Source organism: Apodemus sylvaticus, chromosome 2 (assembly GCF_947179515.1).
Source record: "Apodemus sylvaticus chromosome 2, mApoSyl1.1, whole genome shotgun sequence".
Lineage (NCBI taxonomy): Eukaryota > Metazoa > Chordata > Mammalia > Rodentia > Muridae > Apodemus > Apodemus sylvaticus.
In genome coordinates, this window is record NC_067473.1 from 100822437 (window position 1) to 100949689 (window position 127253).

Genomic DNA, 127253 nt, shown 5'->3' on the forward strand with positions numbered 1-127253 from the left:
AATACATAGCAAAAGACCAAACTTCAAAAGCTTGCTTAGTCTATCAATGGGAAAATGGCAGTGAAGGGGAACAGTGCCTCCCAGGACTGTATATCTAGGCGTCCATGATATATAAAGGTAGCTACAATCTTTCCCTTTTCAATTTTTCATGATGCTTATTTCAGGTGTCTGTAAAGGAGAACAGAAATGCAGGTGAAGGTAGAGAGGTCCTTCTCAAGAGTCACTGAAGATGTGGCATCTTTAGTCTGGAAATGGAAGATCCAACAAGAGGCAGTCTTGATCTGCTCACTTGAGTGGTAGGGAAGTCTCCTAAGTCTGAGTGCTGGTGGAGACGTGGATGGAGAAGACAGAGATCAACCTGCAGGATAAATGGGCACATTCCGAAGGGCTGAAGGAAAGGGGGGGAAGCTCCCTGAAGAGAGCCAGGATGCTCATGGCATCTCTCTAGCAGACCTCTAACCTTTTCTGCAGAGCAAGCCCTGGAAGGGCTGTCATGCTTTTTTTTTTTAAATTAAATATATTCTTTATTTACATTTCAAATGTTGTCCCCTTTCCTGGTCCCCCTCCCGAAACTCCCCTAATCCATCCCCCCTCCCCCTGCTCACCAATCCACCCACTCCCGATTCCCTGTCCTGGCATACCCGTATACTGGGGCATCAAGCCTTCTCAGGACCAAGGGCCTTGCCTCCCTTTGATGTCCAACAAGGCCATCCTCTGCTCATATGCATCTGGAGCCATGGGTCCCTCCATGTGTACTCTTTGGTTGGTAGTTTAGTCCCTGGGAGCTCTGGGGTACTGGGTGGCTCATATTGTTGTTCCTCCTATGGGGCTACAAACCCCTTCAGCTCCTTGGGACCTTTCTCTAGCTCCCCCACTGGGGACCCTGTGCTCAATAAAAAGGCTGACTGAGAGTGTCCCCTTCTGTATTTGTCATCACTGGCAGAGCCTCCCAGGTGACAGCTATATCAGGCTCCTATCAGAAAGCACTTCTTGGCATCCACAATAGTATCTGTCTTTGGTAACTGCATATGGGATGGATCCCTAGGTGGGGCAGTCTCTGGATGGTTTTTCCCTCAGACTCTGCTCCACACTTTGTATCTCCTCCTGTGGGTATTTGTTCCCCTTTCTAAGAAGGACCAGAGTATCCATACTTTGTTCTTCCTTCTGATGAAGTTCAGAAGAGGCTTACTGATTTGTTTCTTCTTTGTTTTCATTTTCCCCTCTAAGGTGGATTTAAGTCTCTTTCTATGACTATGTGACACACCTCATTTGCTCATTAGGCCCAGAGGAAAGGGTGACGTGCTAGAAACAGGGGGGAGGAGGTCTGTGCCACTTCCACATGAAGGCAGAGTCAATATCAAAAAGCACTTTATGCCCTAGAACCTCTGCTGGAAGCTAAGCAGGGCCCACAGTACTTTTAGAGCACCCGCTCAGTGAGATCGGTGGCCAGGAAGCCATGGTATGGGCTCGGACCCAGTCCTGGGAGTAAGGAATCTGCACTCCCTGAGCTTCTGCTCGGTCTGGACCAACAAGAGTTGACAGCAGATCAGATGGGTGATGTGTAGTACAGGGGTTTCCAAGGCAACACAGAGACTGTCTCCTGCTCCCTTCTATCCATTCATCTATTCTTCAGTAAATATTTGTGCCAACCTAAATAGTAATCAGAGAGAGGCTCTTAAAACAAACCACACACACTTGGGAACAGCAGAGTGATGCAGTGGACTCCTCTGGCACGGGAAATGTGCATGTATGCAAAAGGGGCAAGGCAAGATCTTATTTTACGTTTAAGTTTGTATTTATTATTAGAGTGTATGTGTGATCATAGTGCTGCATACCTGTGTAGAGGTAAGAAAGCAAATTTAGGAGTTGGTCCTGTCAGTAGGAACCTTGCTCTTGGGGCAGTCTCGCTTGTTGCGTCTCTTGCTACGTGGCATTCTCGGTATTCTCCAGGTTAGCTGACTCAGAAGCTCCATCCTGTCCTGCTTGCCATCTCACCTGAGGCGTTGTGGGATCGCAAATGTGTCTGCTGCATGCGGTTTTACTCTTCACTTGAGTCCTGAGAATTGAACTCAGCCATATTGGGGTATCATGCCACCTGGTAGGAACTTGACTTTGACCAAGGTGAAGTTCCTCTCCCAGCCTTTGAGCGGGGAATTCCTGTGCTAGCCATGATCCTCCCACCTAGGGTGGAGCACTCAGAGTGAAAGTGAAGTTCATTGTTCCTCCAGGTCTACGAATTCCTGAATTAAAGAGGTGACCCACCCAGCTGCCAAGGCAATGGAGCCAACACCCAGTGAACAGCCAGTCCAGTTCCCCAGAACACACCCTGGAATTTTGGGGAAGGGTCTTGTCTGAAACCTTAAAATACAGGATCCCCCATCAAACCACGACACTTTGAGCAACTGGTGTTGTCTTATTCTCTGTTCTTTTTCCTCGCCTCCATCTATCCCCTGCTTCCTTTCCAGGTACACGGTTCGATGTAGCTGTGGGCGGCTACACCTGGGCATGCACCATTGACCTGCCTTGTCATTCAGGAAAGCAGAAAGTTTTAAGGGGAAAAGGGAGAAATCTCTGCAAGATATTTGGATATGGAGTTTTATCTTTGGATATAACGTTTATTGTTCTTGAAAATCCAGGAGAAACTGGTATCCATTCTTTAGTGGAAGTGCTATTACTGGGCCAGTGTTCTGAACAGCAAATATGTTTGCATTGTGCCATTCTTAAAAAATATTTTAAGACCCCCCCAAAAACGAGGGTGTCCCAGGACCCCATGCCCCGGAAGGCGACACCCAAATCACTCGAGAGAAATGGTCTCAATGCAATAACATGAGGGTTTCTTTACTCCAGAATTCTGGGTTCCACAGCTGTACACCACACAGGGCTAGAGGACTGTGGACCACAAGTGCTGAATTGCGACAGCTTTTATAAGTTTACAACAAAGCCCTCGAATCACAAACCAATCATTTCTTAGCATGGAGAGCCTGCCAAATGTGAGCCAATCAATTTAAATTATTGGAGCCCACGCTCAGTGGACCAATTAGTTTCCTATTTTCTTGAATATCTATAGCTGTGTGAACTCCTCCTGCATAGGGATAATGGCGTAAGCAATTTACAGAAGCAAGATAAGCTTAGCCCATTTCCAGTTACCTTGTGGGGCCAGGATCACCTATTCAAGGCCTTTCTGCTATGTCTAAACAAAGGGTGGGCTCTGGAATGTGACCTTTTACCTAGTTTCTAACAAAGCAAGATAGCATTTTAAACTTCTGACTTCTTGGGGGTCATTAGAGTTAGGCTGTATTATTTTCTATCCTTTCACTCCCCACTTCTCTTGTTAATAGTTCTAATCTTAGAACTATAGAGCTAAATCTCTGACTCTATGTATTCTGGATTGTCCTGCCCTAATCTCTGATATTGTTGGCATAGCATAAGAATCTGCACAGCACTTATTCATTCCCTAATAAAAACTATTAACCGGTTAATCACACAGGTTCCAATTGTAAGCAAAAGGAGTAAAATTATAAAGGGTCTCATCAAAGCAGAAAGCAGGGTGGTCAAGAGTACAAGATAAGGGCCTTTCCATCAAGTCTCAAGGTATTCTGCGCAGTGGTGTCTAACGTAGACCAGACCTCCAACTTGGAAACGACTTGCTAGTCTCTTTCTCCTGAGTAGGCCTTCCATGCTCGCTGCCTCACCCACTCCAGGGTCTTGAGCCTAGAGAAAAAAGGCCTGAAGAGCACAAAGGGCAGGAGAGCTATCTAATCATTAATACCAGTCTCTGTGGTCAATTTGGTGAGGGTTTCTTTCATCAGGGTTCCAGCAACAGTTCCTGAAGCCTTCTTATACAGATCCAGTGCCTATCTGGAAGCAGTGAGGAATTTCTGGCATGCCTGGAGCATTTAAGGCAAATCTCATATTGTGGGACACCTCCTGGGAGGGCCCAGTGGACACCAAAGGAGTTGGGGTATCAAAGAAGATCTCTAGGAGGGTCAGGTTAAAATGGTAGGAGCTCTTCAGAAACAAGGGGAGAGGCACTACCCAGCCTGAGCCAGTCTCCAAGGTCAATTTAGTTAAGGTCTCTCATAGCATTTTGTTTATTCTCTCTACCTGCCTTGAGCCCTGGGGACAGTACATCCAATAATGTTTCCAGTTAGTCCCCAATATCTCTGTCAATTTCTGACTTACCTTAGAAACAAAAACAGAACCATTATCTGATCCAACTACCTTGGGCACTCTGAAACTCGGGAAAATTTCTTCTAACCTTGGCAACTGTTTCCCGCTTCAACTCATCTAGATAAAAGTATCTATAAATGCTATAAGATATTTTATAACCATATTCTCCTGCCTTAGCTTTTATAAAATCTTGTAATGTACTCTAGGCTGTTCTCTTCTAGGTCTTTTGCCCTGTTTACTCTTTACCACATAAGCATTTACTTGCTGGCATATCTTATACTGTTCTATTATCTCTCTAGTCTAAAACCTGAGTCATAAATATATACATTTAGTTCCTTAACTGCCAGGAAAAAGGTTTGTTTTTTTTTTTAATCCTCTAAATGAGTCCATCTGTGCATTTGGACTAGTGAGTCTTTGGCTTACTTTCTGGGGAGTATAGTTCTCCTACTTGTGTGCACCCTCTCTTGGTAATAGTTGGTAGGGTGGTTAGCAATCTCAGTCCTTTTTTAAAGTGAGGCTGTTCCTTAATTTTGTCCCATTTCCCAATGGGTGTCTCTTACAGACCCATAATCAGTATAGGCTCCTGCATATCCATTCCTGGAGCCACTTGCTCTGCTTGGTTGTTGCCCATTGAATCTTTTCCCTTTGGACGTCCTGGGCAGTGAATACTCACAGTGGCTGACTTCATTAGGACATCTAAGAGGTCCAAGATTTCCTGTTGGTTTCCTCTGATGTGAGCAGTCCTCTTGGCATATATCCCTGTAGACGTGGGCTGTGGCAAAGGCATACCTGTTATCCATGTGGCTGTTGGTTTTCTTGGTGGTTCCAAGTTTCAAGGTCTTGGTGAGGGCAACAAGTTCCACTTTTTGCATCGACATGCCAGGGGGTAAAGATTCTTCTACCCAGATGACATTTGTGCCATCCACCTTAGCAGCACCCGCTCCCATCATGGAGAAAACTGCTCCAGTCTGTAGCAACTTTCAGCATGGGCAGTCTCTCTTTTGGGGCTATTTAGCTGCAGCCCGTTGGGCAGGAAGCATCTGCCCTCCTCCCCATTTTGGAGAGTATGTCTTACTCCAACAGAGAGTAGGAACAGTCTGGGGTGACCCTAAATGAATGGGCTACCCATCCCATCCCTAGGTCCACTGTTCTTCGGGTAGTCCATGAATACAGTTTGGTGCCAGGGGCTTCTTGGATCCAAGTTCTTTTCTTGGAAACAGCGCCATTGGCTTAGAAGACCAAGTGTTGAGCCCCTGTGTCCACCAAGAACTGAGTGGGTTTCTCTTTCACTCCCACAGTTATCCTGGGTTGGGGGAGGTGGTCAGAAAACCCATCTCCCCTAGTCACTGTCTTCACCCAGGGCTAACACCTGGGTTTACCATTTGGGGGCACTTTTCCCAAGATCTGGGAATTCCTGCTCCCAGCTTCTATTTCGTAGGGCACACTCTGGCTCAGTGGCCTCTTTCCTTATAGTATGCACACTGGTCCTTTTCTGTCTCCCTTTTCTGCTTTTTCTATTATATCCAGGATTCTCTGTAGCTTCCTTGCTTCTCTGTCATTTTCTTTCTTTTTCTCCATTTCTTCTCCTCCTCTGTCTCCCTGTATCAGCAAACTACTAAATCTCTCTACAGACTTTCTCAATAATCTACACTACTAAATCCTTCTACAGACCTTCTCAGCGACCTGCACCAAATCCCTCTAGCCTCTGAAGCTTTTTCCTGATATCTCTACTAGCCCTGTCTATAAAAGCCATTGTCATAGTAGCTTTATATTGCAAGCCCCTGGATTCATAGCATGTATATTGGCAGAATGCCTCTATGAGCTGCTCTAGAAAAGCTGCAGGTGACTCATCTGGTCCCTGCTTAACCTTACATACCTTGGTCAAATTCGTGGGCTGCCATGCCCTCGAGACCTGCCAATGGAGTCTGGTGTGTTGGTCTTTTAGGTGCCTCTTACCTTTGGTCTGAAGGGGTAATCCCTTTGGTTTCCTGTATTATAAATAGTTTCAAAGAGATTGATTAGTCCCTCGGGAAATATACTCTTAGTGAGAGAGCTACCATGGTATCAGGATAGGTGGTCTCAGGTCCTCTCCTACTCCACTTTGTGGTCCTCTCTAAATATCAATTGAGCATAATTATTACTATTTTGTAAATTATAAACTATAAGATAGACATAACACCTAGTTTATCATCCCTGTCAATTAAACAGAACCCTTTTCATCTGTATTATCTTAAAAGACTGTCAGAATTAACACTTAATGTTGCATTCCATAGCTACCCGCCACTACTATGAACTGGGTTGCTGGAACTTTAATGTCAGTCAGACCTTTTAAGAGTTTGGGCAAGCCCTTCCCCCCCAGACCCCAGGCTGAGTTCCGGAGAAGTCATCTGGCGGTTCTTGACTCTACTTCTTGGACAGCTGGGTGGGTCACCTGCTTAATTCAGGAATTCTTAGACCTGGAAGAACAATGAGCTTAACCTTCACTCTGAGCTTCTCCACCCTAGGTGGGGCAGGATCCTGACTTGCACAGGAATCTGTGCTCAACAAAGGCTGGGAGAAGTTCACCTTGACCAATGTCAAGTACACTCTTAGCACTCCACCCTAGGATAAAAATTCCTACTGTAACCTACTTTCCTATTATGCCCTAACATCAGATTCCTGCCTAAAGCCAGGGATTGTCCTGGCTTTAAATTTTATGTCAACTGAAAATCATTTATTTAAATCTATATCAGCTTTTTCAGGATTAAACAGCTGTCTTGGGCTGTCTGTAAGACTAACAGTCTTCAATACCATCAGAAATCTAAGAGTGACCAATATTAACTGAAAATATATAGAAAGCTTAACATAACTTTTAAGACTTAAACATCATATTTCATGGATTTTTGACATTTTTGAAAACCAACTATCTATGTAAAGTAATGTGGACTGTTGTCTGTGAAACTATCTTCAGCTATTTCTGATTAAAACCTAGAAAACACCCTAACAATAAACTCAGAGCCTTATATTTCTATTTAGCCCTAAAGTCATAAACATCTTAAATCAATAATAATAACAACAAAGAACTGGGTGTAAATACTGTACTTTCAAATTTAGTATTTATACCAATGAAAACCTTGATTTTGTATCAAAATAAAACCTGTATCAAATAAAAACTTATGCCTTAAACTTAACAATTATAAAGATTTTTATCAAATGAAATTAATTTTATTTTCTCTCCATTTTAAATCTGACCATTTCTATATTCTCTAGAAAGACCGTGTCTTCAATCTGAACATGGATGTTGAGATAGGAAGGGGAGTGGCATTTTCTGTAATGTAAGTCTCAAAACAAGATTTTAGTATCACAAAGACAGATTTTTCATTGAATATTTTAGAATCTAGTCTTCTGGAGGTCTCCCTTATTTTGACCTCTCTCCCAAAGGAACAATATAACCACAAAGTTTAACATCATATCGATCATAATAATTTAAACAATTTAAAATAAAAGAAATAAACCATCTGTACCAACTTAAACCCAAAATTCTCGCAGCTGCCACATTGAGCGTCTTGTTAAGACTTGTTTTCCTTTTCAGGGGGCATCAGAGCCCAAGCATTTTGTCTCTCCTTTTGTTCTAAGTTGGCATGCTTGAGTCATGTGACCTGATTTTGGCCCTACAGAGTTGCTTTTCAGTCAAAGTCAAAATAATATCGTCCGTCTAAGTCCAAGAACACAAAACACGATATACAAAACAACGCCACAGAGACAGCCTGACCCTGCCACCCTCAGGCCTCTAGATTCAAGAACACAGAGCAAGGAAAATCACACAATTTGCCCCTAGAGGGGCCCAGTTTCAGACACCAGGCGTCCCTGCACACATAGCAGGGATCAGATAACACAGATTTCAGCAAAGCATGGCTTCCACCATTACTGACTTGCTGTTTACAGATGGAGGAGAGCCTTATTCAGCTTTCTCCTGGGTCTAAAGCTTCCTTCAGACCCTCACGGTCTCGACTCTAGCAGCTGCCAGTCGAACGCACCTCACCAGAAGCTTGCAAGCAAAACGAAAATTTTCAGAAAGGCTTATAGACTCAGACTTTGACACACAGTAAGACAGACAGAAAACAAACCGCGGCACCCGTCTAGTGGTCAAACTGTAGACAAAGACACACAAAACTGACAAGTATTCGCCTCCACTGAGATGGACAGAAACAGATCAGAAAACCAGACGGCCGGGAAGGCTTATAAGTTTCTCCAATTCAGTCGAACTACCATGTCCTCTCCGACATACAGTCGGGAATCTTCCAGGGTCTCTGGATTTCCCCCAAAATACCCGGGAACATCTCCCCGGGTTGCAGCCTGTGGTACAGAGCACATCTGCTCACCACAATCCTCTGGTTCTCACAAACCAAGAGGACAGCTGTCCACCGAAAACACGCATCTCCTCAGATACAGAAAACAGAGCAGTACAGACACTCAGGACACAGACACCAGCCAGCACACACACATTCCAGAGGGGATCCCCTTTACCTCTGAGTTGGTTCTCGTGTGTGAAAGAAAGTCACACTTCCCAGCCAATGCACCAAAAAATGTAAGACCCCCCAAAACCGAGGGTGCCCCAGCACCCCATGCCCCGGAAGGTGACACCCAAATCACTCACGAGAAACGGTCTCAATGCAATAACATGAGGGTTTCTTTACTCCAGAATTCTGGGTTCCACAGCCGTATACCACACAGGGCTAGAGGACTATGGACCACGAGTGCCGAATTGCGACAGCTTTTATAAGTTTACAACAAAGCCCGTGAATCACAAACCAATCATTTCTTAGCATGGAGAGCCCGAGAAATGTGAGCCAATCAATTTAAATTATCTGAGCCCACGCTCAGTGGACCAATTGGTTTCCTATTTTCTTGAATGTCTATAGCTGTGTGAACTCCTCTTGTATAGGGGTAATGGCGTAAGCAATTTACAGAAGCAAGATAAGCTTAGCCCATTTCCAGTTACCTTGTGGGGCCAGGATCACCTATTCAAGGCCTTTCTGCTAGGTCTAAACAAAGGGCGGGCTCTGGAATGTGACCTTTTACCTAGTTTCTAACAAAGCGAGATAGCATTTTAAACTTCTGACTTCTTGGGGTCATTAGAGTTAGGCTATATTATTTTCTATCCTTTCAATATCAAAGATGGACTGACTAGACAGCTCAGAAGGTAAAGCACTTGCTACACAAGGCTCACAGCCTGAGTTCAATTCCTAGAACCCACATAAACAGGGAAGGAAAGAACCAAGTCTAAGGTCATTCTTTGACATCTACATGCATGCTTGTAGCCCGCTACTTGACACTTGGGGTCTCCTACTATGTCTTATCACAATAGTAATAATACTTTTTAAAAAAAGGAATGTCAAAAGCAAATTTAGTTTCATAACTCAGTGCACACATGGAAGGTGGGCACAGCATTCAATGTGCACAGAGTGAGAACATTCTCTTCAAGCCTTTAGAAATTTTGAGAGAAAGAGTCATCTCAAAAAGTTGGACACTTCTCCCAGGAGGAGTAGAAGGCAGGAAATCATCAAACTCAGGGCCGAAATCAATCAAGTAGAAACAAAGAGAACCATACAAAAAATCAACAAAACCAGGAGCTGGTTCTTTGAGAAAATCAACAAGATAGATAAACCCTTAGCCAGACTGACCAAAGGGCACAGAGAAAGTATCCAAATTAACAAACTTAGAAATGAAAAGGGAGATATAACAATGGAAACTGAGGAAATCCAAAAAATCATCAGATCCTACTACAAGAGCCTGTACTCAACACAACTAGAGAATCTGGAGGAAATGGACAATTTCCTTGACAGATACCAAATACCAAAATTAAATCAGGACCAACTAGACCATCTAAACAGTCCCATAATGCCTAAAGAAATAGAAGGAGTCATAGAAAGTCTTCCAACCAAAAAAAGCACAGGACCAGATGGCTTCAGTGCAGAATTCTACCAGACCTTCAAAGAAGAAGGTTATTGGTTATTGGTTAGGTATTGGTTAGGTTAACACCAATACTCTTCAAACTATTCCACAAAATAGAAAAACAGAAGGAACACTACCCAATTCCTTCTACGAAGCCACAATTACACTGATACCAAAGCCACACAAAGATCCAACAAAGAAAGAGAACTTCAGACCAATTTCCCTTATGAACATCGATGCAAAAATACTCAATAAAATTCTTGCCAACCGAATCCAAGAACACATCAAAACAATCATCCACCATGATCAAGTAGGCTTTATCCCGGGAATGCAGGGTTGGTTCAATATACGGAAATCCATCAATACAATCCACTACATAAACAAACTCAAAGAACAAAACCACATGGTCATTTCATTGGATGCTGAAAAAGCATTTGACAAAATTCAGCATCCTTTCATGCTTAAAGTCTTGGAGAGAACAGGAATTCAAGGCCCATACCTAAACATAGTAAAAGAAATATACAGCAAACCGGTAGCCAGCATCAAACTAAATGGAGAGAAACTTGAAGCAATCCCACTGAAATCAGGGACCAGACAAGGTTACCCCCTTTCTCCTTATCTTTTCAATATTGTACTTGAGGTACTAGCTCGGGCAATTCGACAACATAAGGAGGTCAAAGGGATACAAATTGGAAAGGAAGAAGTCAAACTATCATTATTTGCAGACGACATGATCGTCTACCTAAGTGACCCAAAAAACTCCACTAGAGAGCTTCTACAGCTGATAAACAACTTCAGCAAAGTGGCAGGTTATAAAATCAACTCAAGCAAATCAGTGGCCTTCCTATACTCAAAGGATAAGCAGGCTGAGAAAGAAATTAGGGAAATGACCCCCTTCACAATAGCCACAAACAGTATAAAGTATCTTGGGGTGACTCTTACCAAACATGTGAAAGATCTGTATGACAAGAACTTCAAGACTCTGAAGAAGGAAATGGAAGAAGATCTCAAAAAATGGGAAAACCTCCCATGCTCATGGATCGGTAGAATCAATATAGTTAAAATGGCCATTTTGCCAAAAGCAATATACAGATTCAATGCAATACCCATCAAAATCCCAACTCAATTCTTCACAGAGTTAGAAAGAGCAATTATCAAATTCATCTGGAACAACAAAAAACCCAGGATAGCTAAAACTATTCTCAGCAACAAAAGAAAATCTGGGGGAATCAGTTTCCCTGACCTCAAGCAATACTACAGAGCAATAGTGTTAAAAACTGCATGGTATTGGTACAGTGACAGGCAGGAGGATCAATGGAACAGGATTGAAGATCCAGAAATGAACCCACACACCTATGGCCACTTGATCCTCGACAAAGAGGCTGAAAACATCCAATGGAAAAAAAATAGCCTTTTCAACAAATGGTGCTGGTTCAACTGGAGGTCAGCATGCAGAAGAATGCGAATTGATCCATCCTTGTCTCCTTGTACTAAGCTCAAATCCAAATGGATCAAGGACCCTCACATAAAGCCAGACACTCTGAAGCTAATAGAAAAGAAACTGGGGAAGACCCTTGAGGATATCGGTATAGGGAGAAAGTTTCTGAACAGAACACCAATAGCGTATGCTCTAAGAGCAAGAATTGACAAATGGGACCTCATAAAATTACAAAGTTTCTGTAAGGCAAAGGACACCATCAAGAGGACAAATCCGCAACCAACAAATTGGGAAAAGATCTTCACCAATCCTACATCAGATAGAGGGCTAATATACAATATATATCAAGAACTCAAGAAGTTAGACTCCAGAAAACCGAACAACCCTATTAAAAAATGGGGTACAGAATTAAACAAAGAATTCTCACCTGAAGAACTTCGGATGGCGGAGAAGCATCTTAAAAAATGCTCAACTTCATTAGTCATTAGGGAAATGCAAATCAAAACAACCCTAAGATTTCATCTTACACCAGTCAGAATGGCTAAGATTAAAAATTCAGGAGACAGCAGGTGTTGGAGAGGGTGTGGAGAAAGAGGAACACTCCTCCACTGCTGGTGGGGTTGCAAATTGGTACAACCACTCTGGAAATCAGTCTGGCGGTTCCTCCGAAAACTGGGCACCTCACTTCCAGAAGATCCTGCTATACCACTCCTGGGCATATACCCAGAAGACTCCCCACCATGTAATAAGGATACATGCTCTACTATGTTCATAGCAGCCCTATTTATAATTGCCAGATGCCGGAAAGAACCCAGGTATCCCTCAACAGAAGAGTGGATGCAAAAAATGTGGTATATCTACACAATGGAGTACTATTCAGCCATTAGAAACAATGAATTCATGAAATTCTTAGGCAAATGGATAGAGCTAGAGAACATCATACTAAGTGAGGTAACCCAGACTCAAAAGGTGAATCATGGTATGCACTCACTAATAAGTGGATATTAACCTAGAAAACTGGAATACCCAAAACATAATCCACACATCAAATGAGGTACAAGAAGAAAGGAGGAGTGGCCCCTGGTTCTGGAAAGACTCAGTGAAACAGTATTCGGCAAAACCAGGACGGGGAAGTGGGAAGGGGTGGGTGGGAGGACAGGGGAAGAGAAGGGGGCTTACGGGACTTTCGGGGAGTGGGGGGCTAGAAAAGGGGAAATCATTTGAAATGTAAATAAATTATATCGAATAAAAAAATAAAAAAAAAAGTTGGACACAAGCCCTGCCCCTTCATAACCACACTGGGTCTAACGAGAAAGACTTCAAAGTCTCCAGGCTTAATATTTGCAACTCAACAACGTGCTTACTTATTTCACTTTTCTTTGGGAGATGTGAACAAATAACTCTGCCCCAGATAGGGCACCAACAATAGACCAAAGTAAAACTTGCATTGAAGTCCAGGTTGGTAAGCAAATGAGTGTATTGGGATTACTTACAGGGCATAGGTAAGGGACCACACTTGGGTGACTTCCAAACAATTGCATCACCACAAAGTCTCACCCCATCCCTGATAACTGACTTCGTGGAAGTTGCATCACAAAGTCTCACTTTTAGCTACCTTCTATTTCCTGTATGTATACTCTAGTGTCTCCAAGATCACATGCAACTTGTAAAATGTAAAGGATGTAGTGGTTGGAGTCCTGGGTGAGGTCCCATACTCTCATATAGAGTGTTGTGGCCACATTCACTTTACCATAGACCTAATGCTGTCTGTTTAGTTCTTGCTTCATTGGCAAGACTAGCAGGCTTCAGTAGTCTCTACTCTGATGGTTGTGGAATAGATATGTTATACCTAGTGCAGATACCCAAACTATCCAGTGATATAGCTAAAGTCATTTGTCAGGAGGGAACCTCAGTTGAGAAAATGCCTCCGTAAGACTGGATTTTAGGCAGGCCTTTACGGCAGGGATTCTTAATTAGTGATTGATGGGGATGGGGCCATCCCTGGGCTGGTGGTCCTAGGTTCTATAAGAAAACGGGCTGAGCAAACCATGGGGAGCATGTTAGTAAGCAGTACTCTTCCATGGCTCCTGCATCAGCGCCTGCCTCCAGATTCTGGCCCTGTTTGAGTTCCTGTCCTGACTTCCTTCGGTGATGGACTACAGTGTGGAAATGTAAGTCAGATAAACCTTCTCCTCCCCAAGTTGCTTTTGATAATGTTGTTTCATCACAGCAATTGTAACCCTAAGACACAAGGGAAAACCCCAAATCCCTTCATTCAAATACAAACAGTTGCCCTCTGTTCAGGATGAAGTTGTGAAATGAAGGCTTGTTCAGGAGTAGAGGCCTCTGAGCATTCCTCTCGGAAGGTCTGTCTTCTCTGCTGCCTCATGAGGTTGTGAACTCAGGCAACACACTTTCCCTCAAAGTAGAGTTCTCTCTGATAAGATGGGGTAATTGTCAGCATCTCGTTTGCCAAACAGGTGCTTAGAAATGCACGTAGACGTGAGTGAGTCTAGGTAATATTGGACAATAAAGGTAATCACCACATCCTGGCCGTTCCTGTGGGTATAAGTGAAAATTGGTGAGCTGTGCCATGTAGGATAAAGGTCACCGTTGAATTCTGGCAGTTCCCACCAGGGCCATACATCTCTGTAAATAAAGGCCTGCTTCCCTCTTTGAATCAGCATTGCTGTTCTTGCTCAAGACATCGCTGTTTCCCTTTGCCCTGGTTTTGAAAACTAACTCCGTTCCATGCTATTATCAGCAAGGCCTGAGAGGGCTGAAAGCCCTGGCCCTCTTAAGTTATCAGGGAATAGTTCAGTCAAATAAAATGTAGTTGAAATTTAACTGAATTGTCAAAAGCGTCAGTGAAATGAAGAATTTGGGCCAGAGCTGTCCACATGATTAAAAATGATCTCCATACGCACGCCTATCAGCAGGTGGGGTGATCTGTCTCACCACCCTCTGTGGGCAATGTACATTTTTTACGTTTTGTGCAGGCCATGGAATTCTGTGTTGTCTCTGCTATTTCTTGAGAACATCTCACACCAAAGGCATGGGGTTTTAGAGTGTCTATGAAATGTCCTTTGCTTATTTGCTGACAGGGTCTCAATCCTTACCTTGAACCCACTACATAGCAGACAATGACACCTTGTATTTCTGATCCTCTCACCTCCACCTCCACGGCATAGACATGCACCGTCATATATGATTTCATGCTGGGTTGGAGTGGCAACCTAGGTCTTCACGCATGATAGGCAAGGGCTCTACCAACTGAGCTGTATCCCAACCCTTCCATAAATGTTTATAAAGATGCCACTGAATAGATGCCAGGCTTTTCCTCATAGATCTCATTACTGTTTCATCTTTGCTTTTTGTAAGGCTTTTGTTGTTGTTATCCTAATCAATGCGGCACCATTTGATTGCATCCACACCTCAGGCAACAGCCACCTCCAAGCCTATAGAAGCAAGGACACTCCATCCGGCACTCCATCCCAGTCATTAAAAGACCCGAGCCCTTTCCTCTTCTTGGTCGTTCAATACTTTCATGACCCATCCCATCGATGAAATCGTCTCTTTTGCGATTTTTAGTTAAAATGTGTTTTCAATACTAGACTAAATTATTACATTCCTAATCTATGTTAAGACCCTATGAAAGAATCTTCTGGTAGAAGGAAGGAAATTCAAGCTTTCTCTAAGATGCTCTTTGTACTTGGGATTAAGGAAGTAGCTAAGACAGTGTTTTCCAGCATGTATGTTAAAGGCCCTGGGCTCAAGTCCCACACCACAAAAATGGAAACATGAGATATAGCTCAGTGGTAGATTTTCTTGCCTAGAAACATATGAGGCCCCAAGTTCAATCCCTACTACCCCAAACAAAAAAATTACACTTGACTTTATTCTAAATAATAATATTTATAACACAGTGAGTTGTACCTGGTGGTGGTGGTGGCACATGCCTTTATCCCAACACTCAGGAGGCAGAGGCAGGCAGATCTCTGAGTTTGAGGCCAGTCTGGTCTACAGAGCAAGTAACAGGACAGCCAGGACTACACAGAGAAACTCTTCTCAAAAGAAAGAAAGAAAAAGAAAGACAGTGAGTTGATACATATTTTCTAACATAAATTAGACCAAATTCATAATTATCATTACTAAAAATGCCTATCTATCTACTGGTGCTGTGCTGTACTGGGAAGCAGTCTCCTTCCCCATCTGCTGAGGCCCTGTCTCCAGATCCCTCCCCAGCTACCCGGTGCAGCGCCTCCAGCCTCCTAGATGTCTATCTTACACACACCTTCTACAGCAGAAGCCATTTTCATGCTTCTGAACACATTGTCATCTTTTCATGAAGATATCCTGACTCCTTCACAACCAGAAATTTCTTCTTACTCTTAATTCAAACTGTCAAATTTTGTATCAAAGTACCACATTTTGAGGTTATTTTTCCCCAACTATATTTGATCTAAAAGGGGGCTTTAATTTTTTTCATGGTCCTTACTACACAGTGAGTTCCTTTGTAGATTTGAAATAGAATCCTAGTACAATTTTCACACAGTAGGTCAGAATATTCTTGTTGAGTATATAATCGGGTATATAGTTTATTCATCAGAAAAAAAAATAGGAAATGATGCTTACTGTATAGTATTATTTTGAGAATTCAGTTAGAGAAAATACTGAGCGTTCAGTGAACTCTTCATCTCTTCATCCTTTTATCTCTATTAATATAATAAAGTTAGAAGAACAGAGCAGAAATTGGACTGTAAATAGGAATGTTATTGTACACAGAGACCCGGGAAGTCTTTCTGCAGAGAGTGCCTGTTGGATGCCTGTGTGTGGCTACCAAGCCTTAGAAAGGCTGCATATCTACCTGCCAGGAGGTCAGCTGCTGGAATTCAGAGGGGAGGGGAGGTGTGGCAAGCTGGAAACTAATTGCTTTGAAGGGTTATGCAAACTTGGAAGCCAATTAGGCTAGCACTCAACCCTCAGAGGGCAAGGGACAGAGAGACACCAGAGGACAAATAGTATTTGCTTTTGCAGTCAAAAGAGGTGCCTTGCCTGTCTGGGCTAGTGATATATTAGATTATATAATATATCTTTACATTGTATATTTAAAATTTAAATTTAAAATTAATATATTTAAATTTAAATTTATATATCTTTAATTAGAACAGTCAGCACATTCTCTGAACCCCTTCCTGCATCACCCCAGGCTTTCCCATTCCACGGTGTCAAGAAGTCATAGAAGACCATAAAACAACGATAAGATCAGAAGGTCTCATTTTAGAAGTTACTGTGTAGAGAAAAGGTTGTCTGTTGAATGCACTTATCCTGTGTGTGTGTGTGTGTGTGTGCGCGCGCGCGCGCGCGCGCACGCGCGCGCGTGTGTGAGTTTCATAGAGAAATTTACAGGCCAGAAAGATGGTTCAGTGGGCAAAGGTGCTTGCTCACTAAACTAAAGGTAACCTGAGCCCAGTATCCAGAACCCACATAAAGGTGGAAGGAGAGGACAGGCTCCACAAAGTTGTCTTCTGACCTCCACACGATCACAGTGGCTTGGGTACCACTCCCATTTTCATACTGTGTACACACACACACACACACACACACACACACAAATAATATTTTAATTAAGAAAGAGAGCAAGAGGGCAATTAAGGGCACTGGCAACTCTTCCATAGGACCACAGTTCAATTCCCAGCCCCCTCCTGGTAGCTCATAACTGCCTGAAACTTCAGTTCAAGGGATTCGTTGCTCTCTTTTGGCCTCCATGGGCATCAGGCATGCATATTGTACAAAGACATTCATACAGACAAAGTATCTATACACATGAAGTAAAATGATAATAAAAGTGCCGTGGCTTGACCGAGGAAGGTAGCAATGGGTGCTATTGGTGGTTTTCAGGGGCAAAACTTGGTTTTGCAAGGGCAAAAGTTGCTTACTTTTGGTAATATTTACCGTTCTTAAATTTTTGCTATTCTGTGGCCCAAACCTGCTAGTTTCTGTCTATTAACATGGGCACCTTGCTGATCAGGAGAGAGGCTGGGGGTTCATTAGCTCTTTTTGAGCCAGAGAAAAAGGAAAAGAAGGTCACACTAGCAGAAAAGACACTTACTCTAGATGAAAAAGAAAATAGGCTTGAATCTCTTTATTTTCTGTTTACAGTATACATATATCTCTATAAAATTACCTCATACAACTACCAGGTAAACTGTTATAACAGGATAACTTATTACATGGTTTTCTAATTACTTTTACATTCCAAATAAGTTCATAGTAATTTTAAGGCATTAATTCATGTCATAAATTGATAAGACTAAAGGAATAAGAGCAGAATTGTTTACATGTCTTTCCATTAAGACTTGTATCTGACTAAATATTCATTATCTGTTATTTGTCTCCATAAGTTCATTATAAGTTTAAAGCAATAATTTGTATGCTACAAGTTAGCATGGTTTTGTCGAGAGACAAATCATTTGCTTTGTGCCTTACTAGTTTTGAAGTTTTGTATGAATAAACTAGTTGACATTTTATTTTTTGTCCTTGCACCTAAAATAAATTGTCCAGCCCCAGTTTATGACGTTTAGTTATCAGAGAGTGGTCTCAGCTAACCTAGAAGGAATGTTTTCCATGATCATAAATTTGTTCCAAGCCTGCTTTCTTATCCTAGTGCAATTAGCTCATGACACATGAAGGTTTACAGAACTTTATTTGCAGTTTTTCATTCTATAGAGGGCTCAAAATTATTTGTATTAATTTGGGGATTCTTTAAAACCATTACTAGAAATTATAAAATCATCAATTTATCTACATATCATTACTACATAAGAGTATGTCTTCATGTTGGTCTTTGGAAAATCTGCCCAATAGGGTGGGCTAATGCCCAGGAATCATTAAACTCTGTAATAGCAACAGGAAAGGCATATCAGCAGTGAAAGCAATCCTAGGATGAAATCTCTGAGGACCCTGCAATTCAGAGTTTACCCATCACAGCCAGGCAAAACGGTGGTCCATCTTCAGACAATTAACGATATGCCATAGTCTTATCTAAATGGCTTCTGCCATAAAACAATTTTTTTTAAAGAAACACCTTTACTTTGGGGTAGTTGGGTTGGCTTAACAGTTGGAGAGAAGCCCACTTACCACACAAGCTTTACAACACGAGTTCAAGCCCCAGAACCTGCAGCAGGAATACAGCATCAACTCCCCTAAGTTATCCTCTGACTTCAACATACTCATCATGGTGTGTGTGAACCTACAGTCATCATATGTGTGCTTGCATACACACACACCACAAATAACAAATAATACATGAAATTAAATTTTTCAAAAGAAATTCACTTTAAAATAATTCTCTGTATATATATACTTTTACCATTTGTTAAATATAGAAGCAAATCTACATGTGAATACGATGAATGTGCTTGTTTATTTTCATATTAATAAATATTGACCAGATATTTGACAGTGTGGGGTATGGATAATGTAGCATGTTTCAGAGTTGATCAGAATTCTGATTTTAGAGTGGTCAATGCTGAAAATATGATTTCACATAAATTCATTATACAAAATGGCAGAAGTGCATATAAGAGCATTTGAGAACTTGGAAATTCTGTCCAGCCCAAAATTTACTGAATGATTTAAAAATAAATGAATAAATAAATAAAACTCACATCAGCAATGGAGACGGGAATTTAAAAAAAAAATCAAACATCCTAACACAATATAATCAAAAGATATACTGCTTTGATACCTAGATGCTAAAGCATTGGACAGGCATTAGGAAAATGTTGTCTTTGCTTTCTGTAATTAAACTACAATGTTTCTATAAGAACAGAAAGCTTTGTGTACACAGTCAAAATACTGTGTTCATAATGGACTTAGCCAGTATCTACTGTTATAAAAAGACACCCACCATGACCAAGACAACTCTTATAAAAGAAAGCATTTAATGGAGGCTGCCTTACAGTTTCACAGCTTCAATCCATTGTCATCATGGTGGGGAGTGCGGCAGCACACAGGCAGACATGGTGCTGGAGGAGTAGGTGACTACATCTGGATCCACAAGCATCAGGGAGAGGGTGACCCTGGGCCTAGCGTGGGCGTTTGAATCCTTAAAGCCCATCCCCAGTGACATGCCTCCTCCAACAAGGCCACATCTCCTAATTCTTCTCAGGTAGTGCCACTTCCTGGTAACTAGGCATTCAAATGTGCGAGCTTAGAGGCCAGCCTTCAAACCACCACAGTAACAGTAACAGTCTGGACCCTGAGCCAAGGTTCAGGTGTGGAGCATGCTCAGTGCAAACGTGTCTGTTGTGTGTTCAAAGCCAAGGCTGGGGTCCTAGCCCAGTGCTAGAGTGCTTGCCTAGAATGCGGGGAGCCCTGGGGTCAGCCCTTAATATGGCATTATGAAATATTCGGGACTCAACACACACTTGATTTTTGAATTAATTTTTGGTCGTTGTAGGTTCAAAACCTTTTATTTTTCATGAATTCCACCACTGAATGCACTTTTTCTATAGTTCCTTTCACAGTGTATATCACTACCCATGCTTTAAAAAAAAGTATTTGTTCATTTATTCATTACTGATTTACTTGTGTTTGTGTGAGAGCGGGTGCAACCTTGCCGTGCATGGAGAACTCGGATCCCAGCTCTCAGAATGGGCTCTCTCCTTTCACCCTATTAGGGGGCCATCCTGCTGCTGTGCTGTGAACTCCCAGAAGCTGGCAGAGAGACCGCCACACAAACCTTCTGCCTTGACCTTCCGTCTCCCTAGGAATTCTGGGATCACAGGTGTGTGCACTGCAGCACTGTTTGTTTTTAACAAGGGTTCCGAGGATTGAACTCCGGTTGTCAGGGTCACCCAGCTATCACCTTTACTCGCTGAATCTCCACATCCATTGCAATTGTTGTTTGGCATCTGTTTTTCCTTTTGCCCCTTCCCTCTACCCCGCCTCTGGTATCTCGATCAGAAGATATGTTTCTAAAATACAAAACAATAACAAAACCCTCACCGTGATCTAGGCAAATTCCATGCGGTTGCCATAGGGAAACTCAGATGTGAACCTAAGACTGTACGCTAGGCAAACAACTGTCACCGGGCAGGAGCCGCAGCTGCAGGCAAGTTTTTTTTAAAGAACGTATTAGTTTGCCCCAAGTCTGGCTGGAGAGTGAGTTGAACCTTAACAGTTTTCAGATGAATTCATCCCCCACTCCAGGTTCTAGGAACTCTGAGGAACTTAGAAGCTACACTGAAAAGCAATGAGATCAGGCTAGGTCGTTTGGGCCGTTGCCAGAGCTGGACACAGACTCAGGTGACCAGCAGCTTGGGTCCACATGGCCTGAAAGCCAAAGCCTAGGGCGCAAGCCTGGAAGACTCAACTGAACCATCAGCAAACCTAGGATTGGAGACGCTACCCACTAAGCCATAGTGATGGGAAAGAAGACTCCCCCAACCCCCGCCAAGCCAAGAGGTGACCTTGTAACTGGGTCCTTCACAGGGACCCTGGCAAAGAAACTGGCAGGTGCAAAGCCCAAGTGTCCTGACTCTGTAATTAGAACTTCTCTCTGAACTCAACAGTTCTCACCAAAGAATATTATGACCATAACAGGAAAGGAAATTAGAACCCTGATGAGGCTCAAGGGTGGTTAGTAGTAAGTCTACTACTTAACCCAAGCTCTTTCCTTCTGTAGCCCAGGTCTGGAGGAAGAGGAGGCTGCATCTTTGAGTTGACCAAAATCCAAAGCTGTGCCTGGGGTATTGGAAGGTTTTATTGTTGTTGTTTTGTTTTGTTTGTTGACGCTGTTTGAACTTGTCATTGTAGTCGACCTTTGTCTCTTTACCTGTTTCCTCAGTGACTAGGTGGAATATGTCATCATGTTCACCTAATTTTTATGTAAAACTGTGCACAACTGTGACTTTATTTTGCTTATTATTATTATTATTATTATTATTCACCTTTACTGTGTATATGTCTCTTTGTAAGTTTATAATGCATGTTTTCAGGTGGCTGTATATGCAGAAGAGGCCATCAGATCCCCTGGAGTTGGAGTTGCAGGTGACTGTGAGCCACAAGGGTGCTGGAAACGGAACTCCAATCCCCTGGAAATGCTCTTAACCATTGAGCCATTTCTCTGGCCCAGAATTTTTTTTTATTGAGATAAGGTTTTTGCACTGTAGTCCAGGTAACTCACTATGTAGCCCAGGTATGCTTCATACTCAAGGAAATCCTCCTGCCTCTGCCTCCCAGGTGTTAGGATTACAGGTGTGAGCCGCACAGTGTTACTTTTAGAAATAGTTACTTACTCTGTGGCTTGAAGACTCACGCATCCCCCTCAAAATCTTGACTTAAGAAAACTATGGGGGTTGTCTACAAATGGGCATTTCAGAGGTGTGAGGCCTGGGGTGGGGGCACAGCCTTGTCTTACATCTCCTAGCCTGTTTTACTTGTTTCCTTCCTGTTAGGCTGGCTGTCAGTCTAAAGGTCTGCTGCAGCATCTTCATCGCTGTACCAGGCCATGTTCCCAGAGTTGGCCCCACTTTGTAAGGCATTCCCTAAATGGGGTAGACGGGAAGTGAGAGGCCAAGCAGAGGTTCCAATAGAACTTGTGTTATGGAGTTCATGTGTCCTTCTCTTCCTCAGATTCCAGAAAAGCTACCCAAGACACAGGCCTTCCCAGAGACCTCTGGGATTGTTGACATCTGTGATCAAGGGAAGAAGACATGTGTGTGAGATTGTTATATGTCAGGTATTGCTTTCACATGAATGTGACATCTCACAGGCAGCTGTGTGCATGGGGGGAGCATGCCATATATATACACATACACACGCACACACACACACACACACATACATACATACACATGCATACATACATACATATAATCTGTTAAGAAGTTGTATTGGAATTTTGCTGGGGATCGTGTGTGTGTGTGTGTGTGTGTGTGTGTGTGTGTGTGTGTGTGTGTGTGTGAATGACTGGATGAATTACTTAGAGAAAGCATGTTTGAAATTCCAGCTGGGCAACAACAGTCAAGATGGAGAAAGCAACAATTCCCTTGTCCAGAAGACCAGAAAAGGCCTGGAGGGGAAGTAGAGGGGCTTATGAGGCTGTAGGCAGTGCTCCAGTGACTGCCAAATCTGCCACCCTCTTGCTCAATACACTAGACTCAAACAAACAAGTGAGCAAACTGGAATAAGAGGAACCAGCGAGGGCTTAGAGCAACAGGCCACTGAGATACCTCCAGTGAGCAAAGCAGGAATCCCAAGAAGGCCAGTGTTGATTCTGGGGCTAGATCTTACTTCAATGTAAATGATACCCTTGTTTTAGACCCTTACTTCCTCTTTCAAAGGCTTCTGAAGATGGAGTGGTTGGGCTGGGTCTCACAGGAACAGGCAACCTATGGCCAGGCAAGAGTGGAGCCCTGTGAAATAGCTAGGACCATACCTGAACCCCCTTCATTATATCTGTCATAGAGAGCCACTTCCACTGGACAATGGGGTCAGTGAAACCCGGGACTTGGTGTTTTGTTGTGCCATGATGGCTGCACAAACCTAAGAAAGCTGGATGTGTGTGCTCACTGCGGAATGTAGGAGCAGCATCCCAGCATGAAGTTGGAAATTTCAGCGGTGGCTCCTTAGCAGCTAAGGACTGGAGCCAGCAGCCTTGGCCGTCCACAAGACTGTCTGTTCCCTGAGTTTAAGAACTGAGGACAGTTTGAGTTGGTGGTAGCAACCCCAGAGAAGTTCTGTTTCCTCAAAGGGTCACCAGTCTTAAGGATCAGTAACTGCCACCAATTCAGATTCTGAAGACTTCCACATTCTGGTGCAGAAACACTCCTACCGTAACTACAAGGCTGTCCTCAGCAGATGTAGCAGACAGGCTGTATCTAGGACAGGCACACATTCTGCCACTAACCTGCCTGATAGGAGCTTCTGCCCCTCATTCATCCCTTTTCATCTACCACCTGTCCAAAGAGCTAGTCCAGCATTATGGAAACTAACTAGTATGCACACAGTCCCTATCATAGCAGATAAAAGATGGAAATGAAGGAGGGGGAGAGGGCAGAAAAGGAGGGGGGAAGCCTAGAAGCTTTGCAGTCTACCACCAATGAAATAACCACCAAGGTAATAGTGATAGAGTCCCAGCCAGCCCAGCGAGCAAGTTCTTACTTTGGGAGGATCTGTGGGCATGTGTGTGTATATATATATATATATATATATATATATACATTTACTGGCCTTCTTGGGATTCCTGCTTTGCTCACTGGAGGTATCTCAGTGGCCTGTTGCTCTAAGCCCTTGCTGGTTCCTCTTATTCCAGTTTGCCCACTTGTTTGTTTGAGTCTAGTGTATTGAGCAAGAGGGCGGCAGATTTGGCAGTCACTGGAGCACTGCCTACAGCCTCATAAGCCCCTCTACTTCCCCTCCAGGCCTTTTCTGGTCTTCTGGACAAGGGAATTGTTGCTTTCTCCATCTTGACTGTTGTTGCCCAGCTGGAATTTCAAACATGCTTTCTCTAAGTAATAGAGTCTACTCCTCAAAGCTCTTGTAGGAAATTGCAAATACAGTGAGGCCAGAAAACTCCACCTAGTTCGTAAAACCATTGAGGGTCTGTTTAGCCTACTCCGGGCTCAGGGAAGGGCACATCTAAGATCCCCCAACAAGATTCCTATGCAACTTAACAGACTAGACTTTTAAATTCATTATATATGTAAATACAAAAATTCAGTGTCCTACTTAGAGATTAGTATCTAGATTGTCCCCTTCTTAGAGTAAGTCATGTTAAAAGATGCACATTCTAGGCTCAGAACAAGAAGGTATCTTGTGTGTTCTCATCAGCCTTTGAGCCACTTTGCCCACTCTATCCTAGTATGCAAGCGGTTGGGTAACTACAAATGGACATAAATTCTCAACAGACAAGGATGCTCAGGGACAGCCCTAACTTGATGTTGAAGAGACCAAGGTAGCACCATCTTGTCCTGATACCATTTCGTGTTTTCTTAGATAACTCTCAGCCCTCTTCCTCATAACAGTCACCTTGGCAACACTATGAGATTTTTGATGACCCTGACTCTGGTCCAGATGTATTAAGTTTATACAAACAACACAAACTAAACTAAGTAAAGAAGGTATAAGTCAAACATAATTGATAGGATAATAATTACTGAAATAATTACTATGCACAGTCAAAAATGGATGTTTTGTGGTTCCTCCGGCCCTCACCTCACTTTTACATAAATTACAATTTCTGTGGGGTTTGCCTTTTAAAATACTGTCTCCCTGAGCTTCCGTCCCAAGAGACACTGAGACATTAGCTCATTCTTAGTCGCCAACCAAAATTAAGGAACTCATATTCTCTTAGTTGACTTTGTCTGTGTGCTTGTCTGTATTGTTCTCTGTGGATTAGTTCATTGTGTGAACCAGGAAGCTTCATGTTCTCACCAGTATTAGAAGAGGGCTGATCATGAAAGGCAGAATGGTCAACTGTGCTAGGGCCTGGATCTGCATCTGCTACAGTCAACTGATGTCTCTGCTCTGGTCAACTGTGCTGGGGCCCGGATCTGCATCTGCTACAGTCAACTGATGTCTCTGATCTCATCATGCCAAAGGTAATGACCTCGCCCACAACAGGTGTATATAAATACCACCATCAGTTCAATTCCTCCCTCTCATTCCCACCCTGTATGGCCTAGAGGCAGACACTGCAACCTGCACATTTCTGGGTGGAGTAAGGAGCTGCAGCAGGGCAGATGGGTGGGATATGCAAAGCATTTTGTCATTTTGGTGATTATAATGCACGTGGGAGGGATCTGGCCAGATGCAAAATCTGTCTCCATGCGCTTAGCACAGGCTGGGGTGACAGAGCAGGGTTAACTGAGAAAAGAGCAAGAACACTGGTGGTGAGAAGAGAGAGGTGGGCTCTCAGACTGGAGAACAATTTCCATTCCTTTCACACCTATCCCCACTGGCCTCTCAGCCAAGCTACAGCCACATAAGGTCACACCCGCCCACGCACAGGCACACGTTCATGCTTGCCCTCCCCTTGTCCCCTGTGATTCACTGATTATAGGACGGACTTGCTGATCTGCCTACTCCATATCTCCCACTACTTCTACTACACTGCAAGAGCCGTGGCCTCATTATCTTTTGATGGCTGTTCTTTGCTGAACCATCACTGATTGAGCTCATTTCATGTGCTATCCATCAAGAACCCAGTGCTATCCATCAAGAGCACAGTGAGGAAGAATGTCGAGGAGCCAGCTCAGCTGAATGGAGGAGGTGGAATGGGGGAAGGGATGTTGTAAAGTGGCCCCCTAGCTGGGAGGAGTTAACAGGGAGGCAGACAGCTGGTGGCAGGAAAAGAGCAGCAGAGACACAAATTCAAACATAGAGGAATGGATTCCCCTGCCACCTTCAGCTGACCTGTGCCTGTGACCTCTAGAGAAAGGGGCTGTGACTAGGCTGGGTTTGGGAAGCCTAACAGCCTCACTAGCCGTTTAGGCAAAGGCAGTCATTTTGCAAGACAAAAATGAGAGCTCATGATAGCAAAGTACAAGCTCTATTGAGAGCAGTCATCAGGACAGTAGACACAGCCCCTCTGCACTATCCAGGACCTGTGGCTACTAGAGCAATAGGGACCATTAGAGGTTTAAAGCAGAGGCATGGAGGCAAGTCTTTCCCCAGGCTCTGATTTATAACAGTCTAGGCAGCCTCAGGGCAGAGCAGACTAGAGGATGGAGGGCCAACCGCTGTAAGTGAAGAGGCTGATGCTAAAGTCTAAATAGAAGAGAAATAGGCTGTGAAGTGGCACGTGCCGAGACCTGCCTCGGACGCTGGAACCTCGGGAGGGAAAGGATGAAGATGCTCTGGGTAACACAACTCCCCATGACAAACAAGCACATCAGAGATCTTTGGAAGCATCCCTGTGCCTTTCCCTAAGGCCAGTTCTAGTCAGGCCGAATGCCCATGCATCATCTCAGTTCCCTGTCCTAGCTTTGAGGCACGGATGGGATGAAGTCGGCAGGCAATGCCATCTTTCTTGTCTTGACTTCTCTCTACCAGGCAAAAAGATCTAAATGTTCAGACTGCTGCTTTAAAGAGCTTACCCCTGCTGACAGTAGATGCCTTCAAAGGGAGGCTTGCCTGGACTGAGGCTTGCCTGAATCATTGACAAAGAATTCTCAAAATACAAAACAGCTTTAGGGACTGATAAAATGTATGTAAAATTATGCTTGTATGATAATAAAAAATTGAGAAATAAATATAGTTATGTGGAAAAGGTTTTGAGTTCAAAGTTATTTCTCCCCCATGTAATCCATATATATATAAATGTGTTTATGTACGTACATATGTATATATAGCTACATGTATATAAATATATACACACATACAAGTGTGCACATATACAAACACATGCATATGTATACATAGGTATATATGCATATGTGCACTGCTAGGGATGTGATTCACATATGTCTGTTGTGCATATATACATCTGTCAACATACATTTCATGCATGCACATGTATTTTATGAGCAGTGATAAGTCACCATAAATGCAACATTTACAGAGAGCTTTGCCCTTGATTGGACTCACTAATGTTTGCTGAATTAGAACAAACCTCTGCCTTGCCCATTCTGATTTTTATCGTTGACCATTGCTCTCAGGAGTTAATGTTTGAACCTGGCCATAAAGAAATCGACAATCACTGACCTATGGCCTATATTTGAGGAGGAAGAAGCCCCTTATAAAATAGCCAACAGTGGGTGGCCTGGCAGGCAGAGCTGTTGTGGTCAGCTGTGGAAAGGAAGCCTCATTGCCACCATGAACTTCTCCGGCAAGTACCAACTGCAAAGCCAAGAGAACTTTGAACCATTCATGAAGGCAATGGGTAAGTGCTGGACATGAGAGGCATGAGGGGCTAGCCCAGCCATCAGCAGATAGTCACGGTCTGATGTGGAGGTGGAAGGGGGGCTCCAGGCTATATCAATTTAGGAGTTTCCTGGTCTCTTGTTACTTGTACTGTTCCCCACTGGACAAGGCTACCCCAGAGAAGTGGAAATAATCCTGAACTGGATATGAACTGGTTTGAAGTGTATGTTTGCTGGTACTTTATTCTAAGACCTTGTTCCTTCACTTATCCCTTCACTCATTTTTTCTAGCAAACACTGATTCAACCATTCATGAACCATTCATACCCCCAAGCACCATGCTTGTACATATACCAGGGAGACAGAGTGTGATAGGCTACAATTCTAACCAATGTATGGAGACAAAGTTACAATCTTGACCAATTATCTGGAGATAAATGTGGTGAAGTGTCCCCTGATATGTATCACTCTATACCAGGCATTGCCATGCAATGCCCACAGTAAATACCCACTATAAAACTGAGTTGACCACTGTTATTTTCCCATTTTGTAGTTGAGGTGGCCGAGAAAAGGGAGGTATCTGTGACAAGGCTCACGGTTTAGAGTGAGTTGGCGTTAGAAGCAGGTGCTGGGTCCCAGAGACCCTGTGTTTCCCAGGGTGCAGGGGGTTGGGGGAGACTTTGTGGTGGTGAAGGCTGAGGGGGAGAAGAGCATATACCAGGAAAGAAGACCCTGTGGGCAGAGAGGGAGTGAGGCAGAGGAGGGTGCCAACATGGAAAAGAGGAGGCACAGCAAGAGCAGGAAAGGACACTCGGGTCATCCCGGGACTCAGAGCTTCTTTTGCAGACAAGTCACAGATCATGAATTTGAGGATGGTCGTGCAAGGGACCTCACTGTTGCTGTGAACTCCATGGTTCCTGCGAACCTCCATTCATGCAAAAGCACAGATTTGTTCTGAAATCTGAAAAGCTCTATTCTAGGGCAGAGGATTTTTGTACATTACCACCCCCACCCCCTCCAAAGACCCTTGACTTCAGAAGCCATAGCATGGTCCTACTCTATGCATGGCATAATTATTTGTAGCTCTCTATCGCTTCAGGAGTAATTTGATTTGGAAGACAAACATTCTGCAGGATGAACTGTTCCCACTCTTAGAGCAAGGCCACTAAGGAGGAGGGACCTGGACGGGAGGATGAGTAAGAAGCCGGGAGCCACAGAGGAAATCCCTACTACAGATGAATCAGTGGGCTGAGAATGTAGGACGGTTGGTAGGGTGTTTGCCTAGCATGCAAGGAGTCCTGGGTTCAATCCCTTGCATCGTACAAGCCAAGTATGATGGCACGTGACTGCTAGCTCAGCACCAACGTGGAAGCAGGAGGATTCTCAACCATAGAGTGAGTTAAGGCTAGCCTAGGCTGAAAGAGACTCTGTCTCAAAAAACAATAGTACTAATTGGCAAAATACTAGCAGACTACTGGCTTTCAGTATCAGAAGCCAAAGGCCTGACTGCTCACAGGTCTACTATACGCCTCTGTTCTTCCAGTTTTTAACTTTTTGTGGTCTCTACCAGGGCTGCCTGAGGACCTCATCCAGAAAGGGAAGGACATCAAGGGCGTGTCAGAAATCGTGCACGAAGGGAAGAAAGTCAAACTCACCCTCACCTATGGGCCCAAAGTGGTCCACAATGAGTTTACCTTGGGGGAGGAGTGCGAACTGGAGACCATGACTGGGGAAAAGGTCAAGGTATGTAGTCCCACCCCTGGCTACATTCTGTTTCCCAATACTTCTCCTAACAGGGACCATGTCCCTGAACCTTCTAGAGACAGGAGACGCAGAGAGCTCTGAGAGTAAACGTCTCACTGTCTCAGGGATGGTGGGCACCTGGGCTCTCACTATGGAGAATGTGGGGAAAGAGGCACAGAGCAGGATCCTCAGTCTCGGGGTCTCCCAGGCACAGTGCTCCTGGCTCTCAGGGTCCTTCAGGGAGAGCCTGGAACTGGGGCAAATTGGTCTCAGTGAAAACCTTTACCTGAGCCAGGGCAGCTTCCTGGGAGATGGCTCCAGGCAGCAGTGTCAGCTGCCTGTGGGCTGTGTGAGCAGGGGACAGGTGACAGCAGAGATACAGTGGCTGTGGGTCCTGTCATCTGCCCCTCCCTGAGAGGCCTGCCCAGCCCAGGGGAGCCAGTGCACTATGCATCTGTTCTCTGCCCCTGCCTTTGCAGGCAGCTTTGTGCCTCTGGCTCTGCAGGAGTCTCTATCTCTTCTGGATGCTTATTTCTGCCTCTTTTACATGTCAAAGAGAAGAGTGGGCAGGGATGCTCCTGATTGGCTCATGACGAGGGTTGGGTGTCATGGGTTTTACTACAGCCCTTTTCCCAAAGCCTGTTGTAGAGATGGATATTTAATCTTGGCTTTTGCTCTTTGTTAGGCTTCTTCCCTCCATCTCTCTCTCTCTCTCTTTCTCTCTCTCTCTCTCTCTCTCTCTCTCTCTCTCTCTCTTTTCCTTTCCTTTCATTTTTTTTTCTCCCTTAGCATCTTGCCATGTAGCCCACACTGGCCTCAAATTCAGCATCTTCATGCTCCTGCCTCATGAGTGCTGGGAAGCCTGAAGCACTGTGCCCAGATGGTTTTTATTTACTGCTGTCCCTGATGTATACAGCTTGGAATTAGCGCCACAATAAAAAAGACTAAAGTAAACTGAATCCCCAACGCCCCCAGCTGCTGCTGATTGGAGTTTTGCTACCTCTTCCCTCCATAAGCTTGAGAAATGGGATTTTATATTTTATTTTAGGATTCACCCCCACCCCACCCCACCCAGGGAGAACCATTTAGGTAGGCTTGACATTTTCTTTCATTCATAAATAGTCCCTGTTTTCATTTAGCAATAGAGAGCTGGAGATTGATTCCATGTCAGTGGATACCATGCAGGGAACCAACTTCATTAGCTTCATTGCTAGAGCTTTGCTCATGGGCCATGATCTGTCTTCCTTGCAGGCAGTTGTTAAGATGGAAGGTGACAATAAAATGGTGACAAGTTTCAAAGGCATGAAGTCCGTGACTGAACTCAATGGAGACACAATCATCAATGTAAGTGGGCACTCTGGTCTTGCCATCCAGTGCTTGAGGTGAATGGGGATGTAAAGGATGAGGGACAATTGAATGCCATCTCTCATTCTCCACCCTTTCCTCTCAAGACCTTGACTCTTTCTTGACCTTGCCTCTTGTCAATGTCTTCTACCACCTAAGAGGATTCATTATGTACTACAGAGTTGATAGACATCAGATCTATTGAACAACATTTTTCTAAATGGGGAACGTAAAGCTATGACCAGAAGAGCTGGTCAAATGGCAGCGTCAGGGTTTCCTGAACTGGGTCTGTCGCTTGAGCCAATCTCCCAGCTGTTCACTACTCAAGCCCTAGGGGAGTCTGTTCACACTGTAGACAGTGAGGGTTTGCACTCAGGACACCTACAGTCATCTTGTTCTTGCCAAACCATGGCAGAATTATCAGGGTGATTTCCTGACAAATAGTAGAGCAGTATCTTGAGGAAGGGGCAGCACCCTTTTCTAATTCATCTGGTGTCTCATGCCTCCTCGTGCTCCATTTTCAGAGTCAGCTACTCCCCTGTCTCTGCCTCTCTCTTCCTTGCCCACTCCATGACTCTAACCATTTTCCCAACAGCACCAAACAGGATGGGTGAGAAGGTGCTTGGTGTACTGAGGCACAGGACAGCATGTGCAGAGCATAGCTGGCCTTGCCCTGTTCCTGCTGGGATAGGGCCTCACATATCACACTCAGGCTATAGGACAGACAGAAGTCCCTTCAACCCAGAGATGTCCCCAGACTTCACTGTGTCTGCAGATGTCCTGTCCAGGAAACCTCAGGGCCTCCTGCAGCAGCACGTCCCAGCAATGAAAACTTCCACAAGAGAGGCTTTGTTTGTCTATTGATGTTCCTATTTGATGACATCAGAGTGATTTACAGCCTCAGCACTAACCAGTGAGTCACAGAGTCAGTCTATGCCACAGCCCAGGTGCCTAATAAATGCCTCTTCCCACTTGGAATTGCTGTGGAGTCATGCTTCTACCAAGTTTATGACCGCTAATGAATGACACACTGGGTATGCGCTCCTGTGCAATCATCCTCCATGCCCAGTTGTTGGTCATATTTTGTCCCCACTACAATAATTCATCGTATTCCTCTCAGGGTTAGATCTTCCAGCTTTCCTTTGTATCCAAAATGCATCCTGGGGGGGGGGGTGTCACAGAAGGCAAACACCTATCTTAATGACTACATCTGGTCAAGTGAAAACGCTCTCCACCATGGAGAGAGAGAGGCAGCAATCATGAAACAACATTCACACCCCACACTCTTGCCCCTCCCCTCACCTCTACAAAGTTCTCAGGTGCTCATTCACAAGTGTAAGAGGAAGGTAGATAGCGCTGTCTATGTTCCAGTCTAGTGACCCAGTGTACATTTCCTTGTGCTCAGCCACAGGTAGTTAATAGGCAGGAATAGATGTCAATGAAAATTTGAGACATTAGGTTAGGCTGCTCTGGATGTTTTTTCTATAGTTATCATTGATTCAGGAAACCATTCAATGGCTGACAGCATAGCCCTCCACATGAACAAGATACATGAGAAGACCCAGCATGCTTTTTTAGAAAAGATTGCCTATCGTTCCTCTGCTCCTAAAGAAATTTTCAAGTTGTTTAATGCGATAGCACATTGAGGGCCATCTGGGGAGAGTATGTTTGTTTGTTTGTTTGGTTGGTTGGTTTACAATTCATCATCAACAAAATAACTCCTAATACCTTTTCTGACTTTCAGACCATGACACTGGGCGACATTGTCTACAAGAGAGTCAGCAAGAGAATTTAGACAAGGCTGTGTTTCATATTCCTTTACAGTGTAAAATTAATACAATAAAGTAACCTTTGTTTTGAAATAATTTCTCGTTTTTGGCTTCTCATTGTGGTGATGTTTTTATTTTATTTTACTTGAGAGAGAGAGAGAGAGAGAGAGAGAGAGAGAGAGAGAGAGAGAGAGTGAGTTGGGAGTTGAACCAGAGGTCTTACACATGTGAGGCATAAGCTCTGTCGTTGAGTATATCCCAAACCCTGTTGTTTTCCATGATCACAAGGGTGCTCTCCCACAGTACTGCTTTATATGGAAATTACATTTGCAATATCTTTTTCATGTGTAATCTTAATCAATGATGAAGTCAAATGTATTCATCTTTTCCTTTGGTATTTTTGCACTTTCTATAAGAAATCCAGTGCCAGAGATGGCTCAATAGTTAGGAGTGCACAGTGCTGCTGCAGAACACTCCAGTTCAGTTCTCGGCAACTGCACAAGTAGCTCCCAACTGCCTGTAACTCCAGCTGTAAGAGATCTGATGGCTTCTTCCAGTGTCTGAGGATACCCCACACAGGCACACACAGGCACACACAGGCACACACATTTTAGAAGCTAGCCACTGCCATGTGTTGAAGATGATTTTGAACACCTTAAACTCTTGCCTTTACCCACCCCCCCCCCCCCAAGTTCTGGAATTACAGTCATATTCATCCCTGGATGTTATACAGACTTGGAGCATTTCATAATTATTTACTTAGCTCTTCAGTCCAGTATTTATTTCTGTGACTGGCATATTGATGTGTGCTGTTGGCTTTTATTTTCCTCTATAGCTATTAACTCTTTATCAAGGCTTCTGTAGGCTAGGACACTTCTGATGCTGAAAGACTATGAGGGTAGTGGCAGAACTGGGCAGCAACTTGCTCTCTGAGAACTGGATTAGCAGGTCACCTGGAAGGAAAGCTGGGAATGAAATAGAACGGGCTTACGAGAGAGAATAAGAAGCCAAGACAAGTATTTTGATCAAGGCTCGAAGTTTAATGGGAGACTCCAAATATAAAGGCAGAGGGAAAACCCCCCAAATTCCAGGGTGTGTTCAGAGGTCTGACTGTCCACTGGGTGTTGGCTCCACTGCTCAGGCAGATGGGCAGGTCACCTTTTTAATTCAGGGATTTGTAGAACTGGAAAAATGAGGAACTTCACCTTGGTCTGAGCGTTCCGCCCTAGGTGGCGGTATTATGGCTAACACAGGAATTCCCGTTCAAAGGCTGGGAGAGGAACTTCACCTTGGCCAATGTCAAGTTCCTGCCAGGTGGCATGACACCCCAATAAGGCTCTCTAATGAAAGAATAGAAAATACAGCCTAACTCCAGCCTTCTAAGCCCCAAACACTTCACATTCCAGAGCCCGCTCTTTGTGCTCTTTGTTAGAAACTAGGTAAAAAGTCACAGTCCAGAGCCAGCCCTTTAAGAGCTAGGCAGAAAGGCCTTGAATAGGGATCCTGGCCCCCAATCTAGAGGTATCTGGAAATGAGCTAAGCTTATCTTGCTTCTGTAAACTGTTTACGCCATTACCCCTATCCAGGAGTTCACGCAGCTATAGACATCCAAGAAAATAGGAAACTAATTGGTCCACTGAGCATGGGCTCCAATAATTTAAACTGATTGGCCTAAAATTTATGGAGTGGTACAAATCGATTGGCTCACACTTTGCGGGCTCCCCATGCTAAGAAATGATTGGTTTGTGATTCGCGGGCTTTGTCGTAAACTTATAAAAGCTGTCGCAATTCGGCACTTGGGGTCCACAGTCCTCTGTGGACAGCACAATCCCTAGGCAGGGCCTAGGCAGGTGGGTCTGTGCTGTATAAGAAAGCGGCTGAGCATAAGCCAGAGAGAGCAAGCAATGCTCACCCAGAACCTGTTTCAGTTCCTGCTTCCAGATTCCAGCCTTGAGTTCCTGTCCTGACTTTCTTCAGTGATTGAGAGTTACCTAGAAGCTGTAAGCTGAAATAAACCATTTTCTTCCATTTGTTATGGTGTTTGGCACAGCAACAGAATAGAGCTAAAACAGTGTGGTATTTGGAACATTGACAGAAACTGTCATCACCATAGAAACTAAGCTGAGTTTCATGCAGGGGACCGAGGCTTGCTTTATCAACAAGCTGACAACTGAGTTCTTTGACTCTGAAGCTAGGAAAAAAAATAATTTCAAGGTTTTTCAGCAAAAATTCAGATAGAATTCCCCCAAAGTGAGCCAGGCAGTGGTAGTTCTTGCCTTTAATCCCAGCACTATGAAGGCTGAGGCAGGCAGATCTATGAGTCCAAGGCTAGCCTGTCTACAGAGTAAGTTCTAGGACAGCTAGGGCTCCACAAAGAAACCCTGTCTCAAAAACCAAAAACCAAACAGAACTTTTCTCAAAATGATTCCTACCAGATCTTGCAGTGAGACTAGCTCTGGGCTGAGGAGAAGTTGTCTATTGCCCTGGGAGACACTGAACTTGGATTTTGTACAGGTGCCCAGAGAACGTAGTGTCTGAACAAACAGCTGTTGATGGGCACTGTGATTTCCCTGAGCCCTTCCTATCTTCACTCCCCACCTCTGACACACTCGCACACACATACCAGCATGTGAGCACACACACCAGCATGTGAGCACATACACCAGCATGTGAGCACATACACCAGCATGTGAGCACACATACCAGCATGTGAGCACATATCAGCATGCAAGCACACACACCAGCATGTGAGCACATACACCAGCATGTGAGCACATATACCAGCATGTGAGTACACACACCAGCATGTGAGCACATACACCAGCATGTGAGCACACACACCAGCATGTGAGCACATATACCAGCATGTGAGCACATATACCAGCATGTGAGTACACACACCAGCATGTGAGCACACACACCAGCATGTGAGCACACACACCAGCATGTGAGCACATATACCAGCATGTGAGCACACACACCAGCATGTGAGCACACACACCAGCATGTGAGCACACACACCAGCATGTGAGTACACACACCAGCATGTGAGCACACACACCAGCATGTGAGCACACACACCAGCATGTGAGCACATATACCAGCATGTGAGCACACACACCAGCATGTGAGCACACACACCAGCATGTGAGCACATATACCAGCATGTGAGCACACACACCAGCATGTGAGCACATATACCAGCATGTGAGCACACACACCAGCATGTGAGCACATATACCAGCATGTGAGCACACACACCAGCATGTGAGCACACATCAGCATGCAAGCACATACACCAGCATGCAAGCACACACACCAGCATGTGAGCACACACACCAGCATGTGAGCGCACACACCAGCATGAGAGTGCACACACTAGCATGTGAACACACACATCAGCATGCGAGCACACACACCAGCATGCGAGCACACACACCAGCATGTGAGCACACATCAGCATGCGAGCACACACACCAGCATGTGAGCGCACACACCAGCATGTGAGCGCACACACTAGCATGTGAGCACACACATCAGCATGCGAGCACACACACCAGCATGTGAGCACACATCAGCATGCGAGCACACACACCAGCATGTGAGCGCACACACCAGCATGTGAGCGCACACACTAGCATGTGAGCACACACATCAGCATGTGAGCACACACACCAGCATGTGAGCACACACCAGCATGCGAGCACACACACCAGCATGTGAGCACACATCAGCATGCAAGCACACACACCAGCATGCAAGCACACACACCAGCATGTGAGCACACACACCAGCATGTGAGCACACACACCAGCATGAGAGCACACACACCAGCATGAGAGCGCACACACCAGCATGAGAGCGCACACACTAGCATGTGAGCACACACATCAGCATGCGAGCACACACACCAGCATGCGAGCACACACACCAGCATGTGAGCACACATCAGCATGCGAGCACACACACCAGCATGCGAGCACACATCAGCATGCGAGCACACACACCAGCATGTGAGCACACACCAGCATGTGAGCACACACACTAGCATGTGAGCACACACACCAGCATGCGAGCACACACACCAGCATGTGAGCACACATCAGCATGAGAATGCACACACCAGCATGTGAGCACACACACCAGCATGTAGCACACACACACGCTAATACCACAGCCTTTTACTTAGACTATGGGCATTTCACCAACAGGGTGTGCTCATCCTGAGAGAACACTTTCCTGGCTAATGCATTCTTAAGAATGTCCACAAAATAGCCTTTTCTGTTTTAATTCTTGTTTTTGATTTTCTCCCTGTTCTTTTTCATAATTGACTGAATTGGGGTAAAGAGAGTGATTTTAAAGGGTAAAGGAAGGCTGGAGAGATGGCTCAACAGTTAAAAGCACTGACTAGTCTTCTAGAGGTCCTGAGTTCAATTCCCAGCAACCATCTGGTAGCTCATTAACTGTCTGTAATGAGATCCGATGCCCTGTTCTGGTGTGTCTGAAGACAGGGACAGTGTTCTCAAATTTCCATTGTGATAAGTCATTGGTCTGGTTCAAGGCCTCTGGCTTCCATCAGTGCTGGATCCTCACCAGCACTCCTCTTGTATATCCTGTTGTTGCCCTGAATTATGGAGATCCTGCAAGGAAAATTTGCAAGTAAAAATGTATAGACAAAAGGTTATAGTGTGGGACACACTACAGCTTCTACAATGAGATGTTTTTATGTTTTGTTTTATTTTCTTATTATTTTATTCCTGTCCTTTATTTTCTTTTGGATGAGGTTGTACGGGTGGAGGGCAGATAGGAAGGGACTGGGAAATGAGTGGGACTGGAATACGTGATGTGAAATTCACAGCTCTGTCCTCCCTGACCCTTTCTTGGGTAAGATTTATTTATGGTATGCATGTGAGTATACTGTCCACCACATACACATCACAGTGGCTCCCCCGTGGGCAGACAGACCTCTGGGTGTCCTCCCCACCCACACTGCATGGCGCGTGGCTGCAGGGGGCCTTCTGGTGCTTCGTCTTTTACTCGTTTGTTTGTTTATCTATTTTACATTTTAATTACTGACTTGAGGAAGGGGATTGCAGGTGTCATGTGCACGTGTGGAGGCCAGGACAACTTGCAGGTGTGTTTTCTCTTCTCCGACCCCGTGGGATCTGGGGGTTGAGCCTAGATTGTCGGACTTAATAACAAGCACACTCACCCACTGAACCATCTCACTGATCCTGGGCTAAGCATCCACAATTTTCTAGTGTCCCACATCAGAAAAGACTCACAGGAGGTCCGGGAGCATCCAAGGGTGTTTATTTTGCAAGCAGGTAACACCGTACCTGCTGGGCACACGTGAGAGGAGACAGAGATGGAACCGACTATCTGCTGTCAATCTTTTGACTGTGGAAAGGAGCTTGAACTTGTCCCAGGAGACAGCAGGTACTTAATGGGTTTACACTCTGCAAATAAAGTGCTTTGTAGGAAAATCCTTCTGGCCATGGTGAAGGTCTTGCCATAGTTTTCTTCCCTGGCTCTTTAGAGAGGCAGTCCCTAAGAGAGTCACCAGGTAACGACGATGTCTGATTAGTGTTCTGGTTCTTCAAAATGGGATAGATGCAGACGGAATCGTGGTGAGGGTGGTGCATAGAATCCTTAGCCATTTTTATTGTAGCTCTCAGGGCTAAAGGTTTGCCAGTACAGTCTCCAGTTAAGCCACAACTCCTTTACCATTCTAAGGATGCACTCTGTTACTCCCTTTTGTAAGTTTACACATGTGTTCTAAGACTGAGCATGGTCTTCGCATTCCTGTCGTGGCCAGCTGCGGGCTACCAGTAAGTTATCAGTGAGCCTGGTGCTGTGGAGACAGAGCTGTGCATAGTTGGCCCCCAAAACTGATAAAGCCAATTTCAGCACACCACAACCCTTTCTAATCCACCGCTTGCCTTTCTAACTGGGAATATGGAAACCCCAGGAGAAATGTGGTCTCAACCAGTGTAACACTAACAAGTTCTTTTTAAATGCTGCTGGGGTCTGGCGCTATCCTAAGGTCTGTATAGCCCTTTAAAAAATCCAACTGCCAACCTAGGCAGAGGGAGAAATGAGGAAACTGAGGCAGGAATGAAATAACCAGTGTGGTACCCGAAGAGCTATGAAGAAGGCAAACGTCAGTAGTTTTTATCAGCATCCATGATCTTTAAAGCAACACTATGGTGTTTCTCTGAAGTTACAGCTTAACTCAGCAGTCACTGGCTACCTTGCCTAGTTAAACATAAATGAACTGAAATGAAATAAAATTACATTTTCATGTCCTCAATCCTCTTCCAGTTGTCACATGCTGTTAATGACTACTAATTTGGACCTCACAGATGTAAACCCTCCCCATCATCCCAGGAAATTCCAATGCATCAAGCTTCTCTGGCAAGACTATCAGAAAGAAGGAAGAAGTCGTGTCCCATAAACAAAGATGGTTTAATGGGCGTTGCTGAGTGCGATAACATAAGATACTCGAAGTATACAGTTGTGTGTCTCTTAACTTTGAGATAAGCATTTCATTCATTTATTCATTCAATTTATTCACTCAAAAGAACAAATCACTAAATGAACACCTACTATGTTCCAATATCTGTTCTAGAGACAGAAAGATAAGTGAAGGAATGTGGCCCCGCACTCGGGAGCCCACAACATGATGGAGGGAGCAGTATCTTGGTTGGTGTTCTGAGAATGACTTCGCATTGGGGTCTCATTTGGAGTATACTGACTTTGCTGTACCTGCAGAGCACCCAGGAAGATGTGAGGGGCTGAAGCTCATGTTGTAAGATCAGATAACAGACCTGAGAACTAGAAACATCAATGTAGTCACTACATAGTGTCACCTAAACTCATGCTAGGAAAGTGCAGAGTAAGAACAGAATTAACCAAGGACAAAGTCAACTCAGGAACATTCCAGCTTATCAGGGCCAGGTGAAAGTCAGAGAAACCACATCAGAGGCTCATCACAAAGAAACAGGGTCACGCAAACCAAGTCGGGCTGTGTTACTAACAAGGAAGCTGAATAATGTGGGAACTAGAAAGGAGTTGTTTAAGGAGGGGCAAAAGTAGAAGCTGGTGTGCAGTGGGTTAGGGAATAAATGGGAAGAGAGGAGAGACAGATTAAAAAGTGTGAAGAGAACCCCCAGCTGTGAAGCTGGTGATCCAGGGCTCCTCCGCATGTTTATTGACTTCATTAAAGAAGGCCAGTGGTGCCAGGCAGTAGTAGTACATGGCTGTACTCTCTCAAGGCAGAGGCAGTCAGATCTCTGTGAGTTCAAGACCAGCCCAGTCTACACAGTGAGTTCCAGGATTCCCAGGGCTAAGTAGAGAGACCCTGTCTCAAAAAACAACAAACAAACAAACAAAGCTAAGAGGGGAGGGAGAAAGAAAGAAAAAGATAAGAAGCCTAGAGGAGAAGAACGGCAAGGCCTTGATGGAAAGGTGATGAAGGAGGGAGGTCTGGAGAGCACTGGAGAGCAAGGGCTCCAGAGCAGGAACACAGGATAGCTAGCAAGAGAGGGGACCCCAGCCAACAGAGGATAGCTAGCAAGAGAGGGGACCCCAGCCAACAGAGGATAGCTAGCAAGAGAGGGGACCCCAGTCAACAGAGGATAGCTAGCAAGAGAGGGGACCCCAGTCTATGGTTCTGAGAGAGGTAGAGGAACACAGACATAGTAATCAATTCTGAAGAAAACAGTTTTAGGAAGATGAAAAGAAGCAATAATGGACAAGGTAGACAAACAACTATGACGAAAAAGGGACTCATGGGAAAGGAGCGATGATTCAGAGGTACCCGCACAGTTCCCAAGGAGATTTTTGGTGCCATCTCTAAGCCTGAAATAACTGTCATTCTTCATAGATGCTTCTAAAGAAGAACAAATCCTCAAAGAACCAAGGGTCAGTGCTAATAGTCTACAAACAGGTGGTCGCATCACAGGCCTCCGCTGCTGAGCAGGGCTCAAGGGCAGGCAGGAAACCACTCTGGGATGAAAGGCTTGGAATAGAGGAACTAACGTTTTAGGAGGACGTAAATTGCAGTTTAGTAGGAATCATGTGACTTCAAGATGTAGGAGTTCTGGGGTCAATGGTAGCACAGGTTTTGTAGAAGTTTTGGTGACATCCTCAACCAAAGGAATTTACTTCACGATCCCCTACCATGTTAGTGAGAAAGTTGGGGTTCCAGAAACTAAAAGACCATCGGGCCTTCATTTCCCAGCCAGAAGTCAGCCTCTAAGAAAATGAAAGCAAAGTGGCCACTCTTCTGATGAGATCCTAGGCCAGGTGAACTGCCTTCTCTTAAGGGCAGAAGCCCCCAGAACACAGACAGGATAAAGAACTCAAGCAGAGAAGCTAACAGTCACTCAATGTGATGAGTAGACCCTCACTGGGCCTTGGCTGAGACAGACTGCTCGGTCTTGAACCCCTACAAGCTACTGCTGATGGGTCCATCATTGCCAGCCATGTGCACAGCTTTACCCTGGAAAGCCTTCCTCACCCCTACAAGTCAATGGCCAGGAAAAGCTCAGCTCTTCTTCAACATCACAAAGAGCTACAGGCTCGGTGGGTAGGACCAGGAAGGGGAAAATCCCTTCTCTGTGTGTTCTAGAGTTATTCTAAAGTTAGGCTTCAGGCTCAGATTAGGACCTCAGGATCCCAAGATCCCTGCATCTAGGCACCATTGAGTAGATCGCAAAGGGCCAAACACAGTCCCAGCCTGAGGATATTGGACATCACCCACCCCAGTCTGCAAAAACCTAAATAGTCACAACTGTAGATGAGACCAGCAGCCCCAGAGATGCCTGCACAGAACAACGAGCAGCCACCTGAGATTTTAGCTCAGGTGTTATCCCCACCCTACACACACACACACACACACACACACACACTCACTCACCTCCTCTGAACCTCTCTCCACAGAGTTCACCATGGCATTTACTATTATTCTGTGCCTTGTTTGTTTACATTTTTCTTTCTAGCCCAATTATATTTGGGACTTCCTTATTAAATAGACGGTGGAATCTAGCACCTGACACATAAAGAGTTGGTCTGAGATGAGAACTAAGCTGAGTTGACTTGAACCAAAGCGACAGTGGGGGACACAGCGTAGTCATTCCCTCAGCTCCTCAGCCATAATGCCCCGCCCTCCAACAAGGTCCTCATTGCTTCTTATGGAACAGAGCTGGCGCGGGTTCTTTGCTGGGCTCAGCCATGACCTGCATGGGCTGGTTGTTCAGGGCAGCCTCTCGCATCTTGTGGTACATGAATTCATTTTGGCGGAACATGCGCAGCTCCATCTCTGTCTGCATCCGCATGGCCTGTGGGACACAGATACAACACTGATAATAACAAGTCCCCAAGACACAGTTCTGACATATTTTTGAATAAATGACCCCTGGTCAGTAAAATTCAACTCTACGCTTTCACAAACATGGTGGGGGAGCACTGTTGTGAACTGATGGTGTAGCGGTATGCCTAGCATCATAGAGAGAGGGGGTTGGATCTATGAGACAGTAGCCAAAGGGTTGTTTTCAGCAGAAAATGCTTTTTCTCGTTATCAGCTGAGAACCTGGATCTGAACCCTAGATCCTGAACTCTATGGTTGTAGGACGCCAACAAAAAGACTTGACCACTTCAGTCCCCTGTTTGACCATCCGAGAGAGGGTGAGACTTCTCTGTACCTTACAGCAGGTTGGGAAGATCATAGTGTACAAGGCACAACAAAGTCCTTCTTCTCCCACCTATCCACTCAGAGAGTATTCAGATAGAGCTAGATGTTCAGAGGCCCAGGACACAGTGGTAAGACTGACAGAGAGTCTGCCATTGACAAACTTAATATACTAGATCTAAAATTAGTCATCTATGACCTTACCATCAAACCACTAGATAACTATAGACAGAGAACTCCCCTCTTTTGGGCTTCTGTTTCTGCATATTAATCAAGGGGGTGGGCTAAAACATCCTAAGTTTCTTTCTGGTCTAGTGGCAGTCTATAGACTTCCACAAAGCAAAGTCCAGATGAACCAAGCATCCCATCTTAAGAGATCTTCTAACAAGATAGTGACTGCCCACCTCCAGGATGCTATTTACCTCTAAGTCTTTGGTGATAGGGTGGGAGGGACCATGGGTCACCAGGAGAATAGCATAGGCTTTGCAGATCATCCCGTGCCCCTCTTCAATGTGACCAGCATGCCAGTTGGTCAGCCCTGCCCGCATCACAGCCATGCCCAGCTGGGCATTGTTATGGTGGTAGAGTTTCCTGCAAAGGCACAGAAAGTGATCATGACCCATTATCCCAACCGTCCTTACATCTGTATAGCACAGAATAACTCCTAATGTACTCTGGTAGTTATCATTGTCACCTTGACCTAATCTAGCATCACTTGGGATAAGAGTCTCAGTTGTAGCTATGGGTATGTTTGTGGACAACCATCTTGAGGGCCCATGGATAGCACCATTCCCTGAGCTGAGGATCCTGTATTTTGTACAAGTGGAGAGGACAAACTGAGAACAAGCTTGTGTGCAGTTATTCATTCATTCCTCTCTGCTCTTGAGGGTGGGTGCTCTGTGACCTCAGCCTCCCAGCAATGATGGACTGTGACCTGGAATTGGGAGCTAAAATAAACTCTTTTCTCTTCTAAGCTGCTTCTCTTGGGGTATTCTGTCACAGCAGACAGAATCGACATCAAAGCCAGAACTCTTACAGATCGAGTCCATGTAGTCTTCCTACGAGTGCTGTACGGCACTAGCAGCTTGTGTGAGGTATTGTAATACATCGAGCTGACTAAGGCTCTACTCAGTGAGGTCAGGAGAGTTGGGATCTGACCTGGACCACCAGGTCAATGCTTCACGGACAGAGGGCCACAGGCATGCTCTGAGCCTGAGCATAGGAGCCAGGTGCCGTCTAGGGCTCCTCCCGGTCCCTGGGGAACATGAAAAGAAGCTCAAGGTGGGAAATGTAACTTTAATGTCCTTCCTGGGCTGCACTGTCTTTTCTTCTCCTAGCAGGGCTCCTTCCTAGCATTCTGACAGTGTACCTGCATTTTTAATGAGCAGCATCCTCTAAAGAAAAGCTTTCTCATGACAAGTTAATCATTTGACCAGAAACACAAATTCCTATGATAATAGTAACATAGAAGGCAAGAGAGAGCATTGGTGGAAGGGAATAAGAAAACAACATATTATAATTTATAAGCAACAATGGCCTCTTTTGTCATAGCAGAGCTGTGACAACTTATGTCCATATGTATATATGTTCACAATATTTTTATGTGTATATATGCATGTATCCTTATATAAAGATATGTACAATGTAAATAAATATATTGCTATGGTTTGGATAAGTGCCCACACCCAAGACCTATGCATTAAAGACTTGTCATAGGTTATTAAAGAGAGAATAAAAAAACTTTCCAAGCACTTAAAATCAAGCTTCACTTAGGACAATCAAAGGCAGAAGGCATGGCTCAAGTGACAAGTAAGGAAAATATACACAAACAAACCAGAGACGGCCACTAGCTTCATCTGAGGACCAGTCCTGACATCACTGTTTGATCATTATTACTTGGAACATCATGATTAAAGGTTCATTTGTAAGGAAGCATGACCATGGCCATGGCCTGTGGCTGATGCATTTGTGGGTATAAGAGGAACAGTCAAATGTGTGCCATCTCTTTGGCATCCCTGGAAAAGAGTGTTTCCGGGAGACTGCCTGAGACTCAGGACCATCACCTACATGTAGCCATCCACCATCCTCCTGGCATAATGTGAGGCCTCCTCATAGGCCTGGAGGTAGGAGAGGACCTCTGACACAATGCTCAGCAGCCGAAGCACGTAGAGGTTGGTGTCAGCAAACACTGGCTCCTGCTTCTCCAGGCACTCCCGACACAGCTTCACAACCTGGAGGGAGACACAGCTTCATCCATCACTACTGCACCAGAGTATGTCTTAATCGACAGATGGAACATCAAGACAGCACTACACTCACTCTAGAAACCTGGTGAAAAATAAAAACAAGGTTTGTGGTCTGAGCTGACAAAATGGTCTGCATGGCTAAGATGTAGGCATGGGAAAGGACAGAGCTGGGACATAAAGATAGCACAATGAAGAGAGGAATTTGCAGTCAGTAGACAGCAGAGCTATGGAAATTACATATGCATGCATGTGTATATATCTCTATATATACTAAATGTGTACGCATATATATATACACGTGTGTGTGTGAGTGTGTGTGTGTGTGTGTACACAGTAAATGTACTGGTATGGTTTGGTTAAGTGCCCACCCCTAAGGCCTATGTATTCTAGGCTTCGTCATCAGCCTGTGATGTTATTCGGGGGTAGAAGTGAAGAGGAGAGAAGCCAGAGGAATGGAGTGGACGTCCCCTTGGGGAGAGGGGAGCCACTGACTCACGGTGCCTCTGTTCTTTTCCAGAATGGATGGATCCCAGCTTAGAGGGCAAGACACAAGAATAAACTTCCAACACGTTGCTGAGGTTAACTTCTCAGGTATGATGGTATGTGCTGTGATTCCCATACTCAGGAAGATAGAGAGTTGAAGGCCAGCCTATATTACAGACAAAGACCTTGTTTCCAAAAGCTAACCCCGCAATAGCTCTGCAGACCACTTGGCTACACACTGAAAGCCTGTGGAGGCTATGAAACCTTGATGCCTAGATGCCTCTAGCAGAGGCTTTAGAGAAATTGCCCTGGTTGGAGGAGGGGCATGAGGCGCTTACACAGGTGATTATAGTATAGGACCAAATAAGAAGCCATGGGGCTTTAGGAGCCAAAGTTGAATACCCAGTGTGCAGCAACAGGGTGTAAGAGGCATGTATTCAGTGATGGAAAAGCAGGCAGGCCACTCTCAGTGTCCACTCTTCCATTTCTGATGCCTGTCCCAGGCATCCCCAAACCCCTAACCCATGGATCCAGCCGCTTTTGCTCTCCTGGGACAGATCTCATTGGGTTCAGCAGTCATGGAGAATTTGTACTCAGTGGGTGCTAAGAAGGAAAGGTATGAAGAGAAATGGCCTTCCAGAAGTGCAACCTGTTCAGAGTCTCCCTTTTCTCTTCACATACCTGCCTCCCTCTCCATCCTCTTCCCCATCACTCTCTTCTATTAAAAGTGCTCTCACCTCATGATACAAACCCTCAGAGCGAGCCTTGTCTATTTTTTCCAGTGTATCCTTTGAGAATTGTAGCATCTCCTTCACCACTTCCTGGGAGGGCTGGGAAAGAGAGGGACATGCAGTTTGAGATCGCCTCATGGGGCAGCCCATTGTATCCCTGAGTACAGAAGGCTGGGAACGTAGTTCCATGGTAGGGCACTTGCCTTGCATGCATAAGGCTCAAGGTTCAATCCCACTACTACCAAAAAAAAAAAAAAAAAAAAAAAACCCAAAAAAAAAAAGTAAACTCTCTTCGAGTACCTGCCATCTTTGACATTTACTGTAACACAGGATCGGAGACCTCAGAATTCCCAAGGTCTCATTTCCCTAAGTGTGATAAAGACCCCTGTGTCTGTGCCAACTGCTTCTTCGTGCTTCTTTTGCTTCTTTTTCTCATTTTCTTAATTTAGAGTGTTTTGGTTTTTGAGGATTTTACACACAAGAACTATATTCACCTCATTTCTATCCCCTTTTCCTACTTCAGTCTCTCCCATGTTGCCCCACTCTCTCTCAGTGCTCCTCACACACATGCTCAAGCACACACACACACACATTAAGGATGACCACTTGACTTGAATAACTTACCAGGAAGCTCATCCCTGGAAAAAATTGATTCTCCCTCTCTCTACAGCCATTAACTACCTGTAGCTTTTCATTAAGGGGTGGGGCCTTCTAGGAGCTCTTCCCCCTCCCACCCCCCCCTCCCCGGTCTACAATGGTGTGTTGACTATTGTTCTTATTCAGGTCTTCCTTAGGCAACCATTTTGTTGAGGTTTCATGGGTGTGGCTTCCCTGTTGTGTCTAGAAGATTCTATCTCACAGGCATCCTGGTCCTCTGACTCTAGAATTTTTCTACTCCCCTTTCTGTAATTTTCCCTGAGCCTTGGGTGAAGGGACTGCATTGTTGGTATATCAGTTGGACTTTATGGTCACTTATCCTATGCATTTTGACCAGTTGTGGATCTCTGTCATAGACTGTGCAAAAAGAAACTTCTTGGATGAGGAATGAGAATCGCACTTATCTATGAATAATAGCATCAATGATTAGAATTCAGTTAGAAATTATATTGGTTTAGAAAAGTAGCAAGTTCTCTCCTGGGCTGTGGGTACCCCACAATGGGTAGCTGGCTAGGTTTACAGTGCCAGGCATGAATTCTTGCCGCGCTTGGGCCTTAAGTCCAGTTATGCATCTGTTGTTTACTGCCAGCATAAGGCTGACACTATTGCATCATTAAGGATCTCTTGCTGACCAGTCATCCCTGTGGCCTTCAGGCTTTCGTGCGGGCAGAGTTTCCAGCTCTTCTTCCTTGGAAGGCTGCATAGCACCTTCAATACTAGGAGAGCCGAGCCTCAGAGAAGACGCTTATCCTTCCCCCAAGTCCTACCTCTGGTGTGTGAGGCTCTTCCCTTCAAGGGCTGCAAGGCCACCAGGGCAATGGCGGTCACCTATATCGTTCTGGGAGTCTCCAGACATCCCTGACCAACAACTGAAAGGGAGGCTTCCTGTACCTAGCGTGGAGGTTTTGTTAGACAGTCTACAGGGGTTTTTCCTGCTCTTTTGAGGGGGAGCATTATTACCCAAAATTGCATAACTTCACTTAAACCACACACACACACACACACACGTACATTTTAAATTTTAATTTTTAAATAGGCCTATGCAATATGCGCTAGGCCTTTTTTTTCTCCATTTATGTGTCTATGTGTGTGTGTGTATGTGAGTGAGTGTGTGTGTGTGTGTGAGTGAGTGAGTGTACATGTGTGTGTGAGTGAGTGTGTGTGTGTGTGTGTGTGTCAAGATCATAAGAGGGCATTGGATTCCATGGAGTTGGAGTCATAGGCAGTTGTGAGCTTCCTGTCCAACATGGATGCTAGGAATGAAACTCAAGTCTTGTAGAAACCAGGCTGAGCTAAATAGTGAGTTTAAGACCAGCAGGACTGTAACTCAAATTAACTCATTAGAAAACTATAAAGGTGCACTTAATCTTTCCTGTCCAAATATTTAAGTTGAGTTACCTTTATATTGAGTTCATACATTTACTTTAATAAGGAACCCAACTTAAAAGGCCAGCAAGATGGCTCAGTGGGTAAAAGCACTTACCACTAATCCTGGCAACCTGAATTTAATCCCTGAGAACCATGGTAGGAGAACCAACTCTCACAAATTGTCCTCTGATCTCCACATGCACATACATACATACATACATACATACATATATATACACACACATAAATAAATGTGATGTTGGTTTTTGTTTTGTTTGGGGGGTTGTTTCGTTTTTGAGACAGGGTCTTTCTATTGTGTAGCCCTGGCTGTTCTGATCACTATGTAGACCAAGCTGGCCTCAAACTCATAGAGATCAACCCACTTCTATTTCTCTGAAATTAAATGCCCTACCACACCCAGCCAATAAATGTAATTTAAATGTTTTTTAAAATAGAAAGCCTAACTTGGTGTCTGAAAAAATACCAGAAAGATTCTGTTTTGAACCTAGTTAGGTTCAAGCAGAAACCATCAGTCTTTTCTCAGACACAGGTCAACCTGAGAGACATCGGCATGTTATTACCACTAGCAACTTCTCTACAGTGACGGAGTAGGACCTAAGGCCAACATCACCTTCTGAACTGTGGAAACCCACCCAAAAGATATAAAGACTTAAGCTACTATGTGTTGAAGAATCTTGAAAGGGGGAAAAGGGATCTTGTCTACGTAGAAAAAAAAACCCTAAAAGACAAATACTAAAAATATATAATTCCTTTGATTCTGAGGGGGGAAAAAAGAGGTCATTCCTGTAAAAAACAAAACAAAACAAAACAAAAAACACAACCCTGACCCAAACTATTTTGTCTCCTGTATGGGAGGATGAACTAAATATCTCTACCCCATGCTTCATTGATCAAGTGATCAGAGCTTCCTTCTATTTCCTTCTGCAAGAAGACTGACCATGCTTGCATGCCAAAGCGTGTGTTCACGTCTCTTAAGTTTCGTAACACCGTAAGAGGGCATGGTGGTATGGGTTGAATGCCACCCTCTCAAAATCATATGTTGAGGTCCTAAGCCCAAAGAGCTCAGAATGCAGCCCAACTTGTAAGCAGTATCCTTGCAGATATAATTACCTAAGATGAGTCATGGTGAATAAAGTAGGGTTGATCTGTGGCCCCACATGACTGGCGACCTCATTAAAACAAAACAAAACAAAACGAAAACAGAGGACCAGCAAGCAAAGGGGAAGATGATACAAAGAGACTTTTGGAGAAGACAGCCTTCTACAAGCTCAGGAGAGACATCAGAATAGATCCTTCCCAAATAGCCTGTTGATGGATGGATGGTGGGCCTGTGGCTTTCAGAACTGCAAGATTGGTGACACTAAGGGTTAAACTACCCAGTTTGGGGCATTTGCTATAGCAACTCTAGCAGTCTAAGACATGGCACAGCTCTTTGGGCCCTTAACTTGTTTTCCTTGAGGGATAGATCTCACTGCAGAGCTGCATACAGACACCTGCTTCATGCATATGAATGGTTTAGGGCACTGTTTTCTACTTAAATATTTCCCTGTGTATTGATTTGAGAGTATTTTTTCCTCTCACTACTTTATTGTTCTTAATAGCACCACTACAGTCTATCTATGTATCTTATAGCAAACATGTATGTATCTTTTCTAGGTAGATTCTTAGAAGTAAAACTTGATGAAAATGCTTATATGATATAGTAAGAATGCAAATAAGTTACTGGCCAGGAAATTGTGTAGAACAGCCCAGGAATGAGAGAGAGGGAGAGAGAGGGAGAGAAGAGAGAGAGGGAGAGAGAGGGGGAGGAGAGAGAGAGAGAGAGAGAGAGAGAGAGAGAGAGAGAGAGAGAGAGAGAGAGAGAGAGAGAGAGACTGGGGTGTGGAGGGTGTTTTCTCAACACTAGTGAGCACATACACCAGTAGGTAATGGAGCCATGAGACGGATCGTATGACCAGAACCCTGGAATGCACCCAGCACCTCTGCTCTGACTGGGAACACATTTCCTCCTACACATAGGATTTGGGAGGTGGGGAGTTAGAAGTTCATGTATGTGTATGGGGGGTTTAGAAGTTCATGTATGTGTATGGGGGGGTTAGAAGTTCATGTATGTGTATGGGGGGTTTAGAAGTTCATGTATGGGTACTGGGGGGTTAGAAGTTCATGTATGTATATGGGGGGTTTAGAAGTTCATGTATGTGTATGGGGGGGTTTAGAAGTTCATGTATGTGTATGGGGGTTTAGAAGTTCATGTATGTGTATGGGGGGTTTAGAAGTTCATGTATGGGTACTAGGGGGGTTAGAAATTCATGTATGTGTATGGGGGGTTAGAAGTTCATGTATGTGTATGGGGGGTTTAGAAGTTCATGTATGTGTATGGGGGGTTAGAAGTTCATGTATGTGTATGGGGGGTTTAGAAGTTCATGTATGTGTATGGGGGGTTTAGAAGTTCATGTATGTGTATGGGGGTTTAGAAGTTCATGTATGTGTATGGGGGGTTTAGAAGTTCATGTATGGGTACTGGGGGGGTTAGAAGTTCATGTATGTGTATGGGGGGTTAGAAGTTCATGTATGTGTATGGGGGGTTTAGAAGTTCATGTATGTGTATGGGGGGTTAGAAGTTCATGTATGTATATGGGGGGTTTAGAAGTTCAGGTATGTGTATGGGGAGTTTAGAAGTTCATGTATGTGTATGGGGGGTTAGAAGTTCATGTATGTGTATGGGGGGTTTAGAAGTTCATGTATGTGTATGGGGGGTTAGAAGTTCATGTATGTGTATGGGGGTTTAGAAGTTCATGTATGTGTATGGGGGGTTTAGAAGTACATGTATGTGTATGGGGGGTTTAGAAGTTCATGTATGGGTACTGGGGGGCTTAGAAGTTCATTTTTCTGTACTCACAGACACTAGTGGAGTAGCAGTTATAGAAAATCATCTAGTTAGCGTCCTGCATATGTCTACTGAGACCTCCTTTCTGAGGAAGAGAGGAAGCTTTGAAGACTTCCTCTTCCATTTTTACTACTATGATGTGATAGCCAATATTTTGTACCCTGAGATTTTCCCTCCTGACAGATGACAGATTATTTCCTCTAATCACAGATACAGAAAATGGCCTGAGGCTTTTAACAGAGTTCTCCCAACAGTGAGACGAATGCCCCCAGGCCTGTGCTGACCCACCCTCCAGCCCTGTGTGCTACAAGGGAGGAAACAGAGGAGCAGGAATTGGCATTTTGTCTCATTTCTGCTTCTTGCTTATACTGTCATGTAAGTGTCTGAATATTTCACTCGCATTTCTGTGGGTGCCTTTAACTGGCTACTCTGTCTCCTGACAGCTCAGCTCTTCTCCCAGGTCAGCTGAGCTCCTGACATCCCCTTGGCAAACCTGTTCCGTAGTACCCATCTCTACACAACAAGGAAAACCATAGCAATCCCTTTGCCTGTTGGATTTTCATCTGAAGTTCTCCACATTGCTGAACCTGCACAGGCTGAGGGTAGGGAGCTGAATCCTGCTGGGTGCCTTGTGCCAGGTCTTTTATGCATGTCATCTTGTCCGATGTTCATAATAACCATGTCGTCACACCATTGATCCTTTCACAGGGAAGACTGGCTTCTTCAGACGTCTCAGATCAGCTGGGACCTGCCTGCCTCTCTCTTTTCTCTACCCCATGCCATTCCTCAAGGCTATAAATCCTCCCCCCATTGCCCATCGCCTGGGAGGCAGCCTGAGGCAGGGTTGTGTGTACCTTGGGGTCTTCCTTCACTGCCAGGAAGAGGTCATCCTTCAGCCCCTTCTGGCAGTGCTCACAGGAGCAGTCAAAGTAGTACTGCCTCTTCAGCTGCTGCCTGCGCTCTTCGCTGAGGTGCAGGAAGTCTATGTAGGACACCGTCAGCTCCTCGCCTTCTGAGATCTTGCCCAGGGCCCGGAGCTCAATCCTGAAGCAAGACGAGAGAGAGTCAACAGAACCCTGGCCTGATCAGAACCTCCAGGGCTTCCAGCAACCCAGCTTCAATGACAACAGCCTCCACTAAGGCTCTGAGAAAATGCCCATTCCCTCCGGAAAGGTCACAACCTAAAGCAGAGCTATCATTCTAATTGTTGTCATGTCTGCTCCATTCAGTTAACTTTTCTGGAATTGGTTCAGATAGAAATCCCATAAAGGACCAGGCTAGGTCTTAAAGCCCTATACAGCTTCTATGCCCACAGTTTTATACACTCAGCTACTGATCAGCTGTCACAGGATAGAATAATAACAAAGAGAAAACATGAAAAAAATCCAAAAATCATTTCCTTAGTCTGAAGACCACATCCTCTGTAACATACATATGAAGCTGCCACCATCTTGGCCCATTCTGCGCTAAACTGTTTAAGCTCCCTTGTACTTTACTCTTAGGCTCAGAGGCTCAGGCCTACACTACATAGAGAACATAGGCTCACAGGAGACTACCAAAGAAAGCTGAATATAAAAACGCTGGGGCTGTTAGTCTGATTCATTTTCATGTCTGTTGGAAGATGGTGCTAACTGTTCGTTAGCAATAGTATTTTTATTTCCTCTCAATCTAGGCATGACCCTGTGGTTACTCAGAAAATCACCCACCGTACTGTATAATAATACAGAAGGTACTGAAGTGAAAAAGCCCCTGACAGCCAGCCAGCTCCGCCAGCACAGTGCCTCTCAGACATGCACCTCTTAGCCATGCCTCTCACCACAGTCAGACTTCCGGGTGTGTGTGTGTGTGTGGGGGGGGGAGGGAGTCCTATAAGCTCAGTCCTCAGTTATGTTCCTGAAACTCCCGGAGCCTGGAGTTTCTCGGCCCAGGTGGCAGAAGCAGCAGACTGGGGCAGAAATTCTTGGTCATCTCTCCTAGAGAGATTGTCAAGCACCATGTGAAAAGCAAGATCCCAGTACCCACAAAGGTCCCAAGGCACCTCCTTCCCGGTCTTCTTTGAAGATAAAGAAGCAAATGTTAGGCTGGAGAGATGGCTCAGTGGTTAAGAGCATTGACTGCTCTTCCAAAGGTCCTGAGTTCAATTCCCAGCAACCACATGATGGCTCACAACCATCAGTAATGAGTTCTGTTGCCCTCTTCTGGTGTGTCTGAAGACAGCAAGCAGTGGTGTGCTCATATACATAAAATAAATAAATAAATCTAAGAAGGAGGAGGGGGAGGAGAAGGAGAAGGAGAAGAAGAAGAAGAAAATGCTGAGTGGCAGAGACACGCAGGCCCGCTATCTGGGCTGACTACTTAAGGTTCCAAAGCCTTGCACGTAAGTGGAGGACACGTGGTGATAATGTTGGGGGCTGAGTTGGGAGTGTGGCTCAGCTAAGACTCTTCCTAAGCATGAGTGAACCCCGGCTGAGCTCCCAGCACTGAAGTCAGGGAAGCGGAGAGAATGAATGTGTATAAAGCCAACTGAAGGATGCCTTGGAAAGCCTGTCTGCTGCCCTCCTCTCGGTCCTTTGTTCCTCTTGAAAGGGGCAGGAGGAAGAACCGGGGCACTTTTCTTATTCTGTCTTATAAGGTACAATTAAACTCCATATTGTAGAAAGGAATCTGCATGCACATGTTACTGGCAACTCAACAGTGGGTGTTCTGAGGTAACTATTACCAATGTGCACGCGTGAACACACACACACATACACACACACAGATGCATGAATGCACGCACATACAGATGCATGCACGCATGGACACAAGCACACATGCGCACAAACATACAAAGCCCAGATGCCCACTGAGCAGCACGAGGTCGATAACCCTGGCACACTAACTAGACCCAGTATTTTATGAAGTGTCTTTGCCCAAACGTCCACAAAGTGAGGTAAGAGTGCTAGGAATTATAGCACAGACACTGTGAGTCTCGGAGGCATGGCTGACTGAGCTCTAGGATGACTGACCTGTGTCCCTCACTCCCACATTCTAATCTGCTGGTAGAGGTGACACGGAAGGCAGCTGTTTCTGAAGATGTAGACCATTGGTTCTCTGGATAGAGCACAGTTTAAAACACTGATCCCTGGTGGTGCCAGGCAGCTGGAGCTCTGGCATTCCAGGGATGCTTTCCAGTTTTCTCTAAAGGGTGTAGCTGAAGTGACAAAGACAAATGGGGGAGGGGCATGTGATCCTGCTCACTGCCCTCTGAGAAGCCTTTCCAGCCTGTAGAGGACCCCATCTCACGGAGAAGGCTGCCTACCTGAGAGAAATAAGTCATTTCCCTCAAAAGGGAAGATTAGAGCTAAGATTAGAATTTAGGTATCCTTTGTACCCTGCAGCCCCTGGTTTTCAACTGCCTCCCAGGTCTGTGATAGATACACAGGGAAGGGCCTTATTTATACGGTTCCACTAATGTTCTAAAATGTCCTATGTGAGCCACTCCCGGGCCGGTGAGGACAGTGGATGGCTAGTGCCCTGGTGGAACAGGAAGGCAGATTGGAAACATTCCTCTTCTGAGCTACATCTCCAGCCCCCATATTCTATGTTTTGGGCATATTTGGGGACTATACATTCCCCTGAAGACAGAGCTGGCCATCATAGTGACATCATGATGCAGTGTGCTTCAATGGCAGATTGGTTGGTATTTTCAGAAACTCTCCTTCCCACGCAAGTCCTCGGGTGTATTGGATTGTTTAAATAGTGGGGGAAAGATCAAAACCAAAGTGAGTGTGATGGTGCATGTTGTAACACTCTTGAGGATTATGAGTTTGAGGTCAGCCTGGGCTACATAGGAAGTCCAGGGCTAGCCTGGGCTATTCAGTCAGTCCCTAAATTGAGAGAAGAGAGAGAGAGAGAGAGAGAGAGAGAGAGAGAGAGAGAGAGAGAGAGAGAGAGAGAGAGAGATAGGAGAGTTGGTGGCAGAGAAGAAGAGGAGGAGGAGAAAAATGAAGGAAGATAAAGAGAAGAGGGGAGAAAAGGTAGAAGGATAGATGACAGGAAGGAAGGAAAAGGAAAGATTGCAAAAATGAATTAACTTTATGTCACTTGAATATAAAAATATGCCTATAATGTCAGCTAAAGCAGTAAGTTCAAGGCCTACCTGGACAACAGAGCTCAAGGCAGGCCTAAACAAGTTAGTGATCGTCTCAAAATAAAAAATAGAAAGGGGCTGGGGTAAGGCTCAGGGGTAACCTGCTTGTCTGACAACTCGGGCCTTAGGTTCAATCCCTAGGATTGGAAAGAAGAAAGAGGAGTAGAGGTGTGTGTGTATGTGTGTGTGTGTGTGTGTGTGTGTGTGTGTGTGTGTGTGTGTGAGAGAGAGAGAGAGAGAGAGAGAGAGACAGAGAGACAGAGAGACAGAGAGACAGAGAGAGAGACAGAGAGAGAGAGAGAGAGAGAGAGAGAGACATAGCAGACTATGTCCCAATAAATTAATGATATGTTGAAACACTATAAGCATCTAATGTGCTGAGCATCATGGTTTAGCTTTGCCTGCCTTAAATGTGCTCAGAACACTTTCAATAGACCTCAGTTAGGCAAATGAACCAGCATGAAGTCTGTTTTATAGTGAAGGGACAAATGTCTCCCACAGTTGGTTTATCACTGTCCTAAAGGTGAGAAAAGTCATGTTATATCCTTACATATTTGTTATTACCATAAAACATAAACACTATTAAGTCAAACCACCATAAGTTAGGAACTGTCTATGCTCAGAATCGGGGATTAAGGGATGAGTTGCAGAGCCAAGAATTGGGGGCTTAGTTCTGCCGCTTCCTTGGTCAAATCTGATTCACTCCGAGACCCAGAGCCCTTTCATCCAGTACTCTACAGCTCTGCAGTGGAGCTAACCAAAGCAAGAAAGCAACTCATCCAAGTGTTTCTTGGAGGCTTGAGGAACAAAGCCAGACCCACAGAGACTTAGAACTAGGGAGGTCCGACAGTTGCTTTTTTTCAGTGTTGTTTATTTTGTTATTTTTGTTTTGTTTGATTTGAAACAGGTCTTATGTAGCCCAGGCTGTCCCAAACTCATGTGTACCCAAGGATGATTGGAAATCCTGATTCTCCTGCCCTACAGCCCTACTGCCCAAGTTATGTGTGTTTGACCTTCACACTACAGGTTTGGAACCCCAGCCCAGGACATGGGGAGAGTGATCCAGTCACACTGACACAGATATACAACCATTCCTGCCCTCACTGCAAAGCTCAGATTTTTGGAATACATTTTGCTTTAAATCCACTTGAAGCCCAGTTTTTAAGCCCAGACCAAGCAAAAGATCCATGTGGTCATCATTAAGAAAAGCCCAGGGGATGTGGAATTTTGGATGACCTAAATTTGTGTTTCCTGGCCATGGTCTTATCCCCTTTAAAAGGAGAGCTGTGGTTTTCAAACTGACAATTACTGTGCCACAACATGAAGACAATCCACTTTCCACCAGAGGAATCCCCTGTACCATGTTATAGGCATGGCCCTGTTGATTCCAGACCATCTGGTGTTACTGCTGATGGGCTAGCCTGCCTCCATCTCATGCTTAAAAGTTATCTCATGGGCTGGAGAGATGGCTCAGAGGTTAAGAGCACTGACTGCTCTTCCAAAGGTCCTGAGTTCAAATCCCAGCAACCACATGGTGGCTCACAACCATCCATAACAAGATCTGACTCCCTCTTCTGGAGTGTATGAAGACAGTTACAGCATACTTACATATAATAAATAAATAAATCTTTTTTAAAAAAAGTTATCTCATAGTAAAGTCAAACTAAGTTCATTGCTTTTTATGACTACACCTCTGTTTCTCAAGGACTAGGCTATGCCCCTCCTGACACCTTAACTACAAATAGTTCTGTACTGCCTGTTCCAGAAATGGCAACCATGCCTTTGTTTCTAAAAGTTATTTATAACCATTTTGCAACCTTACTTTTGTTTCAAAAGGTTACATGACTATCTATGACCACCTTGATTATGACCGCCTGTTGTTATAACTACCTTGTTATGCCCACCTTGCAACCATGTCTTTGCTTTGGGAGGGACCAACTTGTTATGTTTATGTCCTGCTCCTGTAACCCTGCCTGGTTTGCCTGCCAAATCCCCTCATTGGTAAGTCCCTACCCCTCCCCCACATCCAGTGCTGACCTCCCAAGCCCTACCTTAGCAGGAGGCTGCTAAGGTACACAGATTTTTTTAAAAGCTTGCTTTAATTACTTGCTTGCTTTAATTAATTTGGCCACAATGATTTGGGTCAGTGTCTTTCTCCTCCCATTAATAGTTTGAGTGCTACTAATATTAAAGATAGATAATTCCTAAACCCATTCATAGTCTGCCCCTGGGTCATATGTAGTAATATGTAGTCATATGTAGTAATACTGAGGAATATCTTCATAAAACCTGATTCCCCCTTGTAACAGGGCTGGCAGATATAAGATATTCTAGATACAATGATATATCTCAATCTAACTATCAGACTCTTAGAAAAATGGACTCTAAGGATATGGAAGTTTCTCTGTGGGGGGCAGGGGGTGAGAGGAGCAGAGAGGAAACTTGTCTCCTGAAAAGAGATTTCATAGTTCTACAACTCATCCTGTAAGTTCTACAACAACTTACAGGATGAGACTGAAACCCAGATAATGCTCCACCCAGATGATGCCTTGCTTGAGAGCAAAACTGTGCCTTGACCATGGCTGTTATGATGTGCATATACCATGACTGCTGTGACGTGCATATACCATGACTGCTGTGATGTGCATATACCATGACTGTTGTGATGTGCATATACCATGACTGTTGTGATGTGCATATACCATGACTTCTGTGAAGTGCATATACCATAACTTCTGTGATGTGCATATACCATGACTGCTGTGATGTGCATATATCATGACTGTTGTGATGTGCATATATCATGACTGTTGTGATGTGCATATACTATGACTGCTGTGATGTGCATATATCATGACTGCTGTGATGTGTATATATCCCAGCCCCTCTATTTAAACTTTGACCTTCGGGACCTTAAAGATGGACATGAGGGATTTGCTCATCCATTTTTTCTCTCTCCAGCTTCCCAATGTGACCTGAATTGATAAATCTTTTTCTATTTTCCACTTTTAATCTGTCTCTTTTAATTGACTTCTTGTGGAAGGGTGGCAAACCTGACTTGGCACAAGCTGTGACCTCCTAGTTACCTGCTAGAAAACAGCCTGGGACACAATAAAGACAAACAACACAGACATACACACACACACACACACACACACACTATCCCCTCAGTTATTTAAAGAGAGAGAGAGAGAGACCTTGAGTGTACATGACTCCATCTTTTGTGTTACTGTCTTCCACACAGCTTAAGGAAATGGAGAGACTTTTTTTTCCTAAACTGGGGCACCTACTTTCTATGATAACTGGTTTTGTATATTTTGTTGCTGTGTCAAAAACAGATTTGTAACAAATTGTGTATATTTTACTTCTTTTTTAAAATTTGCTTTTGTTATGTGCTGCTAAAATTATTTTTTGGCATAACCAACTAAAGTGCATGTGCAGATTAAATTGAAATGTGATTGTACACTAAGGCCTGATAACTATTTTATAAATGTAAGTATTCTAAACATCTTACATCCTTTTAAAATGCCATCTGTGGGAATGTTGACTGTTCCATAAACCATTAGATAGATAGATAGATAGATAGATAGATAGATAGATAGATAGATAGATAGATAGATTTCCTTCCAAAACAAATTCTAAATATATAATTTTATCCCATTCATATGACTAACATAAAATTCATATGATTTCTTCAAAATATTTTCAAAGAACTGGTTTTTTTTCTAAGATTTATTTATTTATTATATGTAAGTATACTGTAGCCATTTTCAGGCACCAGAAGAGGCTGTCAGATTTCTTTTCTGATGGTTGTGAGCCACCATGTGGGTACTAGGATTTGAACTCATGACCTTCAGAAGAGCAGTCAGTGCTCTTACCCCCTGAGCCATCTCTCTAGTCTCAAAGACTGTTAAATGTAAGTTTTTTTTATTACAGTTGGACTATATACAAACTAATAAATACATCTCTTCATAAATACATGTCTTCTAAAGATCTCTATGCTGTTTCCTTTTTGTAATAAGGGTTATAGAAAATATAATTCCAACAAACAGTAAGGCTTAAAATCTTGGTTTATTAAAATACATCTTATGTATGATTACTTATGTAGACCATCTGTCTATTCATGGTTATGGTTTCTTTTTATATAATATGCTTAATGCCAAACTGTCTAATAAGTAAATGCTCACATCAACTAGAGTTGTTAACTTGGTCGAGCCTCATTTTGGCTCATAGTCAAACTAAAATTTTTTAAGAAACAGAATAATGATGAAAGGCAAAAAGTATACATGGATAAAATAGAGAAGGCAAATTGCCCTAAATCTTTCTTTAGGACAACTAACATACGTTTTTAAATTTGTGAAATTTAAATCTGGCTGGAGAGATGCCCCAGCAGTTAAGAGCATTGGCTGCTTTACCATGGGACCTGGGTTCATTTCTCAGTACCCACAACTTGTTCACAACACGTGTTACAATTGTTTCCAATCCCAGGAGATCTGGTGTCCTCTTCTGGCCGCTGTGGGTACTGCATGCACATGGCGCATTGACATACATGCATGCGAAGCATCCAGACAAATATTATTTATATAAAAAAAATAAATAAATTTTCAAAATCCGCTTTTGAAGGACAAGACTACATAAACAATTCTTGTCAAGATGTTCTCTCCTTGATCCTTATCCCAATTCTGGTTCTACTACATGGTCCATGTCACTAGAAAACGCAAATTAACTTAGATGATTACCTTCTGCAGGGTACAATTCTTCTAGGGGACAGTTGCCTTCCCTGGAGATACTAAACTCTATTTATTCCCAAGATTAAGAAAATACTTATGTCTATGTTTTTAGATATGTTTTGTTTCTACATGAATATATGTTGTACACTCTCACACACAAACATTTTAAGGATTTTAAGGATACTTTTTACCATACTGTCTCTTTAAAAACAAATGCATAAACAAACAAGCTTTCAAGATCCTTACTGTAACCAAACCTACATAAAAAAATCTAAAAAAAAAAATTGTCATTTTTAAAACCGACTTTAAGGGTTCCACAGACATCCTAGAGTTTACAGATCACCTTGGCATATTACATCATAGTGATAGACTTGAAAATTATACTTCGAGGCTTGAGAGATAGCTCAGCGGTTAAGAGCACCGACTATTCTTCCAGAAGGTCCCAAGTTCAAATCCCAGCAACCACATGGTGGCTCACAACCATCCGTAATGGGATCTGACGCCCTTCTGGTGTGTCTAAAGACAGCTACAGTATACTTACATAAATAAATAAATCTTTTTAAAAATTATGCTTCTACAATTTTTAGTTAAGAAAATAATAATGAAGTTATAAATGCTAAACTTTATCCTGCCCTGAACATCTTATCCTACATTTGATGCCTCATAAACACAAATAAAAAGTAAATGCTTTTTCTTTCTTTTTTTTTTATTTTTTAATTTTTGGTTTTTTTGAGACAGGGTTTCTCTGTATAGCCCTGGCTGTCCTGGAACTTACTCTGTAGACCAGGCTGGCCTTGAACTCAGAAATCCACCTGCCTCTGCCTCCCAAGTGCTGGGATTAAAGCCATGCGCTACCACTGCCCGGTATAAATGCTTTTTCTAACAACAACAAAAACACTATTTCAACCTATGTGTTAAAATAACTTGAATTTTTAACAAGTAATTAAATTTGGTTAAGAAAACAGTGAATGCACTTTACCTATGTTTATAACTGATATACCTAAGATATCATATTTTCTGGTTTTTAGAAATAGCTTCCTGAGCTTTCATTTAAAATACCTCACTAAAATTGTTTTCAAAAATTTGTAGTAGTAATAGTAATAATAATAGTAATAATGTATGCTGTAGAATGTTGTTTTAAAAATTAATATAGTTATAACTGAGTTACAAAAACAATATAAAAGATTATTTAAAAGTTTTAAAAAATCAATACCCTGAGATAAAATTAATGCTTGATTTTCTACAATATTATGTCAAGGTTTGATTTGTTCTTAGTATCCTTTTACTACACAGACATTTAAAACCTGTGATTTAATGTTTCCTCACTGGACAGAGCCTTTGCTTTTGAATCATTGCTCTCTCTCTGTGTGTGTGTGTGTGTGTGTGTGTGTGTGTGTGTGTGTGTGTGTGTGCTGTGTAATCTGTTTAGAGAATTATACCTATTTAGAATAGTCCTAACTTACAGAGTGATTATGAAACCTGTTTTGATGAACAAATATTTAAATTAATTTATAAAATGTTTAAAGTCAGGGGATGCAGAGCTTTCTCAGAGGCCCCGATGACAGGGTAAAGGAACCTAGTTCTGTGTCCTTGTCAAGGGCAGGCCTAGCAAGCTGCGGTCTAGAGTTGGATTACTCTGGATTTACTCCAGAGCCTCAGAGGAGTAAAGGTTTCTGGGACTTGACTTTTCTTCCTGAAGAGACGAGTTATCAGTCTCAGAGCTGCTGTGTGCTGTCTGTGATGCCCTTGAGACACCTGTGTTCCCCTTGTGCAATATTGCCTGATTAGCTTCCCGCTGACTCTGTCCGACTGTATGATGTATTGTACGATTAGCTTCCTGCTGACTCTGTCCTATTTTTCCCCAACAGATTGTATGTAAGATTATGCACTTCTCAACAAACCTTCCTGGCATAAGACATGGCCTATGCCAGACCACCTGACCCCAGGCTTCCTGGCCTCTTTATCTCCTCATCTTCTGCCCCCCCCCCCCCCATTAGGACTCTGTCATTGAGGAATGACAGCATGTCCAGGCCAATAAAACTTGATCTAGCAGATAAACAATGCAAATATTGTAAAGAAGTTAACATTAATAATTAAAAATCAAAATTAGTTACAGAGTCTCAAATTAAACAAAACCCCAAATGATTCTATCAACTGAAAGAAAAGAAGACATCACATCAAAGACTCCATTCTGATTAAAAGATCAGGACAGTATCTAGGAACCTCTAACTCACTCCTAGGAGACGGGCAGGTTCTCACATCATCTTAGAGCGCATTCATGAAAACATCAAGGTGCTGCAGGAGTCCTACTTCCAATGCCACCGACGAGCGAGTATTCCAAGTTACTAAACATTTCTCTCACCTTTTATGTTTCTTATTCATTGTAATGAGATATTAGAGATCACCTATGAAATCCATTATTCTATGTGGTAGATTTTAACTGATAAAATAATACTAATTTTAGCTTCAACGAATTAGTTAGAATATTGTGTTCTTTCAATTGATCATTCTTTTTGTTGTGACTATTTGCTTACCCTAAACTCTACCTTATTCAAAATTAATATCTGAAATGTTCAAGTATTTTCATTGTTTTTATAAATACATATATATTATAAATACATAAATATATTTTCTCATTGATCAGTATAATTTGGACAAAACAAAATATTTAGTTTTTAAATTAAATTTTCAAAGAACCTAGATGTCCTTCAACGGAGGAATGGATACAAAAAATGTGGTATATCTACACAATGGAGTACTATTCCGCCATTAGAAACAATGAATTCATGAAATTCTTAGACAAATGGATGGAGCTGGAGAACATCATACTAAGTGAGGTAACCCAGTCTCAAAAGATCAATCACGGTATGCACTCACTAATAAGTGGATATTAGCCTAGAAACTTTGAATATCCAGGACATAATCCACAAATTAAAGGATGTTCAAAAAGAATGGAGGAGTGGCCCCTGGTTCTGGAAAGAGTATAGGGGTATTCCAGAACAGGGAAGTGGGAAGGGGTGGATGGAAGAACAGGGGTACGGAAGAGGGCTTATGGGACTTGCGGGGAGTGGGGACCCAGAAAAGGGGAAATCATTTGCAATGTAAATTTAAAAAAATCAATAAATAAAAATAAATAAAAAAAAATAAATTAAATTTTCACTCCACTTACTCTATCTAGATATATCCAAAAATTTGGGAAAACTCTTCTTATTTGAGTTATACAAAGAACATCAGTTCCTAATAGCAACAGCATTCATGACAGCTTATACCTTAAGCACTTGCTTATTGATTTAATGAATAGCCAAAATGTCCTTTAGTACAAATATCCAGGATTAAAAATTTTTTAAAGATTTTTTTATTAATAAAAAGGGAACAATACTATAGTGACTCATTTGAAAGTCCCATTTCTAAAAATTTTAATGTAAGTAAGATGATTCCTAGAGTACAAATAACTATAAATACAGGGGGAGCCATATAGCCAGTCTCATTAAAATATGTAAATTTTTAAAAATGTTTTTACATATATTACCTTCACCCCATTAAGCCAAATTGTGCTCTTAATTGCTTAACTTTAGATCATGTCATCCTAGGTCACATGTAAGTGCTATGTCAGACACAGATCCAGATCATGATGGACGATCATAGGCTTGGCCATTAGCAGCTATCCCTCTGTCCTGAAGACTGCTGTCCTGTCCCTACTCAGCCTCACTTATGTCAGAGCCTAGGAATGAGCTTTCCTAGCTATGAGGCACCTGATAATATTTAATACGTGATATGTTGCCTACACATGTGATTCTTGGCCAGAAAGGGGAGCTGTGAACAAAAACTCCTGAAGAGAAGGTGTGCTGCAGAGATTGACTGACTGGCTAGCATTCCAGTCTGTAGGGAGGTTTGAATGTTGCCATTCCGCAGGCCAGTTACCTTCCCACAGGCTAGTTCTAGCCCTCCCAAACAGTCATCCCTTGCCCACTTCTATGTCAGAACTAACTAAAATCAATTAACTTAGCAGACTGTTAATTGTCACCAACCCAAAAAGCTAATGATGTCATCTTGAGCCTATTGAAAAGCTTCCTCCCAATCTTGTTACCTGCCTCTCTGATGTACCTATCAAGGTATTTTAAACTTGCCTTGATTTATGACTTTCTTTGTTCTGTGAAATCATATAAAAATAAAATAAAAACAAAACCTTCATAAAACTGCTGGAACGTGGAATTTAGGGCAACCTAAATCTATGTTCTTGGGCCACAGTCACTCAAAATGGCTCTCTTTTTCCTTTAAAACTAAGAAGTTTAAAGTAAAATGCCACCTAAGCCACATGTTCACAGTTTTAATTGGTAAAAAGTGCACAATGAACACATATTTACCAAACATATCCCCGCTCTGGGTGCTGTTGGGTGAGAAGCTGGGTCTACAGATGCACACGGTTCTTCGGGAGGGGGGGGGGAGGCGGGGGAGTTAGTAATAAGCATTCTAACGCCATGGCAAGCAGAGTTTAAGGAGCCAGGGTACTTTGGGGCTGAAATGACTGGAAGAAGGTTCACAATTTGAGATGAAAGTAGAGAAGTAAGGAGTGAGAGGAAGGGAAGAGAGCAAGCAAAAGAAAACAAAGGCGATTGAGAGGCAGGTGGGCGAGGAGGACGTCGTGGATTCGAAGACAGGAAAAACTGCCATTCGGGAAAGCCAAGACACTGCAGTGCAGGGCAAGACCGCACGACAACAGCCTAGGAGTCAGGAAAGGGTTCCCAGGAAGCCAGGCAAGTGAGGGAGATGGGTCAGACAAACATGGATGTGTGAGAAGACCGACCCACCTCATCTGCGTGTGAAACATGGATTTCACTGCCTCATGACTGAAAGACAAAACAGACACCCACAAGGAAATCAATACCACTGCGGCCAGGAGAGAGCACTGCATTCTGGGCTCGCACAGTCAGAGCATTGACAGTCACCACCAACCTCATCCCGTCTAGCCGGACTCCCCTGCCAGGACGCCGCCCTGAGCAGTGAGAGCACACTGGAACAGGGTTACAAAATGGAGTCAGAGATGTTCACTGCTGAACAACTGACTTCCTTTCCCAGGTCCCCGTGTCCACTTAGCATACAACAATGAGATTGTTATAAGACAACGCGATTGAGAAGAGAGTGCTGAGAAATGTAGGAATGAATTTACTGTCCCAGTGACACGCGTGATGCATAAATAAACATGGCCTTTCCGGATGACTCTCTTGGGAAGAGTTCAGAATTGCATATGTAGAGCACACTAACTGTTGTGGTTAATGGGGCCACCAATACCATGTCCAGGCTTATTTCCAGTGTCATAGCCACATAGGCAGTGACTGTAATGACCTCCCCTCTTGAACAAAAGCCAACAGATCCAGGGAACACATGACCACTCACAAACAGTAGATACAAAAAAGCTACAGCAGCCGGGAGTGGTGGTGCACGCCTGTAATCCCAGCACTTGGGAGGCAGAGGCAGACAGATTTCTGAGTTTGAGGCCAGCCTGGTCTACAGAGTGAGTTCCAGGACAGCCAGGGCTACACAGAGAAACCCTGTCTCAAAAAACCAAAAGAAAAAAAAGAAGAAGAAGCTACAGCAGACACCAGTGATGCCCTGAATCACGGGTCCTACGTTCATTGATTATTACACAGTCACAATAAGGACCTTAGGTCACCAGCACTTACAGAAGGGCCACCTAGAAGTTGTGCATGGCTAAACTCAGTCAACCAGGCTAAACCTGGGTAACACATCCTCTAAAAAGATTCCATGAGGTCTAGGTCAATTGTCCCTAGAGGCCTAGACACAGGGATGCAACGTGCTAGAAAGTATTAATCTAAGAGTTCAGAATAAGCCTTCCCAGTCTGTGTCCTCTTTCTCCACTGCTGTAGATGCTGAGCTGAGAGACATGAAGGAAATAAGAACTCATAGTCTTGGCTATGTTGCCACTTCAACCTGCTTCTCGGCTTGAGACCCAGAAACCACTGTCTCTGGCTTCAAGGAAGTTTTAAGGAGGAAGCTGCTGGTTGATGGCTCAAAGTTGGCTTTTATCTGTCATGAGAGACCATATTTATGAGTAAAGACAATGCACATTGTTCAGACTTCACCCTCCAGATCTCCCCAGCCTGAGGCTCACACCATCAGGCCCCAGGCTGTTTACTGATCCTTGTCCTATTGTGCCCCATTCCCAAGATCCAGGTGTTTGCCCACGTGTCTTTGATCTGTGCCTTTCTGGGGGCAAAGGGCTGAACCCTGAGGACTGTGTCACCTGGGTTCCTCTGCTCTTTGGCCTCTGGGTGAGGTTGAGTGGAAGAGAACAAGGTTGAAGTTGTTAGCCCATAACGCCAGCAGTGGCTAACTTCTGTGCAGCCCAGGGGAAGGAGCCTTACCGTGGCTCAGATGGCCACTGGCTGCAGCAAGAACTTTCTCTGCTTGGCCTTTAAGTCTAGGAAGATTTGTGTGCTCAGCACTGGATACCTCACCAGTCCTTGCCTGATCCTTCCCAAATCCTGCCCACACGCCTGTAAATTGTCCTTTCATTAAATTCTGTTTGCGTAAACTCCTTTGAATGTGCTTTCTATTTTCTTATAGAACCTTAGCTAGCATAGGCTACTGCCAAGCAGTTTTTTGATGCTTTGGCTCTAGGTAAATAATCCCAGAGTTCATGTTTTAGAAGAGTGGTTAATGATTTATCTAATACATCTAGGCAGACTTAAAGATTCAGAAATGGACAGGGTAGAATTCTTCAGCATCCACCTCAGTTCCTGCCTCCCCTCACAGTCTGGAGTGAGATGCTTGAGTTACTAAACACTGGCAATGCATGGTAGTTCACGTTTATAAGTTTGACTTTGGTTGAAATCAAGTGGAAAATTGTCCAATCCCTGTTGCACACATACTGAGAAAGGAGCACTCACTTGCCATTGTTGAATATGACAGTGCAGTTTGGCCAACAGTCATGGTTCACCAGGCCCAGGTTCGGGAAGATGCCCACGCCCACTGCCTGTAGCCCTCTCTGGTCACTGAGAGTGAAGCCATTGCAGTTGATCTACACAGAGGACAAGAGAAAAGATTCGGTCAACAGACATAGATCCGGTAAAGAATATCACCCTAGATGTTGAAAGAGTTTGAAAACTAGAAGGCCCCAGGATTCTGGGAAAGGAACAGGTCGGGAGGTAGGACAGGATGGTAACACAGAAGGGAACAATAGAGGTGGAGAGAGAATCAGAATATATTATATACCTGTGTAATTGGCAAATAGAAAAACTGATCAATATTTTAAAAGAGAGATTCCATTTCATCCTGAAGACGTGTTTTCTGTGTGACTCCAAATGGCGCAAGAGATGCACTCCTAGTGCCATATCTGAGTATCAGGAGTCGTTTTTAGTATCCATCTTGGTTTATCTCTCCATGTTCTGATGTGTGTGGTGTGTGTGTGTGTGTGTTGTGTACATGTGTTCATGTACTCGAGCTAGGAGAGGTGGCATACACCTGGGTCCTAGCACTCAGGAGGTGGATATAGTAAATTTGGGAATTCAAGGCCAGCCTGGCCTACATAGCAAGACACCACCACAAACAAACAAACAAACAAACAAACAAATAAATAGAAAAATGAAGAGAGAAAATATGGTGGGATAAAATGGCATCATTTTAAGTTTCTGTCTCTTCTATGCTTTTGGCCTTCTCTCCTGAATCTGTCCCTGAGTCTGCTTCTGGAAGCTTCTTAGCTGGACAATACCCAGAGTCACCATGGTCTCTCCATTATGAGAAATCATACTGGAAGATTCTAGGTTTATTTTACTGGGCTCATTTAGGAGTCTGACTCCGGGTTCAGAACCAGAAGGGGTGGTAAGCATCCCTGCTACCTGGGAAGCAAGAGGCACTTCATATCTCTGGCTGCCTGGGCTAGAGGCCATTGCCATGACAACAGAAAATATCTTCCAGGGAAGCTGGGGCCTCCTTCCATCTGAAAAACATTATGTTCCCGAAGGGGGAGAAGGGAAGGAGGGAGGAGACAGACAGGAGGGCAGAGCAGGAGGCTGGGGGTGGGGGGAGGAAAGGCCATACCACGCCAAAGATGTGCGAGATGTACTGCATGCTGAACTGCTGGCTCTGTGGCGGCCAGTACTGCAAGAACGTGTCCACGTCTACTCGGAGTTCCTTCTGCTCCTCCTCCCCGAAGTGTTCCACGTGGTTCTGCAAGTCATCCACTGACACCAGGCAGCCCTCTGTGAGCCCAGTGCCCTCTCTCTCCACTCGCCACATGATGCGGGCTGCCAGCCTGGGAGGAGAGGGGAAGACAGCATCAGGGAGGCCTAGACACTCGCCATTCATTCATTCGTTCGTTCAACCAGGACCAGTGCCTACTGCATGCTAGGCACAGTGTTGGAGACAGACTTCTATCAAGATGCTTCCTGCACTATGGAAGATTTCAGTCAACAAGGTCATTTTAAAGTAGTGCTGAGTGCTAGGCAGAAAATAAAATAGAGCAGCATGAAAGAGACTGGGGAGTGGAAGCCATGGTCATCAGGGCAGTGTGAACCAGGACATACATCTGTGCAGGAACAGGAGGACAGAAGCCATGGTCATCAGGGCAGTGTGAACCAGGACATACATCTGAGCAGGAACAGGAGGACAGAAGCCATGGTCATCAGGGCAGTGTGAACCAGGACATACATCTGAGCAGGAACAGGAGGACAGAAGCCATGGTCATCAAGGCAGTGTGAACCAGGACATACATCTGAGCAGGAACAGGAAGACAGAAGCCATGGTCATCAGGGAGGTGTGAACCAGGACATACATCTGAGCAGGAACAGGAGGACAGAAGCCATGGTCATCAGGGTGGGGTGAACCAGGACATACATCTGAGCAGGAACAGGAAGACAGAAGCCATGGTCATCAGGACAGTGTGAACCAGGACATACATCTGAGCAGGAACAGGACAGAAGCCATGGTCATCAGGACAGTGTGAACCAGAACATACATCTGAGCAGGAACAGGACAGAAGCCATGGTCATCAGGGCGGGGGTGAATCAGGCATACATCTGAGCAGGAACCGGAAGACAGAGGATCTGGCTCTGGGGCGGTGAAGAAAGAGCAGACATGCTATCCTGGAACCCAAAGCAGACAGAGCAAGAAAGCCCAGGTGACTGCAGCATAGAGGAAAGGGTTTAGAGATGAAGGTAGCCGGACAGACAGACAGGAGCCAAATCTCATGGGGTCTGGGACACAGAGACAAGATTTGGGTCTTGGGCATAAGGGAAGCAAGGCAGAACAGGATAGGAGGGGATCCTGATGACCTTTGAGTCTGAAATTGAGGGGCGCACTTCACCCCAAGGGCTTCCTTGTTAACTGTTAGGTGGTTTGTTGCCACAAAATGAATTCTGTGTCCCAGAGATGCTTGGTGTCACACCTGATGCCTGAGAATTGGTGGTCCAGGCAGACCTGCTCCTACAGGGAGAGATGTCTCCTCTTGCTTGACACAGCCCAGGCCTTATTTCTTTCTGTTGGGGTCAGTTATTCTTAGAGATGTGCCCTTCTAGGCTCTTCAGGTACCTGGGATCAAAAGGTCTCCTCCACACAGAGCCCAGGGCAGCATGGGGGAAGGTATGGTTCAGGACAAGGTGTGGAAAGATCAGTAGCTTTCCTGGGAATATGGTCCCAAGGAAAGAGAGGACAGTGGGTGACAGATTTAAAGTCAGTCACACATTGGTCCGAGGGAGATGTCCCGAGGAAAGAAGTTAGGAGATTTATTGTGGGTCAACTCAGACTCCAGTAGACAGGGAGCCTGGCGAGGCTGATGGAGCCTGAGCCTATATATAGATTCCTAACGTTCCCAGGAGATGAGGATTTCGTTCTTGACTGTCACACCCTGTAAGTCCTGCAATTGCTTGCTATTGTCACCATCCTCACCCACTTCGCTTCCGAGTCAGTCTGGCTTCCTACAGGCCTGCCCACATCCCGGCACCAACACCTTCCAGAAGGAGCCCTCGACAGGAACTCTCATACTAGGCCCCGAGGCTCTCAGCGACGGTCCCAGGTAGAGGTCTGCGTCCTCAGCGCACGCCACTTGCGTGGACTTCAAGAAGGACCATTGTAAAGTGAGCTCCGTGACTTAGAAAATCTCCTCTTAGAAGAGACACAGCTGTTAACTGCAGCACGTCCTGTCAGAGCTGCACTTTTACTCTGTTCACCAGAGAAAACAGAAACTACTTTTTCACAATGTGTGCTTTACTGAGGAGCTCTGTGGCGTCCAATGGACCTCTCTAGGAGCGCCCGTGGACTCGGTGGCAGAGACACCCAGTGTCGCTCTCAGGCCTAAAGGAGAGAGCGGAATAAAGGACCTGAGACGTTGGCACTCAGCCTGGCATCCCGAGGCCTGGGAATGCAGGCACCTCGGCCATCCCACTCGGAAATCCCAAGTCCCGTCATGGGAAGCAGCTCTGACCTGATGTTCTCGTTGGGCGCCTTCCCGTATCGCTTGATGGCCGAGCACTCGTTCTTGTGGTTCAGCCAGGCTTCCTTCTGGCACGTGCGGTCGCAGTAATGGGCGAACTTGCACTGCCCGCAGCGATGGAGCTTCTCCTGCCTCTTGAAGCAGGTGTGGCACACGAAGTTAATGAGGCTGAAATGCAGACAGGGAAAGATGAAGATGAGCGGAGCTGGGGCTGGGGGATGGTTCAAATCAAATATCGCTCTTGCAGAGGAGCCAGGTTTGGCTCCAGCACTTATGCCGGTGGCCCATTACTACCCCTAATGCCAGCTCCAGAGAATCGACGCCTCTGGCCTTAGAGACCACCTACTCTCATGCTCACACACATCGATGCATAATTAAAAAGAAAAATATAATTTTTTTTAAAACAAAACAAATCAAAACAACCCTGAGATTTCTCTTCACACCAGTCAGAATGACTAAGGTTAAAAACTCAGGAGACAGCAGGTGTTGGCGAGGATGTGGAGAAAGAGGAACACTCCTCCACTGCTGGTGGAGCTGTAAGATGGTACAACCACTCTGGAAATCAGTCTGGCGGTTCCTCAGAAAACTGGACATGACACTTCCGGAGGACCCTGCTATACCTCTCCTGGGCATATACCCAAAGGATTCCCCGGCATGCAATAAAGAAACATGCTCACTATGTTCATAGTAGCCTTAGCCAGAATCTGGAAAGAACCCAGATGTCCCTAAATGGAGGAATGGATACAGAAAATGTGGTATATCTACACAGTGGAATACTACTCAGCAATTAAAAACAATGAATTCATGAATTTTTTAGGCAAATGGTTGGAACTGGAAAATATCATCCTAAGCGAGGCAACCCAATCACAAAAGAATACACATGGAATGCAATCTCTGATAAGTGGATATTAATTAGCCCAGAAGCTCTGAATACTGAAGACACAATTATCATATCAAATGACTCCCATGAAGAAGGAAGAAGAGGGCCCTGATCCTGGAAAGGGTTGATCCAGCATTGTAGGGGAGTACCAGGACAGAGAAAAGGGAGGGGAAAAGATAGGAGAATGGATGGAGAGAAGAGGACTTATGGGACATATGGGTAGGGGGGAACTGGGAAAGGGGAAAGCATTTGGAATGTAAGCAAAGAATATGAAACTAAATATATATATATATCATGCAGGTGCAAAAAAAAAAAGAGAAGGGGTGCCTTTGCCCATATTTTGTTGCAAATAACACATTACCACAAACTAGGTAATCCAGAGAGACAGAGGCAAAGAGAGACAGAGAGAGAGAGGCAGAGACAGAGAGACAGGGGCAGAGACAGACAGACAGATGGACGGACGGACAGATGGACGGACAGAGGAAGGGGGCAGGGCCTGGCTGGCTAGCACACCTCCATTCCCAACCCTCAGAAGGCAAGGGGTGGGTAGGTATAGAGTTTGAAGCCAGCCTTAACAACAAAAGGGATAAAGAAGACAGATTTACATCATCAGATTTTTTAATTCTTATTTTGGCTGACTACTTAGTATTTAACTTTGGAAAAAAAGGAAGTTGAATTCACATAAGTGACTTTATCCAGGATCACAAAATTAGACCACACAGTCGCTATGGCTTGACTGCTCACTCCAAAGCCATGTAACCCATTTACTCTGTTGTTTTTCTTTTTTTTTTATGTTTCATTTTTTTTTATTCGATATATTTTTATTTACATTTCAAATGATTTCCCCGTTTCAGGCCCCCACTCTCTGAAAGTCACATAAGCCCCCTTCCCTCCCCCTGTTCTCCCATCCACCCCTTCCCACTTCCCTGTTCTGGTTTTGCCCTGTACTGCTACACTGAGTCTTTCCAGAACCAGGGGCCACTCCTCCGTTCTTCTTGTACCTCATTGGATGTGTGGATTATGTTTTGGGTATTCCAATTTTTTAGGCTAATATCTACTTATTAGTGTGTGCATACCATGATTGATATTTTGAAACTGGGTATGATGTTCTCCAACTCCATCCATTTGTCTAAGAATTTCATGAATTCATTGTTTCTAATGGCTGAATAGTGTTCGATTGTGTAGATATACCACATTTTTTTGCATCCATTCTTCTGTTGAGAGATACCTGGGTTCTTTCCAGCTTCTGGCTATTATAAATAGGGCTACTATGAACATAGTGGAGCATGTATCCTTATTACATGCTGGGGAATCCTCTGGGTATATGCCCAGGAGTGGTATAGCAGGATCCTCTGGAAGTGAGGTGCCCAGTTTTCTGAGGAACCGCCAGACTGATTTCCAGAGTGGTTGTACCAGTTTGCAACCCCACCAGCAGTGGAGGAGTGTTCTTCTTTCTCCACATCCTCGCCAACACCTGCTGTCTCTTGAGTTTTCAGCCTTAGCCATTCTGACTGGTGTGAGGTGAAATCTCAGGGTTGTTTTGATTTGCATTTCCCTAATGACTAATGAAGTTGAGTATTTTTTTAAGATGCTTCTCGCCATCCGAAGTTCTTGAGGTGAAAATCCTTTGTTTAGCTCTGTACCCCATTTTTTAGATAACTGGCTGCTAACGTCTTCCCCAGCTCCTTGCTTCTGAGAGACCAGTAGAGCAGCAAAGGCCTACCATCACATTCTTTCTGTTTAGTCACCAGTGCTTACCCTACTGGTTGATTCCCCTCAAGAGAAATGGCCTCACATCAGGGCCAGCCTCCAATCCATTTACATACTAGATATTTACAAAAAAAAATGTGATGTAGGGGATGGCAGGCTTCAAGATAAAGGAGGCCGGGTGTCTATCCTCAAAAAAAAAAAAGAAGACAGATTTACTTTAGTTCACAATTGAAAGTGTCTGCTAAAGAACTAATTCCACCCAGAAGAGGCCTTTAGAACGAGACCTTGATTGTGAAAAGCTAGAGTCTAAAGTTGAAAATGATAAAGACCACATTCTGCGCCAGGACTGGGACCCAGCTCCCCCTTCTGCAGTAATGTGCCCTTTCCATGTGCCCTGCCATGGTTTGGGTACAGTCTAAAAGTTTCCCCATGGTTAAACGCATGAGCTGCAATTCCCAATTAGAAGTAGTAAGAGAGCAAAAACAATGTGACTATGTGTTTTGAGTGGGGCTACGCTCCCATGCACTCACTGGGACTGGGCTTGTAGCTTAGAGGTGCAAGCTCAGCACAGGCAAGGTCTGGGGTTCAAACCCAATCACAACAACAACAGCAACAACAACAGCAACAACAACAGCCCAAACAGAGCTGCAGAGATGGCTCAGTGGATAAAGGTGTTTGCTGCTAAACTTAACAACATGTGTTCAATCTTCAGGACTCTCAGGGTAGAAGACAAGAAAAGGACTCTTGCAAACTGTCTTCTGACCTTCCTATTTGTCACACACACACACACACATACATACACACACAGATACACACACACACACACACATACATACACACACAGATACATGCACACACACACACACACACACACACACACACACACACACACACATATGCTTCCTTGATTATACACAAAAAGTATTTAAAATGCCCTCAGATAGTCAGTTTTAAGAGAAGAAAGGCTTCCAAGGAAGGCTTTAACTCGGGGCTGTGGAGCAGCAGTCTGTGGGGAGTCTGCCCCTTACTTTCAGGCCTGTGTCAGGATAGTAAATCCTAACAGGAGTGCAGGGCAGAGGAAGCCAGCTGCTCACCAGCTGGGAAGCAAATAGAGAAAGAGCTGTGGCCAGGGTCCTGAAACCCCTCCACCAGTGCACTTCCCAGTGATTTCATTGCCTTCCATCAAGCCCCACCTCCTGAAGAATCCACTACTCCCAGTAGCACCACAGGCTGGAACCAAGCAGAATTCTGCTGTGCTCCCAAGGCTTGTGTTCGTCTCACGAAGCATCCAATCTACCTCTACACTGTCAGAATGGCAGGCTCTGACAAATAATTCATTAAGACAGCCAGCATACCTCACATCCAGAAGGTGCTTCAGGACACTCAGTTATCTAACTGGAAGTTCACGTTTCTTCTAGCTGCTTTCAGTGTAGCATTCCAAATGGCCAAGGTCATTTTGAGCTGTCTAGTCAGCTTTTATAAAAGATGTGTCCTAAGTGTGGTGTCATCCAAAGTCTGAGAGCCTGACTTAGTTTGGGCAAAAGGGTACATACACTGTGGGACACACTGTGACACACGGCAGCTTCCACAGTAAGTTGTTTTGGTTTTTGTTTTTTTGTTTTGTTTTGTTTTTGTTTTCTGATTTTGGGTTTTGTTGTTGGGGTTGCAAGGGCAGAGAATGGACATGGAGGTATTATGAGATAAGGGGGATTGGGGGAATGATTTGAAATTTACAAGAATTAATAAAAAATGTAAATTAAAAAAAGATTTATTTAATATACAGTGTTCTGTATGCATGTATGCTTGCACACCAGAAGAAGACACCAGATCCCATTATAAATGGTTATGAGCCACCATGAGGTTGCTGGAAATTGAACTCAGGACCTCTGGAAGAGCAGCCAGTGGTCTTAATCTCTGAGTCATCTCTCTAGCCCTAAGATATTTTTTACTTTTTTCTTTCTTTTTTTTTGTTTTTTGTTTTTTGTTTTGTTTTGTTTTGTTTTGTTTTGTTTTGTTTTGTTTCAAGACAGGGTTTCTCTGTATAACCCTGGCTGTCCTGGAACTCACTCTATATAGACCAGGCTGACCTCAAACTCAGAATTCCACCTGCATCTGCCTCCCAAGTGCTGGGATTAAAGGCATGTGCCACCACTGCCTGGCAAGAATTTTTTTTTAATTAAAAATGGTTGCCGGGCAGTGGTGGTGCACACCTGTAATCCCAGCACTCTGGGAGGCAGAGGCAGGCGGATTTCTGAGTTTCAGGCCAGCCTGGTCTACAGAGTGAGTTCCAGGACAGCCAGGGCTACACAGAGAAACCCTGTCTCAAAAATTAAAAAATTAAAAATTAAAAAAAAAGGTTGACTTTCAGTTAGTTTTGTTATTTTTGTTACTTGTTTTGTTTAACTTTTTAAGAGATTATGTGTTTATGTGTACTTCTGTGAGGCTATGTGCACTAGAATTCAGATGCCACGCATGACATCAGATCAGTTGGAGCATACATTGCATGATATGGGTCCTAGAAACTGAACTTGGGTCCTCAGCAAAAGTAGTTCACATTCTTAACTGCTGGGCCGTCTTTCCACGACATGTTTTGTTTTTTGACAGGGTCTCCTATAGCCCAGGCTAGCCTCCAACTCACTATATAGGTGACTTCAAATTTCTGATCCTCCTGTTTCAGCTGCTAAGTGCTTTTTACTTCTGTGCTAAAGTTCCTTTGTTGCCTGTACCAAGGATGAACCAGATGCCCTGCCCGGTCCTGCACTTCTCTGGTCCACACAACCTGTGGCTGACTGAGACAAGGGAACTCAAATGTGAACCGCCAAATAGTCCCTCTGAACTCAAAATATGGCTTAAATTCTATTCCATAATTTTTCTTGGGCTTAGAGCCATGTATAAAGATAAAATATGGGACTGGAGAGATGGGTCAGTGGTTAAGAGTGCATGCTGCTCTTGCAGACGACCTGAGTTCAGTTCCCAGCACCCACCTTGAGGGGCTCACAACCACCTGTAACTCCAACTGCGGGTGACCTAATGCCCTCTTCTGGCCTCCACAGACACCTGCACACCCAAGACAGAGAGAGATGGGAGAGGGAGAGAGATAGAGAGAGACAGACAGAGAGAGACTGTGAGTGTTAAAATAGAATATAAAACAAATCAGCGAGCACTACAGGCTCCCTTCTGACTTGGGTCTCCTTGGAAGAGCAGCCTTGTTTTCAAGAGCAGCCTTGTCTCCACCTCAGCTGGGACCCTGGGACTGGCATACAGGACAACGTAGAATGGTACCTCTCAGCTTGCACAGACTCACATATCCTCAGAGGTCTTGTTTAAAATTCAGAATCTAATTCCAGATCTGGCTGGAGCTCAGGACTTCATCTTTCTTATCCCTGAAGACACTTGGCAAGAAGGTAAAGAGGAAAACAAACAAACAAAAAGTCAATCCTGTTCCTTCTGGTTAGGGCATGCCGAGAAATGCTAAGTAAACAGGAAGGGGAAGTTAAGACAGACATAAAGACCGACAGAGGGATGGAAGGAAAGGAAAGGAAGAAAGAAAGGAAAGGAAAAGGGAAGAAGGAAGGAAGGAAGCAAGCAAGGAAGGAAGGAAGGAAGGAAGGAGGAAGGAAGGAAGCGAGGAAGGAAGGAGGAAGGAAGGCACGGTCCTCTAGTTCCCATCTTTCTGTTCCTGGTAGGAATGTGGCAGGTAAGATGTGAACTCAGTATAAACTGGATTCCACTCCTGATTTCTGTATGCACCACCCTGAGCAAGTTCCCTTTTCTGAGCCTATACTTCTTGATGTGAAAATGCAAATAGAAACAACTATGTCTTGACAGCTTGTATACCTATAACTATTGCTTTCTTTTGTTGAAAACAATGTTTTACACTATATTCTGATCGCATATTTCTCCTTTCCCACCTCCTCTCCCTCCCTGCCACCCAACTTCATGTCCTTTCTTTCCCCCTCTTTAACACACAAAACACCAAACAAACCAAGAAGTTCACAACATAATAATAAATATTATTACTATTAATACCCACAAAAACACAAAATCAGAAACTAAATTTTAAAATTAGACAAACTGGGCTTGGCAAGATGGCTTTTCAAGTCAGATCTTGGTGCTCTCACAGAGGACCCAGGTTCAGTTCCCAGCATCCACATGATGGTTTACAAACATATGTAACTCCAGGTCTATGCAATCCAGTAACCTCTATGACCAATGGAGTCACCAGGCATTTACATCCTGAATCTCACATGCAGATAGATAGATAGATAGACAGATAGATAGATAGATAGATAGATAGATAGATAGATAGATAGATAGATACATACATACATACATACATACATACATGCATACATACATACATGCATGCATACATACATACATACATACATACATACATACATACGTATAATAAAATATGCATTTCCAATTAAGCAAACTAATATGGTGATACCTTGCAATACCAGCACTCAAGAGAATGAGGCAGAAAGATTAAAGTGAATTTGAGGCCAGCTCGATCTGCATAATGAACTTTAGGCCATCTTGAGCTAGAGAAGGACACTTTGTCTCAAAGTGACAAAAGGAATGGTGGCTGAGTTGGCACAGGGCTTGCCTAGCATGAAGAAATCCCACATAAACTGGACATGGTGATGCATGCATATGTTCCCAGCACAGGAGGTCAAGACCAACTTGGGACATAAGAGACTCTGTTTCAGAAAACAAGTAAATCTGTGTCCTGGGATTGATTAAATGCTGTATGAGTGACTTATTCCTGGGTCAGGACCCCAATACTGCATACCCTGGAGACGGTGGTTTGAATGAGAATGTCCCTCTTAGGTTCATATATTTGAGCATTTAGTCCTCGTTTGGAGCTGTCTGGGAAGGATTAGGAGGTGTGGCCTTGTTAAAAGAAGTATGTCACTGGAGGTAGGCTTTGAGTTGTAGGCTGTTGTCACCTGGTTATCTCTCTGCCACCTGGTTATCTCAAGATCTGAGCCCTCAGCTATTGCTCCGGCACCATTCCTGCAGCCTAATGCCATATTCCCTGCTAGAATGTTCATGGATTCTAACCCTCTGAAATCGTAAGCCTGAAATAATCTCTGTATTCTATGAGTTCATTAGTCATGGTGTCATATAATAGCAATAGAAAAGCAACTAAGACACTGGAGATGGTGTCAGAGACCTGTAATCTCAGCACTCGGGAGCTTTGGGGAGGAATATCAGAATTTCAAGGTTGTTCATAGATAGATAGATAGATAGATAGATAGATAGATAGATAGGTAGGTAGTCAATTTTAGGTTGCCCTGGGATATGTTACCTTGACTTAAAACAAACAAAAAAAAATTTAAAACTCAATCACAAGAAAAGATTGAGTCAAAAAGAAGGTTATAAAGAAGTTCTAGGGATGAAGAGATATCTCCACTGTTAAAAGTACCTGCCTCTCTTCCAGGGAACCCCAAGTTAGTTCCCAGCACACACATCAGACAATCCATAACCAGTTGTAATTCTAGCTTTAGGGGATCCAACATCTTCTTGTCTCTGTCACACACGCATGGCATTCTCTCTCTCTCTCTCTCTCTCTCTCTCTCTCTCTCTCTCTCTATCTCTATCTCTCTTTCCCTCCCTCCCCCCCTCTCTCTCTTTTCCTCCCTCTCTCTCTCTTTTCCTCCCTCTCTCTCTCTTTTCCTCCCTCCCTCCCTCTCTCTCCCCTCTCTCTCTTTTCTCTTTCCCTCCCTTCCTCCTCTCTCTCTCTCTTTCCCTCCCTTCCTCCTCTCTCTCTCTCTCTTCCTCTCTCTTCCTCTCTCTCTCTCTCTCTCTCTCTCTCCCAAATAAAAACAGAGATATAGTTCGGTGGTTGAGAGTACTTTTTGCTCTTCCAGAAGATGTGTTTCCTGGCACCCACATCGGGCAGCCTACAACTGCCTGCAACTCCATGTGGCATACATATACATAGATGCAATATATAGGTAGATAGATAGACAGACAGAAAGGCAGACAGACAGACAGACAGACAGGCAGATGGATAGATGGCAGACAGATTTTCCAGCACTCCCATTATCAAGGTGATCCAGAGTTAACTGGACTAACAAGAGCAAAAGTGTAAGGCGGGTGCCATGCCACTTGCCTCTGGGCATGAGCTGCACAGACATACGCCTGCCCTGCCCCGCCCATCCGATGTCCGATGTCTCAAGTTCTGACTCCTCCAGCACCCATGGGAAAGGCAGCGATGGCAAAGGGAGTCAACTGGGGAAGGGGACTGCTATTTGGGAACAAGGACAATTCCCTGACAGAAATACCACCACCCTACCCATTACTTCCCCCAGTGATGGAGAGTATCCAGAAGGCACCAGGTGCCCAAATTCCTGCTGGATTCCAGGAGAAGGGTGCTTACCCCAGCCGGGTCCTGTTCACATGGGGTAGTCATTCACATTTTCACCAAACTTCACCATTCCCAAAGTGATGTTTCTAGCCACTCTTCCTAACTTTTCGTATACTTATTTTATGTGTATGGATGTTTTGCCTGCATGTACACTATGCAGGCACTACATGTGTTTGTGGTGTTCACCGGGGTCAGAATCCCTGGAACTGGAGTTACAGACTGTTGTGAGCCACCGTGTAGATGCCAGGAATTGAACCCAGGACTTCTGGAAGAATAGCAATGTTCTTAACCACTAAGCCACCTCCCCAGCACTACTACTCTCCTTCTAATCTGCTCTTTAGAGTGCCAGTGATCACTGTCCTCACGGGAGTACTGGTCTCATAAGTCTCTGCTTCCAGCCGCTGCTACCAGAATACACAGAAGAAACCTCTTTGCAAAGCCCTGGAATATTCTCTGGCCTGGAGGAAACTCTACAGTCACTCCTCACTCTGCAGCCCTGTTCTGGGTTCTGTCATCTGTTAGAGTCAAGAGGACCAGGTCGGCAGCTGTGTGACAGCTCCTTATGTGGAACTAACAAGACATAACAGATAAATACAGAGACAGGTCTGTAAATGGTAAATGAACAGCCCTGCAAAAATGCTATGGATCCGATAAGGTTGAGCCAATGCTTTTGTGTCTCCAATTTGCTTAAAATTTCAGCCTGGGGGCTAAGGATGTAGCTCAACTGGTAGAATGTTTACCTAGCACGCAGGAAGTCCAGTCTAGGAAAGCAGGTGCCCACCACCATTGCATTAGGAAAGCAGGGCTACAGGCAGGCATGGGACTGGAGCAGCAGCTGAGGGCTCACATTTAGCAACTCGTGTGAACTCCAAATGGAGCACGCCTTGAAGCCGCCTCCAGTAGCATGGCTTCCTCCTATGAGGCCATGCTTCCTAAACTGCCCCAAACACCATCACCAACTGGGGACCAAGTGTTTAAATGTCTAAAAATATGGGAGACATCTCATTTCAGTCATCATAGGGGTCTTAAAGACAAACAAGACAGAGTCTTTGTTTCCCAGTAGACCCCAGGCTGAGCTGGTGCATAAACACTTATATAGATGCAGGTGAATTCAATAAAAATCCAAGAATGGAGACTTTACTCCCACCAGGGTAAGGGGGAGGCGAGGCAACCAGAAAGTCAATCCACCAGACAGGAGAGAGACATTGTTCTAACCCTGGAAAGGTGGGCTGAGTTGGTACTCAGAGAAGGCCAAGGTCTTCTGAGGAGAGGCACTGATAGAAGTGAAAGGCTTGAGGACAGGTGGCATACAGACACATGTAAGAACATGAACACCTAGGACGCACCATTCTGGGACATGATGTCAGAGGATAACCAGACTGCAGGGGCAGGGGAGGCCGCTCTCAGTAGTGCGTCTTTGTCCGGTAAGCCAAGGGCAGAGTCATTGCAGACATTTGCAGAAGGGAACAATGCAGTCAGAGTAGGTGAGCTCCTTTGCAGACCTGGTGCAGAGGTCTGTGGCATCCTTGAGACATTTCTGGGCCCAGGTTTATACTGACTATTATATATAATATATATATCCTAGGCACAAATTAGGCAGTACAGCTTCCTTATTCAAGCTTAAAGACAGTCTGTCTGCCTTGTTTTGTTAGCTTTGCCCTGTTTGTTGAGACAGTCTCCTGTGAAACCCAGGTTGGTCTCAGATGTGTTATCTTCCTGCCTTCACATCTCAAATACTGGAGTTATAGCCGGTATTACCATTCCCAGTCATGTATGTGTGCATGCATGCGTGTGTGTGTGTGTGTGTGTGTGTGTGTGTGTGTGTGTGTGTGTGTGGTGTATGCATGTGTGTCACTGTTGAGGTTTGGTCTTTTACTATGTATTGTAATGCTAAACACTGGGCCCCAAGGCCTGCTTGGCCCACAGGGATGAGAGAATCTGCACATACAATGTGACCTTGCTCCTTAATTTAAAACTATTGGTTAAAAAATATGCCGGCAGCTTATAGCTGGGCAGGATATAGGTAGGAATTTTGGTTCCCAGACTTGGGGTCTGAGGAAAGACCATGAGGAGAGGAGAGGGGGAAGATGGTAGAGAGAGGAGAAGATAGCATGGAGTAAGAATTGTATAAACATGTCCATGAGAGCTGGCAAATTGGCCCAGACAGAAAATGGCGAGTCATATTATGGAGTTATTGGCAGAGAAGTAGAGGATGACACTAAATCAGCCCAGCATTAGTGCTGGTTAAGGCTTATTATAAATATAAAGGTTGTAAGCCTTTTATTTGGTGCCTGAATGATCAAAGGCAGAGTAAAAAAACAACAACAAAGGTTTGCGATTAAGTGTCAATTACAGCATGTCACAAGCAGACAGAGTTCAGCATCCAGTGTCTTCATCTATTGTTCTCCTTACTTTTTGAGCAGGGTTTCTCACTGGACCTGAAACTCGCTGCTTCATATAGACTAGACAGCCGGCAAGCACTTGGGATGCTCCTGTCTCCACTCCCTGCAAGAGCAAAGCACCACCCATCCTTTTACATGGGTGCTGGGGAATCCAACTCAGAACCTCGTACATATGTAGCAAGCATTTAACCCACTGAGCCACCTTCTCAGCCCTATTTTTAACATCACTTTTTATTAAAACACTAACTTCCACAAGCCAGAAGAGCGCCACAAAGCAGTTCAGAAGAACTCACTGACTCATAGGAGTCCCATAAAGTTAGTAAAGATGAGGTCAGCAGCAGTAGGGGCACAAGAGAGATGCAGCCCAGAACAAGTGCCAGGAGCCCGAGGGAAGCTCTCCCCTGCCTTGGGATTCTCCGCACAGCATCCTTAGCAGCAGTAGAGGTTCTCACTGTCTAGATATCCGGAAGAATGGGGAAGGGCGAATGTAGGTCAGAGCAGTTACCGTGGAGGCACTGGTAACGGTTGGCAAAGGACCAAGTCCAACGGAAGGAAGCTCCACCACACACCTCAGCCTCATCATGGGTGTGCTTCAGCAGTCACCGGAACCTGGGAATCTGTGCAACAGAACAGCTCTTGAGATAAAAAGCTGAAGCACAAGAGAAGCGAACCTCACAACAACTCCTAGGAGAACAGAAGAAATGCAAGTGGCAGAGAACAGGAGAGGAAAATCAAAGAAGCAAAAAGAAACAACAAAATTCGAACCTAAGGTGGAGCCTCCATCACAAGGAGAGAAGGAACTATGAGAACACACCAGCAAGAGGACACATCGGCCTGCCTCCGGGGAGCTTCTATTCTTAGTCTCTCTTTAAAAAGTTGTTCCTGCTGGGCAGGGATGGCGCACGCCTTTAATCTCAGAACTTGGGAGGCAGAGGCAGGTGGACTTCTGAGTTTGAGACCAGCCTGGTCTACAGAGTGAGTTCCAGGATAGCCAGGGCTACCCAGAGAAACACTTTCTCAAAAGAACAAACAAACAAACAAACAAACAAACAAAAAGTTCCTGCAAAACACTGATCTGAAATACACCAAGAAAGTTTTAAATGGGTCTGGATAGATGTCTTAACTTCCAGAGGACCAGAGGACCCAGGTTCAATTCCCAGCACTTACATCATTGGGTGGCTCACAATCACCCATAATCACAACTCCAGATATTTAACAGCACCCACTTTGGCCCCTTTGAATGCCCCCTACACAAACATAAAGAAAGAAGTAAATCTTAAAACAAACAAACAAACTTCTGAGAACTAGGAAGCGGCGTTAGAGAACCGTCCTCCTGAAAAATGCCAACATGTGACAAACCTGAAGGCCTCTCTCCCAAAATATGCCTAAAAGAAACTGTTCTTCAGACCCATCCTTTCCAAATGTGCCAGGATATAGATGAACCCAAAGTCTTCTCTTCTAAGACATGTCAAAGCCAGCGGTCCCTAGGCCCTTCTGTCTACAGAATCTAAAGAGGATGCCGCCTTGGAAATGGTCCTTTCCAGATGCAGCCCTCAAATCAGATGTGCTGGAAGACTGTCTCCACAAACACCAGAAAGAGCTGCATGGGGAATCCACTTCTGAACAAGATCTGGGGGCAGCTTAGTGTGGAGCTCTCTTTCTAAAGCCACAAGAGCTGTGTTCTGCAGAAACATATCAAGAAGCAGATGAGTCGGGATATTTTCTCATATGACACATAAAGGAACTGCTGGGACTAATGTCTCCATGCATCAAACAATCTAGGAAGCACCTAACCTGAGACGTGGTCACCCCAAGCCTACCAGGTGATACCGAGCCTGAAGAATAGTCAAGAGACATATGTAAGAAACATGTGGGCCTGAGGACCTCTCTATTGAGACATTTATGGAATTTAGGAATAGGATGTACCTAAAAACTGCCTTCCAGTACAAATCAAGGAAGAGCATGTTCAAGGGTAGGACCCTAAAACACACAGGGAGATGATAATGAAACTGATGCTCCCCCCAAAATGACAGGAAATTAGGCTATAGAGATGCTCAGAAGTTAAAGTGCTTGCTACAGAAGACCCAGGCTTGGTTCCCAGCACCTACATAGTGACTCGCAAAATATCTGTTAACTCCAGTTCCAGGGGATACGATGCCCTCTTCTGATCTTAGTGAGCATTAGGCATGCACACAGTGCACATTCTTATATAAAAGCAAAGTACTCATATAACATAAAATAAAAATAAAATCTTAAAAAAGAAATTACAGAAAAATTGCCAAAGCAGGAAAACCAGAAATGACAGGAAGTCTGCATCATCCTCAGGAAATTTTTTCAGAAAATGATGCCTATGGTTACGATTTAATGATGGATGCTGGCCACGGTGTGCACACATTTGATTCTAGTACTTGGAAGGTGGAGGCAGGCAGATAGCTAGCTCCAGGCCAGCCAGGGCTACACAAAAACAAAACAAAATAACACAAACAAACAAACAAAAACAGTGCTCATCTCTCAGCTACTGCTATATGGTCTGGCAGATTTATAACAATGTTTTCTATGTTTTTTTTCTCAAAACAATATAGAAATATCTATAATTTTATTAATATCTTAATTTGGTCTTCCCCCACCCCGTTTCTAGACCATATCCAAAAGAAAAAACTAACATATTTTTTAGTCTTTAACTCATAAACTGTGTACTGCTACTGCTCTGCTCCAAGCTTGGTATGAGTGTGTGTGTGTGTGTGTGTGTGTGTGTGTGTGTACATGAGCATGCACTCTGCTCACCGTATGGGATATGATGAAAGAAAGGACAAATAAGAAAAGGAGGGAAGCAGCTCAACAGGTGAAGGAACTTGCAACCAACCCAGATGACCTGAGTTCAATCCCCCAGGACCTGAATGGTAAAGGAGAAAATCAACTCCAGAGAGGTATCATCTGAGCTCCACGCCCAAATAGTGTAGCACCTCTGCAAAACACACACACACACACACCACTAAATGAATTTAATTTGAAAGATTAAAAGAAAAATAAAGCTGAACTCAGTACACAGCGTCACATAACCACTGGGCGTGGCAGTGCCTGTCTGTAGCCTCAGCTCTGAGGAGGTGGGGTGGGGTACGCCCCAGGGCTCACTGGCCGGACAGTCAAGGTGCAGTGGTGAGCTCCAGGCTCCTGAGAGACCACTCAGGAAAACTAAGATTGAGAAGGCCTGTGAGATGGCTCCGTGGATAAAGGCACTTGCCAAATGAGCCTGGCAACCTGAACGCTGCCCTCGGAGTCCACAGTAGAGGGAACTAACAGACTCTCAGAAATTACTCCAGGAGTGCCTTCTGTGCATGTATCATGGCTAGGATGCACCCACATTCACACAGAGAGAGACATGGAGACACGCACACACACACACACACACACACACACACACACAATTTAAAAATCCATGCTGCCCATTCTCAAGGTTTTTCCACTGCAGCTCCCACAGAATGAGATGCACACACCCGTATTCACACCTGGATAAGCCTTGTTCTGGAGCTGACACCTTTGTCCCACATTCAAGTCACACCCCTCAGAGAAGCGACCTCATCCTGCCAGATATTCATCATTTCATTCTGGGTTTAAAAGGCGGGGGCTGCTGGCCTGTAGCACCAAGCACTAGGGAGGTGCACGCAGTAGGATCTAGAGGGCCAGGACAGTCTGGGCTACATAGCAAAACCCAGACTCAAAATATTAAACCATAGAGCCACAGACATGACACACACATGCAGTCCCAGCGGTTGGCGTTAGAGGCGGGAAGATCCACTGCTCAAGGTCAGCTTCCACAACACTGAGCTCAAGGCCAGCCTGCGCTCCGAAAGACTCGTCTCCAAAAGCCAGGAATGAAATAACATGTCAGTGATTTTCAAAGTTCTTAGTTTCATCATTAATTAATAAAATTTTGCAATATAGCTCACAACAGTTGTGTGACATGTCCGCATACCTCATCTCTATACCCCAAAATGGCCAAATAAAAGGCATAATTCTACATCTATTACAGCTTGTTCTCAACAAGTTTACATATCAAGGAGAGAAGCTTGAGTAATTCAGCAAACGCTTATTTCATCTTCTGAACTAATTGCTCAAGAATTTCTCTAATCCTGTTATTAAAATTATTTCCATCTGTAATATCGTCTGTCCACCACCACCCACTCACCAGCTGTTAACAGATTAAAAGTCACATGTGTGCTATTGCAAATGGCAGGGCTAATCCGGTCTCTCCCACAGGCTCACATAGAATAAATACATTGACTAAAAGCCCAGATGTCCCCAGTGGGCCTAAGAACGCTCATAATTGGTTTGATTTTCAAAATCACTCTGACTGACACCAACTTCTTTAAAAATACTCAACTGTTTCTCATATTCCCCCTTTTTGCATTTTACCTCCACACAGAAATATGCACAACCCTGGGCACTTTCAGTTCTTAGCCAGAATCGTTTGGAAAATTGTCAAGTGTTCTTTAGAGAATTTAGAAGGGGATTAGGGTAGAGGTCAGTGGTATAGAATTTGCCTAGCATGTGCAGACAGTGCCTAGCACAGGAAAGAAGGGGAATTAAAAAGAAAAATGCAGCAACAGTCCTCACCTCTTAATATATTTTTGTGATTAATTGAATTAACCTAGAATATTTATATAATAGAGTATGGCTGTAGAGGCTTGAAAAGGTCTCTGAAAAATGTCCACGTCTTAGGTCCCAGAACCCAGGAGTGTGTCCAAAGAGACTTTACAGATGTAAGTAAACCCAGTAGTGTGCTCAAAGAGACTTTACAGATGTAAGTAAACCAGTAGTGTGTCCAAAGAGACTTTACAGATGTAAGTAAACCAGTAGTGTGTCCAAAGAGACTTTACAGATGTAAGTAAACCAGTAGTGTGTCCAAAGAGACTTTACAGATGTAAGTAAACCAGTAGTGTGTCCAAAAAGACTTTACAGATGTAAGTAAACCAGTAGTGTGTCCAAAGAGCCTTTACACATGTAAGTAAACCCAGTAGTGTGTCCAAAGAGACTTTACAGATGTAATGTGTTCAAAGAGACTTTACAGATGTAAGTAAAATGAAGAACTGTCAGACTGGAGAGAGCGCATCAGCCCAGAGCATTTGCGACTCTTGCAGAGGGTTGGTCTGGGTTCAGTTCCCAGCACCCACATGACAACTCAGGGCTGCCTGTAACTGCATTCAAGGGGCTCCAACACCCTCTTCTGACCTCCGTGGGCACCAGGCACGCATATGGAAGCCAAACACGCACATAAAACTTAAAAATATAAAAGATGAAGAAATACGTGAGCTGTCTTCCTGTCTAGGGGGAGCCTCTAAAAGCTAGAAAGGGAGAACAAACAGAATCATCACCCTGTTTTAGACTCCTAACCCCAGAAAGTATATAGAATGTGTGCTGTCTTAAGGTTACCTGGGTTATGATAGTGTGTTACAGCAAAAAAAATATTATGATATATTGATTTATTACTGTAAAGACTTTTCCCCCTATTAATGACATGTATATTCCTGCTTTTAAGAAATCTTTATGTAGTGAGTTTGTGTGTGTGTGTGTGTGTGTGTGTGTGTGTGTGTGTGTGGTGTTCAAACATCGGTGTGGGTACACAAGTGTCATGGCAGTCCCTGGAGCTCAGAGTGCAGCCTCAGGTCCATGAGCTTCCTCGGAGGACTCTTGTTCTCCCTCCGTCTGGGCGGAGAGAAGCTAGGATTGCAGACACACTGCCATATCTGGTTTTAGAACTCTGAACTCAGCTGAAGAGAAGCTAGGATTGCAGACACACTGCCACATCTGGTTTTAGAACTCTGAACTCAGCAGGAGAGAAGCTAGGATTGCAGACACACTGCCACATCTGGTTTTAGAACTCTGAACTCAGTTCCTCAGGCTTCGCTTGCTAGCGCTTGACCCACTAAGCTGCCTGCCATCAGCCACTGTACGCTCCTGTTTCTTACCTGCGTTATGGACCTAACAGTTCTCTGGCTCCAGAATCAGCTTTTGATCTTTCTAAAGTTAATAGCACATATCCTTTTCCACAGATGTTAGGCAGGGCATCTGAGCTACATCTCCAGAACTGCCCTTTCTTTTACTAACACTAAATGATATTAATTGCACTGACACGAACAAGAAGACTTAAGAGAACAGTGCTCAGAGTCTGCTTGTTTGGGAAGTGCAGAGACTCAAGCTTGCCCTGTGACTCCTGGGAAAGGTTACTGTCTCTTTAGGTCTCAGTTTTCCTGTCTGTCAGAAAGAAATAGATTATCTCAATGGGTCTCTACTTCTATATTGAAGACCATTTGATTTGTTTTTTGGTTTTTTGTTTGTTTGTTTTTGTTCTTTGTTTTTTGTTGTTGTTGTTGGTTTTTTGGTTTTTTGGTTTTTGTTTTTGTTTTTGTTTTTGTTTTTGTTTTTGTTTTTGTTTTTTGAGACAGGGTTTCTCTGTGTAGCCCTGGCTGTCCTGGAACTCACTCTGTAGACCAGGCTAGCCTCGAACTCAGAAATCCGCCTGCCTCTGCCTCCCAAGTGCTGGGATTAAAGGTGTGTGCCACCACCGCCCGGCGAGGACCATTTGAAAGCAACAAAAGCTATTGACTTTCTCTGTGGGAGTAAAAATCAATATGCACATCTGCACAGATGTTGATCTTCCACTTACAGATATTTCCCCACCTTATAATCCTTGGAGATCCCAGAGGCTAAACTAATTCTCAAGTGAAGATATCTGACACTGATTTATTATTTTATTATTATTGTTGTTGTTATTGTTTTTACTATTATTATTATTATTACTATTATTGTTGCAGGTGAAATCATTGAGAGGTTGAGGGGAGTGAGGGGATAGCTCAGCAGTTAGGGACACTCACTGTTCTTGCAGAAGATCAGAGTTTGCTTTCCAGCGTCCATGTCAGTCAGCTTACAGCCATCTGTAACTCCAGTCCTGGGAAATCTTAAGCCTTCATCTGGCCTCCTGGGTGAATACACTCATGCACACACACACACACACACACACACAATTGAGCTAGGTGTGAAGCACTTAGGAAGTGGAGGCAGGAAGCAGGGGGACAACATGGGCTACACAGTGAAAGCTTATCTAAAAAAAGAAAAGGAGAATTGAAATTTTGGGGTCTTAGCACTGCCCATAGTCAGCATCACTGTATCTTTCTTGTCTTTGATATTAAATTAAAATAACGACCAGCATACGCTCCCCTTTATTACCCAGCATCCCTCTCCTGCTGCACTGAGCCCATTGTGACCCACAAAATTTCAACGTGTAAGCTCTTTTGGGTCACGTGACTCAGTTCTCTTCCGTGGCCTGACTCCGTGTGTAGCATCCTCGCTGAGTCTTCCTCAGCAGATAGGGAGGAGCCCGAAAGATAGCTCTTTTCCTCTCCACACAGCACTTCCAGAACCTTCCACCCAAAAGCAATGAAAATTCAACATCAGGCATGGGAGTCTGACATCTTTTAGTAGTGTTAAATATTTTTATAAGCTAAAATATTGAATTGGGCTGGAGAGATGGCTCAGCAGTAAAGAGCACTGACTGCTCTTCGAGAGGTCCTGAGTTCAATTCCCAGCAACCACATGGTGACTCACAACCATCCAGAATGAGATCTGAGGCCCTCTTCTGGTGTGTCAGAAGACAGCTACAGTGTACTCACATAAATAAAATAAATAAATAAATCTTTAAAAAATGTTTAATAAGCAAAGTGAAAAATCAGTAGCAACTTTAGAGGAAATTATAAGCTGAATGTGGTGGCATATGCCTGTAATTCTAACACTTGACGAGTAGAGTCAAGAGAACCAAGGGTTCAAAGTCACCCTCAGCTATAAGGTGAGTTTGAGGCTAGCCTGAGCTACAGGTGCTCTTAAATAGACAAAGCAACTTATAAAATCTTTTCAAGTGTGATAAGCACAGGTGGGACTATGTTCGGTGGTGGTGAGCTCTTTCTTATTGTGGTGATTACGATGCTTATAGTAATGGTGGTGATGGTAATGATGGTGGTGATGGGGATTGTGATGACAGTGATGGTGGTGATGGGGATTGTGGGATGGTGATGATGGTGACAGACAACCAGAGAGAGAGAAAGAGAGAGAGAGATACCCCCTCCTTGTCAAGGCCTAAGTCACTATTCAGAGAATAAATCTATTCATCTTCTCATTCTACTTGATACAAAGTTAATTTGCTGAGCATGAAATAATTAACAAAGGTAATGGTTATAGGAACTGAATTAAAATAGAGAATCATAGGGCTGGGGAGATGGATCAGCCAGTAAAGTGTTTAGTCAGAAGAAAGAGGACCTCAGTGCCCATGTCAAGCACCCATAGAAACAAATCCTAGCACTGGGGAGGCAGGGACAGGAGGGTCATGAGGTTTCCTTCAGCCTAGCTGAGGTCCATGTTCATTGAAAAATCTTGCCTCAAAAATAGGATGCAGAGGAGCTGGAGAGATGACTCCCAGTTAAGAGCCCTGACTGCTCTTCTAGAGGATCCGGGCTCAGTTCCCAGCAGCCGCATGGCAGCTCACAACTGTCTGTAACTCCAGGATCTGACAGCCTCACACAGATACATGTGCAGGCAAAACACCAATTCGCAGAAAAGGTAAAATAAAAAATAACATAGAGAATTAAGGAAGACTCCCAACTAAAGGCCCCGGCCTCCAACCCACACAAATGCATGTGCACTCCGTGCATGCATATACATAAATACAAGAAATAAAAATTAAACAAACAAGAAAGATGCTTGAAACTTGGGAATCACTATCAAAAGGAACACAATAAGAGCTGCTAAAGTGCTTGCCCAACGGAGCATGAGGCCTTGAGTTCCCGTCTCAGGTCCCGCATGAAGTTACATGCCGTTGCACACATCTGTAAATTTAGCTTCTCCTAGGAGATGAAGACAGGAGAGTCCTCAGATGCTCCCGGGCAGCTCAACCTGCCAACAAAAGACCCTGGTGGCTCTTTAATTCCAGAACTCTGGGAGGTAGAGGAAGGCCAATCTGTGAGTCCAAGGCCGGCCTGGTTGACAGATACCCAGGGCTACAGAGAGAAAACCTGTACAACTTGGAACAACTACAACCACCACTCCTGCCTCAGACAAGGGAGAAGGTGAGGATCGAACCCTGAGGTTGAGCTCCATGCACTAGTGCTGGCACGCCCTGCTCACAACCACACCAGCACTGGCACGCCCTGCTCACACTCACACCAGTGCTGGTACGCCCTGCTCACACTCACACCAGCACTGGCACGCCCTGCTCACACTCACAAATGACATGCACAGAGTCTTAAAGTTAAACACAGAGGATGTTCAAATTATTAAATGGGGAAAACATCTTCTCATAAAAGCTCTGCTGTGTAGTAAATTAATAAAGGAAGAGCCCAACACGCTAAGAATAAAACTTCTCTATGGAGTGCACACCTTTAGCCAGAGTTAAGCAGGGTAGGCAGAGTTGGTGGATCTCTGCGAGCTCCAAGGCAGCCGGAGCGCCATAATGTGGTTGCTCTTAGAAAAAGATGAATAGGATTGAAGACCCAGAAATGAACCCACACACCTATGGTCACGTGACCTTCGACAAAGGAGCTGAAAGCATCCAGTGGAAAAAAGATAGTCTTTTCAACAAATGGTGCTGGTTCAATTGGAGGTCAGCATGCAGAGGAATGAGAATTGATCCATTCTTATCTCCGTGTACTAAGCTCAACTCCAAATGGATCAAGGACCTCCACATAAAACCTGACACACTGAAACGAATAGAAAAGAAACTGGGGAAGACCCTTGAGGACATGGGCACAGGGGAAAAGTTCCTGAATAGAACACCAATAGCTTATGCTCTAAGATCAAGAATTGACAAATGGGACCTCATAAAACTACAAAGTTTCTGTAAGGCAAAGGACACTGTCAAAAGGACAAAACATCAACCAATAGATTGGGAAAGGATCTTCACCAACCCTAAATCCGACAGAGGGCTAATATCTAATATATACAAAGAACTCAAGACGGTAGAACACAGAGAACCAAATAATCCCATTAAAAAGTGGGGTATGGAGCTAAACAAAGAATTTCCACATGAAGAACTTCGGAGGGCTGAGAAACACCTTAAGAAATGTTCAACATCATTAATCATTAGGGAAACGCAAATCAAAACAACCCTGAGATTTCACCTCACACCAGTCAGAATGGCTAAGGTCAAAAACTCAGGAGACAGCAGGTGTTGGCGAGGATGTGGAGAAAGAGGAACACTCCACTGCTGGTGGGATTGCAAGATGGTGCAACCACTTTGGAAATCAGTCTGGTGGTTCCTCAGAAAACTGGACATGACACTTCCTGAGGACCCTGTTATACCACTCCTGGGCATATACCCAGAGTATTCTTCAGCATGCAATAAGGACACATGTTCCACTATGTTCATAGCAGCCCTATTTGTGGTAGCCAGAAGCTGGAAAGAACTCAGGTGTCCTTCAACAGAGGAATGGATACAAAAAATGTGGTATATTTACACAATGGAGTACTATTCAGCCATTAGAAACAATGAATTCATGAAATTCTTAGACAAATGGATGGAGCTAGAGAACATGATACTAAGTGAGGTAACCCAGTCTCAAAAGATTAATCATGGTATGCACTCACTGATAAGTGGATATTAGCCTAGAAACTTTGAATACCCAAGACATAATGCACATATTAAATGATGTCCAAAAAGAATGAAGGAGTGGACCCTGGTTCTGGAAAGACTCAGTGCAATAGTATAGGGGAATTCCAGGACAGGGAAGCGGGAAGGGGTAGATGGAGGAACAGGGGGAGGGAAGAGGGCTTATGGGACTTGCGGGGAGTGGGGACCCAGAAAAGGGGAAATCATTTGAAATGTAAATAAAAAATATATCAATAAATAAAATAAAATAAAAAAGAAAAAGAAAAAGATGAGAACATTTTTCTGGAAACCTCCACTCAGCTCTAGAGTCTTGAGACAGAATCTGGCTAGACTGGCTCTGGAGAAATCAAGGAACACGATGGGCAGTGGCGGGACCAAGAGAGCACCTGCCATCTGGGTGTGGCTGTGTTTTATATTTTTAACTCTAAATCTGACTCCATACCTGCATTCAACATAAGCGTGCGCGCATGTGCTCTCTCTCTCTGTCTCTCTGTCTCTGTCTCTGTCTCTCTGTCTCTCTGTCTCTCTGTCTCTCTCTCTCTCTCTCTCTCTCTCTCTCTCACACACACACACACACACACACACACATACACACACACACACACACACACCACAGACTCTTCTAAAATAATTAGCATCACTTGAGTTCCTGATTACTCCTTGGATGGTAAGGAGCAACTCGCCCTGGTTCACTGCCTTTTCCCTGACAGTCTGAGTAGGTGCAGTCTGGAGGGAGGAGAATCTAAATGCTATCCACCTAATCTCTAAAGAGCGGCTCCCATCCCCCATGGCAGCTGGTCCTGCAGCTCCTCACCCTGAAGCTTATCAGAGGCTGTCTTAATCCAAGTCACACAAACACCAGCCATGTCACTCCAAATGTGGCTCAGAAAATACTGTCATTCCAACAAAACCACTGTGTAGCAGGTGGGGGAGTGTTTTAAAATAAGGACTAAGGACTGTTCTTAAATTTTGATAGTTCCGTGTAGACAAGGTTGTAGGGCATGAGAACAGACCCTGTAAGCTGAGAACAGCAAGTCCTTTTCTAGACACACTCGCATTTGTGGACGCCGGAACACATTTTAATTCCAGGAATATGTGATTTTATGAGAAATAACCCACCAAATGGCTCTTTGTTGGAAAATAAGTAAAATGTACATATATTTTAAGATGGAATATTTACAGCTGTAAAAATCGATATCCCATGTAGTTAATGAATAAGTATGGAAAGCTCTATGCATAGTTAAAATAAATTGATCTTTGAGGATTTATAAGATATGTCAGGACTAGCAAGAAGGCTGAGCAGGTAAAGGCGTCTGCACTCAAGGTTGAGGATCTGAGTCCAATACTAGGACCCATATGAGCGAGGGAGAGAATTGAACTCCAGAAAGTTGTTTTCTAACCTCCATGTATACACAGTGGCATGTGCACACCTACATACTGGAACACACACACATACACACACACACACACAAAATTTCAATGTAATAAAAACAAATGAAGTACCTATAGATAGACTCATTGTCCTCACAAGAATAGAATCAGAAACACTGTTTAAGGAAAAAAAGCAAACTCTAACCTGACCCCTGAAGCATGATTACCATTTCTTTAAAACCGACAAAGACAAACTGTGGCTACCCAGCCTGCCTTGTGCAAATCAACGTATGAATTAATACAAGAATGTTCTGGGTAATTTTAATTTAAAATAAAGCACAAGTTATCCCTAAGGTAGACAGTGGGCAAGACTCTAAATGGATTCGTGTATTACTTATACACTAATTTCTTAACTTTTCACACATGCTTTATATTCTAATGGTTTGTTCAGGCTTTTAGCCTCATTTGTATATCCAAAGGAACTAACAAAAAAGTTTTTTGTAAGAAAACGTTTCCTGCTGCACCATACCCACCATCCACAGCCAGCATGGCCTCTCAGCCAAGTTCTCTGTGATTAGGAAAAGGGTCTAAAGGCCCCTGCTCAGCTTTGGACTCTGATAGGGATTGTAGACAATTAGAGACAACAACTCCTTGCCGAAAGACATGGCAGCAGATAGAAATGAGAAGTGCAATTTGAAGGGCCAACAAGATGGTTCCATTGGCAAAGGTGCTATCTATCCAGCAGGGCTGACTACCTGAGCTCAGTCTCCGGAGCCTACAGGGTGGAAGAAGAGATCTGACTCCTGAAAGCTAGCCTCTGGCCTCTACACACACACACACACACACACACACAAATAAATGCAATAATTTTTAAATTAAAAATTAGGGAGCCCATGAACTTCATTCCTTTTCCCAATGATTTTGGGAGCCAGAACTTGAGAGCTTGACCCTCCTGCTTGTCATACCTGTCAAAAACCACTGCAGAATAAGCCCGCTCAGCAAAGATGACGTCTGCAGCCCAGAATTCCTTCGTGGCCTTCAGACCTCTGCCTTTGCCCTCGGAAGTGAAGACCTCCACATTCTCCATGCTGCCTATGGTCATCTCAGAGTCTGTCAGCCCTGAGGTGGCTCCCTCACACTGAGCCGAGCCTCTCGTCCTTGCTGCTATTTAGCTCCTCCATCGCCCCCAAGAGCAGGACTATAAATGGACTGGCCACCTCCCCTTCCCAACTCCTCTCCAGAGCTGGGCCCTCACCTCCCCCTCCACCACTGTGTCTGGGGAGAAAGGCAAATGAACAGTGACCTTACAAAGGTCTCATGTATCACCCAGAAAAGACACCAGGACAGAAAATGACCACGGGCTAGTGTGGTCCTGACATGGAGCCTGACAGGGTTTGAAAACCTGTTTAAAGATACTCTCTGTGTGTGCTGTGTTCTGAACTGCAGTCATATTCGGCTTGAGTTGAAATCAAGAGCACTTGGTCAGTAGGATATTTTTAGCCTCCAGGTGCCTCTGACAATCAAAAGGAGACAACTGGAGTGGACAGAGAAAGGGGGCAAAGTAATAATGGCTGCTCTGGGACCCTTCAGCTGTCAGACACAGACTTTCTCAAGTGAGATGGGCCCCATCCCACCCCAGTGTCTCCCCATGGCAAGAAATAAATAGCAGAAGCTAAAATGAGCCTTTTGCCATATATGTAGCAGAACTCTAGGACTCAAGGGACATTGTTTCTCTCCAGTGTCAGCTCTCTCTCTCTCTCTCTCTCTCTCTCTCTCACACACACACACACACACACACACACACACACACACACACACACACAGCAGCCCACCCATGGCATGGAAGTCAGAGTTTCTCAGCATCATTGATGATGCAGGAGAGCTGGATGTAGAGACAGGCTTTGAAAATAACAGTACCCATCACCAAGACCTTTCTACCAAACTCCCTCAAGCATGTGTCTGCTGCCTGGAGAGTATCAACTTGCTCTGTCCTTCCTCTCACCCAGGAGGGACGACATTAGAGGCATGGTTCTAAAATCCCAGTGAACTTAGCACCACTCCTTGGCCAGCTGGCCGATGTCACTAGATTGAGGGAAGGATCCTTGCAGATTCTGCACTGTGGCTTAGCTTCTGTGTAGTATTTTTAGTTTCTGGATATGTTTAGATTCTGGATTGTTGTGGTTTGAGTGTGACCCTCACAGTTCAAGCATCAGAAAACATAAATGAGTGGGGGGGAAAGGAATAAAAGGAGGTGCACGTGACTACTCTTCAAAGTATGGAGGAAATTTTATTGCTGATCTAACGGAGAAAGCCAGCACAGTGGCATTCAGGCTAAAAATGGCCCTAAGACTAAACTCAATTATGAAAAAAGCCTCCGGAATCGTGAGTCAATGCATTTTTGTTCATTATAAATTGCCCAGTCACCTGCTGTCAATAGGCAAAGAGACACCTTGTTGGTGGTGTGTTCTGTATCAGTCAGCAGGTGACAGTGCTTTGTTGACCAAGCATCCTAGCTTGATGCCTGGTATGGTGGTTTGAATATACTTGTCCTAGGGAGTGGCACTCTTAGGAGATGTGGCCTTGTTGGAATAGGTGTGACCTTGTTGGAGGAAGTAAGTTACCGTGAGTATGGTACTACCACCAAAAGATGGAACCTAAGAAACAAGGGTGGCAATCTCTGCCTCACCAGCATGGTGGGTGAGAAATGAGGTGACATGTGCAAGGCAGCACAGGTCTTGGAATTTCATAACCTCCCCCCCCCCCAAAAAAAAGTATTGCTGATGCCAAGTGTAGTGGTTTGAATATGCTTGGCCAGGGGAGTGGTAGTATTAGGTGGTGTGGACTTGTTGGAGTAGATGTGGCCTTCTTGGAGGAAGTGTGCCACATTGGGTGTGGGTTTTGAGACCCTTCTCCTAGCCATGTGGGAGTCAGTTTTCTCCTGTTTGCCTTCAGTTCCTCCAGTACCATGCCTGCCTGGACTCTGCCATGCTTCTGCTATGATGATAATGGACTGAACCTCAGAATCTATAAGCCAGCCCCAATTAAAGGTTGTTCTTTATAAGAGTTGTCATGGCCATGGTATCTGTTCACAGCAATGGAAACCCAAACTAAGACAGCAAAAGACTAAAAAAAAAAGTATGAGTTTTTCAACCCAGTTTGAGTTTTTCAACCAGTAAGTGCTCTGCATCAACAATACTCAGTGTTTCACACACAGCCTTCGCAGCAACAACTCTGGACACAGCGCTCAGTCTGTCAAGGACTCAGACCTACTCCAGATGCTGTACTGGTACATGTTCAGCCCAAGCCATGGTCAAAACCGAAATCCACCTGACCTGAGGCAGAGTGGAAAGACAAAGACACCGAGCTCTGAGCTTCCGCTTTGTCTGTGGACATCTTCTCATCACAGTATAGTTACAAACAGGAAGACAGGTGGGAGACAGGTAGCCCTTAGAAGATGTCTAAGTTCAACTATAAATGCCACCTTACAAATGTTATCAATGGAGTCCACCAAAATTCATGTAGAAATAGACTTCCTATCATGAAGCAGATAGAGGATAGAAACATAGTCCAGTTGTGGTATTTGAAGGTTCTGGGGAAAGTAATTAAAGTTTAATGAGGCCGTAGGGGAGACCTTAATCTGACAGTACTGTGGCTTCATAAGAGGATGTGAGTGGGGATGCTTTGTCCCTCAGAGCAATGTCCTGCTCCATCTTGGACCTCTGCAGAAAGTCCCACCAACAGGAAGACTTCAACACACACAGCCACCTGAATCATGAGTCAAAAAGCATATTCTTTATAAATTAATCTGTGATATTTTGTTGGGGCATCCGAAAATGGGCGGAGACACATGCCAGGAGGAACTTCGCAAATTTGACTAAATTAAGGATCTTTCAGTGAGAGGATTATCCTGTATTATCCTGTATAATCCTGATGGGACCAACGTAACCACAGCAGCCTTCGTAGGAGGAAAGCGGGCACAGAAAAGATGACTATGGAGGCGAGAGGATCAGATCTGAGACTGCGACGTCCTTCCTTGCTGATTTCAGAGATGAATGGTTGGGATCAGGAGCCAAAAAATCCAGGAGACATGTGGAAATTAGAATAAGCAAAAAAAAAAAAAAAATTCCTACTGCAGAGCCTCCGGAAGGAGCTCAGTCTTACTGACAAAGTGAGCTCCAATCTCCTTCTGATCACCAGAACTGTAAGATGATTATAAATGTACATTACTTTAAGTCACTAAATTTGTATAATTCGTTACCTCACTAATAAGAATCCAACATAAAATATTACCTTTGCCTCTTATTACAGTAAATATAACTAACTACTTCTCATAGAAAATTCTAGACCAGCCAGGACTACACAGTGAGATCCTGTCTCAAAACAAAACAAGCAAACAAATCTGAAATGAAATTCAGGAAGAATGTCATCTACTAGCTCACAGCTAAAAACAAACTATTAGTGTTCTTCAATATAGAAGACAATGGAAGTTAATTTACAATAAATTAATATACTGTGTTGCAGATGAAGTGTGTAAGGCTTACTTTCATATGTTTGGGTAGAATAACTACAGTAGGAGGCAGAAGTGGTCAGATCTTTGCACTTCCAAACCTATTCACTATGTCAGTGAAAGCTAAAACTGAGCTTGACAAATCTGGGTACACAAATCTTAATCGGGAACTGAAGTCTCTAACATGACTTCATAATGCAGGAAGCATCTCTTCTTAGTGGTGTGCTGAACAAAAGGAATATAATTGTTCCTTTAATCAACAAGAAAACATATTCATTAAAAAGGCTCCAGTATATATTAAAGTGTTTTAAAAGTCTTCTCTGTGATAACATGCAGCACTCTAGGGGCTAGAGAGGTGGCTCAGGTTGTGGGTGCTCTTGCAGAGGACCCCAGTTAGGTCCCCAGTGTCTATGTTACAGGGTCACAACCAACTCTAACTCTATTTTCTGGTGGAACCTTCACCTCTGGCTTCTGACAACTCCTGGACATGGTATGCGCATCTACACAGAGACACACTTACAAATGTAATATTAAGTTAATAAAAATAAACATTAAGAAGCAGAGTTCTAGACTCGGGTGACCTTAACTAATTTTTTCACCTACCTGCATGTCTCTCTGGGTATTGGAGAAGGGCGGAGATTCTTCCTTGTCTAAGGCTGTCCTTTGTTCCTAGGTCATACAGTAGCATCACCAGATAGTGGGTGTTGGCATTTGCTGTTGATTGGAAGGGGCCAGCTTGACTATAAGGATCCAAAGGTAGTGAAAAAAAAACATAAGGCTGCTTTGGAGAGATTGGTAGGTCATCACAACGCCTAAGTGTGGCTTCAGATTCCTTTGGTGGTGGCAGCTGCTACTGCTTCTGCTGTCCTGTGACATTGTCTCAGAATCTAGTCTAAGCTGGTTTTTAAAATGTAATTGCCCTGCACTAACCTCCCAAGTTGCTGGGATTGCCAGTATACTCACACTTCTGTGTAAATGTAAGAAGGAGTTCATCTTGCTATCCTGAATTTTGGGTAGAATGTGTTTCCAGATGCCTGCAGTTGTAGCACTTAGAGCTTTTTAGCTGTACCCCCTGTGTGTGTGTGTGTGTGTGTGTGTGTGTGTGTGTGTACATTGTTGTATCAACTGATCACCTTAGAGGCCTCAGAGAGTGATTGTGTTTCCTCAGCTATGCAGTCACAATTTAGGGAATATATATCCATAGGTATGAATGTCCAGAAGTAAAGGGAAAATTTTACCAGTATGGTTTGCGGTAAGTTTTTGGTGTGCCTGTCTAAACAGAGGGATGCTACCACACCCTGCAAAACCTCACAAGTGGCCTCTGTCAACGCCTCACTGGCTGAGCTACACACTCTGAAAGATCACCATCTAGTGGCAAATCAAGGGAGCTGCAAGTGCTTCACCTCCTACACGTTAGTTAAAGGGGCAACCCTTCAGCTTCCTTTGTACTTGGTACCAAAGTTCATTTAGGGCAGAAGTCTTCCTGGGCTCTTTTACAACCGTGAAGTAAAAATAGTTTTTACTGTTTTTAATGGTTGAGGTTTGGGGGGAGGCAAATGAATTTTGTGGCAAAATACTTAGACAATTCAAATTTTAGTTACTGTAAATAAAACTACTCACTTGCTCACGTCTTTTCTGTAGATGTGAATACATCTATAGTCAGCGCAGCGGCTGGCTATGTTGCTTGGAAAACGAATAACCAGCAGAGCCAAAAGTGCTTACTGCTGACCTTTTACAGAAAAGGTTTGCCAGCCCCTGCTGAGTCTAATAATAGACGGCTCGGCGAGCTTGGCAATATTAGACAGGCCAGGAAGAGCTCGGACTCACCGGCTCGTCCATTCATCCCATAAGCAATGTGAGAGGCCAGCGAGAAAGTCTAGAGCCTGAATTAAGGGGGAGCTAGGAAAATAGGGGGAAGGGCCTTGAAAATAGAGATGAAGGGCTGGCAGGGCTCGCAAGCCCGCTCAGAGGTTAAGAGCTCTCGCTCTCTGTACTGCTTTTGCAAAGAACCTGAGTTAGGCTCCCAACACCCACACCAGACAACTTACAACCAGATGTGTGTCCAGGGCAACTGATGCATCTGACCTCCTTGGAATACACACACACATACACACATGGGCACATACCCTCTCCACACACTACACACATGATTAAGAGCACATCTTTAGGAACACCACACTTCTATTTATTTGCAAGTTTTTATGTAATACAGAATATTTTAAAAATAAAATTAATACATATTTTTAAAGGGCGGAGGGAAGAGAGAAAGCCATTCACATAAATGTCCAGTTACAGCACAGACCAAAACCTCATGTTCTCTCTTGTCCCTGTGTTATTAAAATAGTGTGGATTCAGTAATGGGCTGCTTGGCTCTGTATGAAGCCTAGTGATCCTTTTATGGAAGGAGTTTGTTAGGCAGTAGGGGAGTGGCAATTTTTGGAAAAAGAAGCAAATGCAGCGTGTTGAGTTACACCATAGTGCAGTATTAACCGGAATCAGGGCCTTTAACACGGCCCTGTGGGTAAAGGTGCTTATCATTCCAGCACTTGGGAGTCTGAGGGAGAAGGATCCTGTTTTCCAGGCCAGCCTGAGTGTAAAGCACAGTCTTCGGCTTTAAAAACCAAAGACCTAGAGGAGCTTTCTAGCTCACTCTAGTAATTTCAGCGCTTGAGAGACCGAGAGAAGTTTGTTAATGTTAGAAAGGGATTGGTGGAGGCAAAAGGAAAGGAAGCGAAGGCAGACATCTCCTGAAACCGAAGTGATCTTTAACAGAACCGAAGGGCTGCAGTCTTTCAGGGAAGTGAGACTATGCCCAAGTGGCACATGTGGTGTTGGGTGGGGGGGGGGGGAGGTTGTAGGACTGACGTGGGGGCGGGGGAGCTTTGGGGTTGGAAGATTCCATTTGCGGGCCAGTTCCCCTGCAGTCAGGAAGTGGTTGACACTAGCGGGTTTGGTATGTGGATCTCCATATCAGAAGCTTCTGCAGTCAACAATCAACAGTCAGCTCCAGCTCTCAGTCCACCTAAGGCTTCTGGGCAGTTAACCCATCAATCACTGGTTTAGGACCAACCTGAGCTAAAGTGAGACCCTATTACACATGGGTCGTTGTGTAAAGGAGACTGCGGTCAAGCCCCAGAACCTGAGTTCGACCTCTGGGGTGCATAAGGTAAAAGGAGCCCCACCCTCACTCCGCTCCACACAAAATAATGACCATGTAAAAAATACATATATACTTTAGTAGTACCTGTGTGATATTGTATCTATGTGATAAGAGTGTGTGTGCCCTCAGGAATAATATGCACGTACGAGTATAATCTGAGAGGGAATTTATGGACTTTACTAGCAATGTACCATGAGCAGGGATTGTGCGTACTATTTAGTATTAATGTAAGAGCACAAGGAAGAGAAAAGGCAGGTGTGCGTTTCCTAGATACTTTAGCCCGTGGGTCCACACATTTCCAGACTCGCTTTGGCTTCCTGGCTGAGCCTTGTCACCAGGTTTCTTTCCTCCAGTGGCAAGAAGGACAGACCCCAAGATACCAACCACCCTTACGGACGGAGCCGGTTAGTCCGAAATGGCGGGAAGGGGTGGAGCAAACATGGAGGGCGTGGCCAGAAATTTGCCTGCGCTCCGGGCCGCTCTGGCGCGCTTGCGCGTCTGCGCGCCCCGCCGCCATGGCGCTGGCGCCGTCCAGTCAGCCGCGGGTGGTGGCGGCGACTTCCCCTCAGGAAGTCAGGTCTCCGCCTCCTCCCCCCACCCCGCCTGCTCTGCGGCGGAGGCGGCGGCGGCGGCAGCGGTGTTTCTGCCTCTCCGCCACCTCCACCGCAGCCTCTGACCCCCGGCCGGCGTTGTTGGCGGGGAGGGGGACAGTAGTTGTAGACGCCCGCCCCTGCCTCAGAGAAGGTGAGTTCCCGCCCGGCGGCGGGGGCGGCCCGAGCTTCAGCCCTCAACTCCCGCGGCCTGGTGAAGGCCGAGCGCCCCGCCCCGCCCCGCCTGCGAAATGGCCGACGACGCGGGCCCGGCCCGCGGCCCTCGGAGCGCCTCTCTCCTCAGTCTCCCGCAGCCCCCGCCGCGCCATGGCCGAGGGCCGCCTCCGCCTGGCGAGGAAGTCGAGGTCCGAGGCGGCCCGGAGCCGAGGCGGCCCAGCAGAGGGCGAGGGAAGTGGGGGGGTCCGTGAGGAAGCCCCGTCTTCAAGCGACCCCCGAGAGAGAGAGAGAGAGAGAGCAGCTCCGTCCGGTGCAGTTGCGCGCAGAGTAGACGTCACGCAGGCCACTTAGGGACCGAGATTAGCTGGGAAGGAGGAGGAAAGTAGCGGGGGAGCCTCCAAGTTGAAGTTTCCTCAAGGGAGAGGTGAGGTGGAGGGGAGCACCCCGAAACTTTTCTCGGCTTCTGGGGTGCCAGGAAGACGACTTAGGAGAAAAATGTCCAAACGCATCTTGACGTAGTGATCCGAGATTTAGTGTTTATGGACCAACGTGAGAGTGGTGAGAAACAAGATGTTATCCCATACCTACCGAGTAGGAGCAGAGCTGAGCTGTGCTCCGAATTGCTCGGAGTGACTTTGGACTTTTTGTAAGGACAGGAGGCCTGAAGACGGGAGAGGTGAAAAATTCCCAAGGATTAGTCATTGCTTCTGCTGGCTGGGAACTATGGAAGTTAGGCGCCTGTCTCCCACAGGGACCAGGAAAGCGCCTCCTTCATCCCAATTCCATTTCAAAGAAATGCTTTTATAGTCTATGAAAGACTGCTGAGTTGTGGGAAATTATCGACGGGATAGATAGAGCCTTTGTTGGGCGTGGTGCTGAGCGCCTTAAATCCCCAGCACTGGAGAGGCAAGGGCCATCCTGGTCTACATAATTCCTAGCCAGACAGGAGCTATAGAGTGAGACACTACCTCAGGAAAAACAAAAAGCTGGTGGGGGACAGGGCAGAATTGTTAGTTTTTTAAGAGTGATCTCTCCTGTGGGTAGAACTCCTTAGATCCTGAGCATCACAAACACAGGCCTGACATCTGTTGAGGGCTAAAATAAACAGTAAACCTGACAGCCAAAGCTTTTCCTTAGACGGGGGCTGGGGTGTCCCAGGCACAGTGACCTTAGGCTACTAGGGGGCCATGTTAAATTGTGGTTTAAGTAGCTTTTTTTGGATGAAAGTTTGGAGAGTTTTTACATTCTCACCAACACATTTACCAAAACACAAAAAGCTGTTGACTATTCCAGTAGACGTGTGTGTGTGTGTGTGTGTGTGTATGTGTGTGTGTGTAGGCACTACACACCTGAGACAGCCTGTACCTGTAAGATAAGTCTTTAAAGCAATTTTGGAAATAATTTTATATCGTGGCATTTGATTCCCCACTGCAGAAGATTTCAGTAAAACACCAAGAAACAGAAAAACTATTTTTAGTACTTTTGCCTTATATTGCTCCTTGTCTCCAGCATGAAAGATAATGGAAGCCAGAATATTACAGGATAATTTAGGTTCCTTTTCTATAATACCTGTAAATACAACACTAAAAGTAACTTTTTTCATGATATCTCTATTTTATTTCCTTACACAGTTCACTTTAGAGAAGTGGCACAGGAGTAAAAGTATCCTTAAAACATTTTTTTATGAACAGTTCCATTTAGTAAGAATGTTAGAGAAATCCATTACAATCAAAAAAGTATCTTCAATCAGCCTAGAATATCCTGAGAAAAATTTTATCTGAATGTGTGTGTATGTATATGTATGTTAAAACGTCTATTACCAAGTATGACACTGCTCTTCACTCCTTGCCCGTCAGTAGAACCACAGTCCTGAGACTTTATGGCAAGAATGTTTCTGGTTATTTAGTGATAGGACATCTCCTCTTCTGCATTTAAAAAATTAATCCCAGCCTTAGATTTTTGGGCCATGCTAATGAACCCACAATTGAAAAAAGAGTATTTCCAGTAGTTTTTAGATGTCAACATGCAGTTCTTTTTAGTTCTATGGTCAAATCACAGGGCAATTTAGAATCAGCTCTTCATGGAAAAACAAAACCAACCTTTCTGACAGTTTCCACATCTTTTTTTTTTCAACGATTCTAAGATGTGCAGAGGACTAAGTGATAATCCATGTAGTAACAACTGCTGTATCACTTATAGGTAGTAAAAATGAGACTAGTGAGATGGGAGTCTTGATGACCCCAGGAAAGTCCCATACTTGGTCTTGGGTTGTATCATCTACTGAAGGGGGTAATTGGACTAGCCCAGTTCTCAACCAAGGATGTGGCTGTCTCAAGCTCCCCATCTTCCATTCATTTGGGATGTCCAGAGACATTTTTGCTTATAGCCACTGACAGAGGAACATGGTAAGCAAATGCTTTAGGTAATCTATTTGGTATAGGACAGAGATGCCATAACACTCTAAAGTGCACAAGACAGCCCCCCTTATACAAAACATACGATTATCCTATTGAGAGCATCAGTATTGTCGAGTTTAGGAATCTTACAATAACCAAACTTCTGAAGGGCTGTGTAAATTAGATTTATAGTTTTGGACTGATTTCTGAGCATTCTGGTATTCTGTGTTGTGGCTGCGTGCTGGAACAGTAATCATAGAACATGGAAGTTTGGACTTAATGGTCATTTGAACATTTGCCAACATTCAAAAAATCTCTTAAATTCAGATTAAAACCATTAAGATTTGGAAAAAAAAAACATACAGCAGTTTAAAAAGTTACCTGGTCACTGTTATGGGACCTTTGCAGTTGTCTTCCCAATTCTCCAACCTTACAAGTGTTGGGATTATAGGAATGTACCACCCTACCTGGTTTAGGACTCTGTATGATTTATTTTCAGTAGTTAACAAAAGGTTGGGTGGAGCCAGGTGTGATGGTCTCAATCGTAGTACTTGAGAGGCAGAGGCACTCTGAGTTTCAAGCCAGTTTGGTCTACATAGACTGCTCTCCCATCCCCCCAAGAGTTAGAGTGGGCATGTCACACATGCCTATAATTCCAGTGTTTAAAGGCTGAGGCAGGAGGCTCAGGAGTTCAAGGCTGGCCTGGGCTGCACTGTGAGACCCTGTCTTAGGGGGAAAAAAAGTACCTCAGTAGTTACAAAAAGACTTGTAATTTCCAGTTATGCTTGTAGACAAAACAAGACAATGAATGATTGGTGTGTGTGTGTGTGTGTGTGTGTGTGTATTTTAGGCTATGTTAGAAAACCCCTCCAAAGGTAAGAAAAGAATTAGTTAACAGTTCCATTCTCACCTTCAAAATAGGACAGGTAAAACTTTTAAAGCAAGAAGCTGATGAATAGGATCACATAAGTTCAGGAGTTTGAGGCTAAACTCAACACATCCTGTCCCAAGAATGTCAGTATCATTGTGGTCAGTTTGTGTGCACTAATTTGAAATCAAGGGAAGTTGTGAAAACTACATTTTACCTTTTTACCTTACTGTAGCTAAACTACATATTTTTAAACAATTCAAAATAATTGCAAAACACTATATTCACATTCTTTCTAAACTTTCTGATTTAACACTTCATTTTGAACACACATTTTTAAGCAGAAAAGCTACCTGCTGGTGCTGAAATCAGGCTTAGTTTGAAGATGACAGATTTTTTCATTTTTGCAAAAGTTGAAACTATAAATCATGTAGCAAACCCCAAATCAGTATATGTCTTTTTCAGTTATTTTCAATAAAATTTAGCTAACATAATATTGAGCTATAAATCCAACTCCCATGAATTAGCAGTGTAATACAGTATAAAGGCAGAGTAATTATTTCAAAGATAAGTTCATTTAGAAACCCAAATGAAAGTGTCTGGTAAGTGGAAGATGTTTCAGACCTTATTTCAAATTTGTATCTGTAGTGAGATTCACTAGGTCACACTGTAGGTTATGAATATATCCACATACCCTAGGGAATTATATAATTTTATGGCATTCTTCAGGGTGCTATGCCTCCTAGATATGAGCTGTATTTACTGTCAGTAATGCTTGGCCAGGGATAGCTTAAGGTAAAAATTAGTTTCTTCCAAGCAAATACATTCAGGGCTTTACTCAAATCTAAGTACGACCTTCCTTCTACTATCACCCCCATCCCTGGGAAAGAAAGTGAATGGATAATGAGCCAGCCACAGTAATTCCTCTCTTAAATTATTTTAGCTGGTATATATTGGTTGGTTGATACTAAAAAGGGAATATACCATTCTACAACATTTTTTAAAATATACCATGGACATTTATTCATAACCTCACTTTTCCAATTTATTTAAATAGCTACATAGAAGGTGGGCATTTTAACATATAATCCTAGCACTTAGGAGGCAAAGACTGGATGTTTACAAGTTTGAGGCTATTCTGTTCTACCAGGTTAACAAGGGCTAAGTGGTGAGACCGTGTCTCAAAACAACAGAAATAACCTAAGAAATAAAGGTGATAACACATACCTTTTATCCTCGAAAGGCAAAAGCTAGCCTGACCTCAGAGCCAGGAATGTACAGAGAAACTCCTGTCTTGAAAAATAAATACCTGTAGGGCTATACAAAGAAACCCTATCTTGAAAAACCTGAATATAATGTACAATATTGGTGCTAAATGACATTTGTCTTCAGTCTACTTTATGCTGATATAATGGAATGCCACATTTTTAAAAGATTTCTTACAGTTCTAGAGGCTGGTAATTTTTCTTTTAAGATGCCACTATCTGGTGAAGGTCACCTTCATGGAGGAAAGCAAGAGAATGTATGTGGAAAGATATCAAATTTGCAGCCATAAGTTCTCTTTTAACTGACATTAATCAAATCTTAAGATGGCTGCCTCATGACCTAAATAGTTCCCATTAGGCTTCACCTAATGCTTGTACTGGGATAAAGTTTCCAGCATTCCAACACCAGTTTTGGAGGATATATTGTCAAACTGCAGCATTCTTAGTCATACAGATACACATCTGTAAAATAGATTTTAGCAGTTGGGTACCTTAGATTTAACTGTAGACCATGTAAATATAGTGATTTGGGCTAGATTAATTATGAAAGGAGAAAAGTTAAAATACAACATGACTAGCCTCATGTTTGTGTGGTCTTACATATTTAGGGAAATTCTTATAGTCACACTTTTACCAACTAGGAAAAGGTTGCCTGCTACAGGTAAAATTAGTTTATGGATCCTCTCAGTGATTTTCTTAGGACATTAATAATGTACAGTCATACTTAATTCTCTGCAGAGGATTAGTTCCAGACCCCTACCTCTTGTAACAAAGTCTGACTCAGTGTAGCTGTATATAGCCTTGACTTGAGTACAGTATAAATGTTATGTAAATAATTGCTACACTGTATTGTTTAGGGAATGGTGACAAGGAAAATAAGTCTTCTTACTCTATAAACATGATTTTTTTTTTAATCAATAGTTGATTGAGTCCAAAAAAAGTGGAACACAAAGATATGGAGGGTTTACCTAGGTTTGAATCCATGACTCATAAAAATTTTTTTTGAGATTGTTTGCTACCAAAAAAATGCCTAGGTTCAATATCTTAGTCCATATTTCAATATTGTGACCGAGATCACTTCCATCGTCAGTTCTCAGGTACCTTCTCATTTACAGTGATGTTTTCTGGACCACAGAAAAACATTAAGTTCAGGTGTGATGTCACACATCTATAATTCCAGATACTCATGAGGCTGAGGCAAAGAGGATTACAAATTTGGCGTGACTATATGGCCTGAGAGGTAGCCACCTCTAAGCCTGAGGGCCTGAATTCAATCTCTGGGACCCAATGGTGGAAAGAGAAAGAACTGACTCTAGTTAGTTACCTACCCTGACTTCCACATGACTCTTCTGTCATGTACACTGGATACATGCACAATAAGCAAATTTTTTTTAAGTTTGAAAGATTACCATATTAAATATTGAGCTTACTAGATGTTTTCATATTATAATGGGGTTTCTTATGAGCCAAAAGCTGTAATTATAGCCTTGTAAGCAGTTGGAAAATTAAAATTTGAGATGGTGTTTGAAATGGTATTGCTAAATGAAGATTGAAAATACAACCTCAAGTATTTTTTATTTTCTCTGTAGATATCAGGAATCAATGCAAACAGGTTTTTATAAAAGGCATCTGTGGAGTGGTGCTGTTTAAATAAAAGATTTTTTTGTTTTGTTTTTTGTTTTTCGAGACAACGTTTCTCAGAGTGTAGCCCTGGCTGTCCTGGAACTCACTCTGTAGACCAGGTTGTCCTTGAACTCAGGAATCTGCCTGCCTCTGCCTCCCAAGTGCTGGGATTAAAGGTATTTACCACTACTGCCCGGAGATGTTTTTTATTATTATTATGAGATATGTTGAAAATAAGAGTATCTTTTGCAAGCTTTGAAATATAGCATATAAATTTCATCCATGCCATTTTGTTTAATCATTTTAAGAACCCTTTGTGGTAAATGGTATTGCCCTTTTGATGAGTGAAGACACAGGCATAGAAAATAAATAATAAGCTGAAATATTTGGGTAAATAGATTTTAAGCTCTGGTCTTTCTAACCCTGAAGCTCATTTCTGCCCCCTCCCTCACCCTCCCCACACATACCTCTTACATTGAATTCACACAGCAACTTAAGTCTAATAATTTGGCTACCACGTTCATACAATAAATAGAAGAGAAATTCAAGAAATGATACATCTGTATCAAAAGGGGTTTGTTTTTTGCTTTTTTTTTTTTTCATCAGTGGCTTCCACTGCAGTAAAGGTGATATACAGTAGTCTTACCTTTGACAGCCCTTTAAAGAGGCTTCAGTTCACTGTGAACTGTTTTGTGGTCTTGCCTCTAGATCATAGATGAAGATACTGACCTGGATGACTTGTGACTCTCAGCTAGACATAGGTGTGGGTAGGTGGGTATTCCTGTACCTTAAGTCTGAGTTCCTGCCCAGTGTTCTTTAACATGGTGTGGCTTCCATTCTGTATCTTGCCTGTATACTGGTGTCATGGAGGGGGGTAGATAGCCATTAATCACTACTGTCTATACACAGTCATCTTTTCTACTCTGGTCTCTTAATGTTCAGAGACCTGGAGAAACTTGATCTCTTTAGCTCTGCCATCTTGGATGCAAAAGTACTAAGTACATTTGTTTTAATGAAACATAAAAGTCAGTTGTACTGTTTAGATCTCATCGAAGTAATTTCCACATACACACACACACACACACACACACACACACACACACACGGTGTTGTGTGTCTGTGTTGTGTGTGTGTGTGTGTGTGTGTGTGTGTGTGTGTAGGTGTGTGTGTAGGTAGGTAGGTTCTTATCTGCCACAGCACTGGGTGGAGGAGGTCAGAGGACAACTTGGAGTCAGTTCTCACCTTTCATGTTGGTCCCAGGGATCAGATACAGGTCACGGGGCTTGGCCATAAGTGCCCTTCACCCACTAAACTATCTTACCAGCCACATCATCTAGTTTTATCCATTAGTAATCTTGTTTGAAACTACATCATGGTTTATATGTGATTGAGATTCAAGTACTCTAATTATAGTTATTTCTTGGCTTCCAGTTGAGAGGACGTGGATTCAGAGCTCAACTCTGCCATTAATCATTGGGCAATCACTTTGAATCACTCTGTTTCTTAAACCCACAGAGTGTCCTGTTTGCCATACTTGTGAGAATTAGGTAAAAGAAGGTGTCTATGTTTATTCTAATTCTGTAGAAAAGTATCAGGTAATCAAAGTGTTATTTTGATATTTGAGCTTGTTGAAATTTTTTAGTTAGCTTTTATAAGATTGTAAAATAATACTCAATTTAGAAAGATTTTTTTTAAAAAGTTCCAATAAAATAAAAAAAAAATCATTCATGACTATTCCCAAAATGTTAATTTCTCTGTTTTCCCTGCATCAACATTTCAGTTATTACTATGTGGACAGTTTCAAATTCATTCAGAGATTATTTTCTGTTTTATCCTCTCACAAGGAGTTTAGAGGTTAAAAAAAATGCAAAACTGTTAGCGCATGCTCATAATGTGAATAGAAAGGACCCACACATCTTTGTCTTTGCTCTGGGTCACTGGCTCACTTCTTCATGTTCTGTGATGACTGAAATCCACCTGTGGCATCATTCCAGCAACAGCAAAGTGATGTCATCTTGTAGCTCCACACATTTAAGCACTTAAGGGTTTTTTGTTTTGCTTTTCTTTTACCTGAAGTTATTCATATGGCAATATTTTGCCTAATAATGGCCAGAAATGTATATTTTGAAAGATTTTATGTATTTGTGCCTTCATATGTTCAATCTAAAATCTACAAATAAGAAAAAAAACATATTTGCTTAGAAGCCTGGCTTATTTCACTTTATATGATGATATATTTCACTTTATATTCATTTTCTAACAGACAGCATAATTCCATTCTTTTTTTAAAAGTGGCTGAATAAAAATCTGTTGTATATGCCACATTTTCTTTATCCATATGTTGATGGATAACTTGATTCTATAACCTAGATATAGTGAATAGTGCTATAATAAATGTGTATGTACACTTGAGTGGTGAAGGTTTATACCCACAACTAGTAAAGCTGTGTTATACAGTAGTTCTATTTTCAGATTGAGGAGCCTTCATATTTCTTTCCATAGTGTCTAGTCAAGTTTATATTCCTATTGGCAGTGCTTAACTCCCACACACCCAAAGTCTTTGATAGCATGCATTGTTTTCTTAATGTTAGACATTCGGACTGGGGTGAAAGTCTCATAGTTAGAGCTTTTTTGATTAATATATTACGGACATATGCTAGTGTACCTGCCTTTACATGCAGTTTGGGGATTTGAACTCTGGGTCTTTGTAATTGTGTGACAAACAGACCCTCTTAGCCAACATCATAATTGGGGGGAGGAGGTACATGCCATGGTGTGAGCATGTGGAAGTTAGAATTCAACAGGAGTCAGTTCTCTGTACCATGTGAGTTCATCAAACTCAGATCCTTATTACCCATTAGGCATCTTACCATTGTGAGAATTCATTTAAATTTTTTCCATTAGATATTTTCTATATTTACATTTCAAATATTAACCCCTTTCCCAGTTTTCCCCCACAAACGGAAACCCCCATCCCACCCCACCCTCTGCTTCTATGAGAGTGATCCTCCACCCACCCACTCCTGCCTCCCCATCCTTGATTCCCCTATACTAGGGTATCTATCAAGGCTGCATGCATTTAAATTTTTTTTACTACATTATATTTTGACCATATTCTTCTTCCCTTCCCCCAAGTTATCCCAGATCTTTTCTTCCCTAGCTACCCATCTCTCTCTCTCTCTCTCTCTCTCTCTCTCTCTCTCTCTCTCTCTCTCTCTGACATACATACACTCACAACAAAAAAAAAGCCAAAACACCATGAACTCTGTGTGTGTGTGTGTGTGTGTGTGTGTGTGTGTGTGTATACACACGTGCGCACACGCGCGTCGTCCAACTTCTGGGCATGGGACCTGCCCGGAGTGTGGTTGATATGCTTAGTGACACTCAGTTGGAGAAGACTAATGTTTCATATTCCAGCAGTATCAATTACACATGGCTTCTTGGTTAGGGATGGGGCTTTGTGTCCACTTTACTTGTTTAGTGCTAAGACCCTGTCTGGCTTGAACCTAATGCAGATCTTGTGCATGCTGCCACAGTCTGAATTCATATGTGCATCAGTCTAGCAAACACTGTTTCCTTGGAGTCATCTATCACTTCTGACTCTTATAATCTGTCTTCTCTTCTACATTGATCCCTGAGTTTAATGAAGGCATTCTGTTTAGGACTGAGTTCTCCAAAGACTGTCTCTCTCCACACATGTAGTTGTAGGTGTCTGTGTTGATTCTCATCTATATAAGAAGCAGCTTATTTGAGGAGAGGAGAGCAATAAGAACCCAACCTACTATGACCGCTGTGGTCGGAGGTGGGGTTTGGGGGGAGTCCTTAATTAGAGAGGGTTTCTACAGGTCATTAGGTATCACAAAGGAATGGAGATATACTAGAAGGAATGGTTAAAATGGGCAAGTGGCAGAATAGAACGAAGTAGACCTTAGGTTGGCTTCAAGAGGTCCCTAGTGGATGGAAGTGGACTGGAAAGGGGTTCCTGCAAGACTAAGTAAGACTGAGAAACCAGAATGGAGAACAAGAAGGATAATCCATTCTTAAAAAACTTTTTTGGGGTGTTTAAAATACAATACTCTGGGCATGGTGGCATACACCTTTAATCCCAGCATTTGGGAGACAGAAGCAGATGGATCTTGGTGAGTTTGAAGCCAGCCTGGTCTACATAGTGAGTTCCAGGACAACCAGGGCTCTGTAGAGAGACCCTGTTTCAAAGAACAAAACAACAGAAAGCTAAGTTTTAGTGGCTGGCAAGATGGTTCAGTGGGTAAAGATGTGTGCTTCTGGAGCCTAACAACTTGAGTTTGATCTCCAGATCCAACATGATAGAAGTAGAAAACGGATGCCTGCAAATTGTCCTCTGACTTCTATACATGTATACACCTCTACACATACAATAAATGGGTCTTTTTTTTTTAAGTTTTCAGATTGACAGCAAGCAATAAAGATGAATTTTGTAGATTTGGTCTGTGCTGGTTGTATAGGTATGAACTTTTAATCTTTGTGACAAAATTGTGCTTGGTTTCAGGTGAATGAGAGTTGAGTATTAGACAAAAATAGATATAATCTCGACTCCATGGTTTAGCTCCCTGAATGTTGTAGTCTTCACTTTGTGGAGCATTCATGCTGAAAAACTGAAGCAATTAATGGTTGAATATGATCAGATTTCACCATCAAGTTCTCAGCGTGATAACGGTAAGGTTTTACTCACGTGTGCCATCTGAGATATTTAGGGATGAGGTTGTTTTACTTATAATGTGTCTCCAAGATTAATCCACTTTATCCAGTTGTCAGTGGGCAGATGCTGTTTCTACTTTTTATAGATGTTTATTCCATTAGGTAGTTAGACCAACATTTGCTTTACCCATTTACCTATTGATTTATATTTGGGTTTTGGAAGGTTCATACTACTGTGAACACTGATGTTTAAATCTTGTAAAGACATATATCCTTTGAGGTAAATGCCTCTGAGTGGTCTGACTAAATCATTATTACATAGGTGTGTATGTAACTTGATAAAGAAGCTGCCAAACTGTTTTCTGAGTGATTGTCCCTTTTACCATTCCTGCCAGAAAGGTCAGAGTTATAGTTGTTCTACCTCCTTACTAAGCACTGTCAGTCTTTTAGTCATTCCAGTGACTGTGTAGTGATCCCTCACTGTGGTTTTAATTCACATTTATTTTATATCTAATGATCTGCAACATCTTTTCCTGTGTTTATTGACCATGTGTATGTATGCATGTTCTTTTGAAGTATCAAAATGTCGTGCCTTTATTTCATCATGTTTATTGGGACTGTCCTAATCAGAATTTTATGATTCTCAAATTATTATGATACCTAGTTTTTCTAATTCACCAAAGTAGGTTTCAGTTAGATCATTTTCCTATTCTCAGAATAATCTCTGGCCATTCATGACTCTGGAATGCTTTGTTGGATTGTATTTCTTAAAGGGAAGGAATATTCAGTTGTACATGAAGTTTTGCTGCTGTGTCCTAACAAATCCCCAAAAAGTATTTTGATGTGGGGGAAAGAAAGATAATCAGGAATTGCTGTTGTTCTTTTGAAACTTCTGTGTGAGTTCTTGTCCCTATTATGTCCATCTCTGCCTCCTCCTCAGTTTCCACATCATACTTCTCTTCTGGGAGAGAACAAACCAGAAGGCATTCTAGAATGCCTTTATAGCAGTCAAGTAATAGAGGGGAATCCAAGTGCTATATAGATGCTGCAGAACTCCATTCTGTTCCTTCACTTTTTCTCATACTCTATTCCTATGAGTAGTAGCTCATCTTGTAGCTAAGTTTATCATTTCCAGCATTCCAAAATTTACAAACATCCCATTCTTTCATTAGTAAGCCTTAGAGTACTGTAGTCAGGTAAGTATGTACATTTACTTTATTTGAGTAAGCAGGATTTTAAAGATTAAATTACTAAATTGTGGTTCTGTTACTTGTCTTAGAAAACAATAATACAGGCAGTTAAGTCACCACAGCTTTACAATTATCTAACATTTAGATCAGGCCACTCCCCTGCCACCACGTGATTCACACATCCCTGTTGCCATACATGTTTGATTTTTAGTCTTATAAACACATCTCATGTTCCATTTCCTTATAAAAACATCTCATGTTCCATTTCCTTATAAAAAAAATCTTATGTTCTATTTCCTTTCTATGCTTTTTTTCTCCCAAGTAGAATATTAAAGTTACTGTGAATGGTTTATGAGATATTTGACCATTATGATATTTCTCTCTAATATAAGTTATCAAAATATTTAACAGTTAATGTCGGTTTTAATTTGGGTTTCCATTTGTTATTTTAACCTTTCTAAGAGTGAAGAATATTTCAGAACAAAAGAATTTTTTTCTCTATTTTCTCTACAGAGAATCCCTTTCTGTCAACCTAATGAAGCATTCAAACAAGCCATATGATTCTTTTCAAGATGAACTTGAAGATTATATTAAAGTACAGAAAGCCAGAGGCTTAGAGCCAAAGACTTGTTTCAGAAGGATGAGAGGGGAGTATTTGGAAAGCTGTGGGTACCGAGAAGAGTTTGATTCCAGGCCCAGGTATAGAATGTTTGATCAGAGACTCCCATCTGGAACCAACCATTCCTACCCAAGATCATGCAGTAGTTCACAGACAGAAGACCGAGTACCTCAGTGGTTACCAACTCATGAGAAAATAAGACTAAACTCTCTGAGCTACTGTCAGTTTACCAGGGATGGCTTCTCAGAAAAACCAGTCCCCTTGAACCTTAGTCAGCAAGAATACAATTGTGGCTCATATAGTGTAGAATCTGTAGTTCACAAGCATCTCTGCTCAGGACAAAGTACCATCGACCCTCAAGTCAGTCATAGACAAATGCACCAGAAGAGGAAAAGACATGTAGAAGAGGGCAGAGAAAGGCAGGAAGAACGACCCAAACATGAGAGGAAAAGGAGTTCTGAGGAAATAGATTTAAACAAACATAGGAGCATCCAAAGAAAGAAAACAAAGGCAGAAACAGAAACTGTACAAGATGGTACAGAAAAGCTTAAGAATCGAAAAGAGAAAAAAAACCGAGATGTATCATCTAAGAAAGAGGACCGTAAGCGTAGGAAGGAAAAAAAGGAACAAGGTGAAGAAAGGACAGAGGAGGAGATGCTTTGGGACCAGTCTATCCTTGGATTTTGAAGATCCTTAGATCTCCTGAGGCTCAACTGAAATAACAGTCATGAGCTTGGTTTTATGTGCATTCATATTCATGTCACTTGCATACATGGACAGAAGTTTCAACTTCTGACCAAGTGAACATGAAGTGTTTAGTGTGCTTACTTTCCAACATGGAAATTACTTTTCTATTTTCTAAAAGATTTATTAATTTTTCTTACATATGGTAGAATTTCCCTTTAAGAGAGTGACTCTGCTTTTATTGACCAAATTGCTGTGGTAGTGGAATTATTTTCCCTTGGGAGATCATTTATTTAAAATTGGAGGATTAACTGATGACTTTTGTGGACTCTATTTCTTGGTTGGGTTTCTTTTAGTTTTGAGTCACATTTTTATGCTCACTGGCTTTCTCTATGAAGCAATTTAGATTTCCTTTTTTTAGATCTAACTTGCAATATATTTTCTGGGTTGGAAAGTGAAATAACATAATAATTTTATCTTACATATAGTTTTAAAAGTTTCAGAGACTTCACACAAAATCAGTTTATATTCTGAAAATGTTTATAATAAAGTATCTTCTGGATGTTTCTTTGTGTCAATGCTCTGTTCTAGTGATTTTCTTTTGGAAAGGGAAAAGCAGTAACCACACTTTATATTAAAGATTTTGGAGAGAGAACACACTAAAAGGTTGTAAAAAATTCTTTATCTACTGTATCAGGCTCACATTTTATAATAAGCTATGGTTTACGATAATTCTTCCAGATAATTGAAATAAGAAAGGAATTTACAGAAGAAAAAGAAAATGCTATTATTCTTTACTTACAATGCTGTGATTTCTTTAAAATGGCTCAAAGTCAACAATTAGTGTCATACAACTGAACATTAACTGACACTGCGACATCTTTAAAATATTTTAATTAAAATCATAAATATTGAGCAAGAGAAGATTATAAATATGTGGTATTGATCTAATTAGGCCACTATGGTTAGCATAATTTTTAAAAAATTTTAAGCCAGAAGCCTTTTTCCTAAAATGCCCCCTGTTCTCCAACTTCATTCAAGTTGAATGGTAGAAGCTAAGCCTTATACATGGGGACAGCATCCACTACAAAGAAACTTCTGAACCAAAATAGCAGAGGTGAAAAGACCCTGGCCAGAAGTTAGGAAAATGTCTTAAGTGTGTTTAAAAACAAAACCAAAAAACCTGATCAAAAGGACAAGGTGGGGGATAGCATTATCCTTCATGCATCTGCAAGTGAGAAGAATCAGAGCAATGAAGAGGTCTGGGAAATCAAAAGAGAAGCCTAAATACCATGGAGAAGTGCAAAGACATACAAAGCAATTGGCGATTTAGTTCCTTGCTCCCCGAGCCAGGGAGAAAGGGAGAACTGAAGACTACAAGTGAATAAGGTAGGCCAGAGAGTGCCAGCCACTCAACAGCAACATCAGAACATAGTCTAACTGCAGGAAAACCCCTGTTTCTTAGCAACTTTAAGTCCATCAGTAGGATTAACCTGAAACTGTCCCTCAGACAACCCAGCTTTGGAGAAGAAATCCATGTCCCAGCAAAAGCTCAGAGTTCTATGCACAGTCTTGAGAAGTGCCTATCAGAAGTACCTCATCATTCAAGACTGACTGCTGTGAGGATCAGAAAATAATGAACAATCACAAATCATGGTCCCTACAGAGGACTCTGCTGCCCTAACAGAGTGGCAGAAGGTTCCTGAGGACAAATATAGATAAGAAGGAATGTCTCTCACAACTCCAGTGGGGAATACTGACTTCAGGGAGGATGGGAATAAGGGACATGGTCATCACTGTTCCCCTTGTGACAAGAATCAAGACTGGTCACATGATTTTACACAAGGGAGGAGTGGGCAGAAGGAGCCTAGGTCTGAGAGCGTAAGACCAGAATTGGCAAAGGGCTTGGTGCCCATCAATTCCCCTCCATCAAAGAAGTTGGTTTGATTACTTCCTCCACTCTGAGCATTCCAGATATACACCACATTTGTGTAATGCCACAGACTGGAGGCTACTGGAATGAATGCCATGTTGTCTGCTACACATAAAGAAGTTGGTTTGATTACTTCCTCCACTCTGAGCATTCCAAGTATACACATTTGTGTAATGCCACAGACTGGAGACTACTGGAATGAATGCCATGTTGTCTGCTACACATAAATACACAATAAATGTTCTGGACAGTGAGACAACTTCTGCCTTCACAGTGTCTCCAGGTATATATAGACAAAAGTTTCCAGAAGTAAATATAGATGTTCTGGGCACATAAATTACCTCATTTTTACCTAGAAAGAAATAGAGGGCAGGTTGTAGATAGTCTGCTGCAACTTAGTCCTACTTGGACTTTGGTGAATCCTTCAACTTAAAGAGTAGAGAACACAGGGGCTGGAGAGATGGTTCAACAACTTAAGAGCACTTGTTTCTCTTGCAAAGGACCAGGATTTGATTTCCAGTCATGGTAATTCACAACTCTTGTCTCAGGGGGTCTAATGCCCTCTTCTGACCTCTGCAGGTACCAGGAATACATGCAGTATACCAGCAAAACATTCATTTACAAAATAATGAGAAGACACCTCCAGCCATTGACCAAACAAGTATAACCTGAGGGCCCACACCAAACATATCCTTGGCATCAATAGGAAAAATGGTCTGGACACCTATCAGGATCTTCACAGGTTGCTTTTATATTCTTTTTCACCCTATACACAAAAGATAGATGATAGATAGATAGATAGATAGATAGATAGATAGATAGATAGAATTTTAAAAACAAAACAAGGGCTGGAGAGATGGCTCAGCGGTTAAGAGCACCAACTCCTCTTCCAGAGGTCCTGAGTTCAATTCCTAGCAACCACATGATAGCTCACAACCATCTGTAATGGGGTGTGATGCCCTCTTCTCGTGTGTCTGCAAAGAGCAGTGGTGTACTCATATACATTATATACATTAAATAAATCTTTTTTTAAAAGACACTTAAAAAAAAACAGAATAAAGGGTCTCAGGTAGTCTAGGTTGCCTAAAGATGACCTCGAACACCTGATATTCTGCCTCCACTTCCCAAGTGCTAGAATTGCAGACATACTTCACCATGCCTAACCAATCATGTATCATCAGGTTTTGACAGGTTTAATATTGGTTTTATAAAATTAATTTGAGGGGAGTTTCACAAAATAGTTGGAGAAGCATTCATAGTGATTCATCAAAGGGCTGGTAAAATTTAATAGTGAATATGTCTCAAGCTCTCTTTGTTAGGAGGCAAAATTATGTCTCTGTAGAGTTATACCTACCAAAACATGATAAGTGATACAGAAAAACTACAGGCTAAGCATGGTGGCACACACCTTTGATCCCAGCACTCAGTAGGCAGAGTCTTAGATTTCTGTGATTTCCAGGCCAGGCTGGCCTATGTGGTGAGCTCTGGGACACTCTGGACTATGTAGAGAGACCCTATCTAAGAAAAGAACGTAAGTTATAAAGTGGTGTTGCTGACAAATATAAATGCAAAAATTAAAAAAAAAATGGTTGCAAATTAAATTCAACAGCATACTTAAATGGACACCATAATCAAGTTGGTTTTATTTTGAAGTGCAAGAATGGTTAAATATACACAAGTTAACATATTACAACAGTTAAATAGAATCGGTGCTAGAGGGGAAAATACATAATTGAGCATGATAGAGCTAACCCAAAGACTTGAGAGGTGTATATAGGCAGAGGATCAGAAGACTGAAGTTTGTCTGTCTGCTTCCTGGAGAATGGTTCTAGGGTGAGCCAGTGGATGATGGAAGATATATATAATTGTGTCACCTGGGTAATGAAGGCAGAGGATCAGGAGGTCAATGCCAGCTTTGGGTATATGGTAAATTCAAAGCCAGCCTGGGCTACATGGGACATTTCAAATAAGTAGTAAGTAGTTGTTAAGTATATGTTTATAATCTCAATACTTGGGAGTTTAAGGTAGGAGGAATATGAGTTCTAGCCAAACCTAGGATACACAGCAAGAACATGCCATCTTAAGAGAGAAACAGCATTCAAAAATAAGTAATTTTAACAAAATATATCAATAATGAGCAAACAAAAAGACAATAATTCTATCCAAAATATCCTTTAAAATAGGAATAAATTTGAAAGAAAGTAAAGACCTTTAAAATAAAACTTGTAAAATAGAGTTGATGAGATGGCCTTGCCAGTAAGGGACTTGCCACTATGCATGACAACCTGTGTTTGATCCCTTGAATGGATAAGATAGAATGAAAGAACCAATTTCCATAAGTTGTTCTTTGACCTTCACATGCACACTATAGGGGACACACACATATGAGACAGACAGAGAGAGAGAGAGAGAGAGAGAGAGAGAGAGAGAGAGAGAGAGAGAGACAGAGAGAGACAGAGAGGTGACTAAGCTCAGACAACAGGTTCTCCGGTGCAGGAGAAAGGATTAAAACCAAAGAAGACAATTAGACAACATTGTAGTATGACCCCAGCCAGTTCTGAGGCTGAAGTGAGTTTATTATTTTTCTAACTTCCGTTTTTTTGTTTTGTTTTGTTTTGTTTTGTTTGTTTGTTTGTTGAGACAAAGTTTCTCTGTGTAGCCCTAGCTGTTCTGGAACTCCCTCTATAGACCAGGCTGGCCTTGAACTCAGAAATCCTCCTGCTTCTGCCTCCAAGTGATGGGATTAAAGGCGTGTGCCACCACCGCCCAGCACCTGGGTGATTCTTACATATTACCAAGCACAGCTGAAGCAGAAGGTACAACCTTAGCTATCTCTGGAACACACTCTCAGAAAACACTTCCCAGAATATAGCACCTCAGGGATCCTGGTCTCTTCTTAATCACCACTAATTTCTTAGCTCCAGCTAATCAGCATCAATTGTCCCAGTGGTCCCTCCTATTCTTGACTCTATTTTGGCTCTTTTTTTTGTTTTGGTTTGGTTTGGTTTGGTTTGGTTTTGGTTTTGGTTTTGGTTTTGGTTTTTTCCGGGACAGAGTTTCTCTGTGTAGTCCTGGCTGTCCTGGAACACACTCTTTATACCAGGCTGGCCTTGAACTCAGAAATTCGTCTGCCTCTGCCTCCCAAGTGCTGGGATTAAAGGCATGTGCCACCACCGCCTGGATATTCTTGATTCTTAAGCCAGAACCACATGACCAAAGCTGCCAAGTTTTGCTGCTTGCTGGAGCTGGAACATGGCCCCTTTGTTCTATTACATTATCACCAGCTTTCTGTTTTCCAACTCCCTCACTGCCTAAATTTGGCTGTCCTGGAACTTACTCGGTAGATTGGCTTGAACTCAGATCTGCATGGCTGTATGTCCTTAATGCTAGGATTAAAGGCTTGTTCCGCCACCCCTGGACTTAAAAATTTTGTATCAGGCTGGGTTTGAACTCAGAGACCTCTGTCTTCTGGGATTAAAGAAAGACATGTATTACCATGCCTGGACATAAACTATTCAAGGTCACTATGCTTCAAGATCTAGATCAGAAGCCTGTGTCATCCCATGTCAAGATCTGGGTAAAAAGCCTGTGTCTTCCAGCCTCATAATCTGTATTTAGGTGTGCCCTCCATTTCTAGAATGTAGTTCATTCCAGATGTAGTCAAGTTGGCAACCAGGAATAGCTGTCACAGTGACCCCTGCATTTTCTCCGACTTCCACAAGCACATTGTGGCATCTGTGCACTCCCATTCACACACAAGTAAATATAACACACTTTAAATTTTATTTTTAATTTTGAAATTTTATTAAAATAGAAAAAAATCACATATCACAATTAACAAGACACAAACACTAGAAACTCACGAGCTTCTATACAACTGGGGTAGCCAGTTGGAACAGAAGCTTTGCAGGTTCACAATAGAATTTACACTTTCACAATCAAATATATTTTATACACTTATCCTCCATCAAAAATAACAAAATAGATCACAGCAGAGTTAGAACTAGAAAAACAACTACCCTTATACCCTCTTTTGTCACCTGTGTTTTATTACCCGGAACTCAGTGTTTTTTTTTTCTTCAAAGAAACCAAAAGAAAGATAACGTGAAAACCCAAGGACTATTACAGAAAGGCAAGGGATGGGTGGAGAGCAAAAGTGGGGAGTTTCAAAAGGGGCTACTGCCATGCCGGGGAAGCAGCACGGGACTGTGAGCGAATTGAAGACAGAAGAACTCCAGGGCAGAGTTCATTCACTGTACTGTGGGGCAGCCACAGTGGGCAAAAGAGCTGTTTTTGTTAGGCTGGGAAGGGAACTCTGGGCTGGCAGCAAGCAGTGTTTCAGTGTCACTGTGTCCTGGAATAGCTGCCTTTGGGTTAAACTGTGACTAGCAGTGGTCTAGCCTCAAGGCCGTGACAGTCAAGGCAGAGTCAGAAATGGCCCAGCATGACCACTCACCCATCCTACACTGGCATCTATGTTTTATAGCTAGGGTTTGTCCAGATTAACACTTTTGACAAGGAAATGATCGTGCCTGAAGACAGCAGTGCCTTTGCCCTGATCGTGAGAGACCAGATCTTGAGTTCAGACTCCATCTTAAAGAACCTGATCTAAGGGGTTCTTTAAAGGGTTCAGGGTAAGAACCTGAACTGTCTAGCACCAGTCTCCAGCCTTGTTCTGAGGTCAGAGTGTCTCGCCACAGCCATCCCCAGATTGGCATCCACAGTTAGGATTGGACCAGATTATGATTCATGCAGAAATGACAATGTCACCATGAAAGCCACTAGTTTTAAATAGTTGGTAATTATAATTCAAAAGGTGAATTTTTAAAAATTAGCTGTAAGTTTGATTGCTGAATTTGACAATATTCTTAAAAGTACACATTAGAGATTGTGGTTCAATTAGTAAGAATGCTTATCTATCTGCCGTGCTAGCTCTGCGTTCCATCCCCAGCGTCTCATAAATCCACACGTTGTCTCAGGCCAGTAATCCCAGTACCCAAGAAGTGGAGTCAGAAAGATCCAGAAGTTGAAGAACATCCTGCCTCCTCCATAGTGAATTTAAAGCCCACTAAGACTATGAGACTGTCTCAAAATGGAGAAAGAAGAGACGTGCTGTGCTTGGCCGGGGGGGGGGGGGGGGGGGGGGGGGGGGGGGGGGGGAGGGAAGGGGGAAGGTTGGGTCTGAAAACTGGATAATTTATTTACCCTTTCAAGATAAACTCCGCTCAGGATTGACTAGTATTGGTCTCACTACATTCTGGTTTTTGTTCGCAGGCAGTGAACTAAATTGAGGGCATCCCTCCAGCCTTTTAAGCGTAAGATTGTATTTATTTCCTAGGTGAGCTAGAACTACTGGTTGAGAGAGCAGAGACACCAGAACTCAGACAGAGGAAGGGGCGTGACTTCCAGGCTAAAAGAGCCATTGGCAGAGCAGCAGAGCAGCTGGGAACCTGGGATTGTTCCGGAGCTCAGTGTAACTCGCCACCTTGTGTGAGGCCCTTACTGCAGAGGTTCTAGCCGGGTACACATTGGTGCTTTGTGGTACTTATATGTCTTTCATGCTAAAGACCCCAAAGACTCATAAGCCTAAGAAGGCCAGGATCCTCCTGTGTGTGGCAGTTTTTCTTCAGTAAACAATGCAAGGTGATGGTTCCAGATAAGAACTGACCCAAACGTTTCTCATTCACGCTGATATTTGGCAGCATTTTGGAGCACTAGTAAGAACCGTGGCTCAGGTACCAGGGGAGACTGGGGCTGGAAGGGAGGGCTCCTTGGATCTGTGATTTCTAGTGGATTTAAATATCTAGGGAGAAGTCAGGGCCGTTGTCACTGGTTTCTTTGGGAAGGCCTAGTTGACGCCAGGCACAATTGGATCGGGCGCTGAGACAGCAGTGAATAGAAACTCTCTGTTCGTGAGAGCTTTGCACGCACGGTGTGGGAACATACCAGATCTGAAAAAGTGTTCGTTCCTGCTGCTCTGTGTGGACTGCGCGAGAGGTGCGGTCCAACAGAGGCGGGGAGCCGGGCAGAAAGGAAACGCTGGGATCAGCTGTTTGGGATTATAGCCACTGCTGACCTAGAACTCATTAGCCAGGCTGAGCCTTAAACTGGAAATCCTGCTTCAGTCTTCCTGGAGTTGGGGTTACAGGTCCGCGCCATCATGCCTGACTTAGAATCGGCACTTTAAACATCTGAAAGCTTGCATTGAACGTGGGGAATCTTTGGGGATGATAATGCAGGGGACAGTAGATGGGGGGCGGGGTCAGAGGTCATCAAAGTGGAGATAGCATTCCAAACAAGCCCTACGAGGTGAGAAATTTTTGGTGTCCTTGCTTAGGAACTTTGAGCACAAAGACACAAAGGCTCAGACCTGTGTGCCTACACATGCCCTTCTAGGAGAGACCAGTCAGAACATGAGGAAAGCTGTCTTGAGGAAGCAGGAACCACCAGGGCTGTGGGTGACCAGGGCTGCTGAACTTCCTCTGCACCAGGGAAACCTGGTGGTTTCCAGCAGATGAGAGAAAACTGAGGACTCTTCTGGGTGTGGGTTTGGAAACAGCGGGAGCGGCAACCCAAGCAAGAGGGAGTGTCCCCAGTGTGTGGCCACCTGACCCTAGGAAGAACGTTTTGGATGCTAAAAATGAAGCCAGGACTATGGGTGTGGCACAATTGTTCCAGTGTTTTTGTCTGGCCTGCCCTAGGCCACCATAAAACCTGGTGTGGAGGTACACACTGATAATCCCAGTACCCTAGGAGTAGAGGTGGGAAAAGGTCATCAAGGAGGGTAAAGCCAGTTTTGGATTTATGAAACCTGTGGAAGGGCTCACCCTGGTGGTGAATTTGACCTGGAGTCTTCTGGGTCTAGGGAGAACTCTGAACAGAAGGAAGGATTGGCTTCTCTGTGGCACTTTCTTCCTTCCCCTCCTTTAGTGTACTTACAGTAGTGTTCACTTGGATATCCTACAAGATTAGGAAGAATGGATGACAGCCCAGCTCACCTTAATGAGGCCAACACTGCAGGTAGGAATTGAGTTCATTTTTCATAGTCAGTGAGACCTGGTCATAAACCAGGCTGGCCTTGAACTCAGGGATCCACCAGCCTCTGCCTCCTGGATACTAGAGGTGTGTGATGTGGCCCAGTGAGTAAAGGCTGTTATTACTAAGCCTGGCGGCCCAACTTGGTCCCACATGATAAAAGGGAAGAACCAACTCTCTGAAGATGTCCTCTGACCACTCGTGTGCCACAGCACATGCAAGTCACACATATCCACACAACATAAAAACAAATGGAGTAGCCGGGCGGTGGTGGCACACGCCTTTGAAACCCTGTCTCAGAAAAACAAAAAACAAACAAAAACGAATGCAGTACAAACATTTGAGGAGTGTTGAATTACAGGTACACAAAGTGGAAGGCAGTAGGTAAACTGGATGCTGAGTCCATAGACAGGCCAGACTTGGTGAAGCTCACGGTGCCTTTCCTGCCAATGTCTTTTTTTGTTGTTGTTTTTTGTTTGTTTGTTTTTGTTTTTCGGGAGACAGGGTTTCTCTGTGTAGCCCAGGCTGGTCTCGAACTCAGAAATTGGCCTGCTTCTGCCTCCCAAGTGCTGGAATCAAAGGGTGCGCCACCACAGCCTGGCTTCCTGCCAAGGTCTAAACTCTGTTTAAAGAAGCCCCTTAGGGAAAGAAATGGGCAAACTCATTCTTCCGACTGCTACTCTCCATGATCTCACCCTCTTCCCAGTAAAACAGCCTGGGCCTTTCCTGTTAATCAGGATTGCTTTGGGAGGGTGTGCTGGAGGCTAAACCCTGGACACCTCATATTCTCCCAATGAGCTTCACCCCCCAGCCATTGCTTTGCATTTGGGGTGGGGTGTCAAAGATCGTGTAATATCTGACTTTCACGCAAAGTTACAAGTGCCCATCTGAACCTGGCTCTGAGTAACCCTGGCAAATGTGTTGTATGCAGAAACAAACCAAAAGCACCAGCTTGACCAGCACAGGTGTGGCCGCACTTCCCTTCCTGATCCTAGTCTGGTCCGCTTTGAACGGGTCATACTTTTAGATGGCTTAGGAATTAATCATACTGTCGCGTACTCACGTGTCAACTCGTTTGACTGTCCTGCTTGTCTTCAGTAACTCTTCCCCTTATATGGCTTTTGGAGAGCCCCTCCCTGTGGATGGACACTTTTCTCCTTGGTACCTTTCTTTTTCTTCTTTTTTTAAAAAAGATTTATTTATTTATTACATGTAAGTACACTGCAGCTGTCTTCAGACACCAGAAGAGGATATCAGATCTCTTTACAGATGGTTGTGAGCCACCATGTGGGTGCCAGGATTTGAACTCATGACCTTTGGAAGAGCAGTCAGTGCTCTTACCCAGCCATCTTGCCAGCCAGTTGCAGAAACGAGGATTATAAGTAATATGAATGCTTCTGTCTTGTTAAGGATACATTTGTCTTTCTTCCAATTCCTTTAACATCAATTGGTATTGAGACACTAAAAGAATGCCCCATTGTAAATTTACAAATGTGTTTGCGATTGTACGAGGAATAGTTATATCATGTTAGGCGTATCCATGACCTTGTTATTGTTTCATGTGGACATGAGATATTATTTGTGTCAAGTTGACAAGAGGTGGATTGTAGTGGCTAATCCTGGTTGTCAACTTGACATATCTGGAATGAACTACAGTCTAGAATTGGAAGGCTCACCTATGATCCTAATCTGGAGGCTCAGAGATATAAGTTTCTGACCTGGCATGGAGATCTTGAAGCATAGTGGCTATGAATTCCAGAAGATTAAGACAAGGAGATCTCAGAGTTCAAGATCATCTGGAATTAAAGGCATGGAGGCAATCTGGGCCACACCCTCTGCTGGAGACCCACACACCTTTAATCTGGGCCACACCCTCTGCTGGAGATCTATATAAGGACATTGGAAGAAGGAAGATTTACTCACTTTTCCTTACCTGCTTGCCTTGTGGGACTGAGCAACTGCTAGATCCTTGGACTTCCATCCACAGCTGCTGCTCACCATTGTTGAGGAGTTGGATGACTGTAAGTCATGACAAATTCCCTAACTATATAGAGACTGCCCATATGTTCTGTGACTCTAGAGAACCCAAACTAATACAGAAGTTGGTGTCTCCAACTCTCCAGCCCCAGCACCTTTCTTACAGGGCACCAGGGTGCTAACCACCTTTTCACAATAAGAAAGAACTTTGCTATCAAAAGGTTACTCTTCATCTTTCCATATTGAAGAAACAACTTGAAGCCACTTGAAAAATTTTTCACCTCAACAAAATCTGAACTCAATTTAAACCTCTCCACAGAAAAATAAAACCCTGGGCTGAGGACATAGCTCAGTTGTCAGCTTGTAGGAAGCCCTGGGTTTGACCTCAAGCACTATAGAAACCAACAGGTGATGATGTACACACCTTCAGCACTGGGGAAGTAGAAGCTGCAGAAGATAACATTGAAGGTTATCTTTGAGCACGGAGGGTGTCTGGTCCAGTTTGAGCGACTTCAGACGGTGGGAGGGGGGACAATGAGGAGGGAGAAAGATAACTCCTGCCCCTATATCTGCTTTAGAATTGAAGGCCTTCCCAAGGATGAGGGCTTTGGCTCCAGAGTCCACCTTCTGGCTTTGAACTGTGTATCCCATGGCACACTGTGAATCCAGAATACTTCTGCTTCATTAGCCAGACCCCAAACCACAAATAACCTAAATTTAGAGATTTGGTTAAAAATAAAGGCACATCCCAAAACTCTTCCAGCATGCTGGACAGCACTCTAAAGTGAATTTATCCATTATGAAGTAGAAAGTGGTTCTTAACATACACATGCTGTACATCCATGAAGATGAAGTATTATATTGAGAAATGTTACATGGCTGGAGTGTTTTTACTCCAACTAAGATAGCTGCGTGGTCACTAGGCAACAGTCTTTTGTTTTAAGATTTTCATAAAAAAAATAGTAGTGTGTGTGTGTGTGTGCGCACATGTACAGGTGCTACAGGACTCAGGTGAAGGTCAGGGGACAACTTGTAGGTCCCAGGGATTAAACTGAGGCTTATCAGCAAGTGTCTTTATCTGATGAGAGCTGTCTTGCTGATTCAGCAATATAATCTTGATGGGACCACCATTGTCTATATGAATTCTGTTGACCAAAATATATATCACGTGACTATATATTGTTTTGGAAGGAGACTAAATCTCAAGCCAGCAAATATGACTTCACACTTAGTGAGTTGCATTTATAACTTTATAATAGAGAAACAACCAGCCCAGGAGAATAGAATATCAGGAGTTAGGTTGCATAATATGCTCTGTCAGCACAGCAGGCTTTTTGTTGGCACAACCAGTCACCTTAGCTGAATGGAGAGGAAACCATGCAGGAAAGTGCAGCCAAGTTTTCCAAATAGGCCATCAATGAGCCACTGAATTAGCCATTGCTAATCCTCATTCTAATATTTTTTTGGGACAGGGTCTCATTGGCTGGTCTGGA

At 43.6% G+C, this 127253-nt stretch overlaps 3 protein-coding genes across 4 annotated transcripts; 2 read left to right on the top strand and 1 right to left on the bottom strand.

The window, feature by feature from the left end:
• The first annotated feature begins 25079 nt into the window (after positions 1–25079).
• On the top strand, positions 25080–32296 carry Fabp1 (fatty acid binding protein 1). Its single transcript, XM_052172574.1, has 5 exons — positions 25080–25152; positions 27211–27434; positions 28985–29157; positions 30409–30501; positions 32246–32296. Exons 2-5 carry the CDS (start codon positions 27368–27370, stop codon positions 32294–32296), a joined length of 384 nt encoding a protein of 127 aa, XP_052028534.1. The 5' UTR covers positions 25080–25152; positions 27211–27367.
• A 9159-nt stretch (positions 32297–41455) lies between these two features.
• On the bottom strand, positions 41456–94161 carry Smyd1 (SET and MYND domain containing 1). 2 transcript variants are annotated; one of them, XM_052172575.1, is made up of 10 exons: positions 94025–94161; positions 69658–69834; positions 67278–67491; positions 66128–66258; positions 64028–64066; positions 51212–51401; positions 45431–45523; positions 44032–44195; positions 42387–42555; positions 41456–41614 (listed from the first exon to the last, which is right to left on the bottom strand). In XM_052172575.1, the coding sequence occupies exons 1-10, from the start codon at positions 94159–94161 to the stop codon at positions 41456–41458; spliced, it is 1473 nt and encodes a 490-aa protein (XP_052028535.1). The 2 variants fall into 2 exon arrangements, with proteins under 2 accessions (XP_052028535.1, XP_052028536.1); XM_052172576.1 differs by lacking the exon at positions 64028–64066.
• Positions 94162–101295: 7134 nt separating this feature from the next.
• Krcc1 (lysine rich coiled-coil 1) lies at positions 101296–115393 on the top strand. The gene is made up of 3 exons (XM_052173885.1): positions 101296–101470; positions 112174–112340; positions 114026–115393. Exon 3 carries the CDS (start codon positions 114048–114050, stop codon positions 114816–114818), a length of 771 nt encoding a protein of 256 aa, XP_052029845.1. The 5' UTR covers positions 101296–101470; positions 112174–112340; positions 114026–114047; the 3' UTR covers positions 114819–115393.
• Positions 115394–127253: the final 11860 nt, after the last annotated feature.

Coding starts and splice junctions, on each gene's coding strand:
- Fabp1 (XM_052172574.1), top strand. CDS start 27,368: ATGAACTTCTCCGGCAAGTACCAACTGCAAAGCCAAGAGAACTTTGAA. Junction 27,435..28,984: donor ACCATTCATGAAGGCAATGG/GTAAGTGCTGGA, acceptor GGTCTCTACCAG/GGCTGCCTGAGGACCTCATC. Junction 29,158..30,408: donor TGACTGGGGAAAAGGTCAAG/GTATGTAGTCCC, acceptor TCTTCCTTGCAG/GCAGTTGTTAAGATGGAAGG.
- Smyd1 (XM_052172575.1), bottom strand. CDS start 94,161: ATGACCATAGGCAGCATGGAGAATGTGGAGGTCTTCACTTCCGAGGGC. Junction 69,835..94,024: donor TCTGCAGTGGTTTTTGACAG/GTATGACAAGCA, acceptor TCTGCATTTCAG/CCTCATTAACTTCGTGTGCC. Junction 42,556..44,031: donor AGGATGGTGGATGGCTACAT/GTAGGTGATGGT, acceptor GTGCCTTTGCAG/GAAACTCTACCACCATAACA.
- Krcc1 (XM_052173885.1), top strand. CDS start 114,048: ATGAAGCATTCAAACAAGCCATATGATTCTTTTCAAGATGAACTTGAA.